Here is a 144,179-nt window from a genome sequence, read left to right on the forward strand (position 1 = left end):
TTTTTAACAGAGATTAAAGGCTCCTATATACTAAGTTTAAAAAACAAAAACAAAAAACAGTGTTTCCCTGGAGATTTGTTTTGAGACTTCACAGCTTTGCTGGTTTCCAAGTGTAGAGGATGTTATATAAGTGATTCCCCAAAAAATGATTTAGTGAAGTTCTTACAGCCCTCCCAAGTTGATCCCAACAAGCGTCCTCCTGCCTAGTGTAGCTTGCACCAATAGAACATGACCAAGTTCGGTTCAGAAGCTAAGGAAAGCTTTAGTCTTTGATCAGAGAAGGGAGAGGTGTGAGCTCAGACTAGAGTCTGTGCTCTCCGAACAGGCTGTGAGCGGGATTGCTTTCCAGGGCTCCATCAACAGGGAGAGAAGTTGGCGGAGTTCTCTCCAGGCAGGCACAGCTGTGCTGCTTAGGCTCCAGCTGCAGTGCCTTGAAGGACGCTTGCGTGGCGTCTCTGCACACAGCCCACTGCCGCCATCTTGAATTGAAGGTAGTAGAGTTGAGGTGTCGGCCCCGCCGGCACTAGGAACTCCGGCCTGAAGTGCCAGTTGCAAGGCCTCTGCGAGCGTCACCTTATGAGCAAGCACAAAGGAAAAAAAAAGGTTAGACTTTATTTTATTACACAGATTCTATTTTTAGTTCCTAGAAATTGTTAATGGGTTTTCGCCCTGACGATGTCTAAAAGGGAGTGCTTCCCCTGTAGGGAAAGGGTTGGATTACCGGAAGAGATGGTGTTAGTAAAATTGGGTTTGGTCCACAAAACTACCAAGCAACCCCTGTTCATCATGATCTAGTTTTGAACAGAGGAACCACATTTCCTAGAGTAGAGAAGGTTTTCATCCCCCACTGACCAAATGTTCTCAGTTGCCCATTTCATACACTCTGCTTTGTCTTGAACAAACATTAGTCAGGCTTTTCTCCTTTCTACAAATTTCTGAATTTTAACTTCCTCCAAGTCTGAGCAAGAGTTGAAAGAGTGTTTCATGCCCCTTGTCAGCTCATCCTGGCAACCAATAGGACCAGTTATTTGTTCTGAGAAAACATCCAAGCTGATTTCCACACATGTTCTCCCGTCCCTTATCTGTGATACATCCTTCCATGGGCCTAGAGAGCTGGGGCAGATGGAGGATTGCTTGGATTCCTCTCCATATTAGCACTTGAGTAAAAACTCATTTAACAGTGAAAACTTGTGGAAAAGCCTTAGCCAAAACTTATTTATTTATTTTTATTGTGGTCTTCCCCACCATGGATAAAAAGATAAACACGCTATCTCTGCCTATTTATCTTCATAAACAGAGGCATTGGAGACTAACAAAAACAACCACCACAACAAAATAGTTTGTATCAAGTCTGAATTTATTAACTTGCGAGGAAAGAGAGAGTCATATCACTCTGGAGAGAGTTCAGCGATTCACTCTGCAGTGTAGGAGCTTGATATAGGACCAAAACAAACAGTTACTTTAAAATATGATGTTTCTCACGACATTTTTTGATTGGTCACTAAAAAAAATCTAAACATTTCACTTTTGACTGATCATTTTTCATCATGACATTATTTGGGTGGGTATTAAACTGGGGCTTAACTGGGTGGGTATTCTTAACAAGTTCTGGAATGGTTTAAGAATCATGCAGGCATATAGACATGTGAAGATTTAAGTAGGGAATTCCTTTACAGAAGTCAATGATATGTTTCTGAGATATTAATCTCTAATACAGTAGGTGAAAAATGTAATGGTATCAAATTTGTGTCAAATAATGGTAGAATGTATGTTAGGAAAGTGTTATGTTGTTAAAGCCCAAGAATTCCAGATTTCTCATTGTCAGCCTTCTGCATTCCCGTGAAATCTTAAAGGGAAGTGTGTATTTAGCATAACATAGACCAATGAATAGAAGTCTAACAAACTGGGTTAATGTCTTAAAATGTTCCTAGGCCTTAAACTCAAACCATAGACTTAACATTTAATTAGTTTGCTAAGGCTGCCGTAACAATGTACCACTAACTGGGTGGCTTAAGTAACATATTTACTGTTTCAAGATGGTAGAGGGTAGAAGTACAAAATCAAGGTGTTGGCAATGTTGGTTCCTTCCGAGGGATGTGAAGTACTGGGGAAATATAATTAAAAACAAAATCCTCTCCTATCCAAGAAAATAGCCCCATAAAGGTAAGTAGACAAAGAAAATACTTTTATTATTGAATAAGCATTAAAGCAGAACGGGATGCTCTAACAGGCAATCCCCTAAGAGGTTGCAAAGACAGAAAAAACTCATCCTTTTATATAATCAAGCAGGTACAACCCATTACCTACATGTTCTCAAGATGAACAATAATAAGTCCTGAGGTAAGACTACTTCACAGCACCATTTTTCACACATAGCTTATTCTAGACTCATCTTGTAAGTAGGGTGACCACCTCTGTTATCTAACTGGCTTTATGAAGAGAAAAAAGCAAACTTCACATCTTTTTTTGTAACAGGAGACAGTTTTGCAATTCAGAAAAATTACCCATAGAGGTTAAGCTCCTACCGTCCCACAAAAACTGGGAGGTTGGAGTGCTGTCTTTTTAGATGATTAGATTTCAAAGAGATGGCTCCCAGCTCCTTAAAAAAGACATTCCTGGGTCATAGAGCTGACAAAAAGCTCATTTAGTTTCTAAAAATATGTACATACGTTTCAAAGAGGCAGAGAAAGAACTTATACTTGCAAGTTTTCTAAAGTAAATGACCTGAGAAAAGGGAGGTGGAGGAACAGTATCCTTATTTATGAGGCAGAGTTAAAATCTTATTTTTGATTTTTATTTGTTCTCATAGAGGGAACAGTCTGTTCCAGGCCTCTCTCCCTGACTTGTAGATGACCATCTTTGTTCTGTTTCTTCACATCACCTTCCTTTATGCTTGTCTGTTTCTGTGTCCAAATTCCTGCTTTTTATAAGGACACCAGTCAGGTTGGATTAGGGCTCACCCTAATGAACTCATTTTAACTTGATTTCTTTTGTAAAGACCCCATCTTTAAATAAGGCCACACTCTGAGTTTCTAAGGTTTAGGACTACGGCAGGGGGTGGGGTTGAGGGCAGAGTTCAACCCATAACAGCATCATACTACCACCTGCAAAGATAAGAGACGGAAGAAATAATCATTACAAAAAGAGACAGAAGACACAGATTTCTGGCTGGAAGTCTGATCCAGCAGGAAAACGGTTAATTCTGTAGCCCACTTTCTCAGCCATAGGAGGTATAGAAAGGCAGAAAGTGAGAAGAAGGAAACAATATCACCGTTCTTTACAAGAGAGTTGTCACTTTTCACACTCCTGCTGCATGAAAAGTGGAAGGAAAAAAGGTGTTCTTGATCTTTTAGTTCATTATAATTTTATCAATTAGTAAAAGTATCTTAATTAGAGATAAAAATTCAGAATTTGCATCTAAACCCTGAAAAGATCTGCAGTTCTTTCTGTGGTTTGTCTCAAAATTGCAGACAAACACTTAATTGGTGAAATGTAATTAAGAAGCAGTGCCCTTCCCCAGGGGCCTATGGAAACTCAGGGTTACTGCCCTGAGGCAAGTAACTACTTGTTAGGAACTAGTATATTGTAATCCTCTAAGAATAGGATTTTTACTCATTATAAGAGTATAAATCTCCTTGTTTGATAACACAGATATAAGAAAATTTGTCTACTCTTTATCAGCCACAAACCAAGAGTCTGTATTTTTGTACTGATATATTTGTAGAGAAACTTGAGAAACATTATTCAAATTTGCTATCCTATCTGCCAGTCTCTGGTGATGAAAAGAGTACCAGATGGAATATTTTAAACCTTCTAGAAGTACAGTTATATCAACTGAATTTTGAGCTAAGCCACAAATCATAGACCATTTGTATCAGATGCAAGGAGTGAGAATGGAGAACAGCCAGGTCTCCATTTCTTATGGCCATTTCTTACAAGAACCATGGCAAATTGTCACATCAGTTCCCTTCATGTGAAACCTAGGGTTTTCAATAGCCAGTGCCTTTATGTTTGTCCAAAACCTTGAACAGAGAAATTCCCACTCAAGACCTTAGAGGAATGTCAAAATCATGGATCAAGTGAAGCTATGAATGCAGGGGTAAGCCAAAGTAAACATAAGTCAGAACAAGGGTCAGGATGGATAAGGCATAAATTCGATGAGACAGAAGGATATACAAGCACTAAGTACAAGTGATGAACTATGAAAACCACAGATTAAGAGAAAAAAATTAGCAGATCAAGAACAAACCAAAAAACATTCACAGTAGTTCCTAAAAGAGGTAATTTCAGTCTAAGTTCAAATGGAAAGAAATGCATGTACTTAAGGTGTGTATTTATTTATTAAAAAAATAACTCAATATTTCCCAGTTGCTACGTAGTATATGGTTGAATGACTAAGTTTAAAGAATCTGGAGTAGAACATTAAATAAAATGTTTTATTTTAGATGAAATTAAATGCATTAAAATTATATACTAATTTTATCATTGAAAAATACTTGAGTCAAAATTAATTAACTATGAGGTCTCAGATATCTCACATAAAGAAGAGAATTAACAATATTAATATACACAATATACAATTTGATATGTTATTGTATAAAATGTAAATATTATACTAAAGCAAACTGCTTGCTCTGTTTCAGATTCTTTATTCTGGTATATACCCCAGGTATAAAATGGTACAATATATGAGAAAAACACAAATTCAGAAAGAAGTAATTAACAGTCAAGGCAAGACAAAGTTCATTACATGATTAATTTTAACAAAATGGTGGATCAGCAGAACTCAACAATCTGATACATGTAGTATACAAAAATATGTTGAGTAATATGTTACCTAATGTTAGTTGTTCCAAGCATGTAATTAAAAAAAAAAAAAAAAAAACTCCATATGAAGAATAATTAGCTGTTTAAAAGAGTAAGTTAGATCTTAATTTACTTGATGGGTATCTGTGATTCATTATTAGCTAGAAAAAGTATGTCAGAGGGCAATTTTATTAAACATACATGCTCTGACTTTGCAATGTGTGTATGTAAACACATATATACATACATATGTACGTACATACATATTATATAATACATGCATATAAGCATGTAATTTATTTCTGATTTGCTATATAAAATTAACTTTTCAAATTAAAAATGTAATTTCTAAATAAATCTAATATGTAGAAAGATGAAACATGTTCTAGTTTTAAATAGATAAGATGGTGATTTTTCTTGGCCTTCACGTCCCTGCAGAGAATTTATTTAATGGTCTCTAAGGAAAGATAATAATGCAGTATCCCTGAGTGAGTATCTCGAGAGAGCACAAGATTATAGTTTTTAAATGATAATGTGTTTGAATTAAATTTTTACCCAATAATGAGTTTACACCATTTCATTCTTTGTCCTGGCTTCAATCTCTGTTTTGAACAGGAAGTATAAGACTGTTAACAGCTGATATTGTCAGAGCAAATAATGATAATATAGATATCTTTTCTGAGGGATTTTGACAGAATGTGTACCATGGAAACAATCTCTCAGCAACAAAATCCAAATTGGGAAATAATCCCTAGGTCTACTTACCCTTTTTACTTATACTTTTGTGATTTTCTTTAAGCTATTTTAATTTCCCCCATTAAAGAAACTCTAGGGATAAAAATCTATGACTACATTAATGCTGTATTCTATTTGAATTAGAAAATCAAACTGCAGAATCATAGCTTTGAATGTTCCCTTAGAAATAATCAAGAGTAGCACATTCATTTGAGTTATGAGGAAACAAGATCCAGGGTGCCAGTGTGCATTTCCCAAGGCCAAGTAGCTAATGACTGGCAGAGCCTCCAGGGAAATACAGCTCTCCCTGTTCCTTTTCTGGGACTATTGTACTTAAACTGTAACAAATACAGAATATAAATTGAAGGAGTCATCCATATAATTAGGAATGTAGTATATTTTATACAACATATATTATTTTTTTAAAAAGACGAGTATAAAGTATAAAAGTATAAAATACTTCCTTTATGAAACTTTCCCATTAAATTATGTTTAAAATTCATATTGATTAGAACTGATACTTAATTTAATAATTTTTAATGTGTATTAAATTGAGTTTTAAATATTACACTATATATGTTATTTCTTGTAAAACACACAGATTAATTATGTATAAGAAAATCATTAGGTTGTCCTCAATTGTAAAAGAAACTTGCTTCAAATTAGACCAAGAAAGTGTGAAAATTGAGTAATGATTTATGAACAATCATTGGAAGAATAAGTGTTTCCTCTATAGATAGATATATCATTAACCTAAATATATTTTGTTATTTGATTTTAATTTGCTTTATTTATTTATTTTTTATATAGCATGTATTTTCTTACATGAGCACCTGCCATCTGTTCAAACAAACAAAAAGTTTGCGGAATCCTCTTTTAGCTTGTGCAATTCTTAACAATTGATTTCAGAATTGCTTCTGGCACCTTGCTTCTGTAAAGAAAAAGAAAAAAAAAACATGTTTTTGTTAGTTTCAAACCAGAATGTTTCTAATAAGTCTATAATGGCTCTGTCTTTGGGAAGTTATTATATATTCTATGGAGCACTATTTCTCTACATAAGTGTGTCTGTGTATTTTTACTTAGCTATCCTCTCAGAAATATTTAATAAGGACATTCTATGAGCTCATTTTGAAGTGGACATTAGTGAAGTACTTGTGAGCAAAGCACACAGGCTCTGCTGAACCTTGTGGAGTCTCTATCTAATGGGATAGACAGTAATCAAGCAAATAATCACAAAATATACAAATACATGTAAAATACCATAGCTCTAATGAAACAGTACATGTTGTAACATTGAATAAATATAAAATAAATAAATAACTTTGAAATGGTGTAAGAGGAGTTGATTGTTTCAGATAGACCAGAGAAATCTTCTCTGGAGATGTGATTTTTAAGTTAAATTGGAAGGAAGAGTACAATTTTGCAAAGTGGTATGATGTGTGAGGCAAAGTTAACAGTGTCCCAGGCAATGGAGACAACAACTGAAAGTGTCTTTGAACAGAAGCATGTCACATTTGCAGAAATGTAAAAAAGGACAAAATGGCTGGTATTCAGAGAGAAGGGGGCGTGTATCTGAGGCAAAACTGGAGAGACATATAGGAGCCAGACTTTCTGTGTCATGTTAAAGGGTTTGAGAACAATGGGAATGCACTGATTTTTGTTTTTAGTTTTAATTTTAAGGATATGGAGGGACATAAATAAGATTCAAACCTTGTAAAACTGTTCCTGAATACAGAATAAATAAAATGGTTTGAAAGAGGCCATGATACTTGGAGCCAAATTAAAAGGCTATTACTGAAATCCTGGAATGATCTGGCAGCATCTTGGAGAAACAAGGTAGTTTTGCATGTGGAAAGAAGTAGACACATTTAAACAGTGTATAGGAGAAGAAAAATTGACAGAAATGTGATGATGGATTAGATAAGGAAGACTGCAGGAGAGTGTTATATTGTGGTTTCTGGCTTGTATTACTGGGTGGAATCAGTTGTCATTTACTAAGATAGGGAATGCTGGAAGAAAATCATTTCTGAGCATAGATAGATCATGACTTCATTTTGATCTTGTTGAGTTTAACTTGCCTTTGAGTCAGCCAGGGAGTGATTCAAGAAGGCATGTGGACTGTAGGTCTACAGCTAAGAGTATTTTGTGATAAAGAGTTTTATATATGGAAGCAGACCTGGCTAGAAGTAATTTTTTTTTTTTTTGCAGTACGTGGGCCTCTCACTGTTGTGGCCTCTCCCGTTGTGGAGCAGTCTCCAGACGCGCAGGCTCAGCGGCCATGGCTCACGGGCCCAGCCGCTCTGCGGCATGTGGGATCCTCTGGGACCGGGGCACGAACCCATGTCCCCTGCATCGGCAGGCGGACTCTCAACCACTGCACCACCAGGGAAGCCCTAGAAGTAATTTTTTTAAAGTAATTTTGGCCGACAATGTAGAACAGTTATTAAAATTGTGTTCATCCCAACCCAATTTAATGCAATCATACCCTAAAATCCACTCTCAAATATGACTGTTATGCAACTGAGTAATATCTCCTCTATTTGTAAATTAGTGCTGATCTTTAAACTACTATTTAGGAACATATTTAAATTTCAAGTAAAAATTACAATCTAATAAACACAAAACAAATAGTGGTATCTGAATGGAATACTCCTATATACTTACAGATTCAAGTATAGGCCAAAATTAAGTCCCTCACCCATTACAATGTCATTGGATTGATTTGCTTTACTAGTGAAGATTTAGGCTTCAGAAGCACCAAAGACATTTTAAGTACTCCAAGTAGATTACTGAAGGCACTTCTGCTGAAACCCTAGATTTCTGAGACTGTGTAAATAGTGCAATTTGCAATATTCCTTATTTATCATGCTGTGGGAATTGTCTGATATTTAAGCTTATGATGAGGGCTTCAAATTGTATCTCTTAATTAAGACTTCATCAGTGTATAAAGTATCATTTGTTCCTTTAATGAAACATATAGTAAGAGAATAGTATGTGAAAAGCACTGGGCATACCTTGAATTGTAAGATAAAAGTTCCTACCTTTGAGCCAGTTAGTCTATCAGAGTGAGACCATGATAAAACTAAAATGCCAGAGAGTGTTACAGAAGGAGAACAAAATTCAGAGTCAAGTAGTAACCCAGAAGAAAGAGTAGTCAATTCTACCTGGGGTCGATTCTACTTTACTGGGGGTTAGAGTCTTAAAAGGGTAAAAGGGAGTAAGTGCTCTTATTCTGGATAGAATTAATTTAAGTACAATTGATAGCAGAGATGTACTGTCTTAGATACCTATGTCACACCTTCTCCTCTCTCCTTTAAGAAGAAAGGGAAAAACTACCTTTCCTTTCATTTAAGACTACCTTTTCTTGCCTTGTTCTAAGATAATTTTAGCTCTTTTCCACTAAGAAAATGGAAGAATTGAGAAGAAAATTTCTACCTGCATCTACCACCAAATCTGTCAAATCTATCTGAATCTGTTCTTTACATTCTTCCTATCACAGTGGATCACTGTTTTGATTATTTCCTAAGGCAAAAATATCCATTTGTGCTTTTTATCCCTTCCCTTCTTTACCATCACTTCAGAAATTATCCCTGCTTTCTACTTCCTCTACCAGCATGTTTTCTGTTGAATCATTTTCATCAGCATATACTTGGCTTTAATATCTCCCAACTTCAAGACTCTCCTTTGACTCTGAACCCCTTCCAATTAGCATAAACTTTGCTGGCTTGTCACGTAGAGGAAATTATTTAAATTTGAATTTTTAAATCCTCTGGTCTAGTCCTCCCTTTCTCCTTCAAAAACACTTCAGTCATGATTCATTTCCCATGACTCCACTGACATAGCTCTTCTTGGAATCACAAATAGTCCCTGGATGCCAAATCCAATAGACAGTTTGAAAACATCTTTCTCAACCATGAGCGGCATTTGACAAATTGATCTTTATCTAGATAATCTTATTCAGTCTCTAAACTTTTAAAATGTTCTCTACATTGATGAGCTGCAAATTCATATCCCAGAGTCTACTCCTTAACTCCATAAAAGTGTGTCCTAAGTTCTTGTATTTAGATGCCTAAAAATTACTTCAAACTTAATGTGTAAGAAATGAAACTCTTGGTAATTTCCCATTAAACCAACACCTTCTACAATACTCCAATCTAATGAAAATAGACCATTTTTCTTCTGCTTGCCCAGACTGAATCCGGGGAATCATCCTTGAGCCTTCTTCATCATATTTCATATCAACACGTCAATAATATTGTTTGTTCCACTGAAATGTATACCTTGTCTGACCACTTCTCACCACCTCCACTGCAGCCATCCTTGTCTATGACACAAAATTTGATCCTTTTAAAATATTTCACATCATATTGCTCAAAATTCTCCAGCGTTTCCCAATCCTACTCAGACTAAAATCTAAATTCCATATAATGGTCCTCTTCTAGGACCATTACCTGAGCCACTGCTATGCCTATAACATTATCTCTTACCTCGTTCCCTCTTTCTCAATTTCATTTTGACACATTGGATTTCTTGTTCCAGAGATCATGCCAAGCAAATTCCTGTCTTGATGACGTTGTGTTTTTTTCTCTCTGCCTGGGAAATATTCCTCTGGGATTTTTGAGCACTTTTTTTCTCCCATTTTTGCCTAGTGTCTGTCTGCTCAAATATTACCACATCAGCGAGCGTTTTACTAATACCCTTATAAAAAATAATAAACACTTACTAAAAAATACTTGTCTTGCTTAACCTACTTTATTTTCTTCATAGACTTAATCAGTTCTCTATTATACTGTTTAATGTCTATATATTTGTTTCTGTCTATTCTTCACTAAAATAGAAGTTACATCCACTAGAATATGACTACAGTGAAGTTTTCTTTTTTTATTCACAGCTGTATTAATGATGCAGAAATCTGAGGGTAGCACATATTAATCCCACACTGTTTTCTAAATAAACAACTGATTGACTGATTGAATAAACAAATGAATGAATAAATGAAAGGAATAATGTGAATACATTTCAGAGGTTACAGAAAACCCAAGTGTGTCTAGAAATATGCAAACATTAAAATATGATTTCAGAATATAATTATAATTTGTTTGCGTAGGAAAAAATTAACGTGGCTAATCATTGTTTTTCCAGTTAAACAATTAATAACTATTTTTCTATGTTCATTTATAAAACCTTAGAACTCAATTTTATTCAGGGTTTCCTGATATAAATGAATAGTTTTGAGTGTCTATCATATGTTTGACATCACAGTAAGTGACTGATATACAAAAATAAATGAAGAAAACTAGATATCATTGACTAGGGAGAACAACAATCATACAGTTTCTACATATGAAAATAAGTGCTATGATTGGAGAGAGTAGTTTTAAAGTACACTTAGCAGAGTCTTTTCACATGGTCTTTATTGTAGGCTTTGAAGATTTAGCCATTAGATAAACTATTTACTGAAATCACCAGCTGGGCAGGTACACCAGTTAAATAAATAAACTTATTAAAGTTTTTGATGCCTATAAAGACCTCCAAGAAGTTTTAAGACTGCCTCAATTGTCTTGTTTCTTCAAGTGACACAGATCGCAAGTCTTTAAACACATTTTTCTAAGGATAAGCCTACATCTTTAATTTTATCAACATACACTCAGTACAAGAGCCTTTTTTTTTTTTTTTTTTTGTGGTACGCGGACCTCTCACTCCTGTGGCCTCTCCTGTTGCAGAACACAGGCTCCGGACATGCAGGCTCAGTGGCCATGGCTCACGGGCCCAGCCGCTCCGCAGCATGTGGGATCCTTCCGGACCGGGGCACAAACCCGTGTCCCCTGCATCGGCAGGTGGACTTTCAACCACTGCGCCACCAGGGAAGCCCAAGATCCTTTTGTTTAATGCTTATGACTATATTTATCTAAAAACTGTGAAGAGCACCACTGAAAGCTGATGGGTAGAGACATCTGCCAATGCAGATCTAAAATTTTGCTGGATCATTTCAGTCTACACGTGGTGGACCATAAAAAGTTAAATGTGAAAGCACTCATTCTATTTCCTATTTTCCCTGACTCCAGTGTCTTCTTTGATTTTGCTCAGCAGCTATAATTGGGACACTTTAGAGTGACCTAACCAGGAGTTTCATTTGCAGGTGACTAATTTTGTTTCCTGAGGTTCTGATCATCCTTTTGGTATTTTGCCAAGGTTCATATTTTTTTTAAATCCAAATATATTGAACGGATTCCTAAGAATACAAAATGTTCCTACTGTGCAAAAAGTGGTAAAGTAACCATCCTCCAAAATAAAGGGATTACACTACACAATGGAATATCTATTTTGCATTGATATTATTATTACACGAAGTGAGATGGAATGAGAAGAAGAGAGTCACAATAAGTGACAGAAGCAGAATCTTCAAAGAGAAGAAAGTGTGAAAAAGAAAGAGCAAAGGACATAGAGAGTTTATAAGTTTTCTCAGTGAGTAAAATGAAAGTTTAATGAAATTAATCCTTTTTACACATTGGATCATTTCAGAGAAATCTCTTGCTTACAGAGTACATTGAAACAGGTAAAAGTCAAGAGAGGGAAAGAAGACAATCTGAATGAAGATAGTTCAGAAAGAAGTAAGAAATTTCTAAACATCCATCCCAAAGTAGAGAGTTTTACAAACTACCTAGTGAATACCTTGACACAAAATTGAATACACTTTTGCTATGATAGGTGTTTTTTTTATTTATGTGAAATATATAGTATTTAATGTAATGACTTAATAAATTTAATATACATTTAATCATAAACTAAGTTCTTTGTGCCACATTCTATATTGGGTAAATAATACAGTATGTTTTGATTGACTTAAAATGAGGATGTATGTCAGATGAGGTAAGCTGAGTAAATAACTTTGTATTATTTTCCTTATTGTCCATAGTTGTCATGGAATAAACCCTTTATGATGAATAACAACTTAGTTTAGTTTTGTACAATTTTTCAGCTCTGGAATTGTTGATTAATTAAATTAATATGCTTTTTTCCTATTTTTCTGTAATTGTAAATTAGTATTTTTAAGTAATTATTTTATGTTCACAGATTGTCAGGAAGCAATCTGGAAAGATCAAAGTGGAGTTTTATTGTAAACTTGATCCAAGTGTTTTATTGTAAACTTGATCCAAGATTACAGTGTTAGTTGATATATATTTCTAAGAATTCAGAAGAAGAAAATAAGAATTTCAGATGATAATATTAAGAGAAATATTACAGGTTCCCACATTCACTTCTGAGGAGGGTAATTGCCTTAAATTATATTATGAAAAATGTTTATGGGCTTATGCAAAAAGGCTAATTTTACATGAGATTGGAAATGATTCTACTGAGTTGACCTATGCAGTGACTTCTGCATGCTTTGGGGAAGACTTTTCTTTCAGCAGACTTGAAGAATTCTTTTGTCTTCTTAAATGAATACGCTGGAACTTTTACTTCAATAAATAGCCATAAAAATCCTGTGAACCTCAAAGAGTTATACTTTTGGCCCTCATTCTTTCACTCTGAAATGTAATGGGCCAATCATTTTACCATTCTCTTCCATCTCAATTCTTTCCTATGTCTTCAACCTCTCCATTTTTACTTACTTTTACTCTTGTTCTCTAAGTGTTTACTCTTCTCTAAGATGTGAAAGTGGAAATTCTATCACAGACACAGTGATATGATTAATGCTGTGATATCAGTCCCAAATACAAATTGACAGATGGTCAAAATTGTTGCCCTAGACCCTGTAGCATGAGTCTGGAATCTCTTGGATAGAAACCTTACGCTAAACCTGAAGTAATAAAATTACACAGAAAAATTAATAGCAATGATTTTTCTGGAGACATATTTGGGGTGCTTTGTCTAGAGGGAAGGACTTCAGTGGGACCAGTAGAAGAGACTTGAGAGGTATCACTGAAGTTTGCAAGACACAGAAGTCTGGGGTTTGTTCAGAGAATGACTATTATTTTGGCTACTGATTCACTAAAATAATTTATCTTTCTTCCTCAGACTATATATAGATGACAGTTACCAACTTCCCTTACATGTGGCTGTACGTTTACATTCTGGGCACTGCAATGTGGAAAGGAATTAGATACAGTACTTCCAAGCCTTCCCCCAAAGACCCTTCTCTCTCTCTCTCTGTCCTGTCTGGCCAAATACAAAGGCTGATAGAATTGCAAAATGGAAGAGCCTAGTTTATTTCTTGAATGGCTGTATGGAAAATCACCTTCAGTATAACCACTTCAAACTACTGGATGAGCATAAAACAGACGTCACTTATATTGAATTAAGCCATTGGGACATGAAGGCTGTTTTTTCCTTATTGGTTAATAGAAGTAATTTTTGCCTAAGAAATTTGGAGGGCTTAAGATTTATACCGATGAGATACCTTGAAAGAGCTGTATTGAGGAAGCACACTGCTACATCTGGAAAACAAATATTTGTAGACAAAGTTCCAAGTATATGTGTGTGTTTGTTTACAAGTACCAGATGTGGACCGCACAGAGAAAGAACTGAGCTATTTTATAGCAGCCTTCTTACCTCCCCTTCTTAATTTTTTGTGATCCAAACCTGGAAAGGTCAGGAATATTAGCTACCCAGTGAGGAAGTAAATATCAAGAGATAAGATGGAACTAAACTCCAAAACAAAGAATTAATCCACAACCTTCTGGCTTGGCTATATAAGAGTATTTGACATTAAAATGAGTTCACAGTTTCAATAATTGAGAAGAACTGAACATTCCGAACACCTATAGACACCATGTTTTCAACATTTAATAACTTTTGGCAATTTTTTGCAAGCTAGAAATGTATCTCTTTATCATATAAAAGTGTGAGCTAGTATTTTTTTTTTAAAGTTTATTTATTTATTTTTTAAATTAGTTTCTGCTTTATAACAAAGTGAATCAGTCATACATATACACCTGTTCCCACATCCCTTCCCTCATGCATCACCCTCCCTCCCACCCTCCCCATCCCACCCCTCCAGGCGGTCACAAAGCACCGAGCTGATCTCCCTGTGCTCTGCGGCTGCTTCCCACTATCTATCTACCTTACGTTTGGTAGTGTATACACGTCCATGCCTCTCTTTCGCCTTGTCACAGCCCACCCTTCCCCCTCCCCATATCCTCAAGTCCATTCTCAAGTAGGTCTGCGTCTTCATTCCCGTTTTGCCCCTAGGTTCTTCATGACATTTTTCTTTTTTAAATTCCGTATATATGTGTTAGCATACGGTATTTGTCTTTCTCTTTCTGACTAACTTCACTCTGTATGACAGACTCTAGGTCTATCCACCTCATTACAAATAGCTCAGTTTCGTTTCTTTTTATGGCTGAGTAATATTCCATTGTATATATGTGCCACATCTTCTTTATCCATTCATCCGATGATGGACACTTAGGTTGTTTCCAGCTCCGGGCTATTGTGAATAGAGCTGCAATGAACATTTTGGTACATGTCTCTTTTTGAATTATGGTTTTCTCAGGGTATAGGCCCAGTAGTGGGATTGCTGGGTCATATGGTAGTTCTATTTGTAGTTTTTTAAGGAACCTCCATACCGTTCTCCATAGTGGCTGTACCAATTCACATTCCCACCAGCAGTGCAAGAGTGTTCCCTTTTCTCCACACCCTCTCCAGCATTTATTGTTTCTAGATTTCTTGATGATGGCCATTCTGACTGGTGTGAGATGATATCTCATTGTAGTTTTGATTTGCATTTCTCTAATGATTAATGATGTTGAGCATTCTTTCATGTGTTTGTTGGCAGTCTGTATATCTTCTTTGGAGAAATGCCTATTTAAGTCTTCTGCCCATTTTTGGATTGGGTTGTCTGTTTTTTTGCTATTGAGCTGCATGAGCTGTTTATAAATTTTGGAGATTAATCCTTTGTCAGTTGCTTCATTTGCAAATATTTTCTCCCATTCTAAGGGTTGTCTTTTGGTCTTCTTTATGGTTTCCTTTGCTGTGCAAAAGCTTTGAAGTTTCATTAGGTCCCATTTGTTTATCTTTGTTTTTATTTCCATTTCTCTAGGAGGTGGGTCCAAAAGGATCTTGCTGTGATTTATGTCATAGAGTGTTCTACCTATGTTTTCCTCTAAGAGTTTGATAGTTTCTGGCCTTACATTTAGGTCTTTAATCCATTTTGAGCTTATTTTTGTGTATGGTGCTAGGGAATGATCTAATCTCAAACTTTTACATGTCCCTGTCCAGTTTTCCCAGCACCACTTATTGAAGAGGCTGTCCTTTCTCCACTGTACATTCCTGGCTCCTTTATCAAAGATAAGTTGGCCATATGTGCGTGGGTTTATCTCTGGGCTTTCTATCCTGATCCACTGATCTATCTTTCTGTTTTTATGCCAGTACCAGACTGTCTTAATTACTGTAGCTTTGTAGTATAGTCTGAAGTCAGGGAGCCTGATTCCTCCAGCTCCGTTTTTCGTTCTCAAGATTGCTTTAGCTATTCGGGGCCTTTTGTTTTTCCAAACAAATTTTGAAATTTTTTGTTCTAGTTCTGTGAAAAATGCCATTGGTAGTTTGATAGGGATTGCATTGAATCTGTAGATTGCTTTGGGTAGTAGAGTCATTTTCACAATATTGATTCTTCCAATCCAGGAGCATGGTATATCTCTCCATCTATTTGTATCATCTTTAATTTCTTTCATCAGTGTCTTATAGTTTTCTGCATACAGGTCTTTTGTCTCCTTAGGTAGGTTTATTCCTAGATATTTTATTCTTTTTGTTGCGATGGTAAATGGGAGTGTTTTCTTGATTTCATTTTCAGATTTTTCATCATTAGTGTACAGGAATGCCAGAGATTTCTGTACATTAATTTTATATCCTGCTACTTTACCAAATTCATTGATTAGCTCTAGTAGTTTTTCGGTAGCATCTTTAGGATTCTCTATGTATAGTATCATGTCATCTGCAAACAGTGACAGCTTTACTTCTTCTTTTCCAATTTGGATTCCTTTTATTTCCTTTTCTTCTCTGATTGCTGTGGCTAAAACTTCCAAAACTATGTTGAATAAGAGTGGTGAGAGTGGGCAGCCTTGTCTTGTTCCTGATCTTAGTGGAAATGGTTTCAGTTTTTCACCATTGAGGACAATGTTGGCTGTGGGTTTGTCATATATGGCCTTTATTATGTTGAGGAAAGATCCCTCTATACCTACTTTCTGCAGGGTTTTTATCATAAATGGGTGTTGAATTTTGTCGAAAGCTTTCTCTGCATCTATTGAGATGATCATATGGTTTTTCTCCTTCAACTTGTTAATATGGTGTATTACATTGATTGATTTGCATATATTGAAGAATCCTTGCATTCCTGGGATAAACCCCACTTGATCATGGTGTATGATCCTTTTAATGTGCTGTTGGATTCTGTTTGCTAGTATTTTGTTGAGGATTTTTGTATCTATGTTCATCAGTGATATTGGCCTGTAGTTTTCTTTCTTTGTGACATCCTTGCCTGGTTTTGGTATCAAGGTGATGTCGGCCTCGTAGAATGAGTTTGGGAGTGTTCCTCCCTCTGCTATATTTTGGAAGAGTTTGAGAAGGATAGGTGTTAGCTCTTCTCTAAATGTTTGATAGAATTCACCTGTGAAGCCATCTGGTCCTGGGCTTTTGTTTGATGGAAGATTTTTAATCACAGTTTCAATTTCAGTGCTTGTGATTGGTCTATTCATATTTTCTATTTCTTCCTGAGTCAGTCTTGGCAGGTTGTGCATTTCTAAGAATGTGTCCATTTCTTCCAGGTTGTCCATTTTATTGGAATAGAGTTGCTTATAGTAATCTCTCATAATCTTTTGTATTTCAGCAGTGTCAGTTGTTACTTCTCCTTTTTCATTTCTAATTCTATTGATTTGAGTCTTCTCCCTTTTTTTCTTGATGAGTCTGGCTAATGGTTTGTCAATTTTGTTTATCTTCTCAAAGAACCAGCTTTTAGTTTGGTTGATCTTTGCTATCGTTTCCTTCATTTCTTTTTCGTTTATTTCTGATCTGATCTTTATGATTTCTTTCCTTCTGCTAGCTTTGGGGTATTTTTGTTCTTCTTTCACTAATTGCTTTAGGTGCAGGGTCAGGTTGTTTACTCGAAATGCTTCCTGTTTCTTAAGGTGGGATTGTATTGCTATAAACTTCACCCTTAGAACTGCTTTTGCTGCGTCCCATAGGTTTTGGGTCGTCGTGTCTCCATTGTCATTTGTTTCTAGGTATTTTTTAATTTCCTCTTTGATTTCTTCAGTGATCACTTCGTTATTGAGTAGTGTATTGTTTAGCCTCCATGTGTTTGTATTTTTTACACATCTTTTCCTGTAATTGATGTCTAGTCTCATAGCATTGTGGTCGGAAAAGATACTTGATACAATTTCAATTTTCTTAAAATTACCGAGGCTTGATTTGTGACCCAAGATATGATCTATCCTGGAGAATGTTCCATGAACACTTGAGAAAAATGTGTATTCTGTTGTTTTTGGATGGAATGTCCTATAAATATCAACTAAGTCCATCTCGTTTAATGTATCATTTAAAGCTTGTGTTTCCTTATTTATTTTCATTTTGGATGATCTGTCCATTGGTGAAAGTGGGGTGTTAAAGTCCCCTACTATGATTGTGTTACTGTCGATTTCCCCTTTTATGGCTGTTAGTATTTGCCTTATGTATTGAGGTGCTCCTATGTTGGGTGCATAAATATTTACAATTGTTATATCTTCTTATTGGATCGAACCCTTTATCGTTATGTAGTGTCCTTCTTTGTCTCTTCTAATAGTCTTTATTTTAAAGTCTATTTTGTCTGATATAAGAATTGCTACTCCAGGTTTCTTTTGATTTCCATTTGCATGGAATATCTTTTTCCATCCCCTTACTTTCAATCTGTATGTGTCTCTAGGTCTGAAGTTGGTCTGTTGTAGACAGCATATATATGGGTCTTGTTTTTGTATCCATTCAGCCACTCTGTGTCTTTTGGTGGGAGCATTTAGTCCATTTACATTTAAGGTAATTATTGATATGTATGTTCCTATTCCCATTTCCTTAATTGCTTTGGGTTCGTTATTGTAGTTATATTCCTTCTGTTGTGTTTCTTGCCTAGAGAAGTTCCTTTACCATTTGTTGTAAAGCTGGTTTGGTGGTGCTGAACTCTCTCAGCTTTTGCTAGTCTGTAAAGGTTTTAATTTCTCCATCAAATCTGAATGAGATCCTTGCTGGTTAGAGTAATCTTGGTTGCAGATTTCTCTCCTTCATCACTTTAATTATGTCCTGCCACTCCCTTCTGGCTTGTAGGGTTTCTGCTGAGAGATCAGCTTTTAACCTGATGGGGATTCCCTTGTGTGTTATTTGTTGTTTTTCCCTTGCTGCTTTTAATATGATTTCTTTGTGTTTAATTTTTGACAGTTTGATTAATATGTGTCTTGGTGTATTTCTCCTTGGATTTATTCTGTATGGGACTCTCTGTGCCTCCTGGACTTGATTAACTATTTCCTTTCCCATATTGGGGAAGTTTTCAACTATAATCTCTTCAAATATTTTCTCCGTCCCTTTCTTTTTCTCTTCTTCTTCTGGAACCCCTATAATTCGAATGTTGGTGCGTTTAATGTTGTCCTAGAGGTCTCTGAGACTCTCCTCTGTTCTTTTCATTCTTTTTTCTTTATTTTGCTCTGCATCAGTTATTTCCACTATTTTATCTTCCACCTCACTTATCCGTTCTTCTGCCTCAGTTATTCTGCTATTGATCCCATCTAGAGTATTTTTCATTTCATTTATTGTGTTTTTAATTGATGCTTGATTCATCTTTAGTTCTTCTAGGTCCTTGTTAACTGTTTCTTGCATGTTTTCTATTCTATTTCCAAGATTATGGATCATGGAAATAGAATCTTGGATCAGCTTTACTATCATTATTCTGAATTCTTTTTCAGGTAGACTGCCTATTACCTCTTCATTTGTTAGGTCTGGTAGGTGTTTATCTTGCTCCTTCACCTGCTGTGTGTTTTTCTGCCTTCTCATTTTGCTTATGTTACTGTGTTTGGGGTCTCCTTTTTGCCGGCTGCAGATTCGTAGTTCCCGTTGTTTTTGGTGTCTGACCCCAGTGGCTAAGGTTGTTTCAGTAGGTTGTGTAGGCTTCCTGGTGGGGGGGACTAATTCCTGTGCTCTGGTGGTTGAGGCTCGATCTTGTCTTTCTGGTGGACAAGTCCACGTCTGGTGGTGTGTTTTGGGGTGCCTATGGCCTTATTATGTTTTTAGGTAGCCTCTCTGCTAATGGGTGGGGTTGTGTTCCTGCCTTGCTAGTTGCTTGGCATAGGGTGACCCGCACTGTAGCTTGCTGGTCGTTGACTGAAGCTGGGTGCTGGTGTTGGGATGGAGATCTCTGGGAGATTTTCGCTGCTTGATATTATGTGGAGCTGGGAGGTCTCTTGTGGACCCGTGTCCTGAAGTTGGCTCTCCCACTTCAGAGGCACAGCACTGGCTCCTGGCTGCAGCACCAAGAGCCTTTCATCCACCCGGCTCAGAGTAACAGGGAGAAAAAGTAGAAAGAAAGAATTAGTAGAAGAAAGAAAGAGAGAGGGAAAGAAAGGAAGAAGGGAAGAAAGGAAGGAAGGAAGGAAGGAAGAAAGAAAGGAGGGAGGGAGGGAGGAAGGATGGAAAGAAAGAAGGAAAGAAAGGAGGGAGGGAGGGAGGAAGGAAAGGAAGAAAGACAGGAGGGAGGGAGGAAGGAAAGAAAAAGAAAGTGGAAAGAAGAAGGGTGGGAGGGAGGAAAGAAAAAGAAAGAAGGAAAGGAGGAGCGGAGGGAGGGAGGGAGGAAGGGAGAGTAGGAAAAAAAGAAAGAGCATGTAAAGTAAAATAGAATAAAGTATGAAATATAGTAGCGTTATTAAAATTAGAAAGTAATTATTGAAAAAAAAAAAAAAAACCGGACCGATAGAACCCTGGGACATATGGTGGAAGCAAAGCTATACAGAGAGAATCTTACACAGAAGATTACACATACACATTCACAAAAAGAGAGCAGGGGGAAAAATCAAAAATCTTGCTCTCCAAGTCCACCTCCTCAATTTGGGATAATTCGTTGTAAAAAGAGGAAAAGGGCGAGAAGTCTGAAATCTTGCTCTCTAAGTCCACCTCCTTAATTTGGAATAATTCGTTGTAAAAAGAGGAAAAGGGGGGAAAGTCTTAAATCTTGTCCTCAAAGTCCACTTCCTCAATTTGGGATGATTCGCTGTCCATTCATGCACTCCACAGACGCAGGGCACATCAAATGGACCGTGGAGCTTTAATCCGCTGCCTCCGAGGCTGCACAGAGAGATTTCCCTGCCTCTGCTCTCACAGCTCCCGGGTCTCAGCCTTGGACCTGGCCCCGCCTCTGCGCGTAGGTCGCCGGAAGGCGTCCGTTCTTCGCTCAGACAGGACGGGTTTAAAGGAGCCGCTGATTCGGGGGCTCTGGCTCACTCAGGCAGAGGGGAGGGAGGGGCGCGCAGTGTGGGGCGGGCCTGCGGCGGCAGAGGCCGGCGTGACGTTGCAGCAGCCCGTGGCGCTCCGTGCGCTTTCCCGGGAAAGCCGTCCCCGGGTCTCGGGGACCCCGGCAGTGGCGGGGTGCACAGGCCCCCCGGAAGGCGGGGCGGACAGTGACCCGCGCTCGCACACAGGCCCCGCGGCGGCGGCGGCGGCGGCGGGCCGCGGCGGGCGGCGGTGGCGGCGGCGGCGGCGGCGGGCCGCAGCGGCGGGCGGCGGCGGCGGCCGCCCACGCCCGTCTCCGAGGTCCGTGCCTTACCCGCGGCTCGTGCCTGTCTCCGGCGCTTCCCCAAGCAGCCCTCTTAATGCCCTCTCCTCGCGCACCAGGAAACAAAAGGGAAAAAAGTCTCTTGCCTCTTCAGCAGCTCCAGACCCTTTCCCCGGACTCCCTCCGGGCTAGCCGTGGTGCACTAACCCCTTCAGGCTCTCTTCCTGCCGCCAGCCCCAGTCCTCTCCCTGCGCTCCGACTGAAAGCCGATACCCGAGCCTCAGCTCCCAGCCCCGCCCGCCCTGGCGGCCGAGCAGACAAGCCTCTCGGGCTGGTGTGTGCCTGAGGGCACCGGTCCTCTGTGCCAGAATCTCTCCGCTTTGCCCTCCGCACCCCTGTTGCTGTGCTCTCCTCCGCTACTCCGAAGCTTTCCCCCTCCGCCACCTACAGTCTCCGCCCGCGAAGGATAATATTTAGTAAATGTCTGAAAATCTAAAATGGCTCCTATTCTATATTTGGAGGACAGCAAATAGATAAGCTAAATTCAATATTTTCTTCCAAATACATGACTTATTTGGTACTGTTAATTATACCCTTTTCTAATGAGAAGACTTGAGTTAAATTATTTAATAATCATCTTCTTTTGGTCATGGTAAAGTTAGGTTGTAACAGATACAACAATAATTTAGTTACTTAAAAAGGATAGGAATTTCTTTCTCTTTCGTGATATAAATCAAGGTCAGTGTTACAGTCAGCTGATAGCTGTGTTCCACACAGGCATGGCTCTGTTCTCTATGATCTCCAGCTCACGAATTCTGGCTTATATTAGAGGCTTGTGTATCTTCCTATTATAAACTATAATATTTAACTTATTCAAGAACTTTTTCCATCTTTAGACTCCATTATTTATCCTTAAGGGAGCAGATTTTTGGGTTGACTAAAATAAGCAGTTTAGAAGCTATGATAGCCCTCTGATAAACTACTCCTGGATTATTATATAGTGGTTACATCTGCAGGATTTAGAGGCAGACTTAATGGGGAATATTTCCAACTTTGTTATTTATTAACTGTGAGAACTTAAGCAAATTATCTAATCTGTGTCTATTTACTTATATCAGAAATGCATGTTTGGGATTGACATATATACACTCATATGTATAAAATAGGTAACTAATAAGAAATTGCTGTATAAAAAAATAAAATAAAATTCAAAAATTACAAAAAAAAAGAAATGCATGTAATAACAGTCCTACCTCAATAATAGATTGAATCAATTCATAGATTTAAAAAGCTGAGAATAGTAGCAAAGCCACAGTCAATACTCAATAAGTAATATTGAATACTGTCAACTAAAATAATAAGCACTTTTAGGTAGGGTAAGGAATAAGGTAAGCTGTTATCTCTTTTGTTTACTATTTTATCTCCAGTGCCCAAAAAGCCTGGTATGGAGTAAGCACAAAAATGTTTCTTGGGTTAATAAATTTTAAGGTATTTCACTAAAATATCTTACATCATTTATATATTTGTTAACACAAAGAATTCAAAACTCAAAATATGGTTTAATGTAATTGATATATTCATCCCAAATATTTTCATTCATGTAACCAACAAATATATGTAAACTAATTCCAGAGTGTTGGCATGTGCTATATGCTAAGGATAAGTGAATAAGTAGGATTTGATCTGTGTTATTCTGGAGCTGCCACACTGGTGCAGTAGATGGCTGTAGAAAAATAAAAGTGAGAAATGTAGCTAGTGCATTTAAAGCTTATATTAAAGGGATCTAATTTATTAAATTTTAAAAAACAAAGGGAAATGTATACATCTCACCTGGGATATTAATTGGGTTAACTTTTGAACTTCATGAATGTCCCTTACTTTACTGTCAGTTACTATATTTTAAGACAGTCTATTATCAAGAAATAGGAATTATTTATTTTAGACATATAAGATCATTCACATATTTTCTGCTGAAACAGTGCTAAGATGAATAAAGTACAATAACCCACTAAATAATCAAAAAGAATATTTTCTGAGAATTTATTAACTTCAGACTTTAGGAAGCCAGTAATCTTCACATTTTTGCAAGTATATTAATATCAAGAAGTTATTGCTTTAACACTAAGATCTAATACTTCCAAAAGATCTCTTTGATCTTGGTGTAGTATTTTTTTTTGGAGCATGGAATAATTGCATAATCATAGTTTGACCTTTAGAGTGTTTTATAATAATAGACCTCTACATGTAGGTTAATCAAAACTATGATTAGTTGGAATGTTTTTACCGCTAATACAGAAGTTTGTAATGCCATCCCAGACATATAGAATTGGATATAAATTAAATTGACAAATTTCTTATCAAAACTGAAATCATAGAATTAATACGGATTGACTATTCTGGTAATATTGTCTTTCAAAAATAGTTTGAAATCACTTGCTCTTCAGATTATCATTTGATTTATAACTGATATGACAGTTTCTTTTAAAGGCTCTGAAGCAAATCACAGACCCATAATATAATGTTCAGGTTGATAGGAGATACTATCTGCCTTGGGTTATAAGAATGCTCACCAGGGTTGGGGACTTTGGAAAGAGTTGACACATACAGTTATTCAGCTTGTTCAGAATCCCCTTAGGAGATTCATAGGAGACAGGTTTAGGCCAATTGACTGAGTGATCTGCTGACTGAACAGCTACTAGGTATGTATTAAACAAGTTTTAGTACAAAGCACTATGCTAGAGTGTTTTTCCAGCTGTTAGGGGAGAATTGTTATGGAATCCCCAGGGGTGGAATGAGTGTGACTGTCTCTTCTAATTGGACTGAGCATGTTTATAGGGGTAGCTCCTGGCTGAGTGTGCTCAATGTTTATGGGAAATTATGGGGATATAGTGCTTATACCTCTAGATATTCGGTTTCCTTTTTAAAAACCTGTTTTAACTTCTGCTGATTAATTTCAGTGGTGCTTTTTAGCTCTAGGTTTCCAGGGCTGTCAACATTACTTATTTAGCCAGTGATGGTACTATAAAATATTTTGAAAGCAATGCAGGGAAGTGCACAAAATCATATATTCTGGAGCCAGAGTGTCCTTTGTTTGAATCCTCAGTCTTCTTCCTTTTATCTATGTGATTCTGGTAAAATATCTCTCTGTGCTTTGGTTTCCACAACTGAGGAATAGGGACAATAATAATACAAATCTCATAGTATTTTTGAGAAGAATAAGTGCATACAGAGACATAAAGCACTTAGCAAAATGCCTGGCACATAAGTTCATTCGGGAAGCATTAGTTTTATGTGTGTATTGTATGTTAGAATGGACTCACACTAAGATCTCATAATAGACCTTTTTTATTGTCTCTCCAGATAAATTTTCCAAGCTTCTCTGATCTGCTGTGTTGACCTGCTGTGTGCTGCAGGATGCTAAAATCTAACAGTGTGTGACTACATCACTGGGCTTCCATGTCTTTTAGCTTCCTATAGCATTTAGCCAATGGAAAACACCAGAAGTAGCTAAGAAGAGAGAGATATCAAAATATTGATACCCCTTGCTTTGAGTGTGGTATTAGACAGATTTCTCGATACAGATCCTGATTAGGAACCTTATTCTAAATTTTGTTCCTGTCACATTGCTTTAATCCGTATTCTTTTTGGAATTGGTGGAAAGTCTTCTCATTGTCATTGGTCACTGGGTGCTTCACTCTCTCTTGTTGGTTCTCTTAATTCTGTTCTCTCTTTCATATATAATCCCTTTCTTCAGTTAAACACATGGAACATGTTGGATATGACATCTTTCCTTTTTGATAAATATAAGATGAGGACAAAAATATGTCATTAAATACTTCTTTGAAGCTCACTAAGAGATTTCTGAAATGTCTTTGCTCTCCAATCACCAAGCACCTACTCTTCATCTAATTTTATGTACTTAAGATTACAGGGTAGCAGAGGGATAATATGAGACGTCAGATTTACGAAGGATGTTGTTCATGGAAAATTGACATTTTAACTTGCCTCCTCAGTGTGCCGGGTAGGAAATGATTCTTCCTTAGTGCTTCTGCTATTTTTTTCTATATAGTAAGCCACCCTAATACTTAGTGCTATAAAACAAAAGCACTTTCATTTAGGTCACCATTCATTGGGTTGACAATTTGGACTAGGCTCAGGTGTGTGGTCCTTCTCATATTGGCCTGGATATTATTTTCTGGACTTGATCACAATTCTGGGGCATTTGCTGGAATAGCTAGATGCTGCCTTCATATGAGTATGATCTCTTATCCTCCAGAAAGCTAGCCAGGCTTGTTCAAGTGAGGGAGGAATAGGCGTCAGGGAATGGGCAGAGCTGCAAGTCCTCCCTCTTGAGGTGTAGGCTTGGAACGTGTACAAATCACTTCTCCCACATTCTATCAGATTAAAACAAGTTGAGATGTCAGTCCAGATTCAGGGTATTGGGAAATAGATTACTATTGTGGTTTGAGGAGTTGTAAAGAGAATCTATGTCCAATTTTTCAATCTACCATAGTCCTACCTCCCAAAGTCAGGTGGAGTGTTACTCCAAGAGAATCAAGCATAATTCACATAAGCAGATCAAGGATATCTGTTAAAAATAAAATCTGGGCTTCCCTGGTGGCGCAGTGGTTGAGAGTCCACCTGCCGATGCAGGGGACACGGGTTCGTGCCCCGGTCCGGGAAGATCCCACATGCCGCGGAGCGGCTGGGCCCGTGAGCCATGGCTGCTGAGCCTGCGCGTCCAGAGTCTGTGCTCCACAACGGGAGAGGCCATAATAGTGAGACGCCTGCGTACTGCAAAATATATATATATATAAATAACAGAATAAAATAAAATCTGGCTTTTTCTTCTTAATTAGATGCTTTCTAAGCTCCTGAATAGGTGATTTGCTCTAGTGCTGTCATCAAAGCAGAATAGAGAAAATGGACCAGAATACCTTTTAGGGAAAATCCAACATGTATCTCCTGATTTTGAATGGTGAGCAAAATTCTGGAGGCTCTTTCCACTACTGCTTATATTCTTAAAACTATAATTCTGAAATAGCCCATGATGGTGGGGTGAGAACAAAGTAGGAATAACTGCCTGTGGAAAAGATGAAAGCTGTCTCTCAGTTTCTCAGTCCTGCCCCTTTCCCCACTTTCTCCATGACCCTTAAGAGTATCTTAGAACTTTTGAAATTCCATATGAAGGATTACAGAAAGCACAGAGATTTGCCTGAAGTAAAATGACTAATGATCCCTAGAAAACAAGAAAATTTACATTTGGGAGTGGGAAGATAGTTGGTCAAGTCAGTAAATAGTACTATACAGAATTGCCTAATGTCAAGGAGGTGACTTTTTTACAGATACTGTTCGAATTTTATGGTAAAAATTTTTATGTTGTCTTGACTTTTTTAATTCCTTTAGGTGTGCTATCAAAATTTTAATATTTAAAATTGTGTTATTAGCTCAAACATTTGACCATCATTGTCCTAGTGGGAATATACTTTTGTATCAGACATTAAGCTACAGAGGTTCAAACCCTGTTGTCATTTGTGCTCAATTAATTTCTAGCACAGTGCCTGGGTCTAAAACACATGTACACAACAAAGCGATTAAATGTTGTGTCCATACAAAAGTTTACAGCTTAGTATAGAACAGATTTTAGTGTAATGACCTTAACAGTAATTTTTGTAATGCTTATGTTTGTAAGCATTTGTTTTTACTTTCCCTTGAAAGTACCTATGAGATGCTAATCAGAATATAATAAAATGCATGTTCTGAGGTATATATATATATATATATATATATATATATATGTATGTATGTATATATATATATATTTGTATGTTTACACTTGATTCTTTTCCCATTTTTTTTTTTTTTTTTTTTTTTTTTTTTGTGGTACGCGGGCCTCTCACTGTTGTGGTCTCTCCCGTTGCGGAGCACAGGCTCCGGACGCGCAGGCTCAGCAGCCATGGCTCACAGGCCCAGCCATTCCGCGGCATGCGGGATCTTCCCAGACCGGGGCTCGAACCCGTGTTCCCTGCATCGGCAGGCGGACTCTTAACCACTGCGCCACCGGGGAAGCCCCTCCCATTTTAAATGTTATACTTGCTCCAAGGAAGTAAGTTTTCTAAGAACTTTTATCCAGATTTTGATTCCAGAATTTATTTTGCCCCTTTGTACTTGACAGAGTCATAATATACTCAAATGCATGTTTCTATCCATTATAAACAGTTTCAGAGCTGAAGATTTCTCCTTTGGCAATGTCTATTACTGAGTAAGCTAATGATGATGGACACTTGACAAATCCTAAAATGGAAATGGTACAAAACATAATTTAAATAAGATAAGCAAGATAAACCAGGGGAAGTTTTATGGCCTTTCTTATTTACTGTCTCCCTGGCCACTTATTTTTCTCCTGTCAATATGCATTGATAGGCTTGTATTAGTAAAGAACATTTGTCTAGAAAGATGATGAATGCTATAAGAGAACATGAAAACTTTCATATGAGCATATTATTGCTTAAATCATTGTCATCTTGGTTCTCAGTGGATTAGAACTTAACTCATTTTTCTATGATTGATTTTATTTTATTTGGGATTTAATTTTAAGTTAAAATTTAATGAGGTAATTTCCTTTCCCTCATAATTGAAGAATAAGGATAAACTTTCTACCCGTTTTCTCAGAACAGTGTTCTCCTTTTAGAAAAATTCTGAAAATTCAAATACTTTTGAGGTTTGAACATATTTTTTAGCTTGGGGCTTTTCTTTCTGTTCACTCATATTTCACTGCCTTGGACCCTCATATGAATCTGTAAAAAGGATTTTCTCTCAAAGATGAGTAGAATTTCCTCTTAATCTTAAATTCACATCCTTCATCCCAATTCACAAAGGTGTTTTTACTGCATATGCAGAAATTTATCAACAATAGGTGCCCCAAATTGTTAAGTACACATTTGTTTTTCTTCTGAAATATTATTTTATTCATAGACTTCTGTTGCCTGGTGGCATGCATATTTATTCTTAAAAGGAAGGTGAATATAGTATTTAGGGAATAAATAGAACATTTTTTGTTAAGCTGCTGAAAATAACACATCATGCTAATTAATTAATTTGTCATATATGAACTAACAGCAAGCAGTTTAACTCTATTAGTTTCAACTGAATTAAAGTCAGTTTTTAAATAAGAAAATTAGGAATTCAGATCACTCTTCCATTTAACATCGATTTGCATTTAAATATCTTTTAACATTGTTTCTAAATTATTTGTTATTCAGTGAGCAAAACTGATGGTTACTGCATTAAAGTTTTAATGAATAAAGGTTGAGAATATTTAATATAATTTCATGATAATATGTAGGAGAGTAGATTATTAATGAAAAACGCAGAATGTGATCTTTCATTATAGCTGGAAGGTTAAGGAATTAATTTTACAGACCATGAAATGGAAATAACTTCCCCACTATTTTATTAACCAATGCTTAGATAAGTATAATCAACTCCCCTGTTCAGAGCATGTCTCTTCTCTTATTTAGTGACACTAGATCGACATTTCCATCAGTTCATTAGGTTAATATAATTCAATAAATAATAACCAAGTAAGAACCAGATCATATTACATGATTATTTCTTGATAAGATGCCTTGTTTCATTAAGCAAATACATCAACAGTTATGAAACTGGAACAAGTGTGAATCTGTTAACTCCATTTTTTATAAGTTATGTAGTTTATTAGCATGATGGTATCAATACAGGAAAACAAGGGGGTATTTAGAATACTCTAAGCTTCACAGATAGCTTTTCTCTATTGTTTGGATGGTTGTAATTCAAAGTATGTTTTTTTCCTATAAATGTTAAAATCGACTATAAAAACACACTCAGATAACATATGAACTGTTCTCTGCATTTTCAAAATATTTCATTATATAGATGCCAACAATGACTAGGAATCAGTAGATGAACCTGTTTAACACAGTATTATTTTAGTTTTACCCTTGGCAATGTTTCGAATTTTTAATCATTGAAAAGTTATCTCAGCACTTCAGAAATATTTGGATTTAGACATATTTAAAATCATGCTGGGGAATGGGTGTGTATGGGTCAGGGGGGAGGGCCATCAAAATGCTACCTTGGCTTACCTGTGATTTGATTTAATTGAGTACACATGGCAAAATAAATAAATAAATACATATATTTTATTCAGTGACCAGAGAAAGAGGTAATGGGACTACTGTCACCATTGTCTATTTCCCTTCTTTCATCCTTGTAAGAGATGCCCAAGTTCCAGATTGTCCTCTTTAGAATTAATATGGTTAATGACAGGTATAATGTACAATTACCCTTCTTGGAATTAGATTTAATTGCTGCTAGGCCCCATCTTCATTGCTTGCTCCACAAACTAACTCAAAGAGGTCTTTCAAAAGTTTTAAAGTATCATGTGGAAATTCAGAATGTAAGGTCTCACTTCTGACCTCAAATCCCTGATCTTTCATTGTGCTTTCTCTGCCCAATCCTGTGCAAGGAAACAGGGCAAGCTTCCCACTGTTACCCACCTTCAAGGTATGAATACCTATTGTTGTTAGTTTTAACAGAAGATTCAAAATAAACTCAACTCTGTTTTAACTTTTAAAGAAAAGTAGACTTTTTTTGTTTGCGGTACGCGGGCCTCTCACTGCTGCGGCCTCTCCCGTTGCGGAGCACAGGCTCCGGATGCGCAGGCTCAGCGGCCATGGCTCATGGGCCCAGCCGCTCCGCGGCATGTGGGATCCTCCCGGACCAGGGCATGAACCCGCGTCCCCTGCATCGGCAGGCGGACTCTCAACCACTGCGCCACCAGGGAAGCCCCAACATATTTAATTCTATACATATTTTCATATTACTTATTTCTCAAGGCAAAGTAATAATATACATAATTCTATGGGAATTTCTCCAATCACAGGTAATTATCCCACCTAAGGAAAATTAACCAACAGAAATATTGTTCATTTTGTTGCATCTTAGTTTTTCTGTCAGTGATATTGTTTGGACACTATCCTAACATTTTACTATGTTTAAATAATAAAAAAAAATGTATTGACTCGGATTCTTTTCTATAATTTAGAGATTATTATATATGTTGTTATTTAATAGTAAGCATTTCAGTGATGAAAGTTTCCATTGCTCCATGCAACATCCATACTTGATGTTCATGCCATTAAAGAATGGTAATGAAGCACTCAGTCCTTGACTCACTATAAGAACACGATAAATCTTTGTTGTATGTGCTCCCCTGAACAGCTTGTTTTATACTATAGCAGAGTATACATTTTTAATACTTTGTTTTAATATATTGTAGTTCTGTTAGACTTTGCTATTTATTATTAGATATTAGATGGCTTCAGTTTCAGATATTATTATTATCTAAAACTTCTGTAATCAGACGCCTCACTGTGTTGTGGGTAGAACTTTTCAAAACCTTTGAAAGACCACTTTGAATATATATGTGTGTATATATATATATATGCATGCATACATATAATGGAATATTACTCAGCCATAAAAGGAATGAAATCATGCCATTTGCAACAAATGGATGGACCCAGAGGGTATTAAGCTAAGTCCGCTGTCCCCAACTTTTTTGGCACCAGGGACCAGTTTCGTTGGAGAAAATTTTTCCACAGACCCGTGGTGGGGTCGGGGGTTGAGGGTTCTAATGCGAGCGATGGGGAGAGATAGGGAGCGGCAGATGAAGCTTCCCTCGCTCGCCTGCCACTCACCTCCTGCTCTACAGCCAGATTCCTAACAGGCTGCAGACTGGTACCAGTCCACGGCCTGTGGGTTGGGGACCCACGGGCTAAGTGAATGGTCAGACAGAGAAAGACAAATACTGTATAATTTCACTTTTATCTGGAATCTAAGAAAACAAATGAATATAACTTAACAGAAACAGATCATAGATACAGAGAACAAAGAGGTCATTGCCAGAGGGGAGGGGTTTGTGGGGGGGGAAGGAAAGACATAGTTGAAGGAGATTGAGGTACAAATTTCTAGTTGCAAAATAAATGAGTCATGAGTATGAAATCTACAGTGTGGGGAGTATAGTCAATAATTATGTAATATCTTTGTACGGGGATAGACGGTAACTAGACTTATCAAGGTGATCATTCTGAAATATTAATCACTGTGTTGTGTTATAGGAGCTAACATAGTGTTGCAGGTCAACTTATACTTCAAAAACAAACCAACAAATAAACTCATAGAAAAAGAGATCAGATTGTAGTTACCAGCAGCGGGAGGTAGGTGGATGGGGAATAGAATGAAGGTAGTCAAAAGGTACACACTTCCAGTTATAAGGTAAAAAAGTACTAGTGATATAATATACTACATGATAAATATAATTAACACTGCTGTACATTATTCATGAAAGTTAAGAGAGTAAATTTTGAGTCCTCATCACAAGGAAAATTTTTTTTTCTATTTAATTCTGTATATGAGATGACAGATGTTCACTAAATTTATTCTGGTAATCATTTCATGATGTATGTAAGTCACATCATTATTCTATACATCTTAAACTCATATAGTGCTATATATCAATTATATCTCAATAAAATTGGACGAAAAAATATAATGGAATATAATATTAGACACAAATAAGCAATGCCATCACTAGGTAGATATGTAGACCAAATTATTTTAAATATGGTGGGGAGAAGGAGCAGGTAAAGCAAACTGACGTGACATGTGGGAATCAGGACTTAACTCTGAAGGAGAGATCCAGGGAAAGCTCAGGTTGATCAGGGGAGGAGGTACATGGATACGCTTGGCATACAGGGTAATTAATGTCTCACTTGAGTGGTTTAGTGACTGAAGGAAAGATTTCTTCAAGGAGTGAAATTGGTTCCCTACATTTTTGGGCTTCTACATTTCTAGAGAGAAAATTTAGACAATTGACACAGAGTTTGGAGTTAAACTAGCAATAAGGACACACAGAAAACCAAGCCAAAAATAGCAGAGAAACCATAAACCATAGCATATATCATTTTGGTTACATTGTAATAAATTATAGTGAAAACACAAGCCACATATTTGTGAAAGATACTTATAATATACATCACTTAAAAATTATTGCTATCAAAATCATATAATTATGTGTTTAGAAAAAATAAGAAAATAAAAATATCTAAAACTGTTCCAGACATGAATTGGCAATTTGTGAAATTAACTGAGTGACACATACACATAAGAAAAAAATGCTTAATTTCACTAGTAAATTCTTCAAGAAAATCTAGAGGAAATAATTTATAAGTAAAATATCTTGAATTTTAAATGCTGACAATAATATGGTGATTTTTATGCATGTTATTAACCTAAAGTTAGCTAACAATATCGCATCAAACAGCAGCAACAAAGACTGCAAATCAGATAATGTTGGTGCATTGTTATTTTGAATGTATAGATTTAAATAATGGGTTTTTCTATTTCATATAAATTATCATCAAATAATATTTATTCTTTAAAAATAAGCACATATTATTACTGAAATTTATTTAAACATATTTAAGTAAGAAAATGTTTTCTTAGATTTGGTCCGTTACCTTCACCCTTACTCTACTATTCAAGTACCAGAAAATTGTGGGCTGAGAACAGTTTAATGATTAGAAGATTGTAAAAATAATTAAAACAGCCGAAGCAAAAAAGATATTTATTTTATTCCTCCTTTGTGTTGTCTTCTGTTTTGATTCTCACATTTCGAACTGATTACCTGAAATCTAGTAAATCTCACTACTATATTCTTTGAGAAGCAAAGATCATTGAGTGTAATTTTAGTTCCGTGTGAAGCATTAAAAAAATGGTAAAATTATTCATGCTTTTTTTGTAATTTTGAAAAGGTCTTTTCAAATAGTAACTTGATGATCAACCAGAATTCAGTAAACAGTATTTTGATTGAGAATCTAGGCTATAATCAATATCATATTGAAGGCATGCACACTTATAAATTTGAGTATAATTATTTTTGTTTACATTTGTTTTTTTAATCTCCTATGTATTCATAATATTTTACCAAATTAATATATTTAAATATTGCGCATTCCATTCCCCATTTGTAAAATATTTGCTGCTTTTCAACAAGGTATGAGGCACTAATCTAGACGCATGGGATATTTTAGTTAATATAACATACGAAAAGATTATAATATCTGAAATTTGTCAACCAAAGGTACCAGTCATTGCTGGAGGAAGTTATCAAGAGGATGTGACTGCTGGTTAACCTGCACACTGGACCCGGGCAATTGGAGGCTCCACACCCACTCTCCGCCCTTTGGAAGCACCTTCTGCCCACCATTCCCACACCGAGGAGTTGTTTTAAAGACACAGCCTTGAGAGAGTAAGGTATGTTGAGACCATCTGGATTGAATATGTGACTGGACCCAGGTAAGGCTTCTATATAAACCTTTAAGATTTTGGTGGGAGATTGCAGAGGTCTACTTGTCTTAAGGCCACAAAGGCAGGTCTCACATGTAAGATTCCTTGGTTATTAAAACTGCCACATATTAATCTGGAGCAGCCTGCCTCTTTCTTTGTTCTTTCCTTGTCCTATGTGTACAGGGTCTAGTTTATGAACCAAAAAGAATTCTAGTAGAAGTGGCAGACAACAATTAGATGACCAACAAATTGTGTATAATGTTGTATGGTGATATTTGCTGAGAAAATATTTATTTTAAAATAAATGTGGAAAGGAGAAATGGGTTTGGAGGATTACAGTTTTAAATAGATTGTTTAATATAGTCCTCATCTAGAAAGTGGCATCTGACCCAGGACTTACAGAAAGTTACACAGTTAATTTCATGGATATCTGGGGAAAGATTGTTCCAAGGAGAGTGATCAGTCAGTTCAAAGGGGAAAACGTTAGCATCTTTAAGGAACAACAAGAAACCCAGAATAACTGAAGTGACATGAGTTAAGGATATAGAGGCAAATAAGATCAAAGAGGTAATGTGATCGAGATCTAGTAGATCATTTGGGAGGACTGACTCTAATTTTGAAGAACAGTTGATAAGTTTTGAGTCGAGAAATGAGATGCTCACCCTTATCTAATTAAAACAAAATAAACAAAAGAAAAAAGAGATGCAACCCGCTCTGTATTTGGTGTTCAAATAGATGGTAGGGGCAAAGGCCAGTAAGAAAGAGCACTTAGAAGCATATTGCAGTTATCCAGGTAATACTTTTAGACCAGGATTGTAGCAGGAGACGTGATGAAAAGTTATTGTATATCAGATAAATTTGAAGGTACAGTCAACACGATTTTCTAAAATTTTGGATATGAATGAGAGGAATGAAGGATGACTATAAGGTTTTTGGCCTGGGCAAGTAAAAGATCGATTTGTCATCAACCTACATAAAACAGGTGGAGAATAGGATAAATTTTGGGTGAAAATTAAAAGTTAAAATCTGGACATATCCCACTTAATTAGACATGCAAGTGGAAATTTAGAATAGTTAGTTGTATATATGTTTGGATTTTAAGAAAGGGGTAAAGATGGGAGGTCTAAATTTTGAAATTTTCAGTTTATGTCTGTAATTATTGCTATATTTATATCAAGATACAGATATAGATACATATAGTAACTGAAAGAATAAGTAAGATCATCAAGGGCCAGGATTTAAATAGAGAAATAAAACAGATAAGAGCCTGAATTATTCCAAAATACAGAGTTAGGAAGGAGAAAAGTAACCAGTAAAGAAGCCTGAGTAAAATAAAAGAAAAAACAGAAGAATGAAGAATCCTGGAAGCCAATTGTGGTGCTTTTGCCAGGATAAAAGGAATAATCAACTGAGGTCAGTTCAACCACTGGCTAAGGTAAGATGTTACTTTTTTTTTTCTTATTTGTTGGCTTGTTTTGTTGTTAATGCTCTTTAGTTTTCTTTACTAAGTTTGATTTTTAAGTCATTGGAATCTATTTCATATGTCTGAGAGCAGGATTGAATGTAGTAACATTCAGGTTGTGTGTTAAAGTTCTAATAATGTAGGTAGCTTCCTCTCAATGAAAAATATTCAGGTATGAATATAGACAGATATTATATTTTCTGAAAATTATTGACATTCAAAATAAAATAATGATTGTTTTAATTATATTTGGAACAGTGGTTACTCAAATGGCTTTAATTTAATTCTAACTCAAGTGTAAGCAGTCAAAGCTAATTAAGTTATTTTGTTTGAAAAGTAAGCACACATTAACTATTAATTTTCCTCAGATATTACCAACTCCACAGTCCAAGAGAATCAAGTGATTGAAAGTAGTATTATCGAGTGTATTGTGTGCATTTAGTGAAATAAAATTAACCAAACCCAATAGGGTAAATATTTTCAGGTCTATTTTTCTGGAGAAGTTAGGTAAATGTTTTACTTGCCAGTAAGGAAATAATAAAATCTCACCTGACTCCTAAATGCATTTTTCCACTGAAGGAATTTCAAGTATTACTGGACAATTATAGGAAGTATCAGTATTACACAGATCTGGTAATTTATTTGATCAAATCTGACCCTCCAATTTATAGCAGAAACAATCATGTACATATTAAGTATGAAATCTGTTAACTCTGCCCTTATGAAGAGTCCAGTAGTACATCATTGATTTCCAGATGAAGGAAAGGAATAACTCTGAAATTAAATTCAATATTTAATTGCCAAAAAATGGTAGTCAAATGAACAATTCTTCATAATCGAGCTTAAAAACTTAATATGCCTTATCTGGTATCAATATGATTTTCTCATAGCAATTATAGGTCTATAACTGAAGCTTGGTTTGTTGTGGTGCTCTTAGTATTTATGGCATGGTGAACTCAGGCAGGCAATTCAACTACCAATTCCCCCATTTCTGATTTGACATAATCTCTTCTTTTATAAATAGTTGTTACTCATACAGTAATTATGGGCCTTCTTAGAAGGTGTTTACTTATTGTCACTTATCCCTCTGGTGATTATAGAATAAATGATTATAAGAGGCATTAATAAGCATCTAATTCATTTTTTTCTTACTACCTTAAGCCACTCTATGTAATCCTTCTCAAGTATTTGTCTGATTTATGCAGGAAGATTTCTAGCAATGGAGAAACTAATTACTTATTATGGTAAAAACTAATACTTTCTTAACTAAAACTAAATATTTTCTGTTTTCTGGGCAATTCCGATGATAAGAAATTTTCAGTTATTTTTTAAATACCCAGTATGTTTTTGTTTTCTTAGCATTAAATTAAACCTTTAATATGTGTTAGCTACTGGTGGTAAAGTTATTGAAATAGTCTTGGTCTTTAAATATTTTACAACATAGTAACAGAATACATAAGTGCCTATTTATACGTTAATAAATAGTTGCTATTTAAAAAGGCTTGCTAACAGACTAGTCAAAGCCAAATTTCTATATAAATTCCACCTAGAAATTACCGTGGGCAAGATATTTGTTCCTCAAAGGAGCAATAATACAGGAGAAAAAGAGGATAATTCATGACATAGAAAATGGATATCATGTAATCTCCCTGTGAAGTTTCTGTCTTTCAGTTTAGGTTTTATTATCCTGGCTAATACAGGGCAAGTTTTCTACATTGCAGTCTTTCAAAATTTGCAAATGATTACTCTGCACAATTATCCCTCTCTATTCTTATTTCCTGTGTCTTAGGGTGTCTATATTCTGTTTTCGGGACAGTCCCAATCATTAATAAAACTTTACTTTCCTTAAGGTTCCTTATCTCCAGTCTACCTGTCACTAGTTTTTTCAAGATTTCTTCAAATACAGTGGCTTCCAACATCCTCAACAAAATTATCAATTAAAAAAAACTCCACTAATTTGTTAATACACATTTTAAATGTTACCAAATTATATTCCATCAATTATCTAATCATAAAGAGAAAAGTTGGAACTATCATTTCTCATTCTGAAACTATACTATTGATGAAGGAAGAGTGGTTTAGATTTTTTTCTTCATCTACACATTACAGACACATAGTTCATTTACTTTCGATAAAATTTACTGGTTGATCCCATAGGAAAGAATTGTACAAAAAAATTAAAGTTAATTGTTCACAAGTATATTTATAATATTTTATATTGTAAATGTGTCTCACATCCTTATCGATGGGTAGATATCAGTGATTCAATAAACGCTTGTCCATATTCTAGTGGTTGCAGGAGAAAATCACAACTTGTACCAAAGCTCACTATAGTCCTACCACATTCTGTTTCCAAATTACATGCAATAATTTAGCTGCTTTTTCCCTGAGTAAATCATGTTTTACCTTTAAAGATGTTTAAAAAAATGTTATAAGTGAGATCAGAACTTCTTCTAGGAATTAAATAAAGTGAAATTTATTTTTATAAATACTATTTTATTTCATAAAAATACAAAAATATAAATATACATTTATAAAAATATGAATGAATTAACAGAAAGACATTCTTCAACTAAATAAATATGGCAGTAATAGTCATTCCTATTTCTTTAGAGATATATTTTTCATATTAATTTACAAAGCAGTTGCACGTTTCATTTAATAGTAAAGGTGACTGTAAGTCAGTTAAGAAAACATTATTTATAAAGTTCTTATATCTAAGCAAAGGCACAAAAAGCCTTTTATGTACTTTTTATTGGTTACTGATGTGATATACTTTCCTTCAGAGATTGTTAGTCTAAGAGGGTGAACTGGTTATTATTACGTTTTAAAATCTATGTCATTCGTGTTCATTCACAGAAACTTACTGGTTAAGCAAACTCTTACTAAGACAACACCGAAGTATTGTTTGTAATTTTGATTTTTTAAAAATTTTCCTCCAAGGAAGAGAATGCAGGCCACTCCATCTAGTAACAAAGAGAGTACTTCCACTGATGTCCATGAAGTCATACCATACTCTTAATCTCGGTCACTATCATCACCCCCATACATATCAGCAAGTTTTTTAAAACGAGGCCCCCAGTCACTGAGGTAACCGTAATCTTGGTTACAATCTACTGTGGGAGATTCCAAAGAACTGAGTGAATCTGCTATGGAATCATTCCCTTCATAGGCGTACGTTGCCAGTGAATCATAAGGAGGTGCACTTGGGTCTAAATCATTTTCTTTTAATCTTCGATGGATAAAATCTTGCACATCAATATTTTCCCACAGAGGTACAGTCCTCCTTATCTGAAAAATTGTTTCAGGCATTACATCCCTTCTAAATTTACTATCTTCTCTTGCTTCTGGATTCCTTAATGTGCCAATGTCAAAAGCTTGGGTATCTTCTTCCCCGCCGCCTTCATCATTGTAGGTCACAATGTTGTCCCGGACATCATCTTTTGAAATTATCAAAGGTTCCTTTTTTCTTTGCCTCTTCAATGCAGCAAACAGCGCAACTAAAACTATTAACAAAAAGCAAACAAAAACAAATACAACAACAAGAAGAAGAAAAAAACAGAGAGAAAATTGTGAGATTCCATGATTCGGGTTTAAATTAATACAGTGCATTTTTGTATTTGTGACCTTGGTGTGGTGTAAGAAGTGTTAAGTTCATGTGGATATAAAGAGTAACTATCCTGCACAAATACAGGATGATTTGGGCCAGTGACTGGATGTACTATATTGATAAAGAAACAGATACTACAATGCCATTTATTTACTTTCAAGACTCAATATCCTATGGGGCTCTGGCATTGAAAATCTTCAATTATGGCGAATGCATTTAACCAACTATAAGTATGTAATACCTCATTCTTCCCCAATGCATATTTGTTTCAAAATACTAAAATTCTAAAGCTACAATCATGATTATCCCAAGAGAAATTCAGTACCAATTTAATATTATCTTAAGGACTCAAGGGAATACAGGCAAAGTATTGCTCACATATATGCATATGTCATGTGTATATGTATGTATAATATATATTATGTGTATATATATCATACATACGTACACACATACATATATATGCTACTAATCTCATCTATTCCCATATGTCACATCTGTTTAGTTAATTTCTTTTATTGACCTGGTTTTGAAAGTCTGCTTAAAATCTGAAATATAACTCTATAAGCTACAATATAAAATTAACACTCAAACTCATCCTTACCTTGTTCTCATCTTACAGATATTACCTTGTTTCTGAGGACTTCTCTGATATATAGTTGCATTCAAATTTTGGGGCTGAAATGTTAATTGTGCTCCCTGTATATGCTGTATTATTATTTACATGCTTATGTTATCAAGTTAACTATTAACTTCCCCACATATGACATACTTCCTTATTTCTTGTTATGTTCCTGGAATTTAAATTATTATGCATATATTTGACAATGAACATTTGAAAGATAAATACATTTTGAAATTAAAAATTACATTTTAAAACATAGGAAAGATCACATGATTTCCAACAAAATATGTTTCCATAGAAAATGAACCAAGTACATAATTTTATACATAAGAAAGTTAAGAATAAAATAAAGAATATTTTCCAAAAGCATACTTATACATTGCTGGGGAGAAATAAAAACCAGGTTTTCCTTACTTTATGGAAGTTAAATGTTTTGTCAATACTACTGATGTCTTACTGAAAAATAAGAACATGTTGCCTCAGAAACCTACCATTCATTTTCTCAGTCTTTGTTTTGAGATTACACAAACTCATTTCCATTGAGACTGCACTTCATCATGGCCCTGGAGGCCCCTGTAACTACACTTAAGGCCCATACAATGCTGTTGTCATATTGGCCAATACACTTTCCTCAGCTCTTACTAATTGGTAAGAAGAAAACAAATGATTCGTTAGAAGTATCTTCGCTAACCTCTACAGATCGGGCTTTGGGTGCTGAGCTATATTCAGAATCATGTTGAAGACATTTTAAAAAACTTTTCATTAATAATGAGACATATCTATACTCTCTTCTGTTAAAGGATGATCGTAAATTAAGTCCAACATAGACCTGAAATCCACAAATCTAGTGAATCATGCAGTAGAAAAACAGGGTTCTTTCTAAGTTTAATACTGAATGAATTAATTTATAAATTCTCTATGCATAGAAGAACAACCATATAGTCAAATAGTTTTAAGGGTTTCTTAACTAATATAATGTTTATGAAATTTCACAAATGGTCCTCAGAATCTGCTCTGTGGGTTTTCTGCTTTGTCAGGCCAAAATTGTCTGCTTCTTTTCCCTCGACTGAGGCTTTTAATCTGGGATATATGAATGGAATTCAAAGAGACTAAGGTAAGGAGTAGAAAAAAAATGCTATATTCTGTAATATAGAAAGTTATATTTTCACTATAACTTGAATTTAACATTTTTTTTTCTATTATGGATATCAGCATAAACTGTAGTGATAGTAACAGTATGTGTGACTTTTAAAGCAATAGAAATCACAGATACTTTATAATGTATTATAGTTAGGATATATTACAAATAATCATTAGACTTGTTCTAGAAGAAAACACATATGACGATAATTAAATACGTCTTGCTTTTTTGTTTTTTGTTTAATTTGGATAAATGTATTTCCTTTTGTGTTACATGTATTATTTTTATAAATTTAAATTATTATTCTAAATAGGTCCATAGCTTCATCTTCACTATGAAAGGTGTCCAAGGAACCAAAAAGATTAAAAAGCCCTGCCCTAGGTTTTAACCTGCTACTTTGCCTTGTAACATGGATATAAACTATGAATTACATTTCTTCAAACTGTAGCAGGATAGGTCTAAAATATTATTGTCCATGCTATATCACCATTTTGCAAAAAGCAGACTCTTCTAACTTCAGAGGTACAGTAACTATGTCCAGCCATTTGTATAAAGACGTGAAATAACAGCAGGGATACTTAAAGAACTTTTATAATGAAACCTTATGAGTTAGAACCCATTTTAACTAAAATAATAGAAAATCATTCCACATTTAGGCAATAAATTGAGAAGGTAAAATACAAGAATTGTGTGCCTTCTATATTTCCGAGGGCAGAAAGATGGCAGACTTTTCAGAATAAAAGAAGCCTTCTAGATTTCTGTGTAGAGAAAAATATTATCCAATTTAGTTGGATAATGTTATAATATCTAAACCTATTTTTGGGGGTGGATTATGTTCCCTCATGTATGCATGCATGTCTTTATGTGTTAGTATGTGTTATATTAATATTGAAATTAAAAAATCAAATTTGAAATATACATATTTCCATATTGTCCTAAATTAGGATAGTAAAACTATTTGAGCAAATAAAGCAATATGATATCAGTAGCACTTAGCTAAGAGCGTAAGCCAACATTTAATCTCCATGAGGCTACAAAAATATTTTATGGAGGAGTTGAACTTTCTAGCAGCAGGTGGAGATGTGGACTGCTGCTGCTGCTGATGGTAGTAGTGTGTTAAGTTCTAAACCATCCTACGAAAATGTTTTTCTAAATAGTTGGATCATCATAACTGAGACAAATGCTTTCCCCTCACTTTCATCAGTTCCCCACTGAAGTCCTGCAAGAATATCTGGCCAAAGGGATTTTATCCAGATAGCCTGAGAGGATTTGCAGTGAAAAGGAGCCAGCACATATGAGCATTGGGACATAAATTTGACTAGCTCTCCTGCCCTAAGCATTCATTTTGGATGAATATTTGATGGAAACAAGTTTTGGGGGAATGTGTTACAGTGGAACAACTGTTTAATTGAATTAAATCATTGTCCTGTTAGGGCATGCTCAAAGAAAGCATTTGCACTTGGAAGCATGACTTTATTTAGAAAATATTGCTGGAGTAGGTATGACCACAATGCCATAGTGATATTTTAAGAAATGAGCTTAAAATTTAATTTGGTGTGTTGTGCCTACATTTAACAAATTTTATGAAAAATAAGTTTATCTTAAAAAAAAAGTTTATCTTACTGTGACAAGTTAAATGCACTGACCAATTCCATTTATGATATATATAACTTAGTATTTGTTAGTAATATTATTTGTAAAGTAGTCTTTTGTTTTGAGGATAATGCTTAGAAAGGTGGATTCTGAAATAGAATAACCTGGGTTTTAATGCTAGTTAAAACACTTTCTGAATGAGTGACTTTGTGTAAGTTATCTGACCTTTCTGTAGAAGAATAAAAGTATTTACCTTATAGAGCTGATATGAAAATTAAATCAATTATTAAATGAAATGTCCTTAGAAATGGGACGATCTTAGTTAACACTAAACACTATAAATATAAAACATATTTTAAAATATATGTATATATCACTAGCTATTATATCATTGTTTTCGGACTCTTTAAAGCTAGAACTATCCACAGTCAAAAACTCAATTGTTTTTCAATTGGAAGAACAATTTTAATAACAAGTTAAAATTTTCAGCCTTTAGCTCTAAAGAAGAGTGCTTTTCAATGTTCAGTCACTGGGTAATGAGGGAGAGAATTCCTTGAGTTGAATGGGCATATCTCAGGGGCATATCTTTCAGGGGCATAGTTTACCAAGTAGTATGACGACACAGAGAAGGATAGCGATGAGAGCTCCCGTGCTCAGGCCAGCAGAGAGGACCAAGGCCTCGGCATTGCAGGACTGCATGTTACCTTGATTATCACAGGCACACACACGAATGGTGAGTGTGCCAGTGCTGCTTTGGATTGGATAATCATTGTCAAAGATTAAAATTGGCAGCAGATACGTGCTCATTTTGTTGCGGCTATACCCATCTTTTCGAGTCATGATTCCTGCTGTATTATCTGAAAAAACAAAAAGACCAGTTTTAAAATTTTGCCTCTTAAGGTTTCATAATATTTGTCTTCAAAAATATTCTGTACCTTTATTATCTACAATGGTGAAGTTTGGATTGAGGGGAAATTCTGGCACTGGTTCAAAGAAGAATTTGTGGCCTCGGGGAGGGTCATCTTTGTCCATGACACTGACAGTCTGAATCAACTAAAACCAAAGAAAAAGTTAAATAGAGCACACAAAGCAACTCTTGTTATTACATTTTAAATCAGTGTTTGAGCTTTAAATATATCACTGAAATTAAATACTGAAATTAAACAAAAAATTCCATTTTCAGAAAATTTTGCCAAGATCTTTTTTTGTAGTTCTGTCTAATGTAACTTATTTAATGAAGAATGAAAAATGCCCATCAAGTATCAGTTTGCAGAGCACCTCTATGGATCATTAACTGATTCCTGGCCACTATAGTATTCAAGAAAAGAAAAGAAAAATTTGATCACGCCAATCTTTTGTCTTTTAACATTGTTAATATATACTACCAGCCCATTTTATTATGAATTGGTTACCAGTATGTTGCTTCCACGAGATAATGATTGTTTCAAAGGCAAAGGACATAACAGATGTGTTTTTAAAAAAATAAAAATAAAAAAAGTGCATATAGCACAGCCACTCCTAGAGATTAAGGAAACTATAAATATAGTTTTGGGAATATGAGCAATATGCCATATAATACCAGAAAGGAGAAGCTATGGAGCACCGTAAGTACAATCATATTGCATACTTTATTCAAATTGTTTGCTCTTCTTTTTAATGGTATTTGCAAAATTTAGAAGAATATACAAATAAATGCTTCTAAAGTTTTGTAAAATCATTGTTGAATTTGAGAAATTATAACACCTCTCAGCTGTACTCCCTGTATGTCAGAGGTGTACCATAGTGTGAAGATGGAGCAGCAAATGACAGGTTGGGCAGAAAAATTCCATTGAGCATTTTATTGTGGATATAAACAAAGCTACACATCAGGGTGCCTGTTTTCCAGTCCTGGGTCTGCCGTCTGTGTGATGTATAATTACAGTCATTTAATTACCATTACTTTCAAACTTCTCTTCTACAAAAACAAATAGTGGCACCACTTCCAGGTATAATAGTCCAACATTCTGTGATGAAGAATTATTAGAATTTCACAGTAGTTTAATATACCCATTGTTTTGGTTATTGTGTACCTTCCATGGCCATACCAACCTGCATACTCACTAGTTAATACTTTTTCCTCTTTGATATTAACTATAATTTTGTTCATTTTATTGACAGAAGCACATGTAACCTTATGTTTCTTTATACAATACTTCTAAAAGTGCATAATTATTAATATAAACTTGATATGATTTTCTCCTTTCAAGATTGGCACATGACATAGAAAAATTTATATAAGATCTAATATTCTTGCTCAAACTTCTGTTCCAGAATAGCAATAATGTAACAAATATTTAGTAATATTTTAATCATAAACATCAAACATCATTGATCCTTTCATTGTATGACTGAGTTCTTGAAATGATTAGATGAGCCAATGTTTAAACATATTTTAAGAGAGAATATGTATCAGCTTGACATCTATATTATGTTTTATTCTTAAACTTGTTAATTTTAACAGGAAAATTGTTTTCCACTGATTATATGAACAATGACATAGACATGTTAATAGCAGTAGTATATATTAAAATAATTTTAATTAGTTAATATCAATTATACTTTATCATTATCAAATATTAATTTTGTAATATATAAATAACTCACATGAAACAATAAAAAAGCATACTAATAAATAAGTAAAGAATATCTACAGGCTATTATCAGTTGACTTGTGTCCCTTCAAATTATATGTTTAAGACCTAATCCCCAGTACCTGTGTTGTGATTTTATTTGGAATAGGCTCTTTGCAGGTGTAATCAAGTTAAGATGAGGTCATACCGAATTAGGCTGGACCCTAATCCAGTGAATGGCGTTCTCACAAAAAGAGGGAAATATGGACACAAATAGAGATACAGAAATAATATCATATAACAATGGAGACAGAGATTGGAGTAATTTGAGTCCACAAACCAAGGAACGCTAATTACCAGCAAACACAGAGGCTAGGAAGTGGCAAGGAAGGATCCTCCCCTAAAGCCTTCTGAGAGAGCATGAACCTGCTGACACATTGATTCTGGACTTCTAGCCTCCAGAACTGGGTCAAAGAATACATTTCTGTTGTTTCAAGCTATCTAGTTTGTGTAAATTTGTCATGGTAGCCTTGGGAAACTAACAGCTATAAAATGTTCAGCCTCAATAATTTTGGAGGAATTCATGTTAAAATTATTATGAGATTTTACATATTGGTAGATAGTATTTAGAATCTAGTATTGCCCAATAAGTGAGCAATTATACACATTTGGTGGAAGTTATTACTAGTTATATAACATATTCTGAGCACTATTTGGAAGCACTGATGAGTATTTATAGATAAAATTTATTTCTTCGAGGATTTCATCAAAGAAAAATGATTCCAGGTAGTACACAACTATATATGTATTATAATGCTCACTGTAGTGCTGTCTGCTAGAGTAACATTTTGTTGGTAAACCAAATTTCCATTAATAAATGGGTAGTTGACGGCTTCCCTGGTGGCGCAGTGGTTGAGAGTCTGCCTGCCGATGCAGGGGACACGGGTTCGTGCCCCAGTCCGGGAAGATCCCTCATGCCACGGAGCGGCTGGGCTAAAAAGTTTTCCTTTTTTCACTTCGTAACAATGGCATATTCTCAGTTCGATGAATGATTATTTTTAATTTGCTGCTTACTTTTCAAAGCATAGCTACACATTAGTTGGCTTATTCAACCACCTTTTTTTTTTTTTTTTTTTTTTGCTGTTTGTGGGCCTCTCACTGTTGTGGCCTGTCCCGCTGTGGAGCACAGGCTCCGGACGCGCAGGCTCAGCGGCCATGGCTCACCGGCCCAGCCGCTCCGCGGCATGTGGGATCTTCCCGGACCGGGGCACGAACCCGTGTCCCCTGCATCGGCAGGCGGACTCTCAACCACTGCTACAACAGGGAAGCCCAGGAAAACAATTTTTAGTCCAAATAACTGTGTAATGATTCTTTGCTGGTGTAAAGAAAATAAAAACTTCATTTGTATTTCTGTGTATGTAAGTGGAATGTGGTATGTACCTCTTTCTTAGTCTGCTTGAGCTGCCATAACAAAACACCATATACTGAATGGCCCAAATAGCAGAAATTTATTTTCTCACAGTTCTGGAGGTTGGAAGACCAAGATCAGGGTATCAGCATAGTGGGCTTCTAGTGAGAGGTCTCTTCCTGGCTTTCAGACAGCTGCCTTCTTGCTCCATCTTCACATAGCCTTTCCTTTGATCGTGTGTATGACAATAGAGGGTGATCTCTCTGGTGTCTCTTCTTTAACGGACACTAATACTGTCAGATCAGAGCCCCACTTTTTGACCTCATTTAACCTTGATTCTTTCCTTAGAGACCCCATCTTCAGATAATACAGCCACACTGGGAGATAGGGCTTCAACATATGAATTTTGAGGGGGCAGAAATATTCAGTTCATTATAATCTCTACTGGAATAGAAGAAAGACTATATTTCACTTTATTTTCTATATTAAATGGACATGATAGAATTATATATGATTCTTACCATCTACCTACTTTTTCCTCAAGGAAATATCTAAATAACTCGTTAAAATTTCTTTCAATAACATTTATGCAGTTTGTATTTGTAAAATATTGTCTTAGTGTAAAAAGTGAACATATTCTGCATTTTCTTAAAATTACTTTAGAGATACCTGAAATATTACTTTATATGTGGACTTTGTAACTCTTGTACACTCTTTTTTTATCTCACTAATATTAAAGTCGAAAAATCACAAACAAAATATAACTTGTCTCAAACCAAAATGTCCTGTTTGAGCAATTCAGAGTAGCAAAATGTAATCAACAAGACAATTATTATGATTTCCTTTATATTAACACAACAATTTTATTTTCATACTTCATGTTTTATTTAATAATGTATGTTCATTCTATTTGTGATTATAGCTCAGTATCAGTATGATTATGAATCCAGGTAGGAAATTTTTATACATGTGATATTCATTATGTACCTAGTCTATAAATTAAAGCATATATTATAATTTTTCCTAGTATATCATGGATTATAAAATATTTAAAAAATCATCTTTTTAAGATTATTGTGATTCTTTTAGTAAGGAGAGATAAACAAGTGACAAGGAAGACTGACAATAGTTTGCATGAAAAAAATGTGCAAGTAAACTAATGCAGTGTCATCTGCCTTTGTGAAGAGAAAATTTTTTTTAAGTTTATAATAACTTACCTGCCCAGGTTTTGCATTTTCACAGACAAATGTTTCATAGTACATGGCAAATTCTGGAGCATGGTCATTTATATCCAGAATTCTGATGAAAACAGGAATGCGGCTACTTTGTTTTGAGTTATCTGCAATGAGAACATGTGTAAGATTTCAGTCTCATTTACAGAGTAGTAGTGATATTGTTTGCCCCATTTGTAACTTAGCAACAGATCATTTCTGGGGTATTCACTTCTTGATTGGATTGCTGATGGATATCTCAGCTTTCTTACACGGTTCAGATGAAGAGCATGATAGAAAGAGGAGAATACAATTGAGAGTGAATATTATTTGTAAGAGATAATTTTCTTAGACTGATTATTTTTATGAAGTTAGATTATATTTTTATCCTACAGTAAGATGTAAAAGAAAATCAAGTTTAAAATAAAATGAATATTTGATAATCATTAAAATAATTTAAAAATCCAGCACACTCTAAATCATTTCTCTCAGCTCTTGCTGAGAGAATTCACTCAGCAAGAGTGGAAATTCATTCCACTCAAGTAAAAGAGTCTATTTAATGCTATTATTTTACTACTTTGGTGAAAAATAATGTGTTTAGGTGGATGTATTTCCAACTTACTTATCTCTGTGGCTGTAATGGTGATGTTATGCCAAGGGGTTGACTCCCGGTCAAGAGGCTTCAAAGTGAAAATAGAACCATTTTCTGAGTGAATACTGAAAATCCGGTCCATATCCGAATGCCGATCAACAGAGTATCTAGCAGAAAAGAGACTCATTATTCCAGGCATTGTTTTAAAATTATTAATTCATCTACCATTTATTAAAGTTATAGGCAGTTCACATGATGGTCTGATAAATATGACAAGTAAAATACCGATAATTTTCTTGAATTTGTATTTAATGTAATTGTCATTTAGATAATTTGATGTAGTTGGCTGTTTTCGTTATTACTATTCTATGATTATGTGTACTTCAGAGTCCTTAGTTATACTCATGAATCCTTGTGGCAGCTTTTAAGTGAGTTTTTAATTGTCACTTGATTAATTTATCCTATCATAGACCTATTGCAGTGCTTGAGACATATTAAAGTCATATTAAAGTTGATAGAGTCAATTGCATTGGATAAATTGAAATTATGTTGAAAATAACACATAAAAACATGTGTCCACAGAGTCCTTATAAGTGAATATGCAGAGGCTGTTGTAAAATACATGGCTCTTGAATGGTTCTCTATTCAAAGATCATTTCAGCTGAATCAAAGGTCTTCCTCCAATCTCTCCCTTTAGCCTTTTCCAAATAAAAATTGAAATGACAAAGAACCACAGATGTACTAGCTACCATTTTTGCAAGTTTGAGATTTCTGCTGCTGAGTGTTTAATTGAGCCATGTAGGAATCTAAGTGTGTCTCAAACATTAATGTTCATATGAATCACATGGGGATCTTGGTAAAAACGGATTCTGATTCAGTAAGTCTAGTGTGGGAACTGTTATTCTGCATTTCTAAAAAACTCTTAGGTGAATCCCATGTTGTAAGGTCCATAGATAAGGCTTTGTATAGCAAGGTTAAGACCATGGGATAAACTGGTTAGAATAAGGACAGCCAAAGGAGCAACAATGACAGAGAACTAACAGACTAATCAGCATCTGGTGGCATCCTCATTTTTCTAGGTTTCTATTAAAGACACTTAGCAAATGAACTCCCTTTTAATCTGGTGAATTAGGAAACTAACAACTCCCATTATAAATCCATAATATATCCACTATCAGGCACTGACTTTGACAAAAAATAGACATTTAATTTTCTAAACATTGTGAAACATTGGCAATTTTTAAAATATTGGACAAAAATACATTTATCTAAATTCGATTATTTCTTTGGGTTATTTTAATAAAGAACATGTGGCTTAGTCCATTATTATAAGGACTGTGCTTAACGTAAGGGATCTATTAGTAAACTCAGATTTCAAAAAGAAATTAACAACTTAATATAGTATATGATGGTGCTTACCTAATTTACTTTCTGCTAAATTTTGTAAAATTATTGTTTCAAATTCACAAATACTGCTTCAAAGTGAGTATTTGGGCATGTGGAAAATATACATATTATATGTATATATATTAGATTTCATCTCATAGATAAAATTGCTAAAATCTTGGCATAGTTGGTCTCAGATTTCTTCCTGTACCTCATCCCAAAATATGAAACCAGGACAGTCACCTTGTTATCTTTTGGAAGTGTGCAGTGTACAGTAGAGCTACATGGAAATGGTAGTATTCCCTATTTTTGCAATAATTATGATTGTAATTTTTCTACATGGTTGCTATAAAAAGAATTTGGGGATTGAAAAAAAAAAAAAACTCATGTGACATATGGTAGCTGCCCAAGAGTAACTATCCTTCTGGGGTGGGAAATCCTAAGTAAATAGAGAAAAATTTTAAACCTAAATATAAAAATAATTATATAAAAAGGCATAGTAGTGTATATATTTCCTAGAAGCAAAAGTTATGTTGAGTTTTAATTAAGCATTTATTGTCAGACAAGGATCTGAGATCATTCTTATTTTTTAAAATACTCATTAATGTACTAAGATCAAGAATAAAAGTCATATGAAATTTTCTCTTTTTAATTTTTATTGCTTAAATAGTGCTAAGATAAAAGATAATAGAGTGTTTCCTATGTCTAGGTTTCAATCCTCCTACAGTTTAGTTCCTAATGTGGCCTGAGAAACATTGGAACATTTAAACATTAAACATTGGAACATTTAAAAAATGTTTTTTTTTTCCTAAAGTACTTACACCAAATTCTGCTTATGAATACAAACAATCCTAAAAGGAACACAAAAGAAAGCAAATAAAAGAGCATAACCACATAACCACATCTATGTGTTGAATGAATCTCAATTCATAATATTCACCTGTATATATTTATCTCCATTGTTGGAAAGGTCAATAGTTAACCATTATCTGCTTATTGCTGAATAGATCTTGGATTCCTTCCTATCACTTGCATCAAAGATCAGAAGTAAAATAAAAATCACTTTTTACCCATTGCCACATGCCCTAGAGATTAGCATGGAGATTTCTATGGTTGAGGGATAGAACAATTCTAACATTATACAAATCTAGATCTGACTCACTTTGAGCTTATGTGGGATCAAAATAGGTCTGTGTTTCTGGCTGCCCTACTCTTAGGTTCAACCTTGAAAAGCACTGTTTTCAAGTTAAGAATTCATGAAGGAGAGTCACTTTGATGATTTATAAATAGTTCACTTTAACATTAACACTGCAAACTTCCAGATCTGTATTTATAAATTTGCCCCACTGCAAATGATGTCTTGCAGTTTTTCAAAGCCCAGAGATAATTTTTATTTATTTAGCAGCTAATGCTCTATTTTCAACACAGGATAGGTTTACCTATTAATAATAAGTACACTAGATTACAACAAATGACCAAAAAGAGGCTGATAAACACATAACGTGAGACAAAACTGTCTCTATGTCCCAGCAGATGGCTTATTAAAACAATACTTTATTGATATCATTATATTGAATTTATAACAATAAGTTTTAGAAAAGATCATTGGCATACTTTTTTGAATGAATACCTTTTGCAGAAACAGGAGCCAATCACATAGGCAGCAAAAATAACAAGGTAAAAAGATCGCAAGTGAGCTGACACTGTGGAAGCTGAACTCTGGTTCTAGTTTGTTTGTTTGTTTTTTAAGCTCTACAATTAAGAATCAAACACATAACAGATCCCTATATTTTCACCTACTACAAAAAAACACGTAAATTAAATTACACCAGAACAAATCAGTAATATGTAGGAATATATCAAAGATAGTATTCCTTTTCCTTTCCTGAATTCCAGGTACATCTTCCACTAAGTCAATATAATTAGGCTATGAGTTTTCTCATTCCTTTCCAGCTACTGCTTTCCAGAAATGTGTTTTCTAGCTACAAACTATGAAACCTTCCTTGAGAATGGCTATACTGCTTCAACAAATAGTTCAAGCCTTTATTTTTTTCCAAATATTATTGATATGATTTTAAAATTACTATTACTTTACTCTCTGTAATAAAATCAAGCAAATATTAAATAAGTACTGGTATATATGAAGGCACTTATTCCAGTTTATGGTGGAATCATGTACATTTTATGGTGACATAACTAAATTTCTCACCAGCAAGTTTGTTTTGTATTTACTTCTCTATTTGACTGCAGTAGAACTGATTTCTTCTAAAATTCGTTGAACCTTTAAATATGTTGAGCATAAAATTGGTGTGAAATTAGACAACATGTTCTTTCAGAGCCTGTAAAGCTATAATCAACCCTATAACTTAGGAAATCCTTGATTACTAATGAGGTGAAGCGGAGCTGACAACAGCTGCTAATTGTAACCATAATCTTATGTTGCAAGTGGCAGATGTATTTCAGAAAATATGTTTGATGAACAGATTTACTGGTGGGTGAGAATTACTTCCCAAACTTTCCCTGGAAATTGTTCCATGATGTTTATCATAGCCTATTTCTGCTCTGGGGATCAGTCATCCTTCTAAATGCTATCAGAGCAAATGAAAGAATTAAATATTATATTGTTGTCTCCTTGTTGAATTATTGCTGGTTTTTCACACTATAATTGAATTTCTAAAGCTTTTTTTGCATACATTTTTATGCTAACAGGAATCAGTCTAATGTTATATTTTCAGGCATGACCTTGTATTTTGTCAGACTTGACAGTATAATATTAGGAACATAATTTCAGATTCATTTGTTCTCCAAATATTTTTCTTCCCTTTGTCATAATTCTTGAGATTTTACAGGTAAAACTACTGCCCATTGTTTTTGCAAGACTTGAGTACCCTATAAAAAGTAAATATTTCTGGAAGAGCTATGGACTTAAAAAGGCATCAGCCACTTTTATATGCCATAAAGCAAGGTTGCAAGTTTTACTATCAGTCTCTGATCAAGAAATTTTTCTCCTACAATTGTATCATGAGGAAATTATCAGATATATATCTCCAGACAATCTAAATTTTCATCAGTGATGCATTACCTACATGATAGTATGTTATCTATACAGTAGAAGTTTATCAAGAACTGTAATGACATTAGCAAATATTCACAATTAGTAAAATACATAAACCCATATATATTATATAAGCTCTACTTAATTAAAAAATAGGAGATTGATAAACTGTTTAAAAGATGAAATACTTGATGGAAGTAGAATAAATAGCACTGGAGTATCTACTGAGGGGAGAATTATAGATGTCTTATTTGCTACAAAATTACCTATGCAATCCCTTTTTTCTAAAATGAATGGCTACAATTATATTGTCAAAAACATGTTCAAAATGATATTTTGACTGTCCTCTTCAAATATAAAATGACGGGGCTAGATTTACCACACACACACACCCCTGCCAAAACCCACTAAAATCCAAATAATATATATATATATATATATATATATATATATATATATATATATATATATATATATATATATATATATATATATATATATATATATATGAAACAATTACTTTTGAAGCATTAGATATCAGGAGACAGAGAGGGTAATTCCTGAGAAAAGAGGAAGAAATTATGTGATCCTCAAAACTGGCTGCTGCCTGGGAGGGTTTCTAAACAATAATGCAGGAAGTGGGAGCCCAGATGGAGCCTGTCAGTCCCTTGAATTCAGGAGATAATGCTGAGATTCCAGGGAGACCAAGGTGGGTAGAATTTGCTGGGCAGAGGACTTCATAGGATAGAGCTTCACAGAGAGAGAGCCACAGAAATATTAAGAGGATCCTGCTCAACTCTTCAGCTGAGTGCTAATCAGAACATGCATGAGAGCAGATAAAATGAAGTCATAGATGTAACCAATTATAATGGCCAGAGGGAGCAAAACTGAACAGTATGTGTCTGGAAATAGTCTAATTCCTATCAGCCAAAGTAGAAAACTCATAACTCATGGGGCTTTGGTAGAATTTCAGAAATGTCTTACTTGATGTATGGGGCAAAAGTATATCTAGACAAAGGGCTGCCAAAGCAAGGGCCAGAAGGTTTAAGCTGTTTCAAGTAACTTAGCCACACATCTGAACACAGATCAATAGTATTTATAGAAATGAAAAGCTATAACACAGATAACACAGCATAAACACAATATTTGTCAGGCAATCAAAAATCACAGGTAAGCAAAAATGGGAAATGTGACTGCAAAGAAAAATCTGTCAATTGAAACTAACCCAAAAATGACACAGTTGACAGAATTAGCTGACAGTGATATTTAAAAAGTTACTTTAAATGCATTCTGTATATTTAACTAGAGGAAAGTTTAAGGAAATAATATAGTTATAGATAGATAAATAGATATATGTCTTTCGTAGAACTTCTAGAGGAGAAACTACAGTCTGTGAGTTGAAACTTATACTCTGATGGAATTAAAGCAGGTTAGATATTGCAGGAAAAAAAATAGTAAACTCGAAGATGAATGGGAAATATTTAAAATGATTAAGGTGGGGGGATTAAAAATTAGAGCACCAGTGAGCTGTGTTGCACTTTCAAGACACCTATCATAATTAAAATTAAATGATCTAAAAGAGAGGAGGGTAGGGTAAAATTATTGGAGAAACAGTGGTTGAAAAGTTTTCCAAGTTTGAGAAAAGTCATAAACTCACAGATCCAAGAAGCTTAATAAACATCAAGTACAAAATATATGAAGCATGTTATAGAAAATCACATCATAATCAAATTGCTTAAAACCAGTGACAAAAGTTAAATGCATCCTAAGGAGCAGCTAAGTTACAAAGAGAAAAATAAATATAAAGGCAGGGAAAAATCTTTACTATAGAGCTAGAAAAAAAAAATGCCCTCAATCTAAAATTCTGTACCCAGAAAAAAAAAAAAAAGAAATGAAAGTGATAACATAAAAAAAGGAATGCAAAATAAAATACAGTATTAATCCAAAGAATCCATGGTCTAAACATCACAATTAAAAGGAACAGAATGTTACATTGTGCAATAAAGCATAACACAACTATATGATTCTAGAACATATTTTAAATACAAAAGCAGAGATAGACTAACAGCATCATACTTAATAATAAAAAACTAATTTCTCCATAAGACAAGGAGGAAGGAAGGGACTTCTGTTCTTATCACTTCTATTTAGCATTGTCCTGGAAGTTCTTGCCAGTGCAATAAAGCAACAAAAAAATATAAAATATGTTCTTGATATGTAGACATAAAACCACAAAACATGGCTGAAAAAACCCTCCATGAATGGAGGAATGCACATTGTATATGGATTAATATATTCAGTATCATTAAGTTATTATCAATTTTGCCTACATTGATCAATGGACTCAACACAATCCCAATGAAAATTTCAGGAGGCTGTTTTATAGCACTTGATATATGAAAATGTAAAGGGCCTAGAATTACCAAGCAACTTCAGGTAGGAAAAAAAAAAAGTTAAATGACGAATACTACCTAATTTAAAGACTCTTTTTATAAAGGTGTACAACAGTGTGCCATTTTTGTAAACATAGATAAATATATAATTGGAATAGAAGAGAGAGTCCAGAGTTAGTTTCATACTTATATAAACAATTGAGTTTTGACAAATGTACAAAGTTTATTCAGTGAAAATTATAGTCTTTTCAACCAGTGGTACAGGAAACATTGCATTTCCAATGTAAACATCCGTATACAAAAAAGGAAAAAAAACTTTGATCCATAACTCACACCATATAAAAATTAACTTAAAATGAATCATAGATATAAATATGACTAAAAGCAATAAATTTCCTACATGAAAAAAAATACAATGAGAATTTTGAGATTAGGCAGATGCTTTCTATATAAGACACTAAAAGCTTCATCCATACATTTAAAAGTTAATAAATTGGATTTTATTAAAATTGAGAATTTTTGCTTTTTGAAAGTCACTTTAAGGGAATGGATATACAATCCACTGACTTGGGGAGAATATATTTGCAAATTGTATATCTGATAAAGGACTTGTATCCAGTGAGTGTGTGTGTGTGTGTGTGTGTATGTATATGTATGTGTGTGTCTTCAAATCAATAACAAAGACATAACCCAGTAAAATTTAGGCAAATTTTGAATAGACACTTCATCAAAAAACATATATTGGTGACATATTAACATATGAAGAAAATGCTCAATGTCATTAGCCATAAAGGTAATGGAGATATTATTATACATCTATTAGAATGGCTAAAATTAAAATAGTTGACAGTACCAAGGGTTGGTGAGGATGTAGAGAAATTGGAATCATCACACATGCTGATAGGAATGTAAAATTGTATAACCACTTTAAAAGTTAAACATATAACCACCACATGTTCCAATCATAACCCTCCTAGATATTTACTCTAGAAAAGTGAACGCATGTAACTATACAAATACTGATACACAAATATTCGTATGTGTACTTATATACAAATGTGTATAAATGTATTATAATATCCAAGTATTTGAAACAACTCAAAATATCAATGAATAAGTGAACAGATAAGCAAATTGTGGTATTTCCACACTTTGGAATACTATTCAGCAATTAGAAAATTAAACTATTAATGCATACAACAATATGGAAAATCTCAAGATAGTTATGCTAAATGAAAGAAGTTGGACAGAAGAGAATAAATACTGTATGATTTCATTTGTATAAAGTCAAGAAAATCCAATCAAATTTAATCTATATTGCCATAAAGTAGTTCAGTGTTTGCCTGGGAACAGGGTTTGGTTCCAGGATGTTTGGGAGGGAAGTATTACAAAGGGGAATTAGGAAACTTTGGGGGAAGATTTTGGGGATAGTTTAATAGGTGTACTAACATGCTCCACCCACCAGTGGGCTGGCACTTGCCCTGGGACCAGCCTCATCAACCAGTGGGCAGGCACAAGCCCCAGGACCCCCTGGGCCCCATCCCTACCCCGCAGAAGGTTGGCACCAACTCTGGGGCCCCTGGTCCCTGTTTTACAGACAAGCCAAAACTAAAGAGTTCAGCACCAGCAAACCAAATTTAAAGAAAAAGGATTTCTCTGAGTAAAAAAGAAAAGCAGAACTAGAAATAGATAATTACAAAAGGAAAAATTTCATTTGTAAAGACAAGTATACAGTAAAGGTGGTAAATCAACGATTTATGAAGCTAGTAGGAAGGTTAAAAGACCAAAGTAGTAAAATCACCTATATATATAATAAATAACTAAGGGATACACAAAACAAAAAGATGTAAAATATGATGTCAAAACAGTAAATGTGGAGTGGGGTTGGGGCGTAAAAATGCAGGGTTGTTAAAATCTGTTTGAGTTTAAGAGATCTGAAACTTAAAATAATCATATGTACATGGATGGCTATATATAAACCTCATGGTAACAACCTCATGGTAACGCTCAACAAACAAAAGTTCAGGACCAGATTGTCTTCACAGATGAATTCTACCAAACATTTATAGAAGAGTTAATACCTCTTCTTCTCGAATTATTCCAAAAATTTAAAGAAGAATGAATAATTCCAAACTCATACCAAGAGGCCAGCATCATCCTGATACCACTCAAACATCTATAGCAGATACATACATGCAAATGAGAAAGGAATCCAAGCAAAACAGTAAAGGCAGCCATCAAATCAAAAGGGAGAAAAGAAAAAGAAGAAAGGAACAAAAAAGAACTATAAAACCACCCCTAAACAATTAACAAAATGGCAATAGGTACTTACCTATCAACAATTACTTTATTATTTTATTTTATTATGATTATTATTTTTTGTGGTACGTGGGCCTCTCACTGCTGTGGCCTCTCCCGTTGCGGAGCACAGGCTCTGGACGCACAGGCTCAGTGGCCATGGCTCACGGGCCCAGCCGCTCCGTGGCATATGGGATCTTCCTGGACCAGGGCACAAACCCGTGTCCCCTGCATCGGCAGGCCGACTCTCAACCACTGCACCACCAGGGAAGCCCAACAATTACTTTAAATGTAAATGGACTAAGTGAAAAAAACATAATGACCCAAAGTCTTTGGGATACAGCAAAAACAGGTCTAAGAGGGAAGTTTATAGCAAGAAAAACCTATCTCAGGAAACAAGAAAAACCTCAAAGAAACAACCTAACTTTACATCTAAAGGAACTAGGAAAAGAAGAAAAAATAAAATCCAAAGTTAGTAGAAGGAAAGCAGTTATAAAGATAAGAGCAGAAATAAATAGAGACCAAAAAAAAAAAAAAAAAAACCAAAAAACAAAAAACACAATAGGAAAGTTCAATAAAACTAGGAGCTAGTTCTTGGTAAAGATAAACAAAATTGATAAACTTTTAGCCAGACTCTTTAAGAAGAAAGAGAGAGGGCCCAAATTAACAGAATCAGAAATGAAAAAAGAGAAGTTACAACCTACACCACAGAAACACAAAGGATCATAAGAGAATACTATGAACAATTATACACCAAGAAAATGGACAACCTAGAAGAAATGGACAGATTCTTAGAAATGTGCAACCTCCCAAGATTGAAACAGGAAGAAATTGAAAATTATTATTTTATTACCAGTAATAAAATTGAATCAGTAATTAAAAAAAAAATTCCTAACAAACAAAAATCCAGGACCAGATATTTTCCCAGATGAATGCTACCAAACATTTATAGAAGAGTTAACACCAATCTCTCAAACTATATTCCAAAAAATTAAAAAGGAATGAATGCTTCCAAACTCATACTAAGAGGTCAGCATCATCCTGATACCAAAACCAGATGAAGATAACACAAAAAAATTAAAAGCCTATACCACTGATGAACATAGATGCAAGAATCCATAACAAAATATTAGCAAAATGAATTCAACAATACATTAAAAGGTTCATAACCCATGATCAAATGGGGTTTATCCCAGGAAGGAAAGGATTGTTCAGTATTTGCAAATCAGTGTGATATACTGCATTAACAAATTGAAGAATAAAAATCATATGATATTTCAATAGATGCAGAAAAAGCTTTTGACAAAATTCAACATTCATTTATATAAGAAAAAACTCTCCACAAAGTGGGTATAGATGGAATATACCTCAACATAATAAAGGCCATATATTACAAGCCCACAGCTAAAATCATACTCAATGTTGAAAAGCTGAAAGAGTTTCTCTAAAATCAGTAACAAGACCTGGATACACACTTTCACCACTTTTATTCAACATAGTTTTAGAAGTCCTAGCCACAGCACAGTCAGACAAGAAAAAGAAATAAAAGTCGTCCAAATTAGAAAGGAAGAATAAAAACTGTCACTGTTTGCAGATGACATGATACTACACTTAGAAAACCCTAAAGATGCCACCAAAAAAATACTAGAACTCAATAATTTGGTAAAGTTGGAAGATACAAAATTATTGAGAATATACAGAAATCTTTTGTATTTCTAGACACTAAAAATGAACTATCAGAAAGAGAAATTAAGAAAACAATACCATTTACAATCACATCAAAAAGAATAAAATACATAGGAATAAATCTAAAGAGGTTAAGGACCTGTACTTGCTAAACTATGCAACACTGATGAAAGAAATTGAAGAATACATATGCACAAACAGATAGAAAGATATACCATGTTCATGGATTATAAGACTCAGTTTTGTATATAATGTATATAAAATATCCATATTCCCTAAGGCAACCTACAGAATCAATGCAATCCCTATCAGAATACCAAAGTGATTTCTCACAGAGCTAGAACAAATTTTCTAAAATTTGTATGAAACATGAAAGACCCTGAATAGCCAAAACAATCTTGAGAAAGAAGAACGAAGCTGGAGGTATCATGAGCTCTGATTTCAAAATATACTACAAAGCTACAGTAATCAAAACAGTATGGTACTTGTACAAAAACAGACACATAAATCATTGGAACAGAATAGAGAGCCCAGAAGTGAACCTGCACTTACATGGGCAATTAATCTACCACAAAGGAGGCAAAAATACTTAATGGAGAAAAGATAGTCTCTTCAATGAGTGGTTGTGGGAAAACTGGACAGATACATGTAGAAGAATCAAACGACTACTTTTTCACACCATGCATAAAAATAAATTCAAAATGGATTAAAGACTTAAATGTAAGAACTGCAACCATAAAAGTTCTAAAAGAAAACATGGGCAATAAGCTCTTTGACATTGGTCTTAGTAATATTTTTTTTTGTTATATCTACTCAGGCAAGGGAAACAAAAGCAAAAATAAATAAATGGGACTTAAACTAAAAAGTTTTTGCCCAGTGAAAGAAACAATCAACAAAATGAAATGGCTGCCTACTGACTGGGAGAAGATATTTGCAAATGATAGATCCAATAAGTGGTTAATAGCCAAAATAGATCCAATAAGTGGTTAATAGCCAAGATATACAAAAACCAAACAACCTGTTTAAAAAATGGGCAGAGGTTCTGAATAGACGTGTTTTCAAAGACATATAGATGGTGAACAGGCACATGAAAAGATGCTCAACATCACTCATCATCAGGGAAATGCAAATCAAAACCACAATGAGATATCACCTTGCAACTGTCATAATGCTATTATCAAAAAACAACAAATGACAAAGGTTGACAGGATGTGTACAAAAGGGAACCCTCATACACTGTTGGTGGGAATATAAATTGGTGCAGCCAATATGGAAAACAGTATGGAGATTCATCAAAACTATTAAAGCTAAACTACCATATGATCTAGCAATTCCACCTGGGTATTTACCCAAAGAAAAAGAAAACACTCATTAGAAAAGATATATGCACCCCTACGTTTATTGCAGCATTATTTACAATATCCAAGATATGGAAGCAACCTAAGTGCCCAGTGATAAATGAATGGATAAAGAAGATGTGGTATATATGCATATATGCACAATGGAATATTACTTAGCCATCAAAAGAATGAAATTATGCCATTTGTGACAGCATGGATGGATCTAGAGTAAATAAAATAAGTCAGACAGAGAAAGACACATACTGTATGATTTCGCTTGTACGTGAAATCTAAAAAGCAAAACATGATCAAACATAACAAAACAGAAACAGTTATAGATACAGAGAACAGATAATTCTCAGAGGGGAAGGTATAGGGGAGGAAAGAAATAGGTGAGTGAGATTAAGAGGTACAAACTTCTACTTGGCAAATAAATGAGCCATAGGTATTAAATGTATAGTGTGGGGAATATAGTTAATACCTATGTAATACCTTTGTAAGGTGGCAGATGGTAGCTAGACTTATCATGGTGATCATTTTGAAATGTATAGACATTTTGAATTACTGTGTTGCTCAACAGGAAAAAACATAGTGTTGTAAGAAAATTATACTTCAAAAACCAACTCATAAAGAAATATAATATTTGTTTGTGGTTACCAGAGGTGGGGGTAGGTGGAGGGAGAATTGGATGAAGGCAGCCAAAAGGTACAAATTTTCAGTTATATGTAAGTACTAGTGATATTGATATAATATTCAACATGATAAATATAATTAACACTGCTGTATGTTATATATAGAATTTGTTAAAGAGTAAATCCTAAGTGTTCTCTTCAGAAGGAAAAAAAATAAAAAATTCTGTTTCTTTAACTTTGTATCTATATGAGATGAATGATGCTCACTAAACTTATTGCATTAATCATTTCATGATGTATGCACATCAAATCGTTATGCTGTACACCTTAAACTTTTACAGCGCTATATGTCAATTATATCTCAATAAAGGTGGAAGGAAAAAAAAGAAATTTCCTATTGTGGGAAATGGAAAAAATGATGAAAAACTAGACCAAATTCTGAGGGACAAAAGCCAGATTTTGCTTTTTGTATAATTTTGTCCTTGAGGCTTTGCTTTGTACCACTGTGGTCGGTCAAAGCAGTTTATGAATGTGAAACAATATTAATTATCTCTAATTAATAATTAGGTCAGTAAGAAAGCAGAATATATCTGCTAAAGATATATTAGCTGTGCATTCAGATCATCAATAGTTTGAACCTCAGTCTGCTAATTATTTGTTCAGTGTCCTTAGTAATGTTCCTTAAACTCTTTGCATCTCAATTTATGTTGTTTTAAAATGTAGGTGTATGTGTCAATTCCAAACTGCCAATCTATCCCTCCCCCTCACCCTTCCCCCCGTTTAACCATAAGTTTGTTCTCTAAGTCTGTGAGCCCTGACTACTGTATTTAAAATTAGATAATCAACAAGGACTTACTGTACAGCACAGGAAACTTGGCTGAGTGTTCTTTAATGACCAAAGTGGGAAAAGAATTTGAAAAAATAATAGATACATAAATATGTCTAACTGAATCACTTTGCTGTGCAACTGAACCTAACACAACATTGTTAATCAACTTTGCTCCAATATAAAATAAAATATTTTTAAAATGTAGATGATAACTGTTGTACTCACCTTATAATGTTGTGATGAGGTTTAAATGATCTAATAAATATAAAGCTCTTTGGATAGTTTCCAGCTCATAGCAAGGGCTCAATAAATGATAACAATTATTTTATAGAGGAAAGGATAGGCAACATATTTGTCTCATGTCATGAATCTGGTGCCACAATTGAAGTAGAAAAGACATTGAATACTATTTTTTGAAAATTTCAAAATCTATCAAGAACAGATACTTACTGAGCATTTATAGCTATTGGTATGGACAATCCATTATTCATTTTTAATATAAGTGATTTATTTCTATTTCAATATTGCAAAGAACACAAAAACACTTTAAACTTCTGTTACTTACAAAAATAAATGCACATATAAGAGATGCCAAAACCAATCAGCCACACTCAATTTCATTAAAAAATAAATAAACATTTTGGATATAAAAATGCTGGCACATATTTGTAGACCACTGGAAAACTAGATTACTTATTCATTTCATTTTAGGAGTTCTGTTTTATATAATACGAACATTTTAAATTAATCCATTTCATGGTTGCTGATACAAAAGTGTCAGTAAAATAATCTTTTATGCATTGATATCATTATAAGTCATGTTTTTAAATTAATTAGCAATATACAAAATATATAATTTGAACCTGAACATTTATTTAAAAGAGAAAGTTAAGTCAATTCTATTCTAATTAACCTAAAACTAACCAAATATTTCAAGCTAAACTCTGAGTACTAACTACAGATTAAAATTTCACAAACTTTCTTTATTTTAAAAATATATTAATTGACCAACAAATTAAATATAAATTAGGGCATATTTAGTGCAACAAACGTTGCTTTGTAAATAACATGAATAGTTATTACATCTTAAACTAAATTTAATACTTATATGCTTAGTATTGTGCTCACTGATTTTCTATGTGATGGTATGATATGAATTCCAGGAAATCTGGGCATTCCCAATAAATATTTAACCATTTATATTTCTTAATTAAAAATTAAATTTGATCAAAATATTTATTGAAATATAGTTTATTTACTGCAATATTGTGTTTTAGGTATACAGCAAAATGATTCAGTTATATATACATATAAATATATATATTCTTTTTTTTACATTCCCTTCCATTACAGGTTATTACAAGATATTTAGTACAGTTCCATGTGCTATACAGTCGGTCCTTGTTGGATAAAAAATTAAATTTTAAACAAAGCATAATTTTAGGCATCTTACTAGCCACACATTAACCGACAATATATTATTTGTCTGTCTCTTTTGTCTTCATCAACATACCTACCCATCTTCATCCACCCATCCTATTCATCCATTTATGTCACAACTATATTTATATTCTCCTTAAGCAGAGTTTCTGGCATATTTGAAAACTTTTAAATGGTTAATACAATATTCAAATTTTGGGAAAGTATTACACTATTCTTTACTATACTATACCAATGTTTAATAGTTTTACTGTTCTCAAATATCATTACTCATTTTACCAATTCTTTGTTTTATTAATAGAATATAATTGATATTTTGCTTCTCAAAAATTTTGATGTAAAATGTGCCTAGGGACTATTTTCAAAAGATGTTTTTCATCAGTTTTCAAGGTATCTCTTAAGCTTTTCTAGAAGAACTTCTTTTCTAATGTATTTGTTTAGATATCTTATTATTCGAACTATGGTTTATCTAAGAAGGGCAATGGGACAAGAATTACATCAATAACTAAGGGATTAGAATCATGGACACTGGAGCCAGACAGCCTGAACCTCAAACCCAGCTTTGCCAGTGACTAATTATTTGGCAAGTTATTTAAATGTTCAGTACCTTAGTCTTATCATCTACAGAAAGATATAATAATAGGAGCTACCTTGTAATATGCGATGAGTCAAATGAAATAATATATCCAGAGCACTTAGAAGACAGCCCAGCTAAAAGTCTGTGCTATGGAAGTGTTTGGTTGTATTACTGTACTTGATCATACATGGTACATTTTTTTTCACACAGCTTATAAGTAGTGAGGTTATCATTTTTCTTCAAACTTAACTTTTCTCAAAATACTTACTTTATTAAATTGTTCATGGCATCTGGGTCATATGCTGTAACCTGTCCAATGATGCTGCCTTCCTTTACATCTTCATCTACTTCTATCAAGTAAAAAATTTTGCTGAACACAGGAGGCTCATCCATATCTTCCACAGATATTTTGACCACAGCTGTGTCTTTGAAAGGTCCCAGGTACAGGAATCGTGGATCAGGGTGGGTGTTACTTGCATCCACTTTTAAAGTGTACAGCATTTTGTTTTCATAATCTAAATTCTGAAGTTAAATAAAATAAGAAAAATTAGTATAATATAGTAGACATAAAAATGGAAGACAATTTCAAAATTTAATAACCACCTCTCTTAATAGTCCCAGTAATTCTTGTTAAATAACGTTCCCAATTATTGCTTCATGGGTATAAAAAATAAATTAGGAAAAATTTTTTGCCTTACACATTTACAAGGAGTAGTTCTATATAATAGTATACACATTAAGATTGATTCACACTTAGTAATGCATTTTACATTTTGGTAGTCATAGGTAAATGAAGTATTATCTAGTAAATACATAGGCTATTTCTTACTATATTATTATTATTAAAGTTATAAAAAATTTAAATCAGCAGAAACATAAAATTGAGATTTAACAAACCATTCACATAAGTTGCTTCCTTAAGTCCTACAGTTCTAAAACTATGTTTTAAAAAGAAAAAAGAAATTATTAATCTGACCACTGTGGAAAAAAAGATGTGAATGAAAGCAGGGAAATTAGGGTGATATAAAGTAATCAGTATTTAGCTTGATTATTCTGTGTAATGCTTTATAATGTTCTCCCCCACTGCTTTAAAAATCAAACATCTTCAGGCTTCATCTATTTTAATAAACCATCACACTTAACAGTTTAAATATTTTAAACAGTGAATGAAATAATACCATAGAGAAATATAAAACAAAGACTTTTGAGAGTATCTAATCCTTGTTTGATTGTTGTCTACTATAAGCACAAGCTGTTGAGGTTTTATAACAGTTTTTAACTGTCAATGATAAAGATGCTTAACTTATTTGAAGTGAAATCACAACTATTCCCACTTATATGAAGGACAGAAGCATGTAAAGGATGGGAAAAATAAATCCTAGGCTTTTCTTCCTTGAAAAGCAAAAATAAACTATAAAGCACTCAAGGAGGAAATGAAGATAGCAAGAAGAAACCTGTTTGACAGTTATAATCCCTTCCTGTGTATCCTTGTCGGTGACGACATCAAACATGTCTGCTCCGTCTCCTTCAGCAATGCTGTATTCCATCTCAGCATTTTCCCCCACATCAGGGTCATTGGCTTTTATCCTTCCAAGATGAGTTCCAAGAGGTACAGACTCAGGAGAATAAAATTGATACGTACCTGAAAATTAAATCAAAGCTGTTTCATCTTTAGATAACAAAAATCTTTCATTTCCTCTGCCTTTTTTACTTAAATTAATTTCAAATTAGGAGAGTTTTTCATCATATTGAATTGTAAGCCATCAAAAAATATAGATTTATTAAGTTAGAAAAATAATTTATAAAGGCAGAGTATCTCATTTTGTAAATGAGAAATATATGTTCCAGAAAGATTAAGTGAATGTCTCAAGGTTATTTAGATAATAGATGGTAGTCCTGATATTAGAATCCAGAGCTTTTGACTTAAGAGGGCAAGGACAACAATTATTTACTGCTTATCTGAAGCATTCAACATTGTCATCACACATTTTTACTTATACTAAATGATTTAGAATATGCATTTATTCTTATATTCTAACTCAGGGATAGAAAAAATAAATCCACACACAAGTTCTTTCTTTGTGTTTTTTTTTTTTTTGCTTGTTAATGTCTTTAAGTGGGATATGAACGTTTCTGTCGCCTGCAGTTGCAGCCATTACATAGTCCTGTTCATGAAAGCATTTCAGTTTGTGAGGATTTATTTAAGAGATAATAGGAAAATATCACAAAAATGTTAATGAAAGTTAGAAATGTTTTTAAACATTTAATATGTGTTGAAATCTATATAAGGCCAAAGGCCCTCTATGTTAATTTATTTAATTCTAACATTAGTCCTTATAGAACGAAGGCAGGTGTATTATCCTCAGATAAGGCTCAAGGAAATCATCCTTTAAAGCTGGGAAAAGCAGAAGGCAAAACCAAGTCTCCCTGACTTCAAAGTCTGTTCTCTTTCCAATTTGCTTGGTGGTTAAGAAGAGGGACTTCTAAATCCAACTGCCCTGGATTTGAATTTTCATCACTAGGCAAGTTAGTTAAATTCTCTAACCCTTAATTTACACATCTATAAAATAGAGGTGATGATAGCTATTAACTCATAGGTTTGTTATGAAGATCCCATGAAATGACGTCTTTAACATGCTTAGCCCAGTTCTTAGTTCAAGAACATTTTTACTATTACTATTAGAGTTCCAAACCTTCTGCTGAGATTATAATAGATCATAAAATTATAGAGTGGCAAGTCATTTGAGAATTCATCACATCATACTTTTTCAGTTTATGTTTAAGGAACCTGAATGCAAAGTTTAGATTTATGTTAATTAGTCTTATTATCCATATTCTCAGCAAAGTTTATTTTTTAATATTTATCATTTGTGTATGTCCACCATCTAGAGCTGTATCATCAAGTATTTCAAATTTGATTAGCTTGAAAAAAATGCTTTACTGTATTGGAATCAATGTTATAAATTGAAATTTCAGGGCCCTTAACAGAACATTTCAAGATAGGACTTCTTATCATTTTATTTGCTGCAACATAGAAATATTTTCAGCAGAGAATGAGTCTGTTTTTGTAGGACCTCATGGCTTGCAAAGAATCCATGGTTTAACATAGAAATCGTGACAACTGAAAGTCTATTAACTGATTTAATCTTCACAAGTAGGTAACAGATACCAGCAAACTCTAACATATCTCAGGTGCCATCACAACCAAGTTATTTCATGAGACCATGGGCCAATAAGAAAGAAAAATGTGGCCAATTAAACTAACTTGCATTGATTTTAATATACTATCTGATTTCAGAGATGTTAAAACATCAACAAACCTGTGTTTTAGAATTGATTAAATAAGGGATTATAATTCTTACATACAAACAAGAGAACTGAGGCAAGACAAGTGATAGACATGGGATTTGCAGCCTGGTGGTCAGACTTGAGAGTCCACGCTCATAACCAGGAAATAGATAAGAAAAAGAACTAGATGGTCATAGGAAATGTTGGGAAAGGTAGTCCAGAAAATTTTATAACTCTTCAAAAGGTAAAAGAAGATAACTAAAGTTGCCAAAAAAGAACCTAATTTCCTTGTTTTCTCCATTACCTACTTAATGATGAAATGATCCTAGTCACTGTTAATTAATTTGTGGGAAATTGTGGTATTCTGTGGGAAGAGGGCTTGTGGTTTCATCTTTATCTATAAACTAGTAGTGAAACTACTAGTAAAAGTATTAAACTGTTCATAGTGTGTTTGAGAAACTTTCCACATGGTATCACTGAAACCTCTCTTACTCTGGGGAAATCGAGGAGGATTGTTGTTGACGTCTGTCAGAGTGATGTTCACTGTGGTGGTTCCAGAAAGGCCTCCCATCTGGCCACCCATGTCTTTGGCTTGTATAACCACTTGGTACTGCTCTCTGTTTTCTCTGCTCATGTCTGGTAATGCAGTTTTTATTATGCCTTTTGGAAAAAATAGACAAATATTTTGTAGTTCAATCACTGTGTTTTAAAATTAAGCCATACAAGATCCATTTTACAGACATTAATCAGAACAAACATGATAAGATGTCCGTGTACATAGATGTGTTTCAATCCATATATAACCAATTTAACATAATTCACAGAACAGAAAAAAGTTCTTCCATGGGCTATTGTTCAGGAAAACTTTTTTTTTTTTTTTTTTTTTTTTTTGCGGTACGTGGGCCTCTCACTGCTGTGGCCTCTCCCGTTGCGGAGCACAGGCTCCAGACGCACAGGCTCAGAAGCCATGGCTCACGGGCCCAGCTGCTCCGCGGCATGTGGGATCTTCCCGGACCGGGACACGAACCTGTGTCCCCTGCATCAGCAGGCGGACTCTCAACCACTGCGCCACCAGGGAAGCCCCAGGAAAACATTTTTGCTAGATCAATTTAATTATCCTTTGGACTAGAAAAGCTAACTTTAGTCAAAAGCCTGTAGATGAATAAGCTTAATTTTGATGATTGTCACATTTTTTTTTTTTGGTTTTGAGTATTTCCTAAGACATGTAATGTGTTGAATCTCTGTGAAATTTTGTATTTAATGTAATAAATTTAAATTCAATAAATACTAGTCTAAAGGGCTAAGGATTCAAACCTTTTTAAATAATAGGAATTCTGCTTCTGTATCCATGGAATAACTATCAATATAAGGAATAAATAAAAACATGATACTTAATAGCTTTTTAAATATAGAAAATCTATAAATGTGCATGCAGATGTATTTCATAATGAGAAAGAGACCAAGTATTAGATGTTGTTACCTGATTCTGGGTCCACTGAAAAATATGGCTGTCCTTGCAATATGCTGTAGACCACTTTGGCACTGTTTCCATAGTTGGCGTCATCTGCATCTGTTGCAGTCACTTGTATAACAGATGTACCTACATGAATCCACACCCAAACACAGACACTTAAGTGCTTAGAAATTTGAAGCTATATTTATGAAACCATATTATTGGGAATGTGGTGTGTTAGACCATGGTACATGTTTCAAGAAATTTGTTTAAATTATGCTGCTAAAAATCACTTATCTTTCATTTTTTAAAAAATTTAAATATTCCTTAATAATATTGTTACTATTATTGAGCTATCTAAAAAAGTCAAAAGCAAAATTTATCATAAAGATGAATATGCACTAATTGGTTGAAAATACTGTGACAGAAAACAATTTTTCACTGAATACAGTGCACATACAATTTTCAATTAATACATGTATTGCTAACTGGAAATGTGAGTTCAAAGATAAATCCAACATTGAAAGCACTCCTGCTGCTTTTTATTCTGATAAATTAACTAAATAATATAAATTGAAAATAAAGAGGCCCTGTTTTTATCAAGACACAAAAGGTAAAATGGCCAAAATTTTTGGTGTGCAAGATATATATGATTATTTTGTCTGTGCCTCTCATTGTAATGTAGTTAACATAATCATATATAATTATACCTATTGATATGCTATGTATTATTTGCTACACATATGTAAATCAGCAGATATACCCCTCCAGAGTTAAGAAAGTGTGTAATTGTCTCACATGCAATACTATAATTTACCAATACTCTCAGTTTAATTTTATTTTACAAAAATTAAATTATTTTCTCTTAACTTTGTCACATATAATTATGTTTTAAAAGATAAAAGAGCTTTAAAGGAGCTAGTTTTAGGAGCTAAAGGTAATGTAATATATTGATGGACCTTTCTTATATTTTCTAGAACTCTATAAAGATTCAAGGCATGACTCTAAAACTACTATTAACTAAAGCCTACCATGTATTCCTTGAGCAAAATGAGTTTGTAGGACATTTTCTAGTATATTACACACAATTTTTCAAAATGTTGACTCTGATACTTACATAGATTTTAAAATTCTTTAGAAAAAGTGAGTTCCACGTTGGCTCTGTAACCTATTTTAATATCCAGCATACATTACACACACATAGCTTGTCTAATTGAGTTGTAGTGAATGTTTCTCAAAATTTGCATATATTTGCTTATGCAGATTCTAGAAATTAATATATTGAACATTAAGATTAAACTAACAGCTTTATTTTCCATCAGTATGTTTGAATATATGAATTTAGGAAGTATTTTTATGTTTTCTCAAAATTAATTAGCATAAGATGAGAACTTGAGCTCTTCCTCTTGAAGCCTCTGTTTCCTCAGCTACAATGGAATTGTTATGTCCCATGAGAGGACACAGTACAATTTACTCAGTCAGTCCCAGGTGTACTCTTTTATCATTTAAAAAACATCCACTCATGTCCGAGTTAGACAAAAGCAGAAATCATAAAGAGATTTCCATCCCACAGTAATGTTCAAATGTTCAACTCGAGTCATTTTCAGATTTATATTTATTTTTATATAACCCTATGTGAACATATGTTAGATTAATAATTGTTTTCATACTTGATGGTTATTTGAAATATGAATTATTAAGCATAACCAAGATGCTAAATGCAAGTAGTTAATTCACTGATTTCATGACATTTCTTTTGCTACCAGACTCATTTTTCTTTGGCTGTGGCTATCATTTCATAATGGGCACAGGTAAAAACACACCTTTATACTTTTTTGACACTTTTAATAATATTTTTGTTGTTAAATTTGATTTTGATCATTTGCTCTTTATCATGGGTATATGATCTTCGAACCTACCTGAAAATACTTGACCTAAAAATAATAAAGAAATTAAAGAATGGAAATCAATCCTATAATGTGGCTAAAATGCTACAAACACCCATATAAAATACTGTTCCCCTTCTCAGAATCATGGTAATAATTAGAATGTTGTTAAACACTAATAAACACTGGTAGCATATCACTGATACGTTATTTATAATAGCAAAATGAGAAAAAGAAAATATGTAGTGTGTTAAACTCTAGGGAATGGATAGATTTTTGTTTTCTTTTTCCATAAATATAAGGACATTTTACATTTCATACTACTTAGTAATAAAATTAGATAGAAAGTGGTTTATGTGTTTTGTACTAATTTTATAAAAATTTGCTTATAAAGACAGAATAAAAGGAAATACACCACTTTGATTTTTATATCCCTCTGAATTTACTGAGCTATATATGCTTCATTTATTCTCAAATAATTTAAAATAAGTTTTTTTTGTTTTTTTTTTGTTTTTTTTTATGTACGAGGGCCTCTCACTGTTGTGGCCTCTCCTGTTGTGGAGCACAGGCTCTTGACGCGCAGGCTCAGTGGCCATGGCTCACGGGCCCAACTGCTCTGTGGCATGTGGGATCTTCCCAGACAGGGGCACGAACCCGTGTCCCCTGCATCAGCAGGCGGACTCTCAACCACTGCGCCACCAGGGAAGCCCAGTATTTACTTTTTTATTAAACAAATATTAAGTAAAATATAGTGAAGCCTTAATGACAAATTTATGTCATTTGTTATATGTAGGTTTTGTGTGATGTAAACTCTCCAAAGGAAAGGGCTATGTCTGCTTTTGTTCAACATTTTATCTCTAAAGCCCAGCAGAGTTTCTAGTTCAAAGTCATAACAAGATCTAACATTTACAAATTGCTTAACGTAGACTAGGCAGAGTTCTCAGCAGTTGATTTGTATTATTATTTTATCCTCATGATAAACACAGGATGCAGGCATTGGAGCATATAGAGGTTGCTCATGATTACACAGCTAGTAGGTGATAGGATGGGATTTGATCTAGCCAGTATGAAGAAGCTTCATTCTAAATACTGTATTAAATGGCCTGTCTAGACATATGATTAGACACATATTTGAATCTACAGGCAGTGTACCTCTAAGAAAGGGCCTAGTTTAGGACATGAAGCATTCAATGATGAGTTAGTTGTGTGATCTGTGAAAAACTACAGATAGATTCCTTGTTGGGTGGACAGTGTGGGAGGGGAACTGGATCAGTTTTTGAGGGACCTACCCAGTCAATGAGAAACCTCCAAAATTTCACAATAGGAATTTGCCTTGAGGGAGATGAATGCATGCAAATATAGAAAAATAATAGATAATCTTTAATCGAAGTATAATAACCACAAAAAATGGAAAACATAAAATGTAGGAATCTGCTACAAATACCTAATTCAAAGTGTATCTCATTTTTTTTCACTATATATCCTCATGTATCATCCAGATTAAGTGTTCTGATCAGAATATGCTAATGTGTTTCAGATTTAAAGAGTTAATTGGAGTCATTTGATTTTAACTACCAGTAAAAGGGATGGGGAGGCACATGTCTGAACCAAAATGAAATATGGCATATTTGATAGAAAGAAGCAGAGGCAGAGGGAAAAAGCAAGGAGAGGATTTGGTGAGAGAGAAAAAGAAAAGACAAATATATTAAGACAAAAATAATCACGTAGTGGGGACAGTATAAAGGAGAACATTGGACTACAATGTTGGAAAGAAGGATAAAATGAGAATAAAGAAAAAAAGAAAAAAAATGAGAATAAAGTATTTTTAAATTTTATTCCATTAGATTTTATTTACCTCAAAGTTAATAACAGTAATTTTTCAAGTGTTTGATTTAAATTAAAATCACTAATGAAAATAAGATTAGAATTCAGTAATTGTGCATTACTTCATTTAGAGAGGAGGCATTCTTTATTATGTGATTTTTCACAGGTTTTAGCTGTTAATATATGGGTTACACATAGCCTGACAAAGTTCCTAAGTATCACCCTTTACACTTCTCTGTAAATGGTTATTTGTATAGGTAAAAGCAGAGAAAATCACATCTATAATACTATAATAAGTTTATTTTCCTTTAAATCAGGTAGGAGAGTTACAAAAGAACAATACATTTTCTGGATATAAATACATATACTTTTTATTTAGACATATATTTTATGTGTATATATATATATATATATATGTATACACACACACATATATATAAAATCTTATTGTAAAATGCAGTTTTCTCTTTCCTCACACTTATTTGGATTTACTTTTATTGAGAAATTTGAATTAAAATAAGAAAATAAGAAAAATGCTACACTCAAGGAGTCACTAAGAATCTAATAAAATTAGAAGTTTTCCAAACTACATTTTGCATAATAACCATAACTGTTTTACAGTGGAGAAAAATAGTAAGGTATTAAAATTATTCAGCTATCTCTGCATTTTATTAACTATTTTTCTTTTTAAATCTAGTATAGTAATAAGTCATCTCTGTATGTTTTTGAACAAGCCAGTTTAACTCTTTTGGGCCCATTTTTACTTATTTATTAAAAGAGGTAATTAAACCAAGTATAGTATCTTCCACATATACATATAGTATTGGGTTGGCCAAAAAGTTCATTCAGTTTTAAGTAAAAATAGAAGACACATTTTTTATTTTCACTAAGAACTTTATTGAACAATGTATTCACTAACCAAATGAACTTTTTGGCCAACCCAGTATTTATAATATGTGCATTTCTGTTTAAAAATAGTTATATGTACAAAGTGTATGAGTGGGCTAAGGAGGGATCAATTAGTGCAGTAATGTCAATATTAGTAGTAAAGAATAATAACTACCCTCTATAAATAGGATCAAGATTTACCTGTAGTTCTTAAATATTTGTTTATTAGTACCAAAATCTGCAACTGGAGCCATAAAGCTGCCTCCTATATGCTTTTCTTGTTTTTTTGGTAATTGTAGACATGCAGGAAATGTAATTGCATTGACCCAAATTCTCATATTTAAGGTCTACAGTAATCAGAAATGGTACTGCCCACAATTTAAAGCTTATGTAAATGAAGTACATATTGCCTTACATAAAGGGCTTTTTGGACAAGATAATCTGCAAGCCTTCTCCTATGTATAAGCTTATATATTCTATATTTTAATATAGGTATTGAACAAGTGAAAGGTTTGTAAAAAATAAAATAGAGAAGTACTTAGTCCAGTTCTGATCTTATTACACACTTGATAAATATTAAAAGAATCTAGATTATATTAGTATTTCAGATAAATACTAATATAATCAGATATAGTCAGAGAAGGATTATATTTGAATTAGGTAGATAAATTATAAGACTATACTGAGTGGAAGATAATATCCCATTAAATAACCCAAAATAATATAGGAGAAAATACAAGGTATTTGAGGTTAAATATAAACAGTCTCTGATAAGTATTCTGTTCTTAAAAATGAGGTAATGCTTTGAAAATTTAAAAAGTTATTCAAATTTAAATCAATTATCCAAATTTATCATATTCAACTATCTCTGTCATCTTAATTATACTTTTTACTCTTATAGGTATGTCAAATCTTTTTGGAGAAGGATAAGTGAAAGTTTTTATACTATTAAGTGTTAAAATATCTGGCAAAATAACATACATACAAGAAAAAAATATATGTTTTACAATGGTTAAAAGGTGTTAATTGGAAAACCAAACTATAGAATGCTCAAGAATTGGAAGCTGCAATGGAGAGCATAATTTTAGATGTATCTTTATCTAAAATATAAGCCCACAAGGAGACATGATGTATATCTACATTAGCCCACTGGTTGACCTATGTGGACCAGTGCAGTACTTTCCATGGAACTGTACCAGGCTAACATATATTTTAAAATATTAAAGAAAACACAAGCACTCATATTTCATCCTAAGCTTTAAGATTTCATAGGAGTCTTGTCTAATTTGATAAGTGCTTTTCATATTATTGGAATGAATACCTGAAAAGGCAGAAAAACTGAATTTTTCTCAGACAGATGAGATTTCATCTGAGTTTAGAGGAAATAACTTCTTTACAAATTTTTGATTATTCTAGAAAATAATGAAAAATAGCCATTCTAGCTAGATGGCACACATAGTTAAGAAATATTTAATATCAATCACTCAGTAAAGGTGGATATGTTTGTTTTTCTTCTTTAAGAAATTATTGTAGACTTACCCATGTATTAATTACAATAATGTCAAAGTTATATACTTATAACTGATTTTGAAATAATATTCAACTAAATACCAATTTTTCAAAATCAGTTACATGTTTGGGATATTATAGTAAGTTTATATCACTTATTTTTTAGAAATATTATTTAAGAGTCAGCTCTTATTATCTCATTAACAAATCTAAACCTTTCATATAATTATAGCTAAATGTAGTTACATATACAGATAAAAACATTGCATAATAACAAATGGCATTTAAAGTTATGGGCAGCCTTAAAAAATGAAATGATTATTTTCAGTTTTCAGGATAAACCATTGCTGGATAGAACATAGCTAAAATAATATTAAAAAGACTTGGGATATTGTTGTTATGCTATCAGGTCACTAGATCTTAATTCAGTTCCTTAATCTTTCTGAATCCAGGGTTCCTAATTAACAGAATGAGGATTTAAAGTTCTATTTCCCATGCCTACCACATCAAGTTGTTTCAGTGATCAAATGAGATCAAAAGAAATTTGTCAAGTGCAAGCAATCATTGTTTTTATGCAAAATAATGCAAACAAAACTGTCTAAAACTGCTGACACTATTTGATATTCCTTTCATTTCAGGCCAAAATACATTAAACTTGACTGCCATTTGAATGACATTTGAGTAAAGGTAAAGACGTTTGTTGAAATGCAATGGAATAATTGTTCTCAGTAAGCATCTTAGATGTCAGTTACAAAATAGCAGGAAACATTAAGAAACATACAACCGAAAATAAGTAGAAGTGAGATAGCTAACGCTAAATAGTAGTTTCAGTTATAGTTCTTATCTTGAAAGAGATCACATCTCATAACTGTATGTCCATAATAACTACCTTAGCAAAAAATAAAATAAAAAAGAAAACTTAGTTTACATGGATTAATATATACCTACCGACTCCAGACATTTCAGGAACACTGGCAGTGTACAAGTCTTTTGTGAATTTCGGTTCATTGTCATTGATATCATGGATTTTAATTATAAATTCAGATTCAGGCTCCACCTGCCGCCCGGTCTTTCTGTCTATAGCCTTGGCACGAAGAACGTACAGGGACTTTTCTTCTCTGTCTAATTTCTTTGCCGCATGAATATCTCCTGTGTTTTCATCTATTATGAACAGACTGCCAGCCCCATCTCCTGTTAATATGTATTTTAAATTTCCATCTCCTTTATCTTGGTCAGTGTGAAGCTTCAGAGAGGTAGAAAAGAAGAGTTCTATAAATATGTGCATTGTTATTACAGAAAAAATAATTTTGGCAGATATTAATTTATCTCCACATGACATCACTGGAACAATGATTGCAGTGGTTACCTTAATTTTTACTGTGGAGAGATTAAACATTTTAGTTTTATCATTCTCAAAATTTTTAAATACATATTTATATGAGACTACATTTAAAATAAAATAAAAAGTATATATAAATTTTTCAAAACACAGTGTTTCCAAGACATTTTTGAGTAGAATGCTACCAAGATTTAAATGTCTAGTACATTAACAAGAAAAAATCCATTGGTCTAATAAATCTTAAGTGTAAAATATTAATATACTCGATTACATCTAAAATCACTAAACTCAAAGAGGTGATGTGAGAAATTTCTGACCTTATTATGATGATAAGTTTAGGATATATACCATAATTTTAAATGATTTTCCCTCCCTTCAGTGTAATATTGCTTGCAGATGCACAGGCTCTGTCATCAGAGAACAACCAGAGACAGAATATTAATCTCATAGATTATTCTCTACATGACTTTGGGAGAGTACTCTTTCAACCAGGAGGTTCTCACTTTTTGGAAATTCATGTATTTTATAGACATTTGAAATTTCAAGTGATGTAAAACACACAGGGCTTTTCCATTGGTCATGTAAATAATTTGATGAAAATATTAGGATTTTTTTCATAAATTATCTTCCTTCTATTCATTCCTATCTTAAAAGTAAACTTCTTAGTATAGAAGATTTTTCACTGAGTATTTAAAACAGACAAATGGATCATGTATTTACAGAAATTTTGAGTTGGAAAAAATCCTAATGTTTTTGCAAACCTAACACTATTCTGAAACTTGAGTCTTTACTAGCCTATGCCTGCTCTGTTGTCTTCCATCATATACTTCACAATTCCCATTACATTCTTACTCCATCTATTTCTTTAGTGTCCCATTCCATCTTTGAACAATTTAACTATTTGAATCTATTTTTTATGGTAGCCAAAATTACAGACTTGAGATTCATACTTTACTCCTCCTTTACCCAATGTTAAAATAACCATATGTAACCTTTTCTTCTCTGAAATATCTCCCCCACCCATCCATCTGTCTCCATCTCTATGACTACCACCCGGGTTTTGTTCATCATATCTTATCTATACCAGTGGAACAATCTTCTAATTGATGCCTACCTCCCTCTTGTTCTACTCCAAACAATTTTCCATACTAAAGAAGCTGATTTTTCTACATCACAAATCGAGTCATATTACTTCTTAGCTTAAAAATCTTCAACCAGGTACAGTGCATAAGAACCATGAATCTAAAGTCTTATAAACCAGGCTTGGTCTCATGCAAATTTCTGTTATATTGGGCAAATTGTGTGTGTGTGTGTGTCTGTGTGTGTGTTTAATCTAAGCCACTTCTATTAAAAGGGGATAATATTCTTTTTTAAAAGAATCGTTACTTTTATTGTTATTCTATTTCTTTGGACTCTATAGCCTTATTTATGCATTATCCATAATCTTGTTCTCATCTCCAGATGTGTTTTCTGTCACCTTTATCCACTTTGCTATACACTCTGTACATACCAATTGTTTTGTTTTGCCTGTTTTGTTTTCTTCATTTCTCAGAAGACCTGTTCCAGCTTTCATACCTGATGTTTGCAGATGTTTCTCTCACCCTTTAACACCCTTTCTCTTCTCTGTATTTTCCCCTAACTAAATGTTTATCAAATCTCATTAAAATATTTTTTTCTTAAGGATGCTTTCCCTAACCCTCTAGACTAGAATAAATATGCCTGCTCTGTAATTATAAAACACATTTCACTTTCCTATCATGATACCCCATTTGGTAAAATTGTTTGTTGTGCTCACTAAACTGTAAAATCCAAGAGAGAAAGATTGATATATATATATATATATATAATTTCTATGGCCTCAACACATATTTCTTAAAAACCAAATATTTCCTCTTTTTTTAACAATATGTTTTTACATATATAAAACAAGTTTAGTTGTCAGTGATTATTAGGAAAATCAGATTATAAATAACATAAAGCTGGCCTTTTTTAATAAAATTACATCTTAGAAATCTATGTAAATAAAATTACTTTAATGATTGCATTTTTCAAATAGTTTTTTCAAGCTACTGTATAATAGATATTTTTGTACATTTATCTTTGTATTGTTAGTACTTTTATTCTAAGAGGAGAAAAAGAAGGTACTTTTAATGGAAGGAAATAATTAGGAAAATATGAAAAAGATAGATGTATAGATAGATAATTTAAATGTATTAGAAGCTTTATTTAATTTGGCAAAAATGTTGAGACAACTAAAATGTTCACCTTATTAATGTGGTTAGAATGTGTACAATGCTATTATTTATAGTCATTAAAATTATGGTCTACATATATACTGTTGGATGTAAATCATTTAAATGAGATATTATGTTAAAATACAATCTATAGAGTATAATTTCAACTTTTTATATCTTTATTTTTCATAAAAATACTCAACATATGCATAATATTGCAAGCACTTGTATAGTTTTAAAATGTTTCCCTTTGTTTTTAAGTTGTATATGTTTTATACATTTTTATGAATAAATTTGTATTAATTTCTCCATAAAATAAAGGAAAACTAAATAAAACTAGTCTGGAGAGATATAGGAAATAAACTACACGATGTCTCCCACAGCGTGTACTCTAGTGTTCTCAAATTTATACACAGAAAAAGAAACATGAGAGATTAGTCAGTTATCAATATTGTCAAATATATTGTCAGACTGAAACAAAGATAATCCAGGGATAATGCTGCAATTTACTGAAAATTGTGGAATATTAAATGTGGTGAGGTAAAGATTGTGTATTGTCAGGTATCCCTATCCCATGCTTATATTATGGAAATTATTAATAAGTAGCCAAAATAAAAGGCAGGAACGCGTTTGTACTGTTATAGAATTTCTGTGGAAATTTACATATGTATACACAAATGAAAATTAGTTTTAAATTTTCTATATCCCTCCCCACTATCTTTCCATATATTTAACATAATAACACTATAATAAATATTGTTATATCTTTATTTTTTGCATTTAATAGAGATTTAACATTCTATTGTGATTATTAAAATGTGTAGGAAACTGAATCTGTCTATCACACTAAATTATATATGATTCTACATGTTGGATTCAAACACCTATGGAAACAATTTACTTCTAGATTTTCTACTCATTCAAAATATGTTGAAGTCTACAAAAGTATTTAGTCAAACATAATAATAATCCTAGTAACTATACTTTCCTCTGAATGGTTTTATGTTCAATATTTAAAATTTCAAGGAAAATTCAGCATTATAATATCATGGTGTTTGGACTGTGGATGATGTCCAAAGGGAAATTAAAATATTTATGAAATTACAAGACTTTCAGAATAAGTATGTTATCTGAATATATTAAATTTTAGTTACTAAATAAATCTTTGCAGCAAACTAATATTATTTTAGTCATTCATATATTGAAATCATTGTAATTTAGATTTATTATTCCATTTCTACCTGTTTTAAACCCTGTCGCAGTATTTCATATATATTGCTTATTCTGTTAATTTAAAATGCCATTTTAAAAGTATTATTTTACACAAAATCAAACACATTTTAAAGCATTGTCTTTAATTCACAATTTCATTTTAAGAACAAAAGCTCCCAATAATTATTTTCTGGTGCAATATAACAAAAATGAAAACTACTATCTTAAAATACTAAATTTCTCTATTATGTACATTATTAATTTTGAATTATACATTTAGAATTGATAGAAATTGATAGGAAAACCTATTATACAATAACTTAAATATAAACAAAAGTCTTAAAAATAAAACCAAAATTCAACATTTTGTAGTATCATAAAGATAGAAATCTTGAAAATATTGTTTATCTATTATAGAACAAAGCCCACATAAAATCCCTTAAGAAATAAGAGTACCAAAAAGTAATTATTTTCTTCATACATCAATAAACCAAATAGTCTTCGCTTCCTGGTCATAACTTAGTGGCCTCTTCTGAACTTTAATAAATACACTGAAAGCAAAATAAGTCATGGATAAATATTTTAAATGCTAACTATTATTTTCCAACATTACATTTTTAGTTTTGCTCTGCTACAATTTTTTTGTTTTTAGAAATTTTGAAAAAGTAAATATGTACATGCAAAATAAGCTAAAAATTTAAACTGTGATGGTTAATTTTATATGTCAATTTAACTGGGCCACAGAATGTCCAAATATTTGGTTAAATGTTATTCTGAATGTGTCTATGGGGATACTTCTGGAAGAGATTCACAACTCAATCTGTAGACTGTGAAGTAGATCGTCCTTTCCTAAAGTGGGTGTGCCTCATCTAATCCTTTAAAGGCCAGAATACAAAAAGACTGAAAACAGGAGAATTCACTCTTTCTTCCTGCTGTCTGTGATTCAGACTGGTGGTTACACCACTGACGCTCCAGTTCTCAAGCATTTGGACTTGGACTTGAACTATTCCATCGGCATTCTGGGTCTCCAGCTTGCCAACTGCAGATCTTAGGACTTTCCAAGCTCCATAATCATGGTAGCCAATTCTTTACATATATATGTTTATATAATAATAATGTAATGGATATGTATTTATATTTTTTTCCAGAGAAACAGAATTAATTTTGTGTGTATTTATAATATATATATACATGATGTATATATAAATATATATATATATATTATAATTTATAAAAATAAAATCTGTATTAGTCTGGGTTTTCCAGAGAAAGAAAACTAGTAGTCTTTAGGGAGGTTGGAATGTTAGTGTAGCTTTGTCGTTTAAGATCTACTCACCCACACTGAGAGGGTCCAGAAGACATCTTTCACCACTATGGTGAGAAACAAATAGTGAGAGAGCCCAGGCATCCTTGAAGAGCTTTGTGATCACTCTTTTCTGTAGGCCAGATCTTATAGTGGGAACTGCTATCAATGAATTGGGAAACCTATATGCAATGGGAGTAATTGGATCCCAGAGCGACAGAGGCTAAGTTCAGCAGTCACCTGCCAAAAGATAGGTGGCAGGATTATCATAATGGACAGGAGAGTCAAAGCAGCAGTCAGGATAGTCTGACTCACACAGGCCTATGGCATTGGCTAATTGAGTACAGTGTTCCTAGAAGTAGAGAGGAAGGCTACTAAATCCATACTTAACCCGTAAAAGCAGAAAAGTTCAAGGTCAAGAGAGCAAAACACCAACATAAATCATAAAAACAGAGTCAATCAGTTCCTAGGCCTGAACCAGTTTACAGAATCAGAATCTCTTGAATAAAGAGGATGTCAAGTCCTCTTGAGAAAGGACCCCAGTACACACCAAAAATTTGTACTCTTAGTCTTTTTCCCAGCCTTCCCTAAAAAACCTATGCCTTTTACTAGGATAACTGTGCAGTGAGGAAAAGAAAATAATTGGACATTTTGGTATTACTGGACACTGACTCTGAACTAATATTGATTCTGGGAGATCTAAAATATCAGTGTGATCTGCCTACCCGAGTAGAGGCATATGAAAGTCAGGTGACGGATGGAGTTTTACCTGAGGTTCATCTCACACTGGGCTCAGTGGGTCCCTAAACCCATTCTGTGGTAAATAATAAATTGTCACTTCTGGCCTATCCTACAACCAAAAAAGAGGCACAACGGCTAGTGGGCCTGTTTGGACTTTGGAGGCAGCATATTCCTCATTTGGGTGTTTTATCCCTATCCATTTACCAAGTCACCTGAAAAGCTTCTGGCTTTGAGTTGGACTCAGAACTTGAGAAGTCTCTGCAACAAGTCTGGGCTGGTATGCGAGCTACTCTATCATTTTGACCATATAATCCAACAGATCCAGAGGTGCTTAAAGTGTCAGTGGCAGATAGAGATGCTGGTTGGAGCCTGTGACAGGCCCCTATAGGTGAGTTGCAGTGCAGACCCTCCTAATTTTGGAGCAAAACCCTGATATCCTCTGTCTACAACTAATCTCCTTTTGAGAAAAACCTCTTGGCCTACAAACTGATTGCTTAACTGTGGGTAACAAGTTACCATGCAACCTGAGATGCTCATCATGAACTGCATGTTATCTGACCTATCAAGCCATAAAGTTGAGTGTGCGCAACAGTATTCCATCATCAAATGGAACTGGTACATATGTGATCAGGCCTGGATATGCCCTGAAAACACAAGTTACAGGAAATAGTGGCCCAAATGCCCATGGTCCCCACTCCTGCTACATGCCCTCTCTCCCCAGTCTTCACCTGTAGCCTCATGAAGAGTTTCTTCTTCAGGTGACGGAAGAAGAAAAGTCTTGGGGCTGGTTTAAAAAGACTTCTGCATGACTTTCAGGCGTCACTCAAAACTGGACTACAATACTACAGTCCCTTTCTGAGACATCCTTGAAGGACAGTGCTGAAGAGAAATCCTCTCAGTGGACAGAACTTTAAGCAGTGCATGTATATATACGTGTGTGTGTACATAAATCTACAAATATGTTATCATATATATAACCTATTCAACATGTTATATGTGTTCTGTTTCTCTGAAGAACTCAGAGTAAAGTTTGCAAGATCAAAGTAAATTCATCTCTAATCAATCTTCCTTTAAAAATGAGAAATAAGGGTACTTTATTTGCTTATTTTAATTTTTGTTTAAAGTGTTTTTAATTGCAAAAGTATGCCATATTGCCCAACTCTTATTATGAACAATCATTACACATCCTTAAAATTATATTTGGAATTTTCTAACATCTTGCTCAATTTTTAATGAGGAAAGCCATAGAGCTGTTGCTGACAGTTGCTAAAAATAACCATTAATAACAATTACAATATATTTCTGATGTTTTAGTAATGTTAAAATGCATTTCCAGTATATTTGGAAATATATTCTGTGTCTTAACAGTATATTTTTTGTGTTTGTTTGAGATAAAACAATTTATTATCTTTAAGTTTACTTATATTAGGTATGGGCTTCATGACTGTTATATTAATATTGAGTTTTATGATAAATAAAACCTAAATAGAAGGCCACTAATATGCAATATATTTACACCATAAACATTTCCAGTTTGGGCTAACCTGGGTTAACTGGGCTTACCCTCTCATAGTAAGCAACTACAAATCTGGACAAAATATATGAAGCCAATGTTTTCAGGAACTGAACAGCAGAGGGGAAGCCACAAGATGAACTATAAATTCACTCTAGCCTAGCATTCTGCCTGCGAAGAGTTTTACTGCAGGGAAGTGGAGCCTATACAGAGATTAGTGATTCTGCTGGGCATATATCCAATTTCAGTGAATTTCAATAAAAAATAATTACAAAAAATGTAAATCTGGGCACATCATAGTCAAATCGATGAAAACTATTATTTAGAGAAAATATTCATATTTCTTAATTTTTTTGTGATTTCCTCTTTATCTAGAAGTGTACTATTAATTTTCAGAAATTTTAATGTTTTCTAGTTATTTTTTGATCAGTTTTAAATCTGATTCTGTTGTGAACAAAGAGATCTTTAAAGCATCCAAGGAATAAACATATATTCAGGGAAAAAATATAACAATAAAGACAGCTGAATTCACATTAGAAGTAATAAAACCCAAAATTGTTCAGTAAAATAACCTTCAAAAATGAAGAAATAATAACATTTTGAGAAAAAAATGGTGAGAGAATCCACTGTAATAGGACTTTCATTTCAAAAAATATTAAATCAATATCTTTAGGCTGCATAGAAATAATCCTAGATTGAATCCTTGACATAAAGAAAGAAATGAAGAGCCATGGAAAGGGCAAAACAGTTGCTAAATATAAGAGACTTTAAAAGTATTTCTTAAAGACAATTGACTGTTTAAATCTAGGATAATATCAATATATTATGAGGTTTATACAACACAGTAAAAGTAAATTGTATAGCAATAATCAGCAAGTGTGTAAAAGGTAAATGGATTGTACTTTTTGCAAAGTTATAACATTTTGCAATTATGGCATCATATTCCAGGTGGACTTAAGTAAATTAAGGATGGATATTTATCTTTATCTTTATAATCCTTCCATAATCCTTAGCACAGCTGGTAAATATTACAAGAAGATAAAGCTGAGAAGATCATAGTAAATGTAAAATGGAATACTAATTAGGGGAGAAAGAAAGATGGGGAAATTGAAACACTCTTCCATAAAGAAAGGCAAGAAATAAAAAAAGGATTAAAAAAGAATAGGTAGAACAAATGTAATACAAGTAAATAGTCCAGTACATATTAATGGACTAAAACCTCAAGTAATAAAGAGATTTTGAGAATACACCAAAAAATAATTAACTACATGTAGATTACAAGAGCCATGATTTAAATATAGCCAAGAACACAAATACATCTGAAGTAAAGAAATAAAAAACATAGGATATAATAATTGTAAGGAAGCATGTGGGGCTATATTAATGTCAGACAAAATAAACTTTGAGAAATGATAAAGAGGAACGTTTTATAAAGATAAAAAGGGCATTATCTCAGAAAGATATAACAATTACTGATATTGTGGATGGAACAATAATTTTAAAATACATGAAGCACATTTCATAAAACTAAAAGAAGTAGTAGACAAATCCAAATCACAGTTGAATTTTATTATGGAGATGATTAGCTTTTATTTCTTATAAGAATCTAATACATTAGATATATAACTGAAATTATGAGATTTTAGAATAGATCACAGTGAGTCATTATCCTATCCACATGTAATTAAAACAGCAAATTAACAATTTAGGTACAAAAAGCAGATAGGTTCACTTAATACTGTATGTGCATATTAATAATGCTTTTAGAATATTTTTTTTATCTACAGGAAAAATACAAAGATACTACAGTTAGTTCCCACACACCTCACACCCAGTTTCTCTTTTATTAACCTCTTACATTATTATAGCATATTTCCTACAATTAATGAGCCAAAATTGACAAATATTATTATTAACTAAAGTCTGTATTTTATTTGGAGTCCTTTACTTTTAACCTAATATCTTTTATCTGTTCCACATTACGTTTAGTCCTCATATTCCTTAGGCTTCTCTATACTGTGATGGTTTCTCAGACTCTCTGTGTTTTTTGTTACCTCCAAAGTTTTGAGGTGTGCATGCCATGTATTTAGTAGTATGTCCTTCTAATAGGATTTATCTGATGTTCTTTCTCAAGATTATACTAGGATTATGTGTTTTGGGAAGAAAGACCACAGGGGTAAAGTGCCATTTCATTACATCATATCAAGGGTATTTATTTTCAACATGATGTATTACTGTTGATGCTAACTTAGTTGATTTAGTGTTTGCCCAGTGTCTCCACTATAAAGTTACTCTGTATTCTCCCTTCCCTTAGTATATTCTTGTAAGGAAGTCACTATGTTCTACCAACATTTAAGGAGTGAGGAGTTATGCTTCACCTCCTTGAAGGAGGAGTATCTTCCTAAATTATTTGGATTTGCTCTACGTGGAAGATTTGTCTATTCTCTTCCATTTACTTATTTATGATTATGTATTAATATCAGTATGGTCTCTTTGGATTTTTATTGCTCCAATGTTTCCATCTTTGCCCTTTGGGAACCCTCACAGTCAGTTATTGTGTCCTTTTGACACACCCTCATCTTCACTGTGTGTTTGTGTGTGTGTGTGCATTTTCTCAATTTCTAGCAATACAAGATATTCCAGGACCATCTTGTATATTTCCTTTCCCAGTCCTAGAATCAGCCATTTCTTCAGGAAACCTTGGTTCCTTTTACTGAAGAATGGCATTAGAAACCAAGATCTGGATGCTAGGTTGCTACTAGAAATTTCTACTGGAGTATTGCTTTTAGAACCGCTCAGCTGTTCACTGATAGAACAATGAAATTATATATGGGTGTATACTAATCCATGTATATACATATATCTATATGAAAGTAACTGTATCAATATAAAGTTCATTCTATATTTATACTTAGATATTTTAATATACTAATTTTAATAATTATAGAACAAAAAGACAAATACTAGTAAAGTTATAAAATATTTGGACAATGCTATTAACCAAATCAATCCCAATAATATTTCTATAGAACAAAAACTAATATCTACACAACACACATTTTTTTCAGTTACACATGAAACATTCACCACAATGTGCTCTGTACTACTAAATTGGACTGGGATTGACCAAAAATCTGGCCCACAGCCTGTTTACATATGATCTGTATTACTTCTTTCCTCTCCCTTCCCCAAAATATATATTTAACATTTTATATCATATATCATATATGGAGTCAATGCAAACTTTATCAGAATTCCAGGAAGTATTTTTAATAATACATTGACAACCTAAAATTAAAATTAACATGAAAATACAAATGGCCTAGAGTAGCCTAGACAATCTCGAAGGGAAACAAAGAGAACTTATATTCTATATTCCAAAACTTATTGTATACCTACAATAATGAAGCCAGTGAGGTATTAGAAACACAAACAAGGACAAACAGAAAATCTAGAAATAAACTCACAGGTATACAGTCACTTGAGTTTAGAAAAAAGTGCCAATGCAATTTCATTTTGAAAGAATCCTGAGGAAATCCTGCTGAAGCAACTTGATACCAGTATTTTAAAAATGAAGAAACTTCATCCATACCTCACATTATCCACAAAAATTAATTTGAGATGTATTACTGACTTAAATGTGATAGCAGGAACAAAAAAAGTATTTTGGAAAAAAAATGACTTCATGATACAAAGTTAGGCAAATATTTCTTATACAAAACCAATAAGCACTAACAATAAAGAAAATGAAACAATATTTTTGATTTAATAAAAATTAAAATATACTCATCAAACGACAAGGAATTTTGATGTTATATGGTTTAGTGCATACACATTAAGTGCTGTTTTGCCTCCTTGGAGAACAGACCTTTTTATCATTATGTATTGTTCCTATTTATTCCTGATAAGTGTTCTTGATCTGATATTGGCTGTGACTGAAATTAATGTAGATCCTTCAACATTCGATTACTCCTAGCTTGGAATATCTTTATCTCTTCACTTTTAATCTTCCTGTATCTTTATATTTAAAGTGAGTCCATTTAGACAACATCTAGTGAAGTTTTGTATTATTTATCCATTCTCTATCTATCATTGGTGTATTTAAACCATTCACACTTAAAGGTTTTTTTGATATAGTTGGTTCGATATCTAACATATTTGTAATTATTTTTATTCATCACCCTGGTTCTTTGTTTCTTTTCTTATTTGTTTAATCTTTTTCTGCCTTTTCTGGTTTAATTAAACATTTTCTAGATTACATTTTCTCCCTATTCTTGGCAAATGAATTATAATTCTTTAAAAAAAGAGACATAAAAGAAATGTAAATTCATATTACTAAGTGAAAGAAGCTAGTCTGAAAAGACTACACACTGTATGATTTAAATACATTCTATATTCTGGAAAAGGCAAAACTTTAGAGATAAAAATATAGCAATGGTGCCAGGGCCTTGGGGGGAGTAAGGGAAAGATGAATAGAGGGAACACATGGGATTTTTAGGGCCCACTACTCTGTATGACACAGTAATGGTGGATCCAAGACATTATCCACTTTTCAAAACCCATAGGACTGTATGACACAAAGAGTAAACTCTAATATAAACTATGAACTTTAGTTAATTACAATGTTACAATATTTGTTACATCAATTTTAACAAATGTATGGCATTATTGCATGTTGTTAATAATAGGGGAAGCTATATGGAGTCAATAATAGGGGAAGCTATATGGAGAGGGAACTCTTCTTTTGGATCCATTTTTTTTGGTAAATATAAAACTGCTTTAAAAATAAATGCTGTTAATTAAAAACAAAACAAAAAAATGCAAAATCACAAAAAAGTCAACGTAAAGAAAGTGAAAATCAAGTCATAGACTGGAATAAAATATTCACAGAGTACACATATTAGGACAGGCCTCATCTCTATAAATATGAAAAAATGACAAATCAGTAAACAAAATAAAAAGAATCCAACCAATACAAGATGGGTAAAAGAACAACAGGCATTTCATAGAAGTAGATACTTGAATAGTCAACAAATATAAAAACGTTCTCAGCAATGCTATTCTTCATCAAAATGCTTCAACCTTGAAAGCTCAATGGGAAATACTACACATCTTCCAGAATACCTGAAATTGAAAACTAAATTGACAAAGATAGGCTATGCAAAACACTGTCCAGTTTGAAGGGTAACTTATTTTACAGATCTGATACACTATTTTGCAGTTTTTAATAAAATCAATTATATAATACTTATCCAAAGACCAACTATAAGCACTCCTTAGTATGTACCCATATATGACAATGCACAGTTAAACACCTGTATAAAAATTTTATATTGTATTATTCATATTAATTTTTATTGTATCAAATTTTTCTTATAAATTTTATGCAAAATAATCTGACAATTAATAGAATTGATAAACAAATTATGTATATCCATACAATTAAACACTACTCAGCATTAAAAAACAAAATGCTGATGCATTCAGCAACATGTATGCATTTCACATACAGTACAGTGACTAAAAATAATCAAACATACAAATGAACATCCTGTATGATTTTATTTATATAAAGATCAAAAACAAGCAAAATTTATTTAGAGGATAATAAATCACAATATCAGTATATCGATTGGAAAGGTCAAAATGGCACTTTCAGAAATGATGGAGACTCTATACCTTGTTCTGAGAAGTGGTCACAAATGTGTGTGTGTGTGTGTGTGTGTGTACATACAAACATATATGACATCATTAAGCTCTTAAGAATAGTTGAATAGTTTATTGTATGTAAATTGTGACTTATAGTCACTATAAAATGATGTCCTTTGAACAACATTAAAAACAGATGACAGCACAGAAAGGCAATGGAATGCTAGGGCAGTGCCCTAGTTAGATTTATAGAGCTAGCTATTTGGGTTAATGAAATGAAAGGACATGTTGGGGCTCAGCCAATCACTGGTGGGTTGAGAGATAACAAATTCTCCTAGTACCCTGCAAAATATCTTATGTGTCCAGAAGTTCATCCAATATCAGCAGAAAAGGAATTGCTTGAAAATGGCTGTGGCTAAAGTTCCTAAGAACTAGGACATGACATAGCTCATAACACATGACCTCTACTGGTAGCCCTCAGGATTACAAATATGTGTTATCCAGGCCTGACACCAATTCTTATTTCAGTTTTGCTTATCACGTAGTAGATGTACATCAAAAAATACATGGAGAGGTTTAGAACGGCAATTTTCTGTCAATGTGGCCTACATGGGTATAATTCTTCTACTCAAGTTACACATTTTTTACACTGTTATTACCATACTGAAAGAATCAGGGAAACCAATTTTATGAACATATCACAACATTTATTACACGTAGAGAACTACTCTATTCAATAGACAGTAGAAACACTTGTTATTAAAAATGTGTGGCTAAAAAGACTGGTTTGTCTTAATCATTTAAATGAATATGTCCTAAGTTTGAGTATGAGAGGGAGTAATGTGAGATCCTCACTGGAATTGTTTATGGAATCTAGATGTAGGAATTGAGAAGTGGAGGAATGCAATTATGAAACACTCCATCTTTCCATCTAAGAACATTTTTCTTCTATTATTCCTTCTCCAGTGATGCCAGACCCATTTAAAAATGTTGTATATCTAAAGAATGCCTAAGGCTTGATATAGATGTCATTAAATTTACTGTGCATATTTCTAAAGATATTTGGGGATGAGTCATAATATCAATCCTTGTGGCCTAATTATGCCTACCTATAAAATGTGGTTCCATTACCAAGCAGCAGGGCTTGTCCTATTCAAATCCCTCATCTGCCTAGAGATAAGGGTGGGAGAAGTCAAGTATTAATAAGGCTGCTTTTACTACCAGCTCTATGTGTACATAAGCCTGCTAAGCTTAAAAGTCATTCTTGGGTTGAAAAAAAAGTAATAAATAGAAATGGGAGACATAACAAATGAAAAAGATACTCCTAAAAGGATTTAAATACTAGGGAGGGTGCAACTATGCAATTTCCAAATGAGCCTCTCAGCACAAGAGAGTAATACTCTTCGTTATTCCCCTCATATCTAATGATGACCAAAGGCAAGTGAAGGGAGAAACCACAGGACTTGTTATCCCCACAGAACATTGAACTCCTGCTCATTATTCCATGGCAGCAACATATGTGGTGGCTTGATAAGCACCAGCCCCATTGTTTCAAATATACTGTGGGGATGTTAGGAGCTTGTCTGGAGATTCTCAGTAGGATTGAAATAATATTCCTAGAATGTTGTCAAGATGATGAAAAAGTCTTTACACAAATAAAGGCATTAGAAAAGCTATTTTCCAGGAGACTGGGAATGGCTGGAAATTGGTCTTACAAGAAAACAAAGCTCTAATTATATGGATTAATTTAATAATAACTTTAGCAGAGCTGTCAACAATGGTGACAGAGGGCTTATTCATTACAAGCATAGGGAATCAGATATAATCCCTGATGGCTTTAAAGGTCAGTAACTGTGTGTCTTAGAGAGCCAAGCAAAGGAAGTTCAATTGTATGAATACCATATTAAACTTAAAGGAATAGTGGATCATTGCAAAGAAGTGGGCTTTTATCATTGTTTTCTAATGGCCTGAATATCATAAATAAAAAAAAAATACAATGATTCAATTCATTGGGTTTGAATAAATAGAGGAGCAAAACTGTGTCATCCCTACTGGGTATATATAGATGGACTGTAACATGCTAACACCTGGACTCCAGTGTCTTAAAACTTTTCCTATTATCACTGGAATATGCTATGTTCACAAACCAAGTGAAACCCAGAATTCACAGTATAATGTTCTTCGGTTATGTATGACTGATTCACTTTGTTATAAAGCAAAAACTAATAAAAAATATTAAAAAAAAGAATTATATAAATAAAATTCTGTATTAAAAAAAAGTATGGGGGCTTCCCTGGTGGCGCAGTGGTTAAGAATCCTCCTGCCGATGCAGGGGACACGGGTTCGTGCCCCGGTCCGGGAAGATCCCACATGCCGTTGAGTGGCTGGGCCCGTGAGCCATGGCCGCTGAGCCTGTGCATCCGGAGCCTGTGCTCCACAACGGGAGAGGCCACAACAGTGAGAGGCCCGCGTACAGCAAAAAAAAAAAAAAAAAAAAAAAAGTGTGGTACATAGGGATATTACTACATTAATCTCTCTGACAAAGCTATACAATGAACAAATGCTTTGAAAATTGATTTATAGAATTAAAACCAGATTTCTGTAAATGATAATTCATCAGGGTGAGAAAATATTTTATGATCTGAATTGAAGCCGCCACTTGATGAAAGCCCTCTGAAAACTGTTTGTCCAGAAAAGGAAGTAAAGTTGGCCTTATGAAAATTAAACATTCAGTAAATGCTTACATTAACACATATAAAAAGTTCACATGATTTTGGTCACTGAAGGAATAAGAGTAATTGCACTGACAAAAGAAGACTAAAACAACTCTGAAGACGTATCATTATGTACAACAAGCTTTGCAAAGGAAATTCCTACTAGTGTATGACTAAAAAGTCCAGTTCATTGTCATCACGTTAGTAAGATTAAACTTTGTAGAAAATATAACACAAAATATAAGACAGAAAATGAAAATGTGTCTGTGAAGCATACAGTATGGAATACTGACTGAGGACAGAGGATAAACTAGGAAATAGTTCACCTATAAAATGTTTTCTTTGCAATACTGAAGAGACACTCCGTAGGTTGAAAGAAGACAGGTGAACATGATCTAATCTCATTGCAAACATTCTAAGAATAGATGTCCTAAAAAAAAAAAAACTAATGGTATTTAGTAGGAGAATACTTACCTTCAAAATGCTTTAGTAGACTATACCTTGTTTAGGGTTGCCTTTGGTAATTAAATCAAGAACCTGTGATTAATGAGGCATGCTCTCTGGAAAATATCATGTAAGTTATATGAGTATAAAGTGGAGATGCTTCATAACCTAAATACACCATGTTTTATAAAGCAAGTGACCGCCCTTCTTACTTAGACCTATTCTTTAGATGTGGGCTTGAGATACACCAAGTAGGGATCTGGGAAGCCACACTAAATACCCTGCATCTCTCCCTCCTTCCTATTTTTCCATAGATTGTATGTGTCCTTGAAACCATTAGTGAAGCTTACTGCTGGGCAATAATCTCTGATTTATTTGAGTCTGATCTGACAATTCTCTATCATTTGTTTTAGCTCAGAAGGAAAGGACAATCATTTTTCATTTCTTAATCAGTGACATCACAATGCTATCCTCACTGATTCCACTTTTATTGATTCAAATATGCCTACAAAACTTCCATCTCCAACACATAGGTCCAGTAAAAAAAAAAAAAAAAACCCACAAGAAAACAATTCTCCTTAGGAATTTTGCTGTGCTAAAACTAATGTTTATGGAATTAACCTAAAATGTTTCCATTCCTTAAGGAACAAACAGTTTAAGAAAAAATAGTCAAAGTTGAACAGTGAGGCTGTTTTCAAAACAGTAAATGAAACTAAAATAAATATGTAATTAGGAGGTATGTTATATGATTAATATTCTATGTGGTATCAGCATAAAACAGACTGCCTGCAGTGGATTCTTCACACCAACTTCAGTGTAACCTCAGTGTTTATAGAAGCTACACATTTCCTCATTTTTATTGAAAAACAAAGTTCATACTTAGTAATATATCATTCTTCCTTAAAAAACCTAATGAGACAGTAATTTGACATATACAGACATTACATAACTTTGATTAAATTATTACAGAGTGAATTTGAAAATTTGACTATCATTCTATTAAATTTTTCTCTATTATACTTCAAGAAATTTTTTTTTAAATAAAACTTACTAGTGCACTGCAAGTGTGCTCATAAAGCATTTTCTCCTAGACTTTTCCATGGATACTGCCTTAAAGAATTTATTATTATACAATAAGAAGAGCCCTTATCCCTGTCTTCTATTTATACTTTGTCTCTAAGTAGTTTATCTATTCAGATGTCTACATACACATTTTTTGAGAATGATACCACATGTGACATCTCCATGCTAATTTTTCCACTGTCTTTTCAAATCTAACATTTAAATGCCTGCCTTTCATACCCATCAGTGTGCCAAATAAGCCATTTAAAACTTTATATAGTCCCAAAAGAATTCTCTGTTTCTCCCTAAGTCATCCACTTCTCATCCCCTCACCTTGCCTTTTCCAGTAGACTCCATTGTGGTCAATAGTGCTACCCATTGTTCAACTGATCACATCAAAATTATTTCCTCTCTTTTTCTCATCCTCTTTATCCAGTCTATCTGCAAGTAGTCCTATCATCACACTTTTTCTGTTAACATCTTAGTTCCAGCCACCACTGTTGATGGCCTGTAAGTAATCAGTGGACTCCTAATCAGTCTCCCTGAATCTGTCACTTTTAGAAATCATGTTCCACACAACAACCAGACTGATTCTTTCCAAAATAGGATCAATTTATGTAAAAGTCACTTGGTTAAAACACATCCATGGCTTTTCATCTTGTCATTGTGCTAAATCACACAAATATACACACACACACACACATTCACACACAAAGGCAAAAGCTTACCATGGCTTCCAAGAACCCACATGGCCTTGACTCTTTCTACCTCTCCAAATTTATCTAGGCATTATTTTCCTCCTTGCTCACTAAACTATAACCGCATTAGCTTGCTTTATTCACCATGGATCTCAATATAATTGAGCACAACCCCTTCAATTGAGAGTGACAAATGAATTACTGTGTCCAAGGTCATGCTAGCATTTTATTGCAGAAATGTATTTAAACCAAGATTTCCTGACTCCTCATCATTGTTCACGCCTTTTTATAAATACGTAAATTCCAATTAACAACAACACTTTCCACAGCTTCCTTAATTTCTGATTAATTATCAATGAACATTAATTCTCTACCTAACTAGATTTCTAGAAATTTAGAGTGTTTTGTTTTTGGTAACTACCCAATTTTTCCCATTCTTGAAGATCTAAATCACCACTCTTTGCATCTTAAAAACCCACATCCTGAGGTAAAGGTAGAAAAATACAATGATAATTTAGAAAAAAAATGAGTTTTCAAATTATAATAACTTTGACAAAGCTTCATAAAATCAAATGCTGACTGTTATAAACATTATAAACTTCAATTTAAATAACAACATAAATTGGACTGTTAGAATATTATCATAACAAGCTGTTAAACAGTCACTGTAAACTAAAACCAAACATCACTAGTCTATCATTCCACAATAATTCTGTTCCTTTTTAGCTGTTGGCTCTCTCTTTACACACATTAGCTTCCACTATCTGGAATGTCTTCTCCCCACTTCCTTGAAGCGTTAACTTCTGACTGTTCTTCAAGGCTCAGGTTAAATGTTACACTATTGAGAAGCCCATAGTTATACCCTGTATTAGTTTTCTGTTGCTGCTGTAACAATTTACCACAATTTTAATGGCCTAAAGTGACACAAATTAACTATCTTCCAGTCCTTACAGTTCTCTAGGTCAGAAGTCTGACAGGTCTAACTAGGCTAAAATCAAGATTTCATCAGGGGTGCTTTCCTTTCTGGAAGCTCTAAGGGAGAATCCACTTTCTTGCCTTTTTAAGTTTCTAAGGACTGCCTGATTCCTTGGCTCATAAACCACTTCCTTCACCTTCAAAACCAGCAATAGCAAGTCAAATGATTTTCACATGGTATCTCTCTGAACTTTCTTTTGTGGTTGCATCTCTCTCTCTCTCTCTCTCTCTTTGTTTCTCCCTCTCCCTCTGGCCATCAGAGGGATTAGGTGATTAGCAACCTCAATTTTCTTTTGCCATATAATGTACCAAAGTCACAGATTCTGGGTATTAGAATATAGGCATATTTGGGACCATCATTCTGCTTATCATATATTTTCAGGTACAGTTTCTTACACTAATTGTTCTTCAGTTAGCAGATATACTAGTTATATAACATACACTAAGCTAAACTGAGCATCAGTATAATGTAGTGGTTTAAAGTATGTTTCTTAGAGGCAGACTGACTGGATCCAAATCCTAGGTCTGCAAATTGATATTATGTGACCTGAGCAAGTGATTTAACCTTTTGTATCTCCATAAAATCATCCTAATAATAGCGATCATTGTTAGAATTGAGGAATAAATTTGTTAAAAAATATAAAAAAAACTTAGAAAAATTCCTAGACCATGGTTACTGCTCAATGAACATTAGACATAATCATTAGCATAATTCAATGAAGTTGTCCTTCCATGTGCTTTTTTTCACTTATCTGAAGACATTTAATTACCTTTCTATCCTTAGTACTTAGCTTTTAATATTTCCTTAAAATATTATAGTAGGATTAATTGAATAATTTCTGTACATCTGATTTTTTTAATTTTATTAACTTGTTCCTTCAAAAATATCCATTTATTTAGTTGAATTTTAATATTGCATTATTTATATTTAGTGGATTTTAATATCACATATCAAATATTAAATAAATGTCTCTTTGAAATTTGTAATCAGGTTTGGTGGTGGCAAATTTGATGCACAACAATAGGCATGCTGCAGATTCCATGCTATACGACTTTATGCTTTCTTAAAATTAATGAATACATTCTGGCACTTATTTTAAACAAATTACCATTATTTTATATGTGAATTCTATTTAAAGCTTACCTCAAAGTCATTGAGACTTCTAACTTTAAAAGGCAGATTAAGGAAACAAATTTAGTGTTCTGTCCTTTCTCACAAGCCAAATGAAATATGAAAAAATACTCAAGTGAATGAATTTAGAATAATGTTGAGAACAAAGATGAATACAGTAATTAATTCTAGCCAATTCCTGGAGTGGAGCAAATGGGTGGGATTTACTAACACATGATTCTGAGAAAAGAGACACAAAACTCAGAGAGCAACAACAAAGAATACTCTAGAGAGGAATGGAGAAGTTTGTTTTGTTTATTTTTTACATACTAAATCCTGAGATTAACAGAAAAGGAAAGTGAAAATGAGAAGCAAGATGAACATTGAAGAAGTTAATCCAAGAATGGTTTAAGCAATCGCATCATTGGTTGATTGAGTTTTGTTACCCTTTTTCCCTAACCAACATGGGGGAGAGAGGCAGTTTACCTTCAGATTGAAACAGGAGATCTAAACAAGAGATTGAAACAAGGCTCTCTAAAAAAATAAGAAATCTTTCTTACACTAGTCTCCCTTGTTTATTTAAGGAAAGAATGTTCTCCTTGCTTGCCTGCGTGATTCCCATATGTGCCTCCTGAGATAAAGTCTGTTATTCTGTAGAGATCTCTCATATGCACAAAGGGAAAGGTCACCTACAAATTATGGAATAGGGGGTATAATAATAGACATAGATATGAACAGACAAAAATGCTTATGATTGGTTTGAAGAAAACTGGTGACTTGAAGGTAAGTAAATTAAAATTAAAAAACTGCACCCAGAAGATAGTACATCAATACAGTGAAGACAAATTTACCTTAAAAAAATTCTAAATTGTATGTTTATTATATCCAGGAAGAACTTAATTCACCCTAGTAAAATATTTCACTCTAAAAGAAGGGCAGGGGCTTCCCTGGTGGCGCAGTGGTTGAGAGTCCGCCTGCCGATGCAGGGGACACGGGTTCGTGCCCCGGTCTGGGAAGATCCCACATGCCGCAGAGTGGCTAGGCCCGTGAGCCATGGCTGCTGAGCCTGCGCATCCGGAGCCTGTGCCCTGCAAGGGGAGAGGCCACAACAGTGAGAGGCCCGCCTACCGCAAAAAAAAAAAAAAATAAAAGAAGGGCAATTAGAAATCCAGAAGGGATCTATGTAATAAAAACCTATACAAAAATATTAATAAGAGTGACTGGTCAAAAGTAAGGATAAAAATAACATGGTGTCAAAAATTAAGAGAGATCAATGACCTAAGTTTAAGAGCTAAAAAATATAAAACTCTTACAAGAAAACATAAAGGTAAATCTCCACGACCTTGGATTTGGCTGTAGATTCTTACATGTGACACCAAACTTACAAGCAACAAAAGAAGACTTAGGTAAATTGGATGCCATAGAAATAACAAAAACAAACAAGCAAAAACTGTTGTGCATCAAAAGACACTATCAGGAAAGTGAAAAATAACCTACATAATGGGAGGAAATATTTTCAAAACATATATCTGATAAGTGTCCAGTATCTAGAATACCTAAAGAATTCTACAGTGTAACACCAAAAGACAATACAATTAAAAAATGGTTAAAGGACTTGAATGTTTTTTTCCCAAAGATGATCAATAAAACACGAAAAGGTTTTTGTAACATCAATAAGTGAAAAATATAATTATCATATGGCCCAGCATTTTCACTCCTAATTGTATACCCTCCAAAATTGAAAACATGTATTAAAACAAATACTTGCACCTGAATGTTCATAGCAGCATTATTCACAATAGCAAAAAAATGGAACCAGAGATCCATTACTGGATGAATGGATAAACAAAATGTGGTGTATTCATGTAATGAATATTACTCAATTATAAAAAGAAACAAAGGACAGATATGTGCTACAGTGTGTATGAACATTAGAAATATTATGCTAAGTTAAAGAAGCTAGAAATAAAAGATGATATTGTATAGATTCCATTTATATGAAATATCCAAAATAGGTAAATACTTAAAGATAGAAAAAAGGTTAGTAGTTGACAGGGCTGGAGATAGGGGGACTGGGTAATGATTGCTCAGTGAATATAGGGTTTATATGAGGGGTGATAAAATGTTTTGGAACTAGGAGTGATGGTTGCACACTGAAACTGTGTGAAATTCCATTGAATTATATACTTCAAAATGATTAATTTTATATTAGTAATATTTCCAAAAAAGTTTAAAAAAATGATAAAGTGATGAAACATAAGAATTTGGATCCTTTTACTTTTGAATTTCTTTCTCTCCTGTTATCATGAAGTTTTACAACACTACATAAAGAGAAGGCATCCTAGATGCTTCCAATGAGGAGATCACCAGCCCAGGAATATTCTCATGAACAGCTTTGGACATTCAAAGACAAAGGAGTGATCAGTGCTACTCATGTTCATGTTGAAGTAATTTTGAAAATTAATTCTATACTCAGTAAAGTTATTAGTTAAACATGAGAATAAAATCAAGACAATTCATTTATGGACACAGAGTTTACCTTCCATATGCCATTATCAAACAACTGAAGAGTTTAGACATCACATTAGACTTTCCAATTAATCATATTGTTATGGCACTGAAGGCTTCCTGTTGAGAATGGTATTCATACATTTTGTCAACAAATAAAAGACAATCAGTTACCACAAAAAAATAAATTCTCTGTAAAATATCAATAGTTCAATTGAGAAACAAACTAAAGAGTAGCATAATTTTAATGACTAATAGATATTGAGGAGAAAATTCATATGCTCTTGAAGCTTTGCGTATTTTCATTTGTCATTTAAGTGATATTAATTTTCAAACATACATTATAGCTCCCAGTTGTAAGCTGGGGTATCATTTGGCATATTCTGACCTTTTGAAATTTTAGATAGAACTGCACTAACCCCTTTTAATGTCCTACCAAAATGCAGAGTCCTCTCCATCTAGCTGAACAATTATCAAGGATGCCTATATTCTATCACTTTGATTCTTCTTCTGTTTGTTTTCCAGATCATCCCATTTATAATATTTTTTAAGTAAAGAAAATGAGAAAAAAAATTAATCGACTTAATTTCTATCCAAGCCAATCAGTGAACCAACCAACATAGCTACTAATAGATCCATACATAATTTTAATTTTGTTGTAGGAGATTTTATTTATTATATGAAAGCCCTAGCACAGCATCACCTTGACCACTAGACAGAAAGTTAGCACTATGTGTTCATTATCTTAGAGCCCTTTCTGATATCAAATGCATGGTGTTATTACTAACTTTTATTGACCTTTCATCAAAGCAGTTAGCCTCCTGTCACCAGTAGCCTCTTTACCTCTGTCCTCTTCCGTTGTACTACCCACCAATAGGGGCAAAAAGCCCTAGACTTTCTCATTTTACTATATTTTGTGTTGGGTTTGATTTTGCTCTAAAGATCTCACTCTCTGTCTAATCTGTTTAACAATTTTTTTCTAAATAAGAATTATTTTCTTAATATAAATAACCCTCCTAAAAACTAAGACAATATATTTTCCTACAAAAAAAATCTATTCTGTTTCAACAAGTTAATTTGCAGTGATTTCATGAGGATATAAAAGTTAAAAAACTACACGTTACTATTATTTGCAAATATAGTTACTATGATACATATGAGTACTGAATAATAATTGATCAGAACTCACTAAATCATATTAGAATTGATCATTTAGAACTACTGGTAATGATATAATCTTCAATCTACATCATTTAGGCTTTTATCCTTTTAAAGGAATAGTGCTTCTTTTGTCTAGAGGAAAATGTAGAGCATAAAACAGCACCCAAATAATTTACATTCCTTTGTAGGATAGCAGCTAATCGAGCTTCTGACTCCAGTCCACTTTGGGGTACTCCCTGCTAGACTACTTTTTTTTTTTTTTTTTTTTTTTTTGCGGTACGCGGGCCTCTCACTGCAGTGGCCTCTCCCGCTGCGGAGCACAGGCTCCGGACGCACAGGCTCAGCGGCCATGGCTTACAGGCCCAGCCGCTCGGCGGCACGTGGGATCCTCCCGGACCGGGGCACGAACCCGTGTCCCCTGCGTCAGCAGGCGGACTCTCAACCACTGCGCCACCAGGGAAGCCCTAGACTACTTTTAAATCTATTTTGGATAAGCCATTTAGGTCTTAGACTCTCTCAAAATATATAGAGAGAATAAGGCTAAGTACAAAGAATGTCAATTCTGTCTTTCCTTGTTTGTGGTGACAGCAACTGTTCATTGCTGACATTTGAGCCCAACAAGAGCATTACAGATTAATACTTTATAGCTTTCTACAATGATGTGAAATGAGCACCAAGTCAATCATCAATCAATCAATCAATAGCCACCATTAGCCTTCTTCTAAAAGTTCCTGGAATAGAAAAACCCAGGAGCTTTTATTTCATTACTGTAGATATTATTCTAGAATGATGGGCACAAATGCAAGTTGACCTTAACCATATATCATATGAACATTAGTGCAGATTGGTAATTATTCCTTTTTAAAATAATACAGTATTTCACTGGATACTGTGAAGTGTGCCCCAGAGATCACTGGAATATATATGTATATTTCAGGCACTTTTTTAGGCATTAGGAATATAACAATGAAATACATGAGTGAAAATGCCTGCTGGATGGAGTTTACATTCTATAGAGAGAAATGGTGAAACAGTGAAAGGTACTCACACTATCTTTTTGAAATTACACCCAGCCGTTTAAACCTCTATTTGTTATTTCTTATAGTCTTCTTTTACTTTTTCATTAGATGCAAATTATAGACCCTACTGTGTACCAGCAACTATGCGATATTGTATCTGCAGAGGTAAAAAACATAAACATTAATTTAATGTATTTACATTTTAGTGGAATGCAAAATATCCAAACAAAGGAAATATAAAATGGTGTTATTAAAATATATATAGAAATATGTTCAGAGAAGGGGAAACCCAGGGAAGATTTGAGGGTAACTTTTCTGGAATTGGTGATACATGAGGTAAATTTTGAAAGATGAATAGGTGTTATATCCAGTTAATGGCAAACAAAAGAGGTGAGAGATGGTTCAGCACACTCAAAAAAAAAAACAAACCATTTATAAAATGCTGGAGGTATAAGAAGCATAATCTGATCTAAAGACAATAATGATTTTGGTATGATTAGGCGGTCTAACCTTTGGTAGGTGAAGAGCCTAGAATTTAAAGAGAATGATGGGGCCAAGTCTGGACAGGATCTCATGGCAGGCAAAGTTGAATTTAAGTGTTAGTACTTTTCCTTACTATGAAAGCAATATGTGACAATGATAAAGAATTAAGATATCCTACAAACATATAAAGCAAAGTGTATATAAAGATCCCATCTGTCTTACCTCATTGACCTGAAATACAGTCTAATATATCAGAGGTATAAATATGCAATATTAACTGGTGTTGTCTGTCCTTCTAAAATTTGGTGCCCTGTACTTTTGTTTTTGTTTTTGTTTTTGTGTTTTTTTTTTACTAAATAATTTTCCTCGGAGAGCTTCTCATATCATTTTAAGTAGTTTCCTATACTCATTTTTCTCTGTGAAGGTATTGTTCATTCTTATTTAAGTAATTTTCAGTGAATTGATTTTTAAATCATTTTGTTGTTGTTATTGGTTATAATATAGAGTGATATATTGAATAATAAATACTCGCATACATATATCTTCAAATATTTCTGAGCTTGTATCTAATGGGTACATTTCTGGTGGGATAGTCACAGTATCAACTATTAATTATTATTTTATCTTTTGTCATTTTTGGATACTTATAGCTAAAATACACTTCAAAATCCCTTACCAAGTCTCAAACTTTTTCATTTTTACAAGGCTCATTGGAAAATAACTACATTTAATAATTGTTTAGATATTATTTTTGTTATTGTGAGTGAAGTAGAGAATCTGTTCTTATGTTAATTGGCCAGAAAAAGACTTTTGGGATGATTACCATTTTAAATTTTGGAAATAACATTGTGATAAATTAGAGCATGGAAGTAAGCAAAAGCAGAGATTCCAATTAAGTGGGTTGTTAAAAAAAATTTAGCTTTTTCCCTTGGGTGTATGCTCCTGATCCCCATGACACTGGGCTGTAAGATTTTTGTAAACATTCATTGTAAACTTTAGATGTCATATAGCATAGTGCCTAGAACTAACAATACATAGTTGTAGCATTTAATTATACTGTATTAATACTTTAAAATTCAAAATTTCCTTTGCCTGTTATATATGCTTATTATTTCTTTTAATTCCCTTTTTCTTGTTTTATTGCTAACTGACATCAACAATTCTAGATTTTTATTTTTCTTCTACTGATGGGTGGGTTAAAAATTTATATATGTAAAGTTATATATATATATATATATATATATATATATCTTTTTCAAGGTAAGTCATGGGTCTAAAACTTTCTTCATAACAAAAGCAATTTTAAGTTCTTGAGCATTTTTAATGACACTTTGAATTTTTAAATGAAAATGAATGTTTAAAATATAGTAGTAAATCCTGAATTCTAATATTTTGAGAGATGTCTGGTTTTTGTTTTTATGGAAATGTCACAAAATTAAATAGTCATTAACTTTTTCTTTATACATATAATTGAAATTATATAGTTACTGATTTTAAATTACTCTTCTGTGTAATCAGTTAAACTTTTTCAAGTAGCCAGGTGAGTGACTATATGGCACATTATTTTACTGTAAAGAATAACCTTTATAGATTTATTTATAGTTTTTCTAACAAATTACCTAAACTTAGAAATATATGAGAAAAAACAAACTCACTCTATCAATATATATACACATACATGATATACGTGGTTCCACATGTCATATAAATGATCTTCTCAATATTGTGTTGCTTGGATATTTATGACCAAGCTTCACTTTTCAAGTTATGTCATATTTACTTAGCTAAAATAAACATAGAAAATAACTAAGTCATTACAATCCAAAGAAGTATGACAGAATAATTGAGTATACCTTGAAGGTTTTTCATTAGTAATCTTCATTTCTCTGCCTTCACTGAATTTTTCCATATATTTACATAGACTAGATCTTATTTATTTGAGAAAAAAACTCACTTTTCAAATTTGACCTTGTCTTGTATACTAGTAAGCATATAAATAAGATGATATTTCTCATAAATGTTGCAAGTCCTACAGTAATTCAAATGTCTACTGTGAATACAGTAAGAACTGTCCTGGGATCTTCACATATAATTCAAACTGAATACCAACATAAACTTTCATTTCCTCTAACTTTTCTGATCCATAGTGAGGAAAAGAATGTTAGCAGTAAAAAGCTCAAAAAGGCTTCTGACACAGAAGAGGCCATTCTTATCACAATTCACACATTTCAGCTACCTTTTATTCTATGAAATTCCTTGTAACATAAATGCCAACTCTGCTTCTTTTCAGCTTTATGCAAAGCTAAAAAAGGGAGCCTCAGTTTCTAGCTTTGACCAAAAGTCAGAAAAGACAATGTGTACTGTGTGATTCCAGCATTGTTCACCATAAAAATGGTCAAGATGAAGCACATATTACAAGGAGTGAAATGACATGATAGAAAATTAGGATTCATTTATCAGTCATATTATATCTCATAGAATAGAAATGAAGGTTATATCCTTGAACACATCATTTAAAAAAGTCAATTTTTATACTCTGGGGAGTGTTAACTATGGCAATGTATTATCACTCTCACTATTTTATTCCAACTTTAGAGAAATAACTGTTTAGTAGGAACCACTTTAAATAGTATTATCCATTGCGATCTCAATGCACAAAATTCATTAAAAATAAAAACCTGCAAGTCAAAAAGAAGGGAGTTTAGAGTGAATCATTATCATGTATCATAGTATTCGTATATGTTGGTAAAATCAATTACATGGTTGAAATGTACTTTAACAACAGTATTTGTCTTAGAATATTTGCTTGCAAAGTTTAATCTCCTTAAAAGAAAGCTATTCTTATTGCTCTGATGTGTGTGTGTGTGTGTGTATGCCTGCACTGTACTAGGGGCATTGAATTTGAAAATGACTTTGTTTTTGTTTTAATTCACAGCATGCACACAACTGCATACACACACAGAGAGATACAACTGTGTGATAAGAACATTTAAAAACCCTGTAAAATATACAGTAACATCACAGGGAAAACAGCAACTGCTGCCTGGCAGATGGGTAAATGAATCATAAAGAGTGATATTAAATGTAGACCTTTTAAATTGAACAAGATTTAATAGTCAGAGAATTGATTGGAGAGGATAAATAAACTGTGGAGAGATGGGGGTTAAATGGCACTTTAAATATAGTGTGATTATGCTGTGAATAATAGTGAATATTCAACTGTTAACAGTTTTAAAAGAATTGTAATCTCATTCAGATTTGATGGAGAAATCAAAGCTTTACAGACAAGCAAAAGCTAAAAGAATTCAGCCCGAACAAACGAGCTGTACAACAAATGCTAAAACAACTTTTCTAGGTAGGATACACAAGAGAAGGAAAAGATCTACAAAAACAAACCCATAACAATTAAGAAAATTGTAATAGGAACATACATATCAATAATTACCTTAAATGTGAATGGATTAAATGTTCCTTCCAAAAGACACAGGCTCACTAAATGGATACAAAAACAAGAGACATATATATGCTGTCTACAATAGACCCACTTCAGATCTAGGGACACACACAGACTGAAAGTGAGGGGATGGAAAAATATGTTCCATGCAAATGGAAATCAAAAGGAAGCTGGAGTAGCAATTCTCATATCAGATAAAATAGACTTTAAATAAAGAATGTTACAAGGGACAAGGAAGGACACTGAATAATTATCAAGGGATTGACCCAAGAAGAAGATATAACAATTATAAATATATATGCACCCAACAGAAACACCTCATTACATAAGGCAAATGCTAACAGCTATAAAAGAGGAAATCAACAGTAACACAATAACAGTGGGGGACTTTAACACCTCACTTACACCAATGGACAAACAGATCATCCAGACAGAAAATTAATAGGGAAACACAAGCTTTAAATGGCACAATAGACCAGATAGATTGAATTGATATTTATAGGACATTCCATCTGAAAACAGCAGATTATACTTTGTTCACAAGTGCACATGGAATATTCTCCAGGATAGATCACATCTTGGGTCACAAATTAAGCCTCTGTAAATTGAAGAAAACTGAAATCATATCAAGCATCTTTTCCGACCACAATCCTATGAGATTAGAAATGAATTACAGGGAAAAAATGTAAAAAACACAAACACATGGAGGCTAAACAATACATTACTAAATAATCAAGACATCACTGAAGAAATCAAAGAGGAAATCAAAAAATAGAGACAAATGACAATGAAAACATGATGATACAAAACCTATGGGATGCAGCAAAAGCAGTTCTAAGAGGGAAGTTTATAGCAATACAATCCTACCTCAAGAAACAAGAAGCATCTCAAATAAACAATCTAACCTTACGCCTAAAGGAACTAGAGAAAGAAGAACAAACAAAACCCAAAGTTAGTAGCAGGAAAGAAATCATAAAGATCAGAGCAGAAATAAATGAAATAGGAACAAACAATAGCAAAGATCAATAAAACTAAAAGCTGGTTATTTGAAAAGATAAAAATGATTGATAAACCTTTAGTCAGACTCATCTAGAAAAAGAGGAAGAGGACTCAAATCAATAAAATTAGAAATGAAACATGAAAAATTACAGCAGACACTGCAGAAATACAAAGTATCATAAGAGACTACTACAAGAAACTCTATGCCAATAAATTGGACAACCTGAGAGAAATGGACAAATTATTAGAAACGTATAACTTTCCAAGACTGAACCAGGAAGAAAGAAAATATGAACAGACAAATCACAAGTAATGAAATTGAAACTGTGATTAAAAATCTTCCAAAAAACAAAAGTCCAGGACCTGATGGGTTCACAGGTGAATTCTGTCAAACATTTAGAGAAGAGCTAACACACATCCTTCTTAAACTCTTCCAAAAAATTGCAGGGGAAGGAAAACTCCCAAACTCATTCCATAAGGCCATCATCACCCTGATACCCAAACCAGACATAGATATTACAAAAAAAGAAAATTATAGACCAATGTCACTGAAAAACATAGATTCAAAAATTCTGAACAAAATACTAACAAACAGAATCCAGCAACACATTAAAAGGATCATACAGCATGATCAAGTGAGATTTATCCCAGGGATGCAAGGATTATTCAACATATGCAAATCAATCAATTTGATACACCATATTAACAAATTGAAGAATAAAAACCATATGATCATCTTAATAGATGCAGAAAAAGCCTTTGACAAAATTTAGCACTCATTTATGATAAAAACTCTCCAGAAAGTGTGCATAGAGGGAACATACATCAATATAATAAAGGCCATATAGGACAAACCCACAGCAAACATCATTCTCAATGGTGAAAAACTGAAAGCATTCCTCTAAGATCAGGAACAAGACAAAGATGTCCACTCTTACTACTATTATTCAACATAGTTTTGGAAATCCTAGCCACAGCAATCAGAGAAGAAAAAGAAATAAAATGAGTACAAATTGGAAAAGAAGTAAAACTGTCACTGTTTGCATATGACATGATACTATACATACATAATCCTAAAGATGCCACCAGAAAACTGCTAGAGCTAATCAGTGAATTTGGTAAAGTTGCAGGATACAAAATTAATGCACAGAAATCTCTTGCATTCCTATGCAATAACAACAAAATATCAGAAAGAGAAATTAAGGAAACAATCCCATTCACTACTGCAACAAAAAGAATAAAATACCTAGGAATAAATCTACCTAAGGAGGTAAAAGACCTGTACTCAGAAAACTATAAGACACTGATGAAAGAAATCAAACGTAACACAACAGATGGAGGGATATACCATGTTCTTGGATTGGAAGACTCAATACTGTCAAAATGACTCTACTATCCAAAGCAATCTACAGATTAAATGCAATCCCTATCAAATTACCAGTAGCATTTTTTACAGAACTAGGACAAAAAATCTTAAAATTTGTATGAGACACAAAAGACCCCTAATAGCCAAAGCAAAATTGAGGGAAAAAAGCAGAGCTGGAGGAATCAAACTCCCTGACTTCAGACTATAGTACAAAGCTACAGTAATCAAGACAATATGGTACTGGCACAAACACAGAAATATAGATCAGTGGAACAGGATAGAAAGTCCAGAGATAAACCCATGCACCTATTGTCAACTAATCTAAGACAAAGGAGGCAAGGATATACAATGGAGAAAAGACGGTCTCTTCAGTAAGTGGTGCTGGGAAAACTGGACAGCTACATGTAAAAGAATGAAGCTAGAACACTCTCTAACACTGTATACAAATATAAACTCAAAATGGATTAAAGACCTAAATGTAAGACTGGACACTATAAAACTCTTAGAGGAAAACATAGGAAGAACACTCTTTGTCATATGACACAGTAAGATCCTTTTTGACCCACCTCCTAGAGAAATGGACATAAAAACAGAAATAAACAAATAGGACCTAATGAAACTTCAAAGCTTTTGCACAGAAAAGGAAGCCATAAAAAAGACGAAAAGACAACCCTCAGAATGGGAGAAAATATTTGCAAATGAAGCAACGGACAAAGGGTTAATCTCAAGTATACAAGCAGCTCATGCAGCTCAATATCAAAAAATAACCCAATCCAAAAATGGGCCGAAGACCTAAATAGACATTTCTCCAAAGAAGATATAGAGATTGCCAACAAACACATGAAAGGATGCTCAACATCACTAGTCATTAGAGAAAGGCAAATCAAAACTACAGTGAGGTATCACCTCACACCAGTCAGAATGGCCATCATCAAAAAATCTACAAACAATAAATGCTGGAGAGGGTGTGGAGAAAAGGGAACTCTCTTGCACTGTTAGTGGGAATGTAAATTGATACAGCCACCCTGGAGAACAGTATGGAGACTCCTTGAAAAACTAAAAATAGAACTACCATGTGACCCAGCAATCCCACTACTGGGCATATACCCTGAGAAAACCATAATTCAAAAAGAGTCATGTCACACAATGTTCATTGCAGCTCAGTTTACAATAGCCAGGACATGGAAGCAACCTAGGTGTCCATCAACAGATGAATGGATAAAGAAGATGTGTTACATATATACAATGGAATATTACTCAGCCATAAAAAGAAATGAATTTGAGTTATTTGTAGTTTGGTGGATGGACCTAGAGTCTGTCATACAGAGTGAAGTAAGTCAGAAAGAGAAAAACAAATACCGTATGCTAACATATATATATATATATATATATATGGAATTAAAAAAAAAAAAGTTTCTGATGTACCTAGTGGCAGAACAGGAATAAAGACACAGACGTAGAGAATGGTCTTGAGGACATGGGGAGGGGGAAGGGTAAGCTGGGACGAAGTGAGAGAGTAGCTTTGACATATATACCCTACCAAATGTAAAATAGATAGCTAGTGGGAAACAGCTACATAGCACAGGGGGATCAGCTCGGTGCTTTGTGACCACCCAGAGGGGTGGGATAGTGAGGGTGGGAGGGAGAAGCAAGAGGGAGGGGATATGGGGATATATGTATACATATAGCTGATTCACTTTGTTATACAGCAGAGGCTAACACAACATTGTAAAGCAATTATACTACAATAAAGATGTTAATTTTTTTTTAAGTTAAAAAAAAGTTTATATTTTTATCTATCACTGAAGTGATACCTAATAATGAGATGGGGCTTTAAGATTAATTATTCAATGTGCTTTCCATATTAGTTCTATACTATGACTTCAGTTAATGGCCTAAGAAATTGGAAAACCTAAGTTACTAAGTTCAGTGTAGCCCGTGGGAAGTCCTGCTAGATATCTGATTACATAATTACATCACTTGCTTTTGTACTTCAGCTTGTAGTCACCTTTATGACCTCTATTTTAGTTTGTATTCTTTACTTCAAATTTTCCTTGAATATTAGCAGTGCAAATCATATTAACTATTGATATACATTTGCGACTGAGTTTAAATTTATCACAAACATATAACTGTAAAACAATATCCAGTTTCAACTCCTTCCATGACCAAGGCTTTTAAAGTAATTCTAACAACAACACCAACAGCAAGAAGTTTCACTGATTTGAGTGTGTAACTCTCTACTGTAATATATCTTCAGAAACGTGTTAATGAATATTTCTTTGTATGGACTTTCATTTTTGTACTGTGATTTCATTTTCTGCTTTAATATCATGAATGAATTTAAGGTTAAAACAGTGTTTATAATGTATCATTTTAAATCTCATTGAAAATTAACAAAGTAACATGTATTGTTTATTATATTTAATGTGTCTCAATTTTACCAACTTATTTTGCATAATATATTTTAAGACAATTTTTCCTTCTTCTGCTCCATTTTGTTAAAATCACGTCTTGATGTTAAAAAAGGCCATCTTTAGTGAGCAAAATAATGAGTTTTGTACTTATGAAAATTAATAAGTAAAACATCATGATATGTGATATTTCTTTCCTTTTGCAAAGCTCCATTAAAGCAGTTCAATGAGTTTGGAAGCCATCCGCCTGTTCATTTTCATTTCTATCTTGTGCTTAATCAGTGCATTGATTATAATAGTGATGATAACATCACACTCCTATGTTCAAAAACCTAGATTACTTTCAACATTGAATTGAGTGCTAATAAATGCCAGACACTGAACTAGGGGGAAAAATCTATAGTTTCAAAGAATAAGCTAGTCTGAATGGATATAATGGAAGTATTTTTATGAAATGCTCTTTATGTTTATTTTATATAACCCTGTTATGCACATAGTAGAAGAGCAGATAGTTCAAAAGAGGTAGGCTAACTAGTGACACCTGACTTCTGCCCTCATGCTCTCACTGATGTACTGGTAGATTGAGTGGTGGTGTTCAAAACTGCCCTGGAAAGAAGGGACATCTATCATTGTTCTCAGTGGGCATTTGAGATAGGAATGGAAAAGCAGAAATGCGACTCAAAAATAGGCTTGCTGGTCCAGACAAGAAGTGAATAGAAAACATTTACAAATGGCCACAGCAAATTTCCATTTGAAGGGCTGAGTTCTTTGCCAGGAAGAAAACAGTGCACCATCATGTTTCTTACCATGCCAGAGAACCTTAAAATACCAAGGATCGTATTGTTTAGAGTCACATATCACAGTAAGGAACTAATTCTCACTACCGCTTATGATATAAAACACTCTGAAAGTCCTACCTGATATAATAAACCATGAAACAGAAATAATAAGTATACCTTTGGGGAAAACATAGAGCTTATTTTGACTTAGCACATTTGAAACATTTTAAAATCTTACAATATTGTAATAAGCCTTACTGGTTCATGAAATGTGCATAGTCACATCATGATGTGTTTTCTCAAAAGCAATCTTGACATTTATCCTCACAGGTAATTTCACTGGACAGATATATCCACTGAGAATAATTATGAAAGCATGACCCAAACAAAGGATATACAGACAGACAAAACTGCCTGATGACACGAAACACGAATCAAAGGAGGTGGTTTTGTTGCAAAGCCTATGACCTTGAGTTAAATTTTTGTGGCCTAATATCATTACCAGACTTTTCCTCTAAGGGTACTTTCCAGATACAGTTAGGAGCATATAATTAGAGCCCAAGCAGAAAGAAGCAGTATTACTGGGTTGAGGAGACACTGATTGGAGTTTGAATTTGCCAGGGTAGATAGAAACTGGAGAGCACAATCTTAGGGAAGAGAGGGTCACAGAGAATGGAACCCTCAAGTCTCCATTAACATCTCCAAGTTGATGTCTAAACTTCACATGCACAATATCCGACTCCAAGAAACTTAGTAGAAAATGTCAGCAAGAAGGCTAAGGAGTTGTGAATTTCATCAGCAGGAAACAGAAATTAGAGTTCAATCTTGCCAAGTTATTGTGGATTTTCAACTACTCCTATAGAGCTCAGAAACAGACAAGACCTAGAAGTAATGACAGAACTGAAATGGTTCTGCCACAGTATAAAATCTTTATAAATAAAAAGAGTGATAAAATAAAATGGGTGAGATGTTGATAATCGGTAAATCTTGCTGAATGCTGTATAGTTCTTTGTACAATTTGAACAACCCTCAGAATGTTTGAAATTAATTCAAAATAAAGTTAAAAGAAATACATGGGGATATTGATTATGATGGCATTTAATCTTTAGATTATTTTTTAATCTTCCAATCCCTAAGCATATTGTATTTCTCCATTTTGGTCTCCTTTAATGTTTCTAGCGTTCATAGTTCAACTTGAATTCATGAGAATTCCAGCTTGTTCATATCACATTCACTTGGGATTTTCTGTCTTTTTACTCTTGGTCATTCTGGTGTTTGAGTGGTTTAAATCTACATGTCCATGCTGTTTATTAATTTTGTAGAACTGGCCACAAAAATAAAATGATTGTACATTTTAAAATTTGGTGCAAAAAGATCTGCTGGTCTAAGAAGGACAGTGGATACCAAGCAGGATTAATAAAACACATTTAGGTATCAAAGTAAGATACTTGCTAAGACAAACTATTGAGAGCCGATGATATAGGCAGAACTTTAAAAGCAACCAGAGACAAATACTAATTATATACAGAGCAACAATGGTAAGAATAATGACTGACTTATTAAAAGTAATAGAATCCACAATGCAATGTAACAAAAATTTAAAGTACTGAAAGGAAGAAAAAAAAACTGTCAAATCAGTATATAATTTTATAACTAATTAAAATATTTTTTTTCAAAATTAAAAGTCAAATAGTGATATCTTCAGATTAAAAAGAGCTAAGAAAATTTGCTTACAGCAAACTCACACTACAAGTAATGCTAAAGGAAGTCTTCAGTTTGAAGGGAAATGATAGCATACAGAAATTAAGATCTACATGAAAGAATGAAAAGCATGACTGGAAGTGGTAATCATGTAATATAACATTTTTATAACATATTTTTTTTTAATTTTTTACTTTTAAATAAATAATAAAATGCCTAAATAATAAACATTAGCAATGTATGATGCACTTTATAATATATACAGAAGGAAAATATATGACAAAAATAGAATGAAATCCTACAGGCAAGAGAAATTATATTGTTGAAAGATTACTGTAATAATTATAAACATATTATAAACAATGATAAAATAATATTAATTTAGTTCACAGTATAATAGGTTAAGGATGAATTATAATGGACATAAATTCAGATATTTAAAAATATGCAATTAACAAAAAAGATGGTAGGAAAGCAGAAACAAAGGTATGAAAATAAATGGGACAAAAGAAAATAAGAAAATGGCAGACTGGAATCCAAGTATATCAATAATTGCATTTTATATGAATAGACCTAACATTCCAATTAAATGTTAAAGATTATCAGACTATATTAATAATTGCATTTTATATGAATGGACTTAACATTCCAATTAAATGTTAAAGATTATCAGACTGGATAAAAAAGCATAAACCAACTCTGAGCTGTTTGCAAGAGCTGCATTTTTACTATAATTACACAGAAAGACTGAAAACAAAAGGATGGAAAAAGATAAACAAAAACACAAACATAAGTGAGTTGGCATGGATAAATTTGGATCAGGCAAAGTAAACTTCAAGCAAGTATTATTAAAGATAAAGGTGATGTTTCATAAAAATGAAACATCAATTAATCAGAAACAAAAGATAATTGGCCATGCACCAAATACTTGCATAGAAATAAATGAAAAAAATCTACAAACGTAAGAAGAGCACTTTTTAAATGGAACTGTTTAATATTCTTCTAACAGTAAGAATTGGAAAATGGAGATACACAAATTGTAATGACAGAGAACTGAACAGTACCGTCATCATCTTTACCTAAGATAGCAGAATACTATACTCTGTAACTAAACAATACGCATTTTTTTTCAAGTATTAAGACACATTTACCAAAACAGTTTTTTTTTTTTTTTGCGGTACGTGTACCTCTCACTGTTGTGGCCTCTCCCATTGCGGAGCACAGGCCCTGGACGCGCAGGCTCAGCGACCATGGCCCACGGGCCCAGCCGACCCGCTGCCTGTGGGATCCTCCTAGACCGGGGCACGAACACACGTCCCCTGCATCGGCAGGCGGACCCTCAACCACTGCGCCACCAGGGAAGCCCCAAAACAGTTTTTAAAATGAAGTTTTTTTTTCTAAAACCAATAACACACAATAGCGACAAGTCTTGATTGTATTCATAGAGGAAAAATAGAATATACACTGGGGGAGAATGGAGTTTTAATTAAAAAAAAAAACTTTTGTTGTTAGAAAGTACTGAGGGAGTTGAAACTTTCACAACATAACAAACATATCACTTCCCACTGTAGGAGAATAAGGACTCTTTCCCCTTAGATTTGCCAAGTTACGTATTCATTAACCTTGAACCCTTGTTTTTGCCTCTAATTTTTAATGTATAGTTCTAACTATGATGATTTATAGCAATCACGTCACTAGGAAATTCTGGCTGAGAAATAGAATATTTACTGAGGAAATTCTACTAATTATAAATTTAATAGCATATCTAGAGTGACCACAATTACTTTATGATTTAAATCAGTGTAAAGAAGGCTGGACAATTTTTAGAATAACTTTCTAACACCTTTCCCATGGACACCACCATCATAGCTATAAGACCCTTAATGTGAGTTATTAGGATTTATTGTGGACAAATTACAAAATATTTGCATGAGGAAAGTTTGAATATTTGTGATTATCTGGTAAAAATGTCTGTGTTCACTGGAATAGGGAAATATGGCAGTTCCTAAATTAGCAAATAAACAAACATTATTAATTTAGAGAATTATCCAGTTTAGGTGAAAGTTTAGGTATTAAGAATTCAGTCCACTGGATAAGAAAAACAATGTGTCATCTTCCCCCTAAATTGAGACTTCTATTGGGTCTTTCTCCTAGCAGGCCAGCAATAATAGCATTTTGCTTATTGTAGATAGAGAATTTCCTGTCTACAATAAGCTATTTCTATCTATTTCAAAGATAAGGACCAGTTCATCTTATTGACTCCTATTTTTAGGACTCAACATAGTGTCCCACATTGTAGGTGTTCAGTTTTTCAAGCTAATTGAACAGTAATGCACAGGGTTAACATCCACATTAAAATACAGTGATAAACTTACAAATAAATATACAACATACAAATATCCTATATAGTTGAAAGAGAAGTCGTATAAATTTTCTGAAATGCAATTGACCAATATACATCCAGAACTTTAAACTCATTCATATCTTTGATTCTGCGAAATTCACTTTCAATAATTTATCCTAAATAAAGATATATTTTTTTTGAATTTTTGAATTCTATTTTATTTTTTTATAGAGCAGGTTCTTATTAGTTATCCATTTTATACATATTAGTGTATATATGTCAATCCCAATCTCCCAATTCATCCTAAAGATAATTTAAAACATACTAAAAATTATCAGGTACAAAATTTTTATCACAGAGAGATGTGAGTGTGTGTGTGTGTGTGTGTGTGCGTGCAAGTGCACATGCATGTATAAAACCAGACAGTCTAAATAGAACATTTGGAAACTTTTTAAATGATTATGATTATGTATACGACATAATATGACATGGCTAATATTGACATTTTAACAATATCCAAAAACACAACATTGAATGAGAAAGCCAAAATAAAATATTCATAAGCAATAGAAAATCAAGAATGTTAAGAAAATATAACTAGTAAATAAGTAGAAATATGTAAACAATTTACCTTGTCTTGGTGGTATGCTTGTCGTTATTTTTGATTTTTTAATTAACTTTTAATTTTCTAGACCTGTTTTTTATAAGTAGCACAAATTCCTTTTATTATAATGATAATTATTACTACTACTAATAATTAATGATGCTTGTGCTTAAATACTTTCCCCTATCACTCTACCTGTACCCTCCTGAAGAATCTACTACTTCTATTTCTTTCTTTTGTTTTCTTCTTTTTTTTAACACTGATGAGCATGTAAGTGTGCATTTGATCCTCTGAAAGTTTGGAAGTAGAGGAAGACAATGTTGGAGTATTAGAAACAGTTCAAAAGCAACGAAATTGGTAGAAGATATCAGGAAAAATCACACATATAATTGGGAATCATACTAATAAACATTTTCTACCACATTCTAATATTTTTGAACTTTTTTTACTTATATTCCAGAAAAAATATGCTCACTAATATATTTTAAATGAAAAATTTTCTAGAAGTAGTTATAATTCCTAATTCCATAAAAACTTATTTAACTTTTAATTCTAAATACTTGTGGTAGTTATTTTGGAGTGAAATGATTCTAAACTGTATGTACTGTTTTGAGGTCCTAGAGCAAAATGGGAGGGGCTTGGTTACAATTAGGACCCTCGAGTATAACAGAAATATAGAAAGGGAATCAACTTTGGTGTAACGTGTCAGGAACAGGAAATATATTTCTTTTAATTTTTCTCTTTCTGTGCTTTATAGTGTCGATCTCTCAGGACCCAGATTAATAAATACTCAGTAAAGATCTATTGAGATATCAACTAAATATTAATTTTGAGTAAATATGTCAAATATTTTGAGAAAGTAAGAAAAAAAAACCTTAAATCTAACACTAATTCAAATCCCAAATGTCACAGATTCTAGGAGATAAATTACTGGACCAAGATAATTAAAATTGTGCCATAAATAAGGTTTTGATAGATGATTTCATAACTTTGACAGGAAATTCTAGCTGGGGAGAATGAAGATGGGCTTTATGTAGCAGGATGTACTTGATGTAGGACTTAAAGCAGAGAAGAGATGAGATTATGGAAAAGGATGTTAGATACTCTGTGGAAAAGTGCCTGTGAACATGATCAGATAGAGGTCAAGTATTTGGAAAAGGAAAGCTTTCACTTTTTTAGGAGCCAAGGCTACCTAATTATGGGAATATAGAACATAGGCAGGAATACACAATGATACTGAACACTGAAATCTACCTAAGTAAATTTAGGTTATTTTTCTATATACATTTTGTCCAAGAGATTGATATCATTCAAGAAACTGTGTAATATATTTTTGAGAATTAAAAATTAAATAAAGTCAAGTGAAAATACTATATTTAGTGTGCTGATGCAGTGGTGCAGAGATGTGGTATTACAGTACTGGCAGTGAGGGGATTGGAAGTAAGAATGAAATGATAGCACTCTACTGTAAAAGTAGATTTTGTAGAATTCAGTATGAAATAAGCTTTTGTAGACTGTCCTGAGCACCTAGCCTTAATGCTTAATATTTTTCTTATATGTTCTTAGTTTTAAACAATGAAACTGTAAAGAGTGTTTTGGGATACAATGTGACCATATATCAGAAGCAGCTGGTACATGTACTGCACCATAAGTAATGACATTCTAAAACCTTTATAAAGATCATTTATTTAGATTCTGTAAAACACTATAATGTGCTATAAAAATTTATTAAATATCCTTTAGGAAATTTCAGACTTTATTTCTGTCTCTGTACAAATCATACTGCCATACTCTAAAAGCCTAAGAGAAAATCGCCTATCCAAGAACATCATTTTATATATGCTTGGGAAAAATATCCATACTTAGTGCACACATCAACATATAAAATTGCAAGAGAGAGAGTCATCCCACCGTTTGATACTCAATCAAATATAAACCAGACTCCTAATGATTTGGCAGCTGGTGTTTCTGTTTCTCATCATTTTAGTTAACACCTACACCAGTACTATCTAGTTGTAACCAAGAGTTTCATGAATGCTAGAATTCTCTTCCAGTTCAGAATTCTATGATTATACTTTGGATAATTTCAGCTATGGAATAGTAAACGTTTTGGAATTAAAACTATGAAAAAATGAGAGCTAAGTCTGTAAAAAAGATACCTTATTGAATTTAGATGGTGACTATTTATAGGCATTTTGACAATTGCACTTAGCAAATCAAGTACAAATACATATCTCTGGATCTTCCCTCGTGGTCCAGTGGTTAAGATTCTGTGCTTCCAAAGCAGGGGACGCGGGTTTGATCCCTGGTCAGGGAACTAAGATCCCACATGATGCGCGGAGTGACCAGATAATTTTTTAAAAATACATATCTTTTAACTAAAATGTATTGGTCAATTAAGTTGATATTTCAGAATTATTATATGAATACTGTTTCCTTTAGAAATAATAAATACTATCTCTAAATTTATCTCTTCATGCAATAAATATGTTTTAACAAGGTATTAAAATAGTTAAATCTGCTCAGTTCTCAATAATTATAGACATGTGAGCAATTGATTATTAATCCATGATAGCTATGGATTTTTCAAGATCTAGATCTAATGTGTAAAAAATCAATTGCATATGAAGTTTCTCTAACAGAATAGTAGGAGACTTTGCTATGATTCTTGTTAAATTTAAATCTTCTCTTGAGCAGTATTACTATTCTGCCCAAGTAATTCAGTCACATGTGTCTGTTCAAATTACTGTGAAACTACATGGCAATTGTTATTACTTTGTAATCTTCCTGAGTAAGAACCAAGGGTATCCCTTATTATAGAAAACAGAATTAGTAAACTTCAGTTTGCATTATTGTAAAAACAAAAGTTGCTCTTAATTTCAACACTTCTGACCTTTCTCTCTTATATTGAAAACATCTGAAATGACATAAAATATTCTACAGTATTTCCTTATAAAAAATCCTCATAATTCTTCCTCTTGGTCTTTTGGTACACCCTGACACTGAAAGCAAAGTGATCATCCCAGATTTGTGCTCCACCCACAGTGAATTTGTACAAGAGGTTTTAACACAGATTCACATCTCATGCTGTGTGTAAAAACATCTCAGCATGTTTGGGCGTTTCATAGTAGTGTTCTAACTTCATCCCATTAGACTAACGTTTGTGTAGATGTGTGCATGTGTGTGTGCATGTGTATTAGTATTTCTTTCTTCTTGCCATATGCAACCCCACCACCTTGAATTTATCCACGTGCAATTTTTAATTTTTTTACTAGCACTTCCTACCTACAGACCCAGCTCCCTCCACAATCCTAGAAAATATCAGAAATTTGGAGTTAAGAAATCTTAATGACATTTTAATTTACCTTTTTTGATAAATTATTCATCAGCAGAGACCAATACATTTTATTAACTTTTGGTATATTGCAATTGCATTTTGCTTTGCTTCATATAACACACTGAGTTATTATTTACCCATAACTTTAAATTTCAAAAAAAGTTCTTTTAATCATTTAGATGCACACGCATATTAAATCATATCTAGCTGATTAATAAGGAATTAAGTCCACAAATTAGTTATTTTATTTTGAGGCTTATTATGGATACTGACCTAAGCTAACTACCTGAATAAATCACACTCCCCACACTATCCTACCGAAAGAATTTACAACATGATGCCTTCTGCACATCGCCATTTGTCAAATATTTTAAAATTATCATTAGTGATGTGGAAAGCTACTGTAAAAAATAACTATCACTTTCAGCTTCTAGACTTATATAAAAATTCTTACCTTGCCTACATATTGTGTGTCTGTACCTGTGTACTCTTCCAACAAGAAGAATTGATTCCACATCCAGCCACGCTTGGTGCGATGTAGCGTTTTACCATCATCTTGTGTCAGACCCACTATCCTTTCACTTGGTAAATCACTGTTAGCTTTTTCTTGAAATGGGATAGCATCAATTGTATGAAACATATAGGTACAGATGAATAGTGGTAGGCAATGATAAGTCCTCATTATCTGCGGCTTCAGCAGGAAATCAAATTCAATGTACTGTCTGTTTCCCCTGAAAAGTAGCAGGAGAAAAATGGTTTATTAGGTTGTGTTTCATTTTCACATAACCTGTAAACTATAAAACTTTCTGAATGTTATTTAACTGTTATAAATAATATATTATTAATACACTATTTTCCATGTTACATCAGTGAACTGTCATTAAAAACTCATATATCATACAGATAAGTAGGGAGACATATATAATACAAATAAATTAAATAGGAATTTAACAGCTGACTTTACTACCACTGTATTATAGCATGTAAATATATTAGTAATTTAAATATTCATTATTTTGAAAAGATAAGCTCCATAATACAACAAAGATCATATCAAGTGTTCCTAAAGTCCTCAAGACTAATACAAGTAGAATATTTATTAATATATACATATATATGAATAAGAACACTGTTTTCTGTTCACAATCTACCAACTTTTGCAAGCTGTTCTCCTTCACCTCTTCCTCTTCTTCTCCTCCTCCTTATTCTTCTCTAATACGTTGAGATGTTGCCTCAAGGCAAATTAAATGATACCAAATATACTTTGGATTGTGTCTAGCATTACCTAGCACTGTACCGTGTTGATCCTTTACAATCAATAACATTTTTTCCCAAAAATCAGTTGAATAAGTCACTCAAATTTATTTGAGACTGAGGAGAACATGCTCTCCCCATGTTCAGGAACATTTTACCTGATAATTAAAAACAACATCACATATATTTCCTAAAATAATTAAAAAAAAAAACGGAGCACACAAAATTGATATTGCAAAATTAGATATGAGGTCTTACCTATGGGATAATTGATCCAGAATTTTGAAATAAACAATGTTTTTTTTCTATTGAGATAATAAGTTGATTCTTCTTGAAGTAAAAATAATTCATTTGATATTTCAAAATTAACTTTATTTATTAGTAAATTTGTTTAATTAGTAAGGGATTTGATCTAGAAGATGTGAGATATTGCTGCTCATGATAATGATTTGATAAGCAATAAAAACCCATCTCCAACTAGTGTAGGCAAAAAAAAAAAAAAAAAAAGAATTCATTGGATTATAATATCAAGTTGTGAAAGGAAAGAATGAAAGGAGTAAAGAAGCAACTGGGCATTTCCTGCTTATGAAAACTAGAATTAGGGGCTTGAGTACCTGAGCTCTCTCTCTCTCTCTTTTCTCTCTGGCTTTGACCTAAGCCTTCTCAACCTGATGAAATATACAAATATATGAAGTTCGGATTTAACATCATCCAATCCAGAAAGCAACTGATAGTCTTTTCTATCTTGAGTTTAAAAAATTCTGGAAATGGACTCTAATTTACAGGGCTTAGGACAGATGTCCAATGCTGGACCCATATATCTGTGGATTCAGTTGCAGTTATCAAGTCATAAAGATCAAATATAAGCATCTAGCTTGGCTTTATCCTTTATTATCTGAGACTTTTGGATATTTACCCACATCACTATGTTTCAACTACTTCTTATATAAAAAGAGAATAATCAATACCTGATTCACAAGGTATTGTTATTAATTTTACTTGAACTTTTATCACAAAGTCATAGTTATTTGTAATACAAAGATTTATTTAATTTTTATAGCAGCATATACCTGTGAGAAAACTGAGGTGTGAGGAATTTAAGTAATTTGACAAAGATCATACAGATAGTAAGTGTTGGAGCTAGTTTTTAGATCCACAGCTTTAAACAATACTTTTTACATAAGATAATACATGTAGCTTATAGTAAGTTAGCATAGTGCTAGCATACAAATTCTCAACATGTTAGTGTTTTCATTAGCAACATCATCATCGCCATTATCAGCCATGTTTGCTTCCAATATAGTCATATATATGTATTAATCTATCACCAACATAGCAGAGTAAAGAATGGATGCTTGCTATTGGTACAGAGCTATTAGCTTGCCCAGCTATATGTACCCTAGTTTCCATACCTATTATTTAAAAAAATGTTCTTACTTAACAAAATACACATATGTGGCCACAAATCTCTCATTCAGAATGAGAGAAATCAAAGTCACCTTATTGTCTTTTACTCTGAAATCTTGGGCAATGATAATTACTCTTGATGGGAGAAATTTTCACATATTGAGGTATGAGGAAGTCATTCTGGCTTATACATTGTTTAACTTGAACTTTATGCTAATTAAAAGAGCATATCAATGGCTTATTGAACATGCATTGTACATCTGCTTTAACCATTTAAGAAAAGAGTGCATTTAAAAACCAAAATGGAGTAATTGTTGTTCATTCATCCAAAATGGAGATTGGTGGCCATTGAGGACATGGTTTCAGACACTTTCCTGCATCACTGAGAACTTGAGTTTTCTAAACTGTATCAGACTCAAGGACACCACCCGCATTCTCTAAACAACATCTCCTAGCAGCTGCAACATTATGATCTCAAGGTCTCCCCTTGAAATTATGCAACCATTTTGGACCCCTACCAATCCTTGCTTAACAAGGATTGTTCTTCTTGCTAGCTCCAATCCTAATTCTTGACAAACAACTTATGTAAGTTTTTAATGTATAAAGGTTTTTGCCCTTGTAAGCCTCCTTCATTTCATAGTCTGGCGGAACACAATTCAAGTTCTTGAGTCTATGTCTTTCGGGCTAAAGTCCTCAGCTTGGCCCAAATAAAACTCTTTTTATTCTTATTATAGATTGTTTATCGATTTTTCCACCAACATCCTTATTTTAGATTGTTTATTGATTATTTCCATCAACTTTATGTGGCTATTACCAATACTGTAAACTACTGGAAACTGGTAAACTTAACCACAACCTGTAAAACTCTGAAATAAATGTCAGAACACTGCAATATCAAATAATGTTTACAAAAAGTGTAATGGAAAAGTCATATCTAATGCCCAGTAGATTAGAATATGCCTGCATTTTATTGATCAGGGATGGTGCAGTAGAAAATTAGCAGCCAGAGAATCTCAAGAATAACTGTTAATTCACTTTGATGAAATACAACAAATTCCTTAGTTGACTACACTGGGTAACCTGGTTTCTTCTCACTGGGAAATTTCCTTTGGCCATCGTCCTTGCTGATGACACTTGCAAGAGAAATTGAAGAGCATTCTTCATTTCCTGTGGCCTGTTCTATGATGCCCACTTTAGGTAGAATGTAAGCCTTTAAGCAGAAAAGTTCAGCATATATTAGATGGAGCCAGAGACTTAGGCAGAGGCCAGGATCCCATAGGCCACTATAATCTATAGTAAGATATTTATTTTCATTTCCAGTGCAAGCAGTTGGAAAACTTTAACATGCCATGTTTAGAAAAGATCAATCTGGCTACAGATTAGAAAACAGGTTAGAGGATAGGAAAGGCGTTGGTTAAGGGGGAGACAGTTAAAGTCATCACTGTAGGGCAGAAAGAGATGATGATGGCTCACAGAGAAGTTTGAAGTGGACACTGTTACTCTACTCTGGTTTCTTTTGATTCTTTTATATGGGCAACACACACACACACACTGCATGCACTACAATTTTTGTATGCTTTGCTTCTAATGTCCTGCACCTGCAACTCTTTGAAGGCCTTCCCTTGGCTACTGGAGCCACTTTGCTCACAGGCACAGAGCCTAAATGCTTGCAAGTTTACAATTATCTCCCATGGAATCCCTGAGCCATTGTCTAACAGGTACAGAAGTATTAAAACCAACATGTTATTTGCATCCCAGAGCTCCCCTAAAGAATCATGCTGGGCTTCCCTGGTGGCACAGTGATTGAGAATCTGCCTGCCAATGCAGGGGACACAGATTTGATCCCCGGTCTGGGAAGATCCCACATGCCGCAGAGCAACTAAGCCTGTGCACCACAACTACTGAGCCTGCACTCTAGAGCCCATGAGCCACAACTGCTGAGGCCGTGTGCCACAAATACTGAAGCCTGTTCACCTAGAGCCCATGCTCCTCAACAAGAGAAGCCACCATAATGAGAAGTCCGTGCACGGCAACGAAGAGTAGCCCCTGCTCTCCACAACTAGAGAAAGCCCGCGTGCAGCAACGAAGACTCAATGCAGCCAAAAATAAAATAAATAAGTAAATAAATTTATTTAAAAAAAAGGAAAAAAAGAATCATGCTGAGGCTGGAACTGACTGAAATTATACTCTCACTTGGATTCTTCTTCCTGTCTTGCTTTCCCACTCTCTCCCTCACTTCCTGACCTAGAAGCAATCTGTTAGCCTATCACTTGCACCCAAATCCTTGCCTCAAGGGCTGTTTCTGAGGAACCAGACTTAAGACCAGAGTAAGATCTTCATAGTCAATATTCAGAAAAGGAAATACTACTTTCTCATGTATTGATTATAAAGGATTAAATAAAGGAGAAATAAAATATAACTCCTAGATTATTAGTTTGTGAACTAGGTAGATGATTGAGTTATTTTTGAGTGTCATTTATATCAGGGGAAAAGAAAATCTATTAGAAAAATAAAGAATCATTTTTCTTCTTGTTTTTGGTCAAAATGAAGTCATTTTTATACTGCTACTACTAACATTTCAGATAATTAACAATAGGAAGCAAAGTGATCCACTCGTCTACTGATTTTATGTAATTTAATTTATATATTTATGGCAACCTCTTAAAATAGATCCTTTTATAATCTTTCATATCCCTCATATTATTATAAGGAAACTGAGGCACAGAGAGGTTAAATGACTGCACAAGTTCACATAAATAGCAAGAGAAAGATTGAAAATTAAATCTAGGCACTCCCTTGCACTTGGGCTCTACTGCTCTAGAAATAGCCTACTAACATCTGTGATTCTGGCAACCAACATTTATTCTAACTTGCCTTCTGTGTTGTAGGCACTGTGCTAAGTCTTTTTTCAGACACCGTTTCTTTAACACTCCTAGTAACAATATTATAAGGAACGTATGACCATATTAGAAAGAGGGGTAAACTGGGGTTAAAGTAACTGGCTAAAATCACAAAATGGCAGGCACCTGTGGGAAGGTGGAAGGCATCCAGGATTTGAATTCTGTCAGACTGATGTCAGTGCTCCTGATATTAATTGCACTGCTGTTAAGTAATATTCCTCCATATTCACCCACCTGGAAGCCTCCTTCAGGAGCTTTACATGCTTGCCCAAATCAAGGTTTTTGCCTTACTTATACTATGACCTTGAACAATCTTACCTGGCTCATCCATAGTCAACTACTTCTCATTATTTTCAGTTTCTATATCATACTTTGCTTTCTTGAAAAGTCTTCCATAACAACATTTTCAAAAAAAGCTTACCCAACTTCAGTCTCTACTGATTTCTTTCATACCGTCCATTTATTTCCTTCATGTAATTTACAATGATTTTAATTATACCTTTCATTTAGTGGATTATGTTTGTTGACTGTTTCCTTTAGTTATAATGTAATGTATGGTGGTGAGATATTTTGTAAATCACTGTGTCCTACATGAAACAATTATTGACATGCCATAGGTAATTACAAATGTATTTGTAAAATTAATTGGTTAGTTGATTCATGCCTAAAATGGATAATCCTAATTTGAGCCTGGGATCACATATGAGATTGACAATATTCAACTGCAAAAGCAAGCTGTTAGAGATATGGAAAGAGTTTAACTGGGAGGAAATGTGCCTTTTAAAAGAGTTCTGGTGTTTTTTCTAACAAATGAAATACAGTCTGCAGTGAAGTAAGAGTAATAATCATAAAAGTTCACATAACATGGGATTAAGTATGAACTTCACAAAGTGATGGGTATAAATTATAGAGTGTTTGAACAGTGAAGCCCTTTTATTAAATACTTTCATTTTCCTCATAATTCTAGGCATAATTCTTTCACCTTTAGGAAAAATTAGTGTATCCCTCCCGGGCCAATTTAACACCTATACATTCCTCAGCTCTTAGACAAAAATGCACATTATAAAGGATTTTTGTTGCATTTGTTTTTAAAGTTAGCAAGCTCTTATCCCATAGGGTTTATTAAAAATTCTTCATATCCTTTATTTATTCAGTAGCAACAAGCTGATTACTAAATTTTTCTATGGTTAATTATCTCTATCAGCCTTAAATGCTCTGCATTTTAATCACAATTTTTGTTGATAAATAAATACCATCAGATGCATTATGAAGTATAATATTTTAAGTTTAGTTTAATTTTGATTGTGTAATCAGGGAATTCACTTGAATCTTGTTAACTTTAAAAGCTGAAAATTATTTTATTATAATTCCCTTGTTCTCTTAATTATATTTCAGTTGCATTTGTGAAAAATGGCTGTTGGCTATTTGTGAACCAAGAAAAAATGTAAATTATAGTAATTAAATAGGATGTTCAGCATATAAAATCCACATCCAAAATTGAATTATATCATTATTTCTTATCACTATAGTTTAAACTCAGATAAAGTATTTTCATTATCCCAATCATGATTTTCAGGCAAAGTTTCTCAGATAAAATGTGCATACAAAACAAGTGTATGTGATTGATTTTAGTATATTATCATTTTAAGATGTGTAGTCAACAAAGTACTTCCATATACATTAATGTATTTATCAAAAAATAAAAAAAGAAACTTCTGGGCTATAGGCGTATTTTCTGAATCCTTTTCCAGATGAGATATATAAGGTTTGGAGAGATAAAGAAAGCTATTTGTGATTAAGCAGTTATTTTATGGATTTGGCAAAAGGCATACATATGTTGTTTGATCTTTCCAACACACTATTGTATTTTTTTATACTATTTGGTGAGATAAGTCTGAAATTTCAGCTAGTTAAATGACACATATACAAAGAACCAATTCTGTGAATATGAACAGACACCAAAATTACAAGTGTTTTAAGTCTTGTAATCAAGGAACTATTTAGGGATATATGTTTTAACATATCTATTTTTCATAGTAATTGATAATTCTTACATTTATTATATAAATATATGTGTATATATATATATATGAAATTGATCATTTTTGTTATATTTATTTAATTTATATATAAGTTTGCTAAAATAATTTACTAATTTTTTGGAAGAATTTCATGTCCAATTATTATCACATTATAATTTGGGATTCTATCTTTAACTAAATGTGATAAAACTATTTCAAGAAAAACAGACATTAATGGAATAAATATGAGCTGCCAGCTTTCTGTAAGCATCCTTAATAGTTTCCACCACTAAACTAAACTTTAAAAATTTAGCTAAAGGTCTTCTCTAGAAATCTGAAAGTATAAACCGGTATCAGAAGAGAAGCTCTACAACAGGTTTTGCCAATATCCTACCAAAATAACAATAATAACATTATACATAACAGAATATAAATATATACATATAGGATTATAGAATATAAAGACATGTAAACAACTTATTGCCAGCATCTGAGAAAAATAAACACTGTAAGAAAAGTGGAACTAGATTAAACAGTAAATAATGGTGGATGATTCTCTATGATTTATGGAAAACATATCACTTTCAAACAAAAGGAGATAGGCAAGCAGGTTTTTTCCCAGTATCAGTCCCCTGAATGGGAATCAAGGGGTCAAAACTTACGTATGACCTTCTGTTACAAAGATGCCCCCTTTGTAGTTGGCCAAGGTACTACTATATCTATTCAATTAAGGCACCCCCTATAATACAACAGGACAAAGAAAAACTGGGACACATTAGGGGGTATTATTTTGGACATATTTTAATTTGGAGATATGCCTTATAAGTGAATCATCTTAGGGTCAGCGATGGAAAAACTTTTAGGAGAAAGCTATGTTCACAATTTCTTTAAGAAGGTTGGCTATCAAGACATTACTGATGTAGGGAACAAGTGGAATTTGATATTATCACAAATGGGGAGAGTTTTAGTCTGTGTGTTCTTAAACTCTGGAAACTGGACAAAAAGTTTTTCAAGTTGGTGTGGCAAAATTACATAATATGCAGCATGAAATTGAGCTATAATAAAACTAAGGGGACTGCACACCATTTTATTAGCATAAGCACGTGCAATAACACTTTCATCTGAGGGAAAAAAACAAACAAAGCACAACAGAGAGTCTATGAAGATGTAGGAAATCAGATAAAGAGAAGGCTTTCCACAGGAAAAAATAATTAAGCTAGTATAGAAGTTAAAATTTCCCAGTCTCAACACTTCTCGCAGTCTGTGAGCCACTTGTTTTTCTCTTCCTGCACCTTAAATTTCTGCTCTTACTTTTAAAATTCACCAATAAAGTGTGAGAAACCCTACGCCCCCACTTTCGACCCCAATAAAAATAGAACCCCAGACCCATGCACTAGCTATCGTTCTCTCTCTCTCTCTCTCTCTCTCTCTCTCTCTCTCTCTCTCTCTCCAACTCCTCCTCCCCAAGACCTACATGTGTGCTCCTAGGTGTGCCATGTGCTTTCCAGGAGTTGTGAGTAATACACCTTCGGGTTTTGTCCCCCAGAGTTTTCTGATGGTTATTGCTGAGGGTGTTTTGTAATCATAAGAAACACAGGGACTGGTCTAGCCACGACATTGCTTATCAGTAGGCTCAGACTAGCACAAAATGTAGGTCAATGGGTAAACAAATTGTGGTATACCTATATAATATTATTCAGCGATAAAAGGAAATGAGCTATCAAGTCACACACACACAAAAATGAGGCAACTAAAATGCATAGTGCTAAGTGAAAAACTAAAATGCATATTTCAAGTTTGATAAAGCTAGATATTGAATGATTCAAACACTATCACAATCTGGAAAAGGCAAAAGTATAGAGACAATAGAAAGATCAGTGGTTGCAGTGGTTTGAGAGGAAGATAGTAGGGATGAATTGGTGAACAACGGTGAACTTTAAAGCAGTGAATTCTGTATGATACTGGTTACATGACATTATACATTTGACAAAACCCATACAGTGTTACAGCACAGAATAAACTTTAATATATGCACATTAAAAGAAAAAAATCATTTAGGAATTGGGGACTGGAGAGGTGAGGTCCAAGAAGAAATGGAGACTACCACAAGGTAATCTAACTTTAAAATTGTATGACACAACCTGAGTGAAAGGAGGAGGAGGGAAAGGCACTGCCCTAAATAACTCTGGAAATGAGTCAAGTCTCTAAGACTAAATGGAAAGAAATTACATATATGCACTGCATTCTAGTTAATAAAGTTGTTTCTTCTGAGGGTATAGGTTAACAATTATGCTGTTCTACATTTATACTGAAATTGAATAATTAAGTAAGTGGATGGCTGATATTAGGAGTTACATTTCTTACTGTTGTTGTGAGAATTTACGTATAAGCAAGGGGAGGAAGACAACCTGATCCATGTGGTAATGGATTAGAGTTGGAGAAGTCAATGAAAACTCATGTACTTTAATATAATTACAGATGGCTATATATTGAAATATTTATAGATATGTGTATACATACAAGGTAGTCTACACACGTGTATTCCTTGCTCTATCAGCTGAGATGGCCTAGCAACAATACCATCCAGTACCAGTGAACTCACCTAGCATCCAGATCTTTGTTTCTAATACCATTTTCTAATTAAAGGAACCAGGGCTCCTTGGAGAAATGTCTGATTCTAGGACTAGAGCAGGAAATATACAAGATAAGGCAGTAGCATCTTATAGTGGCAGAGGCAGTGAAGCAGTGCTTAACACACACACATACACACACACCCCTAAAACACTACACCATACCTTTAACCCTGCCCACTCTCTCCATTGAGTCCTTCCCAATCATTCAGTATGTCATCTGTTTCCTGAAAATATCCTGACAGAAACACTGGGGAAAAGGTAAAAATGAACTTAAATGTCTAAGACTAGGAAAAAGGTAAATAAATCATGCGATTTACATGTAATATGAGGACATATCATGAAGTCAACAAAAAAAATCCATGTAGTAATTCTTTCACCAGATATATATAAAGTGCCTACTCTTTTTCTAGACATTTTTCTAGTTGAACAGAATATCAGTTTCTTTAAGGGGTTTATATTCTAGGAATGTGTACTACATGTATAACAAGAGAGTGTTTATGCCACATCCCTGAATAGGTTACTGACATTATAAGTCATTTATTGAATAATACTTAATCTATCAGGAAAATGAAAGAAAAATTTATATTTCAAATTTTTAATCAGTGGAGAAAGGTGTAAATGAATTTTCTACCTGTGGTTTCATGTCAGCTTTCAGTGTCAAAAATGAGCATCAGAGCCTGTCAGATGCAAGTTAATGAATGTCCCACATGCATCAGCCTACACTGTTTCTCGTTTAACAGAGAGCACATAGTGCTAAAAATTGTCCATATTTAAAACTGTATTTGATTTGACATAGCTTTTTTCCTGAGTTAGCTCTAGAAGGCAATAGTTCAGACCAAACTTTTGGCCAGCTTATGTCTTAGGGTGGAACAGGAGAGAATGGGAACAAGTGGGTGGGTTGTAGGATGTGCTTGGCAGTACCAAGGAGAGGAGGGTAAATTAAATAGCTGTGAAAGAGCAAATTACAAAACAAATATGCAAGCATTTGTAATAATTACCACAGTACAGCTGACAAGTTAATATTATTATCAAAAATCAAGAGAGTATTATGGATTTTAAACAAGAATTTTAACTTTTTTGTTTCATGAACCTTTCTGTCAGTCTGATGACAGAATATTTTTAATGCATGAATTAAGAAATAAGATGTATAGTATTAAAAAGGAAATCAATTTTATTAAAATATAGCTATCAAATTATTTTTAGAAACTTGTTGTTATAAAATAATACCTATGCTTCTTAAGTAATGCAATAAATAACAAGACTTAGTAGCAGATCTGATTAGTTCCAAAATTGCAAAGAAAAAATGAGCAAACAAGATATTTAGTATGATATTTTATTTCTGCTAATGATAAAGTCACAGACAGCTCTAATACTTCTATAGATGGATACCCATAAACATAATTTGGGGATATGTTAAACTTCAATTAGAGATTAGTACAGATATTAATGTAATGTTTCTCAGTTTAAATTTATGGACTCCATGTTTCAAAATAAAAGGGACTTAAAATTTGAAAAAAAGAATGTATTTACATTGACATTGTAGGTGTAGGCAGAAGAGTGGAATGAACAGTAATGGAGAGAGGGATAGGGGTTAATATCCTGAGTGTGTCACTGTTTTAATGAGCTTATTAACTAGACTTTATTTTCATCATAGCTAGAATGGGAATCATAAGCTTACCTTAACTGGAGATATAATAATTAAATAAAATCATGTGTATAAAAAGAATTTGAAATATAGTACATCCATGTCACATAATTAAAGTCTTCCTTTCCTTCAAACTAACCTATTGATTAGGTTGTTATATAATTATATTCTATTAATGTGCAATAAAACATTATGCATTTGCCTAGAAAACTATAATGAGATTTGAGAAGGTTGTAACTATTACATTAACCAGTTTACAAGCATAAGCACATCCGTGGTTTACCCTAAGTGCTAATCTGGAATCTGTAGTAGTAGACTCTATCGTGTTCCATGCTGATCTCATTTACCATTTCAATCTATTTACCAGCCAGCTGCTCTGAGGTTTTCCTGCTAAGTGCCTATAGCCTCTCCCTTCTTCTGAGAATATTTCTGGACTGATGAGAACCACTAAACTAGGGTGTTTTCTTCCTCTTTCTCTCTCCTGATTCATTCCCTATTTACAGTTTCCTCCTGAGAAGCACGTTTTCAATCAATCACCTGTACTCAAATCCAAGTCTCAGACTGATTCTAGGGAACTACCTAAGATTATATGGTCTGAATGAGCATTGGGTCTGTTAGAAGGGAGCCATTCACCTATTCCTCAAATATTTGTCTGGTGCCTACTATTGCCAGGCATATAGCACACAATAGGTGCTTGGGATACAAACAAAACATGAAGAAAGAGAAATAAACACAATATCCAATAAACACAATAAATATGAAAAACATATAGTAGAAAGTATTCAGTGCTATTGAAAAAAATCTTAGAGCAATACAGTGGGATATGAATATAGGGGCTGGGCAGGGGAAGGGAAGTGAAATCCCAGGTTGGTCTCATTGAGAAAACGTTGAGTAAATACTTGAAGAAAGGGGAGCCATCCAATTAGATATGTGGGTGATGTTCTTTCAGTCATAGTAAAAGCTAGATCAAGGGTCTTAGAGCAATAGAGTGCCTGGTTTGTTTCAGTTGTGTCTATCTGATAGAAGTGAGGGAGAGAGTATAGGAGAAGCAGGACAGAGCAACTGAAGGAGTGGGGGGTGGAGAGGTTTCTTGTAGCCCAGAGAGGAAAGTGTATGAAGGAGGAGGTAGTGACATCAAGCCAAGTGATCAAAACTATGGGGACTGGAAGGTGACCATTGGATTGAAAACATAACCTTCACTATGTAATTAATATATTGCAATGCTTTTATCAACAAATATAGACTGTCTTTTACCTGGATTCTTCAAGTGGTCTCTAAATGTTCAAAAAATCAAATGGTCTAGCTTTTAATTCCTAGAAGATGCCACAATCTCTCTTAGCGACGAATACATTTGCAAATGTTCTAATATCTGTCATGATTTAATTTTTCTGTAGAGTCAGCCTTGAAAACTGTTCAAATATTAAGATTTGGATTCTTACAGGTCACTGTTTGAGGCATGACCTCTGGCTCCCAGATGCCTGGTTTCAAGTCCTAGCTAGGTGACCCTGAACGTGTTATTTAATCATTGGTTCCCTGGTTGCCTTGATGTGCCTGTTGTGTTATTGTTGCTTTTTTTAGTGTTTTGAGTTAAACTGGTTGATACACATAAATTAAATGAAATAGTGCCTGACAATACTAGTTTGAATGGGTTAGTTAATACAATAACATTATATTAAAACAATAATGTATATCTCTCACAAACACAGCAAGTTTATCATAAGTCAGCTTGTGAAGGTCGTTCTACCTCATCTTTATCAGAATTTCAGGCTGAGGGAGACCTGCTCCAATCTCTGCTTCTACCTTTGCCAAGGCAGGAAAAAAATAACTTTGGCATTTGGTCAATTCCATTAACTTTTTTTTTTTTTTTTTTTAGTTTCTGCTTTACAACAAAATGAATCAGTCGTACATATACATCTGTTCCCACATCCCTTCCCTCATGCATCTCCCTCCCTCCTACCTTCCCCATCCCACCCATCCAGGCGGTCACAAAGCACCGAGCTGATCTCCCTGTGCTCTGTGGCTGCTTCCCACTATCTATCTACCTTACGTTTGGTAGTGTATATATGTCCATGCCTCTCTTTCGCTTTGTCACAGCTTACCCTTCCCCCTCCCCATATCCTCAAGTCCATTCTCAAGTAGGTCTGTGTCTTTATTCCCGTTTTACCCCTAGGGTCTTCATGACATTTTTTTTTAAATTACATATATATGTGTTAGCATACGGTATTTGTCTTTCTCTTTCTGACTTACTTCACTCTGTATGACAGACTCTAGGTCTATCCACCTCATTACAAATAGCTCAGTTTCGTTTCTTTTTATGGCTGAGTAATATTCCATTGTATATATGTGCCACATCTTCTTTATCCATTCATCCGATGATGGACACTTCGGTTGTTTCCATCTCCAGGCTATTGTGAATAGAGCTGCAATGAACATTTTGGTACATGTCTCTTTTTGAATTATGGTTTTCTCAGGGTATATGCCTAGTAGTGGGATTGCTGGGTCATATGGTAGTTCTATTTTTAGTTTTTTAAGGAACCTCCATACTGTTCTCCAACTTTTCATTGACCAAATCAGGTTGCTTTGTCTAACTTCAGAGGTTTTGGTGAAGTACCTTCCTACAAAACACTCAGAAATATTTGGTAAATAACAAGGATGATCATTATAATTAAAGCCCTAGCTACCAAATATAAGGCTGATTCTTCCTCCTGGATAAAAATGTACCAAAATACAACTCACAGGTCACATGCAGACTTGTCATCAAGTTCAAATTGAGGGATTGTACAAGGGGGATAGTAGCATGCAGTAGTCTGTACATCAAGTCCAGATGAAGCTTCACATGACCTGAGGCCTATGAACTAAAATAGTATATCTGTTCCCCACACATGCAAGAAATAGGTTGAGACAGGGGCAACATAAACATAATGCTTTTCTTCTGAAATCCATGGCAATTTTGAAATCATGCTCGCATATCCTACTATCCTGGCAGTGGAGAATTAGGCCATAATTAGACCTTATTATTCAAGTCTGGTTCCTGAGAGGGTCTCCCTTGTCCACTGTTCTTTGTAGCTCTTCACCTTCTGGAATTCTTTCATATTCATTGATCTCACTGACCACAGCTGAAGAAGGCAGTATGACTCCTTGACAGTTGAAAAAAAATTCTTAGCCAGTTTACTGGCCATGGAAATTGATAGCCCAAAGATTATTTTAACAATGAGACCCAGGTTTTTTGGTCTGGGCTCGTGGTTTTTTGGCAGTACTACTCTTAAAAACTAAATCCTCTTTTTCTATTTGGCTCTTTTCAGTTTCATGTGTCAAGAGACACTCCATAGGATATTTTCTTCTTATACATACTTAGATTTTCTATACTTATTTATTTTCTTACCACTGCTCAACAGGTCTTGCTATGTTAACTTGATTTTAGGTTCCTTAGTCTTATTGGGCTTTACAGGACAAACCACAGCTTTAGTGTCTTTAGCATGAGAAATTTTGCCCAAGTAAAAGGATTTATTGGGAACACTTAACTGGGTCCTGAATTATTTGCTGTAGGGTCAGACCACACAAGATGCCTGTTCACTTGCTCTCTGTACATCCCTTGCTAGACCAGTGCCTGCTTCACCTATACCATACTCACTTTACTGAACTTCATACATATTAGCTCCAGGCCCCAGCTAATGATTGTTCTAACTTTAGATAATAACATCTCTACTATGATAGCTTATCAAAGGGGCAGTGAGGGGCATCCCTCTCTGCTGGTTTCCCTGGTAACCCATGAGCCAACCTGCCCTCAATTCCCCCTGTAACTGGCAATCTCCCCTTCCCACCCTGGAGCGAAGACTGCCACCAGGTCCTGCCCGCCTTCTGCCCACAACACGTGGTGAGGTGTCCTCCAGGACCTTGCTTCAGACATGTAAGATCCCTCATCCATTAAACCATTGATGTCTCTGTTGCTGACTCCGGGCTCTTTCGTTGGTGTTGAAGCTGGGCATGTATAGGTCTTGTAGGCCTGCAGGGTGCAGCCCAACACTTGCTGATATAATCCATTCAGAAGTTTAAAAATAGAAGTGATGGCCATTCTCTTGATTTGCTTTTTGCTACAAACGTTTTAATCAGCCATTTTCACACCAAATATTATTTCTCTTTTATGAAAAAGCATCAAAAAAGTTGCCTCTTCCTCGCACCCTGCCTGTACCCCATTCATGCCATCTCCTTTTCCTTATATTCCTGCTAACAAACTGGCAATAGCTCTCTGAATTTATCTTTTTATAGTACTTTGATAACACAGCCACAGTGACAAGTACACCCTCCTGATAGTCTGTTTTTCCACATTTTCCCCTACGGCTACAAGCTCATTGGTCCCAGAATCTGCCTTCCAAGTTATCACAGGTGATAGTTTTACCAAATATTACACCCCTGTATGAAATGAATTTCCATCTTTTGAGATTCTGACAAGGTTTTCTTGACTGCTGGATGGCCAGGCCTTAAGTCAGTGCTACAAATTTTATGGGTTTCATCGTTGTTGTTGTTGTTAGGACAGCATATGACTTCCAGTAGATATTTATGCACCAGTCACATTGTTCCATGGTAACATAAAACTCTCAAATTCTCAGTGACTTTGGAAACAAATGCTTATTCTTGCTCAGGGTATATAATCACTGTGGTTTTTCTGGGAGGCTGTGATAAATCTTATCACCAGGAACCCAAGGCAAGTTAAGTCCCATGTCTATGCTCCCGGGATTGCCAAGAGAAGACAGAAGGAACATGGAGCACCTCAGGCTGGCCCTTATGCTGTCCACACAGAAGAGACTTACTCATTTGAACTCATGTTTCAATGTGCAAAGCACATCCCATGGTTATGTCTAAATTCAGGTGTTGGGAAGAAGGATAAACAGTCTTATGGTATATTTGGAAGAAAGAAATCCAGAAATATTCAGTCAACAGTTTGGATGATTGCTTAATTAGTATATGAGAGTACTTGTTACGTGTTGAATTGTGTCCCCCAAAAGATATATTGAACTCCTCATCCCTGGTACATATGAATGTGAGTTTATTTGGAAATAGGGTCTGTGAAGATGTAATCAGGTTAAGATGAAGTCATTCTGAATTAGTGTGGGCCTTAATCTGATATTACTGGATTATAAGAAGAAAAGAAACAAATGTAGAGTGAAGACAGCCATGTGAAGGCGGATGTACAGACTGAAGTTATGCTGCCACAAATTTACCTCTCAGAAGCTGGAAGTGTCTATGGAGAGAGTAGCGACCTGCCAACACCTTGATTTCAGACAGCTAGTCTCCATAACTGTTAAGATAATGAATTTCAGTTGTTTTAAGCCACCCAGTTTACTGTACTTTGTTATAGAAGCCCTAGGAAACTAATACAGTGTTAATTAAATATTAATATTTATTACCAATTTGTAATATTTTCTTGACTGTACCTGGTAAAGGTAAGAGATTCTTTTTCATGCTTCAGCATTATTGACTACATAATATTTAGGTCAGGGAGTTAAAATGAAGCATTTTTAAGACCACAAACTTGGAAATGTTTCAGAAAGCTGTGCTCTCTACTAGTTGTATAACTTTGGGCAAGACACTAACCTCTCTCTATTTCTTAGTTTCTTAATTTGTAAAACAATAATAATAATACTCATGAACTTGTTGATAATTCTCATAAAAGGCTTAGAAAAATTCTCAATTAAGGTTAGCTATCTTTAAATTACTTATGACTCTCTTTTTTCCAGACGATTATTCAAAATCAGAATAAGCTTTTTTTTTTTGTCTTTATTAAATCATCTTGCACAGAGCAGATTAGAAATATGCATTGAGGGACTAAATAACTTAATAGACTTAAATACTTAATATTTAGTATATTGAATTACATAGTATATATCTTAATTTCTTTTAGAATTCAAGCTAAAAATATAATGTGATATGGAAGAAAACTGCATGAGGTACTCTGATATCATTAAAATATAAAATCATATATAAAGCATGAACATTTGCATTTAATGAATTTTTATTAAAAATCTATTATTACTTTAAAACATATATACTTGCTCCTTTTTTCAGTCTACACAAATGAAAATACCGGCAAAATTTCATTTGTATTCTTGAAATTTACTGTGAAAAAATCTCTATCAGATCAATAATAAAGATTTTTTGGCACTGATGCCAATTTAAATGTTACTATAGCAATCACCATGGTAATGCTTTCAATTAGTGTTCACAGTCACAGCATAATGTGAGTCTAGTGTACCATTTGGCAATTTCTTAATGGATCTACAGATTATTTAATTTTACCAGTCAAATAAAATCTAAACTGGCCCCAAAAATGAAAAAAAAAAGCATCAACCATGAACTCTCCTTAGTTTTAAATTTCAAATACTCTCTATCTAAACTTTACAAATAGTCTAGTGTAAGAATATATTAGCATGGTTACCTTTGCAAATCACCTATTCAAACACAACACAGTTACAAAGAAATTGCTTCATATCTCATTAACAGATATTAAAAACCCAGTGTTTCTTTCATCTGGAAAGTTCATCTGCAAATAAGCTCACATATGATAGATAAGTCATTATTATTAAATATTGTGGAGGGAAGGGAAATGGAGATGATAATAATGTCATTTATTATTATTATATCTAGCATTTATGAAGTACATCTTACAGACCAAGCACTGTTACGTGCCTTGCAGTTTTGGTAATCATCTGTTCTGTTCACAAACAGCCCATGTATCCCTCTTCTAGCCCACTGGGATTGTGCTTCACTGCCATCTTGAAGTTCCCTATAGCTATTTAGCCAGTGAAGTTTGAGTGGATGTGATCTATGTTCTTTTGGGAAAAATTTACAAACTGCTAAATAATCCTGCCACAATCTTTTTTCCCTTTGCCATACCAAGTATCAAGTCTTCCCAAAGACCCAAAATGAAGACCACAAGAAGCTCCCTGATACCCCCACTAGGCTCCTGTAATGAATACATAGGGGGAGAGGAAATTAAAGTTTTTGTTTGTTTTAAGTTCCCTGAACACCCTAGTCCTTTAGGACTGATGTATCTACTTTAAGTCACATAACAGTGTCAACATCCTCTTGATGAAGTGCTATATTATTACCATTTTATATACAAAAAAAAGAAAGTATAGAGTGCTTAAATAAATTGCCCAAGATAAATATCCATTAGGTGATAAGGGAGAAAATAAAAATCAGCTCTGAGAGCTGACAGCTGGTACCTGGCCTCGCAACTAAGAGCTAGGTTATTGTTTCTTCTGCTGAGCACAAACAATTTAACAGAATATCATCATTAGACGAGCTCCCTCTATGAGTGAACAAGGAAAAAATCATGGCCACTAGGCACCCCCAAAGTGACCAAATATCTTCCTCTCTTACTATGTCTTTATCAAAGTCAACTTCAAACTGTTTTACCAGCTTCCATATAGAAATGAACATACATGTACAGAATTGCCCCAATTTCCTGATATTACCCAATCAAGTGTCGATTCATGCTTTTTGAAGCACTTCCCAAATGTCCCAGTATATTCCCAAAATCTGTAATAAACCTATCTTAACTCCCTCCAACCAAAATATCTCCAATTTCCCCATGATGGGCAGTATGCCTTGTTGCAGGAAGTTAATACACCTAACTTTGACTGAAACTGGGCTTTGGGCTTTTTCAGTGATAATACAACCACTATGCTGTAATCCAAATAAAGCAGTGTGAATTTTGAGAATTAATAAGATTAGTTAATATAAATTAGTTCCTTTCTTAAAGTAATTCCATGATAGACAGTTTTTACTGAACAAAACAAGGGATATGATTTAAACAATATGTCAAAGAACTGTAGTAAAATTGGCACTGATATGACTTATTGGTGTGTGTGTGAGTGTGTGTGTCTATGTATGACACACATAGAACACACTTAATGAACTTATAAGGAAATTTGTTAAGGAATAGACTCAGTTCCCACCCCACTGCCCAACCTCATGTGTAGAGGGTTGAATCAGTTATACTCCCAGCTCATGGGCTGTAATAATTGTTGGTTCATACAAGGACCTTCTCTTGTTTCTTGATTTATTTTTATTTTATCCCCATCTGCCACTCTCAGGTCCCCCAGTTTCCCTAAGAATTTTTCAATAAATAAGAACCTGTGAATCAAAAGTGTTTTACAATAAAATTAATTATCTGCATCATGTACCCAGAGGTTAGTATAGAATTATGGTCTGATTTGGAGGAGGACTAATGGACCAAGAGATCAAAGGACTCAATACACTGTCTGTGCATTAAAAGATGGGAACACCTAAGTGTAGCAGACAGTTTCAAAAATTTGAACATGTTATCTTTCACTTTACACATATTGCACATAATCGGATATCTTTTTTAAGGCACTGTAACATTAAAAATGCTTAAAATTTAGTTAGAAATACTGCACAACCAACAAGATTAATTAAGGTTTGAAATACCTCTATTAACCTACTGAATTCCAAAGGGAGAGTATTTACTATTTTCATTTTAAATTATCATGCTCTCACTATTAATCTTCATTAGGATATCTCTTCTTTGCTATAAGAGGAAATCTAAGAAGTAAAAATGCATCATAATTAACCTTCTAAAATCAGGCCTTATTGAGGTTCCTTACACCTCCTGCTATGGATCCTTCTCTGTAGGAAACTCTTAAATCTGCAATAGGATAAGATCAGTTAATTTTAATTTTTTTTCTCTATATATTTGCCAAGGGAACAGACGATTGCTGCATAAATAGCATCATTAAGCATCAGAGATGCAAAATACTAAATGTAATATATTAAAGGCAAAAAACCCTCAAATGTTTGCTTCTTAGGAAGATACCTATTACACATATAAATTCTAGAATATATGCTCTGATTTCCTGAACATTAATAGTGATTCCCAGAATTCTTTAATTCATGTTTCCATTGCATAATATTATAACCATATACCCTGCCAAACACTTGACACAGATGTCTTTTCTAAAAGTATTCTGCTCATTAAGCATATAAGGGTCACCTGTGTCAACACTGCAACTCAGAACATCCAGTATGTCATTATCTCCTAATAATAACTTAGTTAACAACTATTTCTAGTTCATGATTTTGTCATCCTGATCTAACAAGACATCATCATCATCATAACTAATGTAGGTAAATAGAAAGACTGAATAGATAAAGACAAATGCAATGTGTACTGACATTTTATATAATTTTTATTATTGAGATAATCTATCCTTTAACATTTCTACATATCTTACTGGTTTTGAACAGTTTAATTTTTCCTTAATTATAACCATCCTCAGAAATTGATACTGTAACATTTCAATATATCTCTAACAGACAGTACTGGCATATGAGTACCCATTATTTACAAACTTTATCTTGGATTTTCCAGAACACTGATGGAATATCAGGTATGGGTTTTGGCCATGCATTCATAAGTCATTTCTACAATGCAGTGCTGAAATCAATAGACTGTACTAGGCTGAGGAGAGGGATGCAGGTGAGAAAGATTGTTGTTCGATGAAAAAATACAGTACTCATCACAAAATGCCACTATGTGAACACAAACAGTTAGAGGATTTGTATACAAAAAGTATAATCATTGTGCTTTTTTGAGTCTGCCATCAATTCAGAAAGGGAATTCATTTGGCCAGGAGACTTAAAACCTATATGCCATTTACCTTATAAGAATGCTTATCTAAGGTTTAGCTATTTATGAACTTTGAATTTTTCAGTGGTTGCATTAAAAAAATCTGAGGATTTGGTTCTGTCCATTTTGGGAGAAAGTTTATGTGTCATGACTGTCCACATAATTTTCTCCTGAGTAGTAGTTTTAAATCCAAGAGTAAATTAAGTCCAATGTGGAAATTACTCATGAAATAAAATTCTGTTTTCTTCAACCGACTGTTACAAATGCTTTTAAGAGTATAAAACTTAGGATATGATAAATTATATTTATGAATTTTTTGGTGAAATTGAGAGAAAATTAAGGAAGCAGAAAGTTACAAAGAACACATCATTCCTTAATCCAGAGAGAGAAAAGACATATTTTTATTCATTTAAATTAATCCCTGATAGTTTTTGAAAGGGTTGCATTAAGATCATTTGGAGTTTCTGTACCAGGGTGTTATCAAGTTCTTTCATTATTATTTTTTTCTTTGTCTCCTCTTTTTCAACATAAGAAGCTTCAAGCTTAATAAATACAGGAAGTCATTACCTCAAAACTGTTCATGTCTTCTTTCTATTCTTCCTTTTTTCTTTGATTTATGACATACATATGTCAAAGTACTTTTCTTAAACTATTTTTCTGCCTAATATTTCTTTTATCATAATAGACACTTTTTAGGTATATTTCATTGGGCCTCACAAATGAACATATATGAAAAATTAGTATGGGTCTCTTATAGAGAAATAAATTAGGGCTCAGAAGGATCAAATCACTCCTCTGGGACTGGAGTTAGAACATGACTAGGTTGGAATATGGAACCATATAATCTCATTTCAGAGCACAGTTTTGTAAATTCTCATTTACTTGCTAGACTAGCCTCTGGTGCTGCCACCTACATCAGGTTCAGATTCATTTGCTTACTTTGCAGAATTCCATTATCTAACCCATGCTACCATTTCAACCTCGGGATCCACTATTTCTTAACACATATGCTCTTTTCCAATTATGACATGAATGTGAGAGATCATATTATCTTTAGTTTTCATAATAAGTTGAAAGACATTAATTCTAATTTTTATTCATTTTTTAAAAAAAACAGTTTAAGGCCCATTATCTTTCTCAAAATTATTTGAATCAATTCCTATGTTACAAATGGAATATTTCATAAACGGGTAACTGAAAAAAAAGGAAAGCCATTCAGACTGATTTGAGCTTTTGTGTATTTATAGGAAGAGCAAAAGAAATTTGGTTTTCACATATTATACATAGAAAATTTATCAGATATATATCATCTTCACTTAGCTACATATTAAACATAGAAAAAGTTAAGTATTTTTATATCTACCCAAAATTAGAAGAGAAAGATAGTATAAAATATTTCAGACCCATGGGTAGTTATTAGTGACAAAATATTATTGACAAAGTTAATAGAATTGTATTTTAGATTCTATAATTAGAAAGTGTGATTTGTCCTCATGAAAGCGCTTTCTGTTCTCAGGGGGCCCTATAAATCATGTAGATATAGGTTAAGTAATGGTCTTGTGATCTCTAATGGAAAAATCCAAGTGCTCATGTGTCATGCAGGTATATTAAGCTTCCTGTTTAATTTTTTATTTATTTATTTTTATTTTTGGCTGTGTTGGCTCTTCGTTTCTGTGCGAGGGCTTTCTCTAGTTGCGGCAAGCGGGGGCCACTCCTTATCGCAGTGCGAGGGCCTCTCGCTATCGCGGCCTCTCGTTGCGGAGCACAGGCTCCAGACGCGCAGGCTCAGTAATTGTTGCTCACGGGGCTAGTTGCTCCGCGGCATGTGGGATCCTCCCAGACCAGGGCTTGAACCCGTGTTCCCTGCATTGGCAGGCAGATTCTCAACCACTGCGACACCAGGGAAGCCCCCTCTTTAATAATGTAATTTTTTTAAAATGTTGGCATCTCTGGGATAATGTTATCAGAGTAAATTATTTTATTTTTTGTTAATCTCTTCCTATAGTCTGAGGAAAATTGAGGATTCTGGGCTCCCAGGTAACAATTAGTGCCCAGGTAACACCTGTTGGTTAGAGAAGAGCCCTCCAGCTTCATGGCAGCAAGCTGAGAGCAAAGGATGGAGATATCCGAGAGTCAAGTCCTGGGAAACTGCCTGGACTATTTAGAATTAGCAGTGAGATACTGTATTGTAAATTTCTTTCCTGATGTCTTCTGTTCCCTAACATCATTTTTATTCCTTTATCCTTCTGTAAAGGGTGTTCAATGTTATTATTATTATTATTATTAATTGCTATTCTGTCCTAGAATTAGTAGGGCTCAGGGAAACAAGCAGGAACCTATTAAGGGTGAGCATTGAGATAAATTGAGAAACTTGCAGAGGAATCCTAAGCAAGTAGTAACAGATGAAATCCAGAATTTTGGAAACACTCCTAGAAATTTTAATGAAATATTTGGAGAGGTGGACTCAGATTGTTTTATCATGCAAACTGGAACTAGGATTAAGTATTTGGTTATGAAAGGAAAGAACAAATTTGAAGACAGGAAAAATTAGGCTGGAAAAATCTACTACAGTTGAGAATATAGATCTAGAGATACAATTATTGATAGAGTGTGAGAAACAGATATATGTGACATATATGCTCATACTTTATTTGGAGAAATCATATTTGAAAATCCTCATAAAATTAAGTAAATACTAATTTATTTTAAATAATATGTAGTAAAACTGTGTCAAAATACATCTTTAACTTTAAAATGAAGTGTTCAATAATTTAGCATTCAACTAGTAAAAAAAAGTCCAGATGTAGATTTGACCTATTATTATTAGAAAAGTGATTTAGATGATTAATTTTATGCAGTAACAATGAAATAAATATTGTCTCAAATATCATAAAATGCCAGTAGAAATGAAAGCATATTAGGGCATTTCCTTGTATTTTCATATTACAATCTGGGCCAACCAAAAGAGGGAGCTAAAGTATTGTGCTAGGTAGCTTGATTTCATAAATGGATCAATTTCACATATGAATTTCACAATGTGTTAAGATGTAAATTTAACTGTGTCTGATATTGACTTATTAACATTGATATATTATGGGCAATACTTAACTTATGGTCTTAAAACTGTATATTCCCCCAAAAGAAAAGTATTTTTTCAGGCATCATAAAATTATAAAAATAAAGTAGAAAAGACAGAAGGAATATTAAGTAAAATCCCTTAAGATTGAGTCTTACAAAGGAAGGAAGTAGAGGAATCACATAAGCCTCAAGTAACTTGAATCACATAATTTTTCTCTACACTAGTATAAATAAGGCTAATATTGAGGCTGTTTCCATGTACATAAATACAATTAAAAGTAATATGAAATATGACACATTTATAAAATACACACCAAGAATGTATATTTTACCTAACCAGCGATATCATTGGCAAAGAGATCCTATGTGATAATTATGTGTGGTTTATCCAGCACAGCTGCTACCCATTTTCCCCATAGACTAGGACAAGATACCATTATAAATAAAGGTTCATTGCCAAAGAAAAATCGAATCTGTAGTTCCTTATTACAAAATGTTATTCTACAATGAGATTAATTTAATTAGTGAATAGTTTAATTTCCTTCTTCAAAACATCATAAGGAAATCTGTAACTCCGGTAGGAAATCTAAAGGAGAGGAGATAATTTACCTATAAATAATTAATTTTCACGTAAATAGATTGTGAAAACAGAATGTTTAATTGACTATCAGATACTCGTATTGTTATGTTTCCTCAAGACATTACATTGAAACAGAGGGTGTTGCTCTTTTGTGATCTGGGAGAACTTATCTTACACACTCATACATTTATTACTCTCATAACACTATAGAAAAAACATGGTTAGGGATAGTAATTTCTCCTAGGTTTAACTGAGGGGTCTAACACCTGAAGTACCTGAGAGATTATTTTTTGACATAAACCAATGACATGATGTCCAAGGACAGAATTATGGAAAGACACCAATATATAAATGTCTCAAAGAAATAACTAAACTATATTCCTTTTTTTAAAAAAAAAATCTAGTCTACAACAAATTGAGTGTTTTTTAGGAATTCATTTGATATTAGAATTATGCATTCTTCAAATGAATCCAGTTGTTGTCTTTAAAACTGACAAACTGGCATCCTTTTTTTCCCCAAAGCCTGAGCAGTTGTATTAGCAGATTGTTCCATTTCGTGCAATCTTTGCTATAATATAGAAATAATTTATACACATAAAGTGTTAAAGAGCACAGTTTTATAACTGCAGAAATATATATATATATATATATATACATATATATATATATTCAATCAAATGAGATTACACTATGAATTATCTGAACAAAAAACGATTTAAGATAAATCATTTCTTTAGAAAACTATTTCTTTTAGGTGGTTGATGTTTAAATGGGTTATAATTGTTGTGAATATGCCAACAGAATGCGTGAAACAGCACAGAATGCTTGGTGCTGTAAACATGATAAATTAATACATTTCTGAATATTTGTGACAATAATAAAATTCAAACTCATATATTTTTTAATGCACAGAAATTCTGATATCAATGCAGGAAATTTAGGCAACATTGAGAAGGTAAAATGAAAAGATGCAGTTGATCTAATACTAGAGGGACATTAACACACAGGGATCCACATCTCAGAAAAGACCTTCAAAAAGACCAGGTATAAGAGCATAATCCAGGTCTTTAGATACTTCCAAATTGTTTTATTTCCATTTTTCTGTTTTTTCCTCACAAGATGGAAGCTTGTTAGAGAAACAATGGAAACAATAGTTTAATATAACTATTTTCATAAACTTAATTAACTTCAGAACTAAAAAAGCCCTTAGATGTCTGCTTATATCCCTCCATCATTTTTAAAATGAAGAAATGAAATCCCAGCGTGGTAAATGAATACAAAGCCCCTATCTCTAGTCTTTTTAGTCCGATCCCTTTCTCTCTTTACTAAACCAGATTGGAATGTAATTCCACCGTGTAAATTTTTGGAAATAATTAGTTAATTCCACTTTCGTTCTTGCAGATAGCATAGACAATTGGCATAAAGCTATTTTTCCTTCTCTACATGCAGAGTTGAGTTGGTTCA

General features: G+C 33.7%; 1 protein-coding gene across 1 annotated transcript; it reads right to left on the reverse strand.

The window, feature by feature from the left end:
* Window positions 1–38,129: 38,129 nt before the first annotated feature.
* CDH9 (cadherin 9) lies at window positions 38,130–118,230 on the reverse strand (the record flags this gene model as incomplete). The annotated part of the gene is made up of 11 exons (XM_081232340.1): window positions 38,130–38,617; window positions 42,686–42,937; window positions 43,016–43,133; window positions 47,315–47,436; window positions 47,931–48,067; window positions 63,805–64,058; window positions 64,991–65,178; window positions 67,317–67,484; window positions 68,305–68,424; window positions 75,333–75,627; window positions 118,003–118,230. 11 exons carry the CDS (start codon window positions 118,228–118,230, stop codon window positions 38,130–38,132), a joined length of 2,370 nt encoding a protein of 789 aa, XP_081088466.1.
* Window positions 118,231–144,179: the final 25,949 nt, after the last annotated feature.

The sequence above is a fragment of the Mesoplodon bidens genome (assembly GCF_964165515.1).
Source record: "Mesoplodon bidens genome assembly, chromosome: 4".
Classification (NCBI taxonomy): Eukaryota; Metazoa; Chordata; class Mammalia; order Artiodactyla; family Ziphiidae; genus Mesoplodon; species Mesoplodon bidens.